Source organism: Watersipora subatra, chromosome 2 (genome assembly GCF_963576615.1).
Source record: "Watersipora subatra chromosome 2, tzWatSuba1.1, whole genome shotgun sequence".
Taxonomy (NCBI): Eukaryota; Metazoa; Bryozoa; class Gymnolaemata; order Cheilostomatida; family Watersiporidae; genus Watersipora; species Watersipora subatra.
Window position 1 is genome coordinate 44,499,147 of NC_088709.1, and position 144,179 is coordinate 44,643,325.

Genomic DNA, 144,179 nt, shown 5'->3' on the forward strand with positions numbered 1-144,179 from the left:
CACTTCAATCAGTTCCTGAGGTAGTGACCAGACTGATTTCATTAGAAGAACTAGACTTGTCACACAACCAGATCAGTCAGCTCCCAGACAGGTAAGAAATAATAGCTTTGCTTCTATAGGGCAACTCAACTGATACTGATATATATATACTTGCTATATTTTGAAACTTTTGAGGTTGAACAGAGCCAAAAGCAATAAAGGATTGCTAATAGTACAAAGCCTGTATATTGGTGGCAGTAGCAACGAGAGCTCAGAAACTATGTTCTAACCTAGAATTGCTGTACTAGAATACTAATTCAAGTACAGCAATAGAGTAACATAGGTAAGTGTAGCAATAATTTGGTAAGAAAGCTTTGTTGATTTTGCAAAACAGCAGATTGTTGCAAAAACTTTTATTTATTAGCAAAAACTGCTAAACATTGGATAAGATATTTGGCAGTTTTAAAAACTAACAAAATTGTCAAAGTTTAATGATTATTCAAATGAAAAATGTTTTTGTTTCTTTTGTTTAAATAAATTTAATCACGTTATATTTAACCATTTTTCTCCCTCCTATAACTATATTGTGCTGTGATATTCAATTCAAATCCAATCACGTAGTCTTTTAGCCATTTTAATTTTTAACTGCCTTATAATTATATTGTTCTGCTGATTTTAACGACAATTACTGAGGATGCCTTTAATGGAAAATCTGCAATAAAATTATTAAAATGCTGTTTTTAAAATAATTCCAGTAATAGACTGTTCTACACTGTTTCAGTATGAAATCACTGTGTAAACAAAGACTGTGCAATATATTTAAAAAAATGTAACATTTTGTATCAAAATAAAATGGTTACACACTGTTATATGCATCAAAAATCAAATTCAATGAAAGGAAGCATTGTTAAACTACACCAAAAGATTCTATGTAAAATTTTGAAGTTATTAAAACTTGGTTGAAAGTAAATATGTTCAGCGATCAATTTAGCGAAATTAAAAAATGTTCCTGTTTTGCAAAATTTATATTACAGACTTCAACAGTAACAAGTATTTTATTCTAAAACATTTGGAAAGCAATCACTTGCATTTTTATTGCTTTTCGGCTCATTTCCTGAATGTTCACCATTACCATTTAGCCATTAACACTTTTATTCTTGGTTTTTAGTCTAAGGGATGAAGATATGAAACATTTTTTATTATTGTCTAATAACCCAACTATGTGGAAGAAGGTTTTCCGCTTACATGCAAATTGATAAGTTTGCAGCATTTTGCAAACTTTAAAAAAAAACTTATGCTGAAACTTAATATTTAGGTAGAGTTAGAAGTTCACAAAAACTTTAAATTGTTTATAAAAATCACAAGTAGATAAAATTATAAATTGAAGCTCATTCGGAAAATGCATTTTACGCAAGTTATACAATTATTCTTGCTGGTATTTTTTTCCTTCTCTACATTCTTTTCCTGAGGCAGTGACTAAATAATTTTCTATGAAAGAATTATATTTGTCTTACAACAGTATCAAATTTTAATAACCATAACAATAACTTTCTCATCAAATAAGCAAAACCTAAATACTATTTTTTAAGCTTTTGACAATAAACATTGATGACAGCATCATTAGTAATTTCAACTAAAACCAGAAGATTAAAAAGTTTAAACATTTCTATATTAAACATTTCAGTCAAAATGTTTCTCTTATAATTGAAGTAATGACACTAGCAATAATAACAAATTATCCTTCTTTATTGCAATTTAAAATGTTTAATTATATTTGTACATCATTTGCAAAGTTTAATTATCCAATGGCAGACAAAATATGAATTTTCTTCATATCATCATCTTTTAGGTTTGACAAACTACAAAGACTAACAGTTCTTAATATTACAGGTACTTCTTTTTCTGGCTCAATAGTTCTGGTTTTTAATATTTAATAAATATAAAGATCTCACACTATTCAAAACTTATTTGGCTGCAATTCTGAGCAATCAACATTCAATTAAGTTTCAACAAAGTACAACTCCGCAATTTGTTTTCGTAGCACCAATATTATGTTCATAGCTAGAACACTCATTTTAGTACAGTAGTAGAGTATCATAAGGCAAGTGTTACAGCAATAATTTGGTCACAAAGCCTTGGTTGATTTAGCAGAACAGCAGAAAGCTGCAAGATTTTCTGCTTTTTGCAGAAACGGCGAAACCTTGAACAAAATAGGTCACAGTGTTATAAACTGCGTAAATTTTTAAAATTTGATGATGGAGATGAATAAAAATGCCTTCTTCCCTGTTTTTAAATAAATCTAATCAGGTCGTCCTTTAACAATTTTTCACTTTCCTGTATTTATTTATTTTTTTGAAATAAAACTATAAAATGTTTAAAGACATATTTTTGTTCCTTTTAACTATTAAATAAAACGGTTAACTAATTGTATTTAAATTTAAAAGCAATTGCTGATGTCAGTTTTTACCAGAGGTTACTCTGTGGAGCCTTTACCCTGTAACTCAGTTCTTTCAATATAAGTTGGAAGCAAATCTGCAGTAAAAATATCAAAATGCTCTTTTTAAAATGAGTTGATGTAAAGTTTGAAGTATTTAAAATTTAATTTACTAAATTAATTTAGTTCATGATTTGGCTGAAACTAAATTATATTGTTTTCACTTTTTTGTCATGTGAACCTTTTATCTATAGTTCGATATCCAAATTTAATGCCAGTTCACTTCACTTTTGGGAACCATCTACAGATTTTATACAACATGTTACATGGCAGTTCAATATTCTAAATATTTTTGTTTTGCCAAAATTATGTTATAGACTTCAATAAGAAAAATATTTTTTGTAAATAATTTAGAAAGAATTACCTGGATTTTCTGTTGATTTTTGCCTTGTTTCCTTACTTTTCACTGGTACCATTGAGCCATTACATTTCCATTCTGAAATTTTAGTCTAAAAGCTGAATGTGTGAAACATTTTTTAGTATTGTAACCCAACTTTGTAGAACAAAAATTTTGAATGCAAATTGATGTGTTTGCAAAGCTTTAAAAGTTTCAAAAAGAACATGCTGAAATTTATTAGTATTTAATATTTAAATAGAGTTAAATATTTCAACAGCAGATTGTCGTTGCTCCTCTTATCAACACGGTGGCTTTTAGTTCTTTTTATTCAAATCTTGAAAAACTTCTCTAATAAAACCCACTGATTCTAGTCACTCACAAGTCAAAACTTAAAATCTGCTCTAAAGTTTGTAATACCCTTTATAACTTCAATCTTGATGAAACAGCCCTATAAAACATTGTCCATTTCATAAAGCAATTGTTAATATACTGGACTTTAATGAGTTAAATCAGAGGCTCAAGTTTGCACCGAAGAGATTTCATAAAAAGATGGACAACATAATTGTTAGCTAGACACCCTTTTCTAATATTTTAGCACTTATTTTGTGTTTTTTAACTCTTCGCTGACACAACTAGCAGGACAAAGCTTTTCATTAGTTTGTTGCATCAATACAGAACTTATACTAATGTCTGTGAATCTGTGCCCAACACATCTGTGCTCAGCACATGTGTGTTATAGTCTGTTAGTTTACATTTCAAACTCTTATTCGCAGTTTATGGAGGAATAGAAAATCTTTTAGTTAAACCCAACCTTCTTAACCAGATCGGCCAATGACATAACACTGGCAGCAGACCTTTTTGGTCTTAGGCTGAAGTGGATCTGCAGATTCTTCTACCCAAAAAACAAGCACAGTGTGATGCTGTGTTAAAGGCACTCAAACTCCACATGTCTTTTTGACCACCTGTAGGGTTTTCTTTTGGTCATAATCTTATGCAACAGGAGGAAATTGTGGTGAACCGAATGATGCACTGCCCGTAGTGCTCAACACTCTCCAGTAATGTTTGTAATTCTTTAATTCCTTGAGATGCAGACCATTATTTCGTCGCTTTCACTTTGACCTGGTAAGTGGACACTCAGTCATTGCTGATTATGTGTCCAAGGGATCGAACTTTACAGTAAATCTGCTCACATTTGGATAGGTTTTGCTTCAGTTTAGGTTACTGTAGTCTCTAACAGACCTCATAGTGGTGCAGGCGCATCTCAAATTCTGGACTAATTACATTCATATTGCTCATATACAGTAAGAGGATGGATTATTTAGTATAGCTGACCAGGTTTAGGGTACTAGAGAATCTGACTTTCTTCAAAGGTTTGGCTTACCAAAGATACTTTTTGGTATTTGGGGCTCATAGCTGGAGCGGAAGCCGGATCGAAAGTCAGATCCCCCCCCAGGAAGAGTACTTGTGTCTCATCTGTCAACAGCTAATGATCATAGCTTACTTAGTGCTGGGCTCGCACAGCTTTTACTACTAGCACACTAGCTCACAGCACAAACACTTAGTCAACCACTTGTTTACTCAGCAAGTTTTCCATACAGCTGGTGTATAGCTGATGTCCCATAGCTGGGGCTGACCTTCTAACCTTCTGGGAAGAAGTCGCTTGTATATAGATTGATGTCAATCATGACTTGCACCATTTTTATGTCATCTTTACCCGACCTATGCAAATCGGCCAATGGCATCTGCCTTTGTCACGTTTGCATTGTTAGTTAGCTTTTCATCTACGGCCAAGGCATCTGTGTCAGTTGGTGGGCAGTTTTTTAACTTTTATTTGCAGGTATTTATTACAGCTCATATGGCGTTTACAAGTTTCAAGTTTGACACTGTTTTAGTCTGTAAAGAACGATTGTTCAGCAAATTGCAGAATGTTTGTATTGTTGTGTTAGCTCTGTGCAGTTTGGAGAGGTCTCTATATGCAATATTGATCAGCCGTTCTACTTTTAAAGCGTGTTGTTGTAGTGTCACTCAGCCACACTGTTTAAAGAGCTGATTTGGGTATGGGCTAGTCTGGATGACAGCCTGAACCCAGCTTGAGGTGTCCTGAACACGCTTTCATGGATCCAGGCTCATCAGCAATTTTGGAACTTGCCTTTCTAAGCCCCTTTGAAGGGTAGTAGGAGGCCTTTCTAGTATATAATTTTGCATTTGCGAACTCTTGAAATGGGATGATGAAGTACTTAATACTTCCAGTTTCAGTGTACAGCTGGTGCCTTAAAATGGTGCCGGGGCATTTGAGGCCACGACTTTACTGACAACTTTACTCATTCAAGACTTCAACCAAGTGGTCCCAGCTTGGATGTAAGCTCCTGACACAGCTGATTGTTGACCATTGTGCAAAGTTTTTTCCATCAGTACAGAGCTTTTACTTTACCACAAGAAGTGCTCACCTTATGCTATGCCTTCGAGTTGCGTACTGCGGTTTTTCAGGCAAAGACCCACTCGGGTACTGTTCTGCAACATTTAGAGCAAGCCAAGCCTAACCCTTACCCTATTTAGTAATTTTTTTAGGCAGAGAAGACTTGGTTTGTCCTGCTGTAAAATAAACCTTTAAACTAAAGCAGTTTCATTTACTGCTTCACCAAATTAAAGACAGCAAGCAATAAGTGAAATATATATTTCTTGAATTTATATGAATATATACGATTAGTGTGTTTGCCTAAATCAGAACAACATCAAAAAAACTGGCAGCAATCTCAGTTCCTTGTACTCTTCTTCTTTCCTTTTGTAGATATGCTGTTTTGCTAGGTTCCGCCTTTCCACTCTATTGGTCCATCAGTTTATTTGTTGGCTCCTTTCAGTCCTTTCTCTGCTCAACATTGTAGCCTGAGTTGACTCATCTACTATAGCTATAGCATAGTTGAGGTTTTGGCTAGGCAGCCATCTTGATTTTTGCACCTTGCTATCACTGTAGTTTTTTCTCAGCAGCCACATTTCTTTCAAAGTGGCAGCTGGGAAATTATTAAAATCTATATATCAGCAGTTTTGGGGCGGAGACAGAGATTGCTTGATACCACTGATGCCGCCAGTGTAAAGCAAGCCTAAAAGACTCCCTCAAATTGCACTACATCAGTCTCGATTAACTGCATGTTGCTGGCTTAGTATAGATATATGTATATATCTATTTGAAACAGGCATTTCCATTAAAGCACATATAATGAAAAGACGCAAGGTTGCTATGTATGTTTCACACTTTCTGTTCTCTTGTTTTGAGCTCTTCATTAGGTAGACTCCGCAATGTTGCATCTGATTCTGTGTTGATATTCTGTGGAGCAATTGAGCTGAGTAAAACTGAGCCAAGCTGGCCAAGTCAACAGGCTCGTTTAGCTATGAAGTTTCTCAGCTCACATTGCACTACATGTCACTTGCATCTGCACTGTGTCCTTTATGTTTTCATTAATCAGTATAGGATAGCAAATAAAAGCACGCCATAAGATCTAGATCACTTTATTGTCTAACTTATCTCATGTTCTACGAGAGTTTTATTTTTTGGCCTTACATGTAAGCACATTGGAATATCTTACAATAAGTGATGTTAACATTGCTCTCTGATTTTCACTTAAGTTGTCCCCATAGCTGACACCTTTCCATGGTTCTTTTTAACTATAACATCCAATTTCAGAAATCCCGTTTAGAATTTTTGCCACATTTCCATCAACAATCGTATTAACTAATCAACCAACTTGGTCTATGAAACCGATAGTAGTGTTCACTCCGGAATGATTAGTTTTACTAGATTTGCATAAAATACCATCTTATTCGTATTTAAAAAACAACATAATTAATCAAGCTGACCTGATGAACAATCTTAACAAAAACCTTTCACTGCATCAGTGTTTTTGATATTTGTAGACAATTCTAGCTTTCTTTTTTCTAACTAAAGGGGATCTTCAAATTTCTCAAAAATTCAAACTCATATTGATATGCGTTCACCACATTCGCAATAATCTTTTCCGAAGTTCACAACTCATGAAGATTATGTATAGGCAACAAGCTGTGTGACCATAGAACAACATAAATAGAGAAAACCACATGGCTCATGTGAAATTTAACCATAAGCAAACAACAGAGCATAGATATATCTACACTATTGTTTGGAAAGATTACTACACATTCTCATCAGCATCTGCTTCAATTTACCATTGAACTTATTTACAAGATCATTACATATTGAATAAGGAATTACAATCATATACTTTATCCTTTTAACTAAAATGTGGGTCAAACTCTTTTACGCGTTCATACAAAAGCTTAGTACTTAAATTGCTTAGGATATTCTCTGGAATGCCCAGTTGACCAAAAAATCAATTAAAGGTTGGCTTGCAACAAAATTCACATTACAGTTATTTGGTATCAAAAGATTTACCATGTCTTACTCTGCTGTGTTGTAGGTGCCAAATATGTGGAAATGTGATTACAAGCTCTTAAAAGCTCCGAAACAAAAAGTTAATCACAGCAACCACAAAAATGCCGTAGTTTAGAATCCCTGTATTTGGACGATGTACTCAACCCCACCTGGTTAATTTTTTGACACGTGATGTTATCATCTGAAATGAAAGACCAATAAAAAGCTCAATATTTAATATTTTGTGACATTAGTTTATGACAAACACTTCAGGTTTTATTGGAAAACCCTATCAAATATAGATGCTCGCTACTTTACAGTTTCGATTCAGTTTGGTGTAATGAAATGGTCATAATCTGATAATGTGACCCAAAATTTCAGCTAGATAGCGTGAAAAATTTCTGCAGCATTTACAATAACACTGCAATACCAATAACGATATAATGAAAAGAACAACACAGCGTGCAAGATATATAATGTACATATACAAATATTTACAAGAATTACAAAGTCATGGCTCGGCGTCCACCACAGAGATCAGTGCTCAAAGTGACAGCATTACAATGAAGATGAAATAGACACGTAGGGACAACAGACATGGTTTTATTGAATACGTGAAGTATATTTGTAAAAAATATTTTTTTACGAATGAGGTTAAATGATATTGTAAAAAGAAGCCATCGTGTTCAGCTACGTCCCATTTGAGGCGTCTTGGAAAAGTATTCCAACCTACGGCATTTTTGTGATGGTTCTGATTAACTGTTCGTTTTGCCCTTTTAAGAGATTGTATTCACATTTCCACATATTTTGCACTTAAAACACAGCGGAGTAAGACATGGTGAATCTTTTGATACCAAATAACTGTAATGTGAGGTGTAGTGCAACCTTTCAGGCTTTTACGACACCAGAGACATATGGAGTGTTTATTTGGATGTTTACTACTAGACCTCTACTCTAGTTCCTTTTGACCACACTGCAGTTACTCTGACTACCTAAAGAATTTTTGGCTTGACAAACATTTTATTGACTACTAGTCCAATTCAGGCAGAATCTGTTAGAAGTTTAACCTCCTAATCACCTATGTAGCCCTTGGCAACTTGCAAATTGTTATCATCTAGATCCTAAAACCCGCTATCATATTCAAACCAATATTCACCCTGCTTAGCTTATGCTCTAATAGATTTCCTATTTGACTATGACTTGATGGACAAGTTTGAATAAAAAACCTTGTCTTCCAAAGCAGAGACATTATCGTTTCGTACCTTTCTAATCAGGAGATTTCTGACTAAATTGTGAACAGTTATGAAACTGAATAGAAGATTGAAAAGAAGACTATTGTATTAAATTTTTTTAAATCTGCCATTGTTTTTGAACCTTTGGTATCAAGTTGAACAGTTGCTATCAAGACGAATAAATATTTTAAAGCCACTTTAGCTACTTATTTGACTTAATCAGGTTGTTGTTCTTTCAGATTCTTTCTTTGAATTAATTTTTGTTTGAAATCTGTTTATTAGTTAGCATTCTCTCAAATATTGAGTATTATATTTGCTTAGCTTATTGCAAGCAGAATCTGTGTGTGTTTCTAAAAGTGTTATTTCACAAACTATAGCTCTGTGATTTCTGCTAGACATGTATGTGTCTAGTGGCTACTTAACCTCAGCAACTGAAGACGCGCCTAGTTCCAGAGAACATGTTAAAGTTGGATGTCTTTTTGTCACCTCCAATGACTTTGTTGGAAAATGTCTAACCTGAAATTTGCATGTTGGGGGTTCCCAGAACTGTTAAAAGCATATACATGTATGTTGACAACGGTACATTTTCTCACCACTTTTCAAATAACGCAAATGTGATCACAGGCGGCGATTTTGATAGTATGACAAAATTTGGTTAAGTTTTTAGCCGCTAGTAAGTTATTAATTGAAATATACACAAATATATATATATTATTTAATTAAGCCTTACTAGTCTTAGTTTTCGCACTTCAAGTACTAGTAATATATGTTAAACTTGGCTTAGTAAGTGATGATTTATGACAAAGTGTTACCAATTCCGACTCTTACTTAAAATATATAAATTCCAAATAGAAACATTGCTGATGAACTGAAGTAAACTCTTTACTGCTCTACAATAAGTCAACCACTTGTTCTAGTAGAAAGGTACATATCAATATATTGTAAAGAAAACTGTCGGTCCCCTTTACTATCCGCAAGGCAGTCAAACAACAAAATTGAGGGTTAAGAGTCATTGAAATATGTATTTACTAACTTAATATATTATATATTCAAATTTACATTCATGACAGGCAACCAAGAATATACATGCAAAAATCATGTGCAGAGTACGACTCTGCTTCAATGAAATCTGACGAGTTGAGCTCCTTGGACCATCAACTAAAAATTCTCCACTTAAAGGAAGAAATCCCTACAGTATAACATCAACTAAGTATACCTCCTGACCAACTTCGCTTAGTTGATCTACGACAAACAAGTATGCAAGCCAATTCTAACATCAATAGTGTCCTGTCGCTAATAAAAAGGTCTGTAGAAATAAACAGTCTACCTCCAGCAAAGCCAACTATTTTCTCTGAAAACCCCCTTGAGTACCCTCAGTGGAAACGACCTTTGACTTGCTAATTGAAGAAAAGGACCTTTCCCCAGCACAGAAGCTGTCCCATTTGCAAACCTATGTCAGCGGTAAGGTACTGAAATTTTTACAAGGATATATTGTGTTCAATACTGCTGAAGCACATACAAAGGCCAGAAAAACATTGGACAAACGATACAGTGATCCATTTGAAGTTGCTGATGCTTTCAGGGACCAACTAGACTTTAGGCCAAGAATCAATGCCACAAATCTCAACAACCTTGGAGACTATGCTAATTTTTTCATACAATCAAAGCTAGCCATGTCAAAGATTGACGAATTCGAACGTCTCAATGATCCACGAGAACTAATAAACTATGCGCGTTTTTTCCCAATCACCTAGTCAAGACATGAAGAAATTTGCAAAATTGAAGAAAAGCGAAACCCAGTTTTATCTGAATTGCAGACTTTGTTATGGAAAGGTTGTCCTTGCCTGTGATAAGACTACCTCATTTGATGCCCTAACAGACAGGAAAAGCAACTCGAGATCTCAGACTACCAAACCAGAGAAATCACACAACCTTTTTGCTCATGCCGCAGATGTGAATGAGATGAGTCTCACTAACGCTCATGATAAAAGTCCTGTGTTGTACTGCCTTTTCTGCTATCTTCATGGTTCACATGACACTATGGTTTGCAGGAAGCTGTCTAAACTCTTAAACGATGAACAACAAACCTTCTTCAACAGAGAAAGTCTCTGTTTCAAATTTTTGAAACCAGGGCACATCATGGCTGACTGCATTGAAATAGTCATCTGCCAACAAAAGGCCTGTGGTAAAAGGCACCCAACCTGTACACATAAATACAGAAGGTCAAATCCAGCAAACACCAATGACAAGCCCAAGCTAAAACCGCCATCTACCCAGGTCAATACCACTCAATTCAATTTAAATACAGTAGATGCAGAAATACACGTCGCCAAATTAAAGGATATTGGCGGCATACCACAAAAGAGGATCATCTCACTTACTACTATGATTGTTCTTGTATATTTGTTTTCAGCCAAATATCCAAACAAGGAAATCCTTACATATGCGCTCTTGAACACAATGACAAACACCTCAATCATCTTTGATGACATTTGTGAGACTCTTGCTACCCATAAAACAAGAATACAGCTAAAGATATCTACAGTCACCACATGCAGACATTACAATGGAGTAATGAAATTTTAAATTTGCGAGTCCGAGCATCTAATTCTTGAAAATCTGATGTCAACCCTATACCAAAGGCATACTCGCAAAGCTCAATCGCAGCAGACAGACGCCACATTCCTACACCACAAACAGCAGGTCAATGGGAACACCTCAGGTGCATTAAGAGGCATTTTGCACTACTGCAAGTTTGTAAAATAGGACTCATAATAGACTACAACTGCTCAGCCGCATCGCTCCCTTCATCACCATTTGGAACAAATCTAACCTCACACTACCCTATGCAGTCAAAACGCAGCTGGGCTGGTCAATCATTGGCAGTTAATTTGCCTATGATTCAAGCTAATACATTCGCCGAATCGAAACATCACATCAGAGCTCACCAAAGGTGAGGTAATAGCTTGTTTGGATGATGATTTCTGTGTGATCCATAGTACCCCTCGTATGTCTCAGCATGATATCCAGTTCTTAAAAAGAATGAAACCTCCATCAAGCAGGTAGACAGTCTTTACACCAAGCCACTCTCATTCAAAACTGCCCCAACACTACCAAACAACTGCAATTACGCCCTTAAGAAATTCAAAGGACTAAACTTACGGTTCAACAACAATCCTGCATTAAAGAGCAAGTGCTTTGAGTTCATCCAAGATATTATTTCAAAAGGGGAAGCAAAACCAGTTCAAGATTTGAATGAGCCTGGATGGTACATTCCCTATAACGGTGGCACTTGTCCATTAAAACCCGGCAAACTCAGAGTGGTATTTGATTGTAGTGCAACATTCTGCGACCATCCCTTAAACCGACTGCTTCTACAAGGTCCTGATCTCAACAATAGTCTGACAGGTCTGCTGTGTCGGTTTCGGAAAGACAAAGTTGCAGTCACATGTGACATCAAAAATATGTTTCATCAGTTTCGAGTTCACCAACCAAACCGAAAATACCTATGTTTCCTATGGTATAAACCTAACTCTCCGGATATTATAGACTATCAGTTAAATGTTCATCCCTTTGGGGCTGTATCGTATCCAAGCTGTGCAACTTTTGGCTTGAAAAAGCTGGCAGAGGATAACAAAAATAATTTCCCACAATCGACAAAATTTGTTCAACAAAATTTCTATGTTGATGACGGCTTGATCAGTGTGCCCACAGCTGAAGATGCAGTGACAGTGGGGCTCATGCTCTTGTCTGAGACCAAGAAAATGGTGGCACGGGGCAACCTGGTTATCCATTAGTTTCTGTCAAATAATGACGCAGTATCTAGAAGTCTGGGATATGAAAACTAACAAACAAGGTTATCACGCCAGATTTGAGAATGGAGAGAGCTCTTGGACTATGCTGCGATATCACACAAGATGCATTTAAATTTTTAAAGGTCGAAATCAAGTCTTGCATTAGATGTGGTATACTCTCCACTATTGCTTCGGTGTTCGATCCACTTAGTATTCTCACTTCATTCACCTTGAAAAAAAAGTACTACTTAAATCCCTTTGTCAAAACAAAGTTGGGTGGGATGATCCATTGACTACCAACCACATAACCGGTTCGATCAGCTGGAAGAAAAGTGCTAATGACCACATTTCCTTCAAGTCCAGCGATGCTACCCAACTCCAGAATTTACCAACAACTACAGAGCAGAACTTCACACATTTAGCGACGCTTCCATCGTCGCATACAGCATCTGTAGTTACCTATGTCTATTAGACAATACCACTGACAAAGTTGTTGTGTCTTAAATAATGGGTAAATCAACAGTACCACCCAAAAAAGCTCTAACGATCCTAAGTCTGGAGTTACAGGTAGCCACACAAGCGGTCAAGTTTGCAGACTGCATCAAAACAGAGCTCGACTACCAAAATCTCACACACTATTTCTTGACCAACTTCAAAACTATACTCGGTTACACCAACAATGTGTCAAAACGATTTCACGTCTTTGTGTGTAACCGGGTCGAGAGGATCAGAGACTCAACTGAGCCCACTGGCTGGAGGTATGTCTGCACAGAAGAAAACCCGGCAGATTTGGCATCACGTGGAGAAGAAGTTCAAAATATTTCAAGTTCTTGGTTAAATGGGCCATTTTTTTCAATCATGCAGACTTCAGACCCACCCCGAAATCTACAATATACATACTAAACAATGAAAATCCCGAAAGCAAAAAGGTTTTCATCCATAGTACAACCACAAGAATATTGAAAATAGACTAGTTACCAATCTCGAAAAATGGAGTTTCTGGATCAAGATTACCAGAATTGTCAGCAATGTTGTCATATGCATCACTGCCTGTCAAAAAGCCAAGCTAACAGATAGTTTCCCACAGGGCAAGCTAGTTTTCAATACGATGCTCAAGCTAGTACAACAGCACTATTTTGCAAACGGGCTGCTGCTCCTCAAAGAGAATGCCAAGCTTCCAAAATAAACGACGTTGTGCAGTTTAGTCCCATTTTTAGATGAGTGTAGAGAAATTAGATTAGGTGGTCACCTGAGAGACTATATTTCATGTTATGAAGTCTAGCATCCTGCCATTCTGCCAGGGATATCTCAAGTCACAAAAGCCTTCGCCTAATTCAAACATGTAGAAACCGCTCATCAAGGACGTGCCACTACAGCAAATGTTCTCCACACAGCAGGAGTATACCTAGTGGGTGGAAGAACAAAAATGCTAGCAACCATGATTCGCCACTGCGTCAAGTGCACTAAACTACTAGGAAATCGAGTTCGTCAGAAAATGGCCAACTCACCTCAATGTCGCACAGAACCAGAGTCGCCATTTACGCACACAGGAGTCAACGTGTTTGGTTCATTCAAAGTTAAGGATTATCATAAAGAATGCAAGCAATATGGCCTGTTGTTTACTTGTTTGGCAAGCAGTGCAGTACAACTCGAAGTGTTAGAGGACATGACCACTGATTGCTATATCAACTCATTACACCGTTTTTTTTAGCAATTTGTGGCCCTGTTTCAGTCCAAAGTCAGACAATGGAACTAACTTCATTGGAGCCAGCAATGAGTTTGAAAAAATGGCAAAAAAGCTATCTAAACCTCGAATCAAGCAGTAAGCAATGCACTCGAGCACTAAGCAATGCTCTTTCAGCGTCAGTACTCCAACTGCAAGCCACATGGGAGGAAAATAGAAGCTTATGATTCGCACTGTTAGGAATGTTCTTAAAGGTTTGCTCATAGAATCTAACACTAATCGAATTGACACATCCAGTTTTTGTACACTGCTATACGAGTACATGTATATAGCAAATTCAAGACTTCTTACTATCACTACACTCCACTCAGATCAAAATTTTGAGCCAATCCCACTGATTGCCAACAACTTGTTGACGATGAAAAATAAAAATCTCCTACCACCAGGCCCCTTTACTTCACCAGACCTTTGCAGCTGCAAGCGATGGAGACGCGTGCAGTATCTGACTGAGCAATTCTAGTCTAGGTAGAAATTGGTGTATCTTCAGAATTTACAGAAAAGATAAAAGTGGAAAAATGCGAAAATCAACCTCAAGCCGGGAGATGTGGTAATAAATATGGACCCTGAGCTACCTTAATGCAACTGGCAACTTGGGAGAGCAACTGAAGCATAGACCAAACGTAATGGTTATGTGAGGCATGTGACCTAGCAAATGGCCAAAGTACACTGAAGAGACCAGTTCACAAGCTAATACTCCTACATACAACTACAGATGTTTAGAAAACTAAAAGCTTTTCGGAGGGGGTGGAATGGAGGTCATCGGGAATTATTCTTTTGCTATGTGCAGGCTTTTCGTAATCCGTTGATAAGCTGACTGTGCATAAGTATCTTTCTGTCCGTTAGGCAACTCATAGTTTACAACACAAGCTAAGGATTAACTTTTGCCTGCCATATAAAAGCACACCTTGCCACAGTTTTGAACAGGACAAATGAGAACTTCACCACAGAAACACTCGTCCTCAATCACACTACGCTGTTAGTAACAATATAATTGCTCATCTGTATTGACAGATAATTAGAGGTAAAAAGGCTTCATTCGGTTTGTTCATACATTCACTTTGCTCTGTTTTGTGTACATACTATATAACTGCACTCAGCATGGACATTTTCTTTGCAGTTTAACGGTCAATGGAATAAGTGTATGCACACTCATCCCAAGAATAAGTCATACTCATTTGGCAAATCCATACAAGAAATAACAATGAGCAAAATACATGTATAATACATAATAACATATAATTGGTATGATGATTAACACATAATATGTATGATGAGCAACATATAATACGTATGATGAGTAACATATAATATGTGTGATGATTAACATATAATATATATGATGAGTAACATATAATGTGTATGATGAGCAAAATATAATATGTATGATGAGTAACATATAATATGTATGATGAGCCACATATAATATGTATGATGAGTATCGTATAATATGTATGATGAGCAACATGTAATATGTATGATGAGTAACATTTAATATGTATGATGAGTAAAATATAATATGTATGATGAGCAACATGTAATATGTATGATGAGCAATATATAATATGTATGATGAGTAAAATATAATATGTATGATGAGCAACATATAATATGTATTATGAGCAACATATAATATGTATGATGAGTAAAATATAATATGTATGATGAGCAACATATAATATGTATTATGAGCAACATATAATATGTATGATGAGCAACATATAATATATATGATGAGCAACATATAATATGTGTGATGAGTAACATATAATATGTGTGATGAGCAACATATAATATATATGATGAGCAACATATAATATGTGTGATGAGCAACATATAATATGTATTATGAGCAACATATAATATGTATGATGAGCAACATATAATATGTGTGATGAGTAACATATAATATGTATGATGAGTAACATATAATGTGTATGATGAGCAAAATATAATATGTATGATGAGTAACATATAATGTGTATGATGAGTAACATATAATATGTATGATGAGTAACATATAATATGTATGATGAGTAACATATAATGTGTATGATGAGCCACATATAATATGTATGATGAGCCACATATAATATGTATGATGAGTATCGTATAATATGTATGATGAGCAACATGTAATATGTATGATGAGTAACATATAATATGTATGATGAGTAACATATAATGTGTATGATGAGCAAAATATAATATGTATGATGAGTAACATATAATGTGTATGATGAGCCACATATAATATGTATGATGAGCCACATATAATATGTATGATGAGTATCGTATAATATGTATGATGAGCAACATATAATATATATGATGAGTAACATATAATATGTATGATGAGTAACATATAATGTGTATGATGAGCCACATATAATATGTATGATGAGCCACATATAATATGTATGATGAGTATCGTATAATATGTATGATGAGCAACATGTAATATGTATGATGAGTGACATCTAATATGTATGATGAGTAAAATATAATATGTATGATGAGCAACATGTAATATGTATGATGAGCAATATATAATATGTATGATGAGTAAAATATAATATGTATGATGAGCAACATGTAATATGTATGATGAGCAATATATAATATGTATGATGAGTAAAATATAATATGTATGATGAGCAACATATAATATGAATGATGAGTAGCATACAATATGTATGATGAGCAACATATAATATGTATGAAGAGTAAAATATAATATGTATGATGAGCAACATGTAATATGTATGATGAGCAATATATAATATGTATGATGAGTAAAATATAAAGTGTATGATGAGCAATATATAATATGTATGATGAGCAACGTGTAATATGTATGATGAGCAACATATAATATGTATGAGAAGTAACATCTAATATGTATGAGGAGTAACATCTAATATGTATGAAGAGTAAAATGTAATATGTATGATGAGTAACATACAATACGTATGATGAGTAAAATATAATATGTATGATGAGCAACATGTAATATGTATGGTGAGCAATATATAATATGTATGATGAGCAACATGTAATATGTACATGTATGATGAGCAACATATAATATGTATGAGGAGTAACATCTAACATGTATGAGGAGTAACATCTAATATGTATGAAGAGTAAAATGTAATATGTATGATGAGTAACATACAATACTTATGACGAGTAACATATAACATGTATGATGAGCAACATATAATATGTATGATGAGCAACATATAATATGTATGTTGAGTAACATCTAGTATGTATGAAGAGTAAAATGTAATATGTATGATGAGTAACATATAACATGTATGATGAGCAACAAATAATATGTATGATGAGTAACATATAATATGTATGATGAGCAATATATAATATGTATGATGAGTAACATTTAATATGTATGATGAGTAACATATAATATGTATGATGAGCAACATATAATATGTATGATGAGCACAATATAACATGTATGATGAGCAACAAATAATATGTATGATGAGTAACATATAATATGTATGATGAGCAATACATAATATGTATGATGAGTAACATTTAATATGTATGATGAGTAACATATAACATGTATGATGAGCAACAAATAATATGTATGATGAGTAATATATAATATGTATGATGAGTAACATATAATATGTATGATGAGTAACATATAATATGTATGATGAGTAACATATAATATGTATGATGAGTAACATATAATATGTATGATGAGCAATATATAATATGTATGATGAGTAACATTTAATATGTATGATGAGTAACATATAATATGTATGATGAGTAACATATAATATGTATGATGAGTAACATATAATATGTATGACGAGCAACATTTAATATGTATGATGAGCAACATATAATATGTATGATGAGTAACATTTAATATGTATGATGAGTAACATATAATATGTATGATGAGTAACATATAATATGTATGATGAGTAACATATAATATGTATGATGAGTAACATATAATATGTATGATGAGCAACATATAATATGTATGATGAAAAACATACAATATGTATGATGAGTAACATATAATATGTATGATGAGCAACATATAATATGTATGATGAGTAACATATAATATGTATGATGAGCAACATATAATATGTATGATGAAAAACATACAATATGTATGATGAGTAACATATAATATGTATGATGAGTAACATATAATATGTATGATGAGTAACATATAATATGTATGATGAGTAACATATAATATGTATGATGAGTAACATATAATATGTATGATGAGTAACATTTAATATGTATGATGAGTAACATATAATATGTATGATGTGTAATATATAATATGTATGATGAGCAGCATATAATATGTATGATGAGCAACATACAATATGTATGATGAAAAACATACAATATGTATGGTGAGTAACATATAATATGTATGATGAGCAACATATAATATGTATGGTGAGTAACATATAATATGTATGATGAGTAACATATAATATGTATGATGAGTAACATATAATAGGTATGATGAGTAACATATAATACGTATAATGAGTAACACGTAATATGTATGATGAGTAACATATAATATGTATGATGAGCAACATATAATATGTATGATGAGTAGCATATAATATGTATGATGAGTAACATATAATATGTATAATGAGTAACATATAATATGTATGATGAGTAACATGTAATATGTATGATGAGTAACATATAATATGTATGATGAACACCATATTATATATGTAATGCATTTATAGTTTATCAAGAAAAAGCAGAGCTGTTGTCTTAAATAATAGGTAAAATAAAATTATAATTTTGACCTCTAAAAGCACTCAACTCCAAAGTGTTTCATGTGGTATAGATAAACACTTTGTTGAGGTTTAGTTAATCACCACAACTGTCATGTGTGCATTTACTAAAAACCGGTCCTCAACTATATAAATATATATTCAGCTTTATATATAATAAATATATGTTTACATATATATACACATATGAAAACTTATAATCAATGTACAGTCAAACATGGATAACTCGCCCACGGATAGCTCGAACACATGGTTAATTCGAACGGTTTCTTTGGTCCGTTCCCACGTAATGATAAATTGCTATAGATAACTCAAACTCAACACTGTTAATTCAAACTGTTTTTTGCCCAACAGCTATCGAGTTGGTTGTTATCGCTTTAGAAAATCACTTTATTCCAAGCCATAGAGGTAACCCTCAACTTTTCGTAATTCATAAGCCTCGTTATTACCACCATCGGCAAAATATTTTTGTCAACAACTTTTCTAAAGGTTTGGTCAAATTTGATTTATACCAAACATCCGCTTAGCGATCGCCCTTCGGAAGCAAGGTAAAGTGAGGTGATCTCTGCATAAACTTCAAGAAAAATCGGCAAGACTGATCGTGGGTAAAACGCTCAAAAGAAAAAGATGTCTTTTTTTTAGCATTTCAACAATGATCAAATTTTTCCAATGTCAATCTAAGGAATGTCCTGGCAATAACATCACCTCAAACAACAAACCAACCTCAAGTGATAGAAAAATCTCTATACTTTTGGTACAAACATTTTAAAGTTTACATTAGAAGCACTTAATTTGAAACAAGCCATTTGTGCTTTTGATTTATATTTTAGTTTGTATATGTACATGTATCTACCAATAAATAAGTAAATATATGGACTTGTGACAGTGTGCTGATAACTTGAACGCTCTGATAATTTGAACACTTTCGCTCGGTCCCGTGAAGTTCGAGTTATCCATGTTTGACTGCACTTGGTCATAATTTATTATAACTGAAATATTTGCAGTAGTTTATATTAAAATTTTAAAATATGGTTTGCACTTGTCTTGTAGCTACTGCCAGCTAACAACATTTAGTCAATCCTCCAATCAGGCTGCATTTCAAAAGGTGCTGGAGGGACTTTTAATGACATATTTGTACTTATTGACACTCAGTTATAGTGCTCAAGAACTTTTGTCTAAAGCTCTCTGTTTGGTCGCACGCTTTCTAAAGCAGTCGAGAACAATTAATAAGTACTGTCAGTCTGGTCAAAATGCTTAGCCTTTCACTCATTCACTGTCTCCTTATTTATACTCATCTGTCAGGCTTTCAGCAAAGAACTCCTTTTTAAAAATAATCATGCAACATAGAAGTATCTTATCATTTTTGTTATTGGTATAACACAAAAATATACATTTTTGAGCATTGGAATAAGGTTAGACCCCCAAATCCTTTAATCAAGCTGCCATCTAAATGCTGCTAAATAAACTCTTGATGACATATTTGTACAAGTCTCATTGACAGTCATTTCCAGTGTTTAAAATTTGAACCTAAATCTTTCTGCGCCGTTCCACATTTTCTAAAGCAGTTGAGAATATTAAACAAGTTATGTCTGTCTGTTCGAAACTGTCTAGCCTCTTAGTCATTCACTGTCTTCTTACTCATACTCATCTGTCGAGGCATTTAGCAGTGAACTCCTTATTAAAAGTATTCATGTAACATAGATACATGTATATGTTTTTTGCACAGTTTCCTAATACATTGTATATCAAGAGAACAGTTATCACCTAATCTAAAATAAATTTCAATTTTTTTGTCTGAATCAATTTTGTCATTGCTGTAACACAAAAATGTATGTAAGTACTTGAGCACCCTTAACTATTGATATTATAAACACCTCTGCAAGCTATTTGCTATAGGTAATTCTAATATTCTAAGAATTGTAATATATTGTTTATGTTTCTTTTAAGGAAAATTTGGTTAGTAAGATTACATCATGCTATAGTATACTATCTTTTAATGTTTTCAGTGTACAATCACTTTCTCCTATGGCCTTGTAGTTTGTTTATATTATAGTTGAACCCCATGAATTCTCAGATAATAGAAACTATTTCAACTCGCCGCTAACTAACTAACAGCACACTAAGATTGAACTGACTTTATATACTTGAAATGTTGATTAAGCCTCTTGGTTAAGCGTAACGGAAAAATTAATAGCGTTTGATAATTTTATAATGCAAAATGCTTTTGCATTTTATAATTTTTTCCCATTTTTCACGCCGAATAAAGGTGAACTCCTTTTTAAAAGTATTCATGTAACGTAAAAGTTTTTTTCAAAAAATTACTTTTTTGTTTACACTTTACTACAAAAATGTAAATTTTTGAGTGTAACACTTACCTATTGATGTTACCAACGTCTTTGCATGCTTCTAACTATAGTTATTTCTAATATAAAAACATCAATGTTCGGCTGCTGGTTTTGTGTAACTGGATCTTTGGGATTGTTATGTATTATTTGTTTTTGTGGCCTTGAGTTTTTCATAAGATCACCTCATGCTATAGTAAATTAGGTTTTCAATGTTTACAGGGTGCAATAACTTTTACCTATCACCTGGCAGTTTCCTTTTTTACAAAAAATGAGTTTTCAGATAATAACAATTATTTCAACTTACCACTAGCTACTGATAGCACACTAAGATCATTGATTAGGTCTCTAGATAAAATGTGCATGTAATGAAAATAATTGTGTTTAAAAACTAGGAAATACAAATTAATATTATTTTAGATACCACAGTCTTCAGACTTTGAGAGTCTTGAACTTATCTCGCAACAACATACGGTCTCTCCCAATGTGGATCTACAAACTGGATAATCTAGCTTCCCTACACCTGAGTTGGAATAAAAATCTGTTAAAAATAGAGAGTGCAGTTTTAGAAATGAAGAGTCTTGCTCAGCTTGAATGTTACGAGTGTTTAAGCTTGAAAGAACCTCCATACAGCGTTTGTCAACAAGGAATCACAGCTATCAAAAAGTTCTTTGTTGATCTTGCGGCTGCCAAACCAGTGCAGTTGATAGAAGTGCCAGTAGCTGTTATCGGAAGTCCGCTCTCAGGGAAGACGAGCTTATTTAAAACATTAAAATCTGGCAAGCGTGTTCTGACACATCGCATAGAAAACTCTGAACAGGATGAGACAACCAGAGTTTTCCAAGTAGAGGATTTACCTCTTGAGACCACACAAGTCAAGCTATTTGATTATGGAGGTAATCAAATATACCATCTTGCTTATAGCATTCTCAGCAAGGAGAAGTGCATTCCACTCATTGTAGTGGACTTGGCCGACTTTGTGAAAAGAGCACAAGCTGATGGAGCAGAACAAGCATGCAGAGATGTTTGTTTTAATTGGCTAGCTCATCTTTACTTGGCTTCCCCTAAGCTTGGTTCACCGATTCTTGTTCTCACCCACACAGATGAGCTGAAAAGTGATCAGGTAAGTCAAGCACGTCTGGATCTTCTCAAAGAGGCCGAGTTGATACGCCAAAAACTTCTGGAAGAGGAAAACGAACTTGCAAGTCTTTCTCCAAAAATGCTTAATGCAATTGAGCATCTGTCTAACACTCAGCTTCCATTGTTCAACGAGGGTGAGATTTTTGAGTTTGGAAACGATCCGAATGTGACGTCAAACATCACACTTCTTAAGGATACTCTGAACAACAGATGCAAAGATCACATTATTGAACTACCAAAACTTTGGCATTCTGTGGTGCTTTTTATCAAAACATGTTCTGAACAACCATATGTTGATGTCTCAAAAGTTCTGAATCATTTTCCAAATGATGAACCACTGATCATTTTGCGGTACATGCACAACTCTGGTCGAGTGTTCTTCTTCGAAAAGATTAAAGGTCTTTCCAGTTACATTTTTCACAAGTTCAGTGAAATCACATCCATGATAAATCTGCTCTTTCACCATTCTTCACAAAAGCAGTGGGATGATCACCTTACTAAGTTTAGTTCCTTTGCCCACCAAGGCAGAGTAATCCACAAGCTTGAATATGAAGCACTAGTGCAACGACTCCTACATAATGGCATTATGGATGAGGCTCTTCTGAGAAAGCTTCTCAAAACTTCTGTTTTTCCCTTTGATGTTTCGATAGAGCTATTGCGGTCTTTTTTGATGATGCATGGTTCAATTGGAAAGCCACCTCGTGTAGAATTTTTTATCCCATCTTTGGCTTCTGAATCTTTGCCAGACCTGTTCATAATGGAAAAGCAGTTGCAGGTGAAGGTTGATATCCTTCTTGGAGGTCTGCCCATACCAACATATGTTCATCAGCAAGTTTCCGTTACAGTTCTCAATCTTCTTTCTAACCCTCTTCATCAGTCTTCCGCATACAAGAATGGAGTGACTATCAGACACGGAAGTAGTGTAACCACTGTTAAGCATGATTTCAACAAACGAGTTGTAACAGTGCAAGTTGCAACTATTTCCAGAGAGCTTAGTGAATCTTGGCAGCATCTGATTGATGTAACTGAAGCCATCATCCAACAGTTGTCTCAATCATGGAAGGCTTGCCATGTAGCTGTTCGTATCTACTGCTCCCATTGCATGTTTCGAGGAGATCTGCAGCCAGATTCACAGGTTAACCCCGAGTGGCTTTATTCCATCTATGAGACAAATAGAGAAACTGCATTGAAGGTTTCCACATTCTCTGGGATAAAACCAGTTATTTGCAAAAAACCATCCGCTTCTTCTACACAGGTTCCAACACCTTTGAGGTTTCCATGTGAGTTAAATACTATTTGTATTATGAATTTTGTGCTTCATCTATTAGATCCCAACCAGTGTGTGGTTATATCATTTTCATTTTGTAATCAACAAACTGCAAAATAATTAGTAAAGATCATTATCCTCATAACTACTTATTGTACAATTTATACATAGTAAACTTTAATTTATGCAGGCAAATAATTGAAAAAAGTTCATAGGAACCTCTCAACTTTCGATTATAGGTCTTCAACTTACTGACAATGAAGTCGCCGCTCTTGACGAGTATCTTTGCAGCTTGGAACCTTGCCAACCCAACTCTGCAGGAGGTGAGAATCTATAGTTGCTAAAAGCGCATTCAAATGTATTATCCATTAACATCTAGGAAAACCAAGTGATTCTCTAATAAATAATCAAACTATTTGTAGACTCTTGTTGGCAATGCTGAGTTGTACAAGAAACTTCCTCTGAAACATATTTGTTCTGACATTAAAATGTAACATAAAACTTAATTTTGAAAGTATTTTTATCTAGCAATGAATGATGTCAAACACATCGATCAAGCTCAAAGCTCAGCCATTGATGAGGACAGTGATTTGTCTGATGTTGAACAAGAAGGATACTGTAATGAGGAAACATCAGCAGAAAATATCATAATCAGGCTGATTCCGACAAGAAAGAAACATGTGAAGGAGCTCTATAACAATAAAGTTCAGGTATTTTTGATTTAACAGAACATGGTCATTTTAATATAAAACAGAGTAGCTCATCAGGTTCCTGCTATGTATGTCAGACTCACAAAATTTTAATTAATAATTCCTCTTCTGAATGAGTGAATTATGTAAAACTCACCAGGCCTTTCAGTAAGATTTTCTTGACCATTTTAATTAGGGTGTGGAATATTATCATGGCATCTGCTAATTTCTTATTTAAGACTGCAACTATTGACATATACAAATAGTTAAACATTCTTTTCAATTATATAATTTTCTCAACAGGAACCAAAATCTCTAAACTTTTCTTGTTTAAACTAGTTCTACAGGCACACGATACTTTAGCTGTGTTAATGCTTAACTAATTGAAGTGTGAATATATTTCTTTAGATCTGAATTATTTGAATTTTTCAAAAACTTCAATCAGAAATTCTACAGTCAATCTGCCTTTACCATAGTAGTTTAGTGATTTTAAAATGGCAATAACATAAGCATTACCAAAAGATAATTAACGGATACCAAAAAAGTTCTCACTACTGTTGATTAATCTTAGTATGATAGTTTATGTCAGATTTAGTTTTTACATGCACAAGTAGCCTATAAAAGATTTGATCTGCAAAAAAACCAGAAATATACTCATGCTAGATCAGTGAACCAACTAGACAAATGATAAACGTTTCTAACTGTCTATAACAAACATAGACACAATCATACATCACATAGAATCACTCGCATCTGTTAAGTTTGTGCGTGATGAGCTTTATTAAAAGTTTCTTTGAAAACCAAAGCTCAAGGCCACTTATTATTTATTGTAGTAATTGTTTAAAGCAATATCAATATTACCTAGTGAATATTGTGTGAAAGAGGACAAGAAATATAACTGATTTCATAGAATATCTTCTCGGATAAAGTACTAACAATAAAGTGAATTTGGTAAACTCTGCTAATCTAAGTGATAGCTCCTAATTTACTTAAGCTAACAACAGTTTTTATTTCATCTCTTTTATAACTAATAACTTTTCTACCTTCCTCTTATGTACATCAGCTGTTAATAATATTGTTATTCTTATCAGTATCAGTAAATTGACCTGCCGAAACCTTTTTTACTATCATTTATCTTATTAATACTTTAATTACAGTCTGCACCTTTCTACCACACCAGCCTCAATTGCTATTATAAAAGTCTTTACTGAAGCTTTACAATTGAAACAGGCATGTAGATAAATACTTGCAGAGCTAGAAACTTCCCAGCTGAGCAGCTTGACATACTATTTTTTATAATCGTTAGATATAAGTTTTAAAAACATGCATAGTGTGACTAGCAAAATTACCAAAAAGTTGTGCAATGAGGGTGTGAAGATATTACCGCAATTAAGTTTTCTAAAAATGGCATCAAATTATTCACCGATCGCATTTTAGATCTATGAGATGAGTGAGGGAGTGAGAGGGAGAGCCCTTATTTTTAACATCAAAACATTCCAAAAATCTGGTAAAACAAGGAAAGGCTCTGAAGTTGACTATGCAAACTTGCGGAGGCTGTTCAAAGATTTGAAGTTTGATGTTGCCAAAACTGAAACAGAACTTACTGACTTGAGTCATGAGGTAGCTACAACAGAAACTAGTTTGTTCATAGAAATACGAAGTCTCATCAAATCTTCATGTGTTTTACAGGATACAGATGAGTTCAGTTAAACTGGAATTACATAGTTGCATCATACATAATCAGTCTCATAAATGCAGTTTCCATACTGGTGCAATACTGTCACTCTAGAGTTTTATCAGCTGTTCTGTGAATCTTTATAATTTAAGACATATAGGTGAAATATTAACTAACACCCAATCTAATAATTATAACAGGAAATTCTCAAAGAGATAGAAGAGGAAACGAAAAGAAAAGAGCACCATAAACTGGGAATGTTTGTACTGATCATTATGAGTCATGGAACAGATGGAGACATGATCATAGACCACAATGGAGAGCAGTTCTCATTGGTATCTATTAGAGACAGTTTGTCTCCACAGAGATTTCCTGCAATGGCTGGCAAACCTAAACTCATTATTGTACAGGCTTGCTCTGGAGGTTGGTATAAGAGAGATAGGTCATCGCAAACTTCAATCCTATATAAATGGTTATAAAATTTGTTTACTCTAATGCAAGCTTGAAAGGAATTGACAAGTTTTTTAGAACAATTATGAACAACTATATCACTTAACATACTATTAATTAGCAATTAAAACTTTAAATCAACAAACTTGATGATTTCATTGCACTATAATAAGGATGATCCGACCTGGAAATGGCAAGTTATTATTATAACATCCATATGTGAGTTGTAAATTTTGCAGATGATTAGTTTATTCCTATTTTAGACCTCAAATATCAGCTTAGTGTTCTTGAGACAACTTTGTATGTACACTACTGGCAACACTCACAAAGTGATTCTTTACTACTGTACTTCAGGACTCCCTGATTATGGAATATCACCAAACTTGTCTAGAGGACAAACTGCACCCACATCTGCTGCTATAGGATCTACAGTTGACAATGGCCCAAAACAGTCTCTTTTCTGCACAGATTCCAACAATGAACCAGTACCTCCTTTGAATCCTCCCACTGTGCTAAATGTGGATGACTTTTTCATCATGAAGGCTAGCAGTGAATGTATGTATCCACTGTAATCAAGCATCCCTAGTCTATGGTAGTAGAGTGGCTAGTAAGAGAGCAATGGAAGTGTTAGTTATAACTCATTCTTACTTCAACAGGAGCTCAAAAACGTTGATAAGCATTCATTTTAATTAATTATTATTATTATATCAAACTCTTAATTACATTTATTAAATAATTTCCTTTATTTATACTAATATGAACAATACACCAGGTTACAAAAGCATCTAGTTTCCATACCTGAATGGAGTGCAATAACAGAATATATCTTAATTTACAGCTTACACATCAACAAGGTCTCACACTCGTGGATCCTTTTTCATACGGATACTAGTTTATACCTTTTACAAACACGCATGCCATCGAGATGTTGAGAGTCTATTCAAGATAGTAAGTGTTAATTCATATCTATTAATTCTCAGAAAGAAGGTATTCTAACGGAAAATTGGTTTTTAAAGAGTGAACATGTCAAAATGAAAAAAAAAGTCAAATTAATGTACAGAGAATTTCAAATGGTCCTTATAGATTCAAGAGAGGGTACGCCAAGTTAGTCTTTGTGATCCCAACTACCTGGTGGGAGGAAATGTTCCAACATCAATCTGCACCTTCACACGCCGTCGAAAACTATACCTATTTCCAGGATTCTCAAAGCGCACCCTCATATCCTCTGATTACAATTTGGGAGCAAAAAAGAGGAAATATACATGTTGAAACACAAGCGCTCAGTTAAGGATTGCTCCATGCATGCCTAGTGAACCTTTGCTGGCTGCTGATTGGTTTATGCAAATCATCTGTGCGTATTGGATATTATTATCATTGATTACCTTTTGACACCAACACTTAGCAGCAGGCTGTAAAATAGCCTTTCTATATACTTATGCAATCAATTTATGTTATATATACTAACTGAAACTATGTATGTTGACATCATACATTTGTGGATATCTTAAGCTCTTGTTATTACTAATATTCTTTGATTTTCTGTAGATTTTATGGAATATTTGATATAAATATACTTCTTTAAGGTGAACATTTAACACTGCTCTCTGTATTGTGTGCAGTCTGATGTTCATTGTTTATTTTGTAATCACTGATGTAAAGCAACTGATTGTCATATTAATTAATTCTATCACGATATAGAACCAGTTTGCCAACTTACAACTTTATATTGAAGTTTGCCACCTAGGTTTATCGACGTAGTAGCTGTGCTACCCGGCATAGTCTGGGTATTACAAATCAGCCTGTAAACAATGAGATATAATGAGTTGCCTGCCACTTGCTATTCGCCTGGCACATTGCCAATGTATAATTTTAGTAAGCCTACTAATAAGAACTACCAGCTTTTCATGACATTATGCAATCATTTTGCGTTGTTTCTGAAAGCGTAGTGTATTTCCTCCGACATATTGACATACCGACATATATTAACTAAATGCATCCAGCTTGGGTGGTTGAATTTGTAAAGCGTTGGACTGGTAAGCCACAGAGTCTGAGATCAAATCTTCTGTCGTAAATATTTTTTATTCAGAGGTTTTTTATAGCTATAGCTGGAATGACAGACAAACTTTGAGAAATATGGGTATGTCATTGAAATTTAGTCTTTAAGTTTGTTTACCAATTGGAAAACTATATTTGCCAATGCGCACATACACAGACAAACACACACGCACACACGCGCGGGTGCACACACACTCACAAATGTGTGACAAGCATGCACACATGTGTGTACATACCAGTACACAATGTGTACATACCAGTACACACATGCTTGCAAGCTCGTGCATACATGAATGCCCACACACACCAAAGCTTGCAAGACGGTGAATAACTCGGACTGATTCCTAATAACAAATACTTCTGGAGATTGCTTGAGTTATGACATTCAGAAAAAGGTAGTGAAGGTGTCAAAGGAAAACAGTTGTACCCAGAACCATAAGGGTAGTAAAAGAAAGCATGATTTTTATATCCTCCTGGGGTAGTCCGAGAAACAGTTGAAAACACAAATGAGATCCTGGTGATGAGAGATATATTAGTAGGTATGAGGTCAGGAGTTGAGAATATAGCAAAACCAGAAACAATGGTAGGTGATCGAGAAATAATATTGAGAGGATATGTGTCTCTATATATAGAGTAGGTAGCAGATGACCCTCTCTTGAGATGGCTGCCATGCCCACTTCTGTTAGTGAGCGTGAGATTAAAGTGAAGAAGATGGTAGCTGAAGTTCAGGAGTCATTATTGACCCAACCAAGGTTGGGCAGTTAGTAGCAGTCATGGCAGTTGGATAATGGATAATGCCAGTTGACTATGTAGTATCATACTGTATATATGTAAGTAGAAAGAATGACACAACTCTTTTTTGCTACAATACATGTGAATATGATAGATGTGAGTACTTCACTTAATGCAACAAAGTTTGTGGAATTCTCAATTTTATTTAAAAAACATTATCAGAATAAGTATATCTGCTTACATTATTGCTTTTAACAAGAGAGTTTCCTACTGACAATTATCGATTGACAGACGATTTTTCCTGTTGCTGGGCAGGCAAAACAAAGCAGAGGGTATCGACTATGTTGGAACATTGGACAATACCCCCTCAGGGTAATATACCCGTCAGGACAATTTCAGAGTACTCTTCTATTCAGTCATCTCTTGTGCTGTTAGCTGCTAAAAAACAGTGTCCCCGCAGCAAAATACTTTGTTTTAACAGTTTTTTGCTATAAGGATAGTTTAAATGTTTTAAATCATAGACTGTTGTAGTAATCATAGTTAGTTTAAAATTTTGTTGCCCTAATTAAAAAACTGAGTGTGAAGAACGGTGATTTGACTTAGCTTATACCAACTCAGTTTGATATTTGACTTAGCTTATACCAACTCAGTTTGATTTAGGACAGCTTGGCTTGGCCAGCTCAGCACAACTCAGGACACCTTGGACCAGCTTGACCTGGGCCATACGTAAGGAGGGGGCCTCCTAGCAAAGACTCATATAAAAGGCAAAGCCACGAGAAGAAAAAGTAGAGCCCAGTTGCGCTTGCAGATAAACTGTTGAATGCTTTACTCTGTAATCAAAGGCCTGGCAAATACATGTATTGAACTCAAAGCTCACTGAGTTATTCATTTATGTACAGCTTGTAAAGGAGGCAATACAAATCCTTTACATAAGCTATTTCTGCTGTGCCGCTTTCAAATTAGTTTGTGTGCTATAGTTGTGTCATGTGTGTGTTGTGCGTGCGGTAGAGTGCCTTTCCATGTCGGTTTATTTGCGTTGTTGTTTGTGTGTGGGTTTTGTTTATGCATGCGGGCATCTGTGGGTATTCAGGCATTTAGTATGGTATGGGTCAAACAGCGCTTTCCCTAAATAGCATTATAAATAATGTGATAGATTATTGATCAGACAAGGTTTTATGACCTTTGTACTAATTGACCTTTGTACTAAATGACCTTTGTACTAAATGACCTTTGTACTAAATGACCTTTGTGCTAAATTACCTTTGTACAAAATGACCATTGTACTAAATGACGTTTGTACTCTATGACCTTTGTAAATCACCTTAGTAATCAATGACCTCAATTTGTATCCTTGTTAAAAATAACTAGTTCCAAAGCTTAAGTCAAATCTTTTAAATATAAATTTAGCATCAAATTCAGCAAGATGTGAAACCTTTACCTGAGCTGTAAAATTTTATATGACAGTATTTAATTACAAAACGGCCTTTAATTTGTGTATACAAGTCTAAAGGAAGTCCCCTTGCAAATGCTCAAAAAATTTTAAGTTGAACTTATTTCCCAACTAATAATATTTACACAATACTAAATGTAGGAGTTTTTCATGTAGTTCATTGCAGACTCATGGCATGAAGTGTTGGCTAAAACTCTACTGTATATTAGGTTTAATCTCAGAAGAATATTTCCTTAAAATAGGCATGATGTGAAATGATAAGCATTATTATAACTGCTAATCATATGAATATAACACATGATGATAGTTATGGTTGCAGCTGACAACCATCAAAACTAATAGTTATCACCTCCACTGGTATTGATATTTGCAACACCAAACTCAGAGAATGCTAACACAATAACTTCAAAGTAGCCCATGTACATGTATGTATAATATACTATTGACTTTAGTCATCATCAACATGTATGATAGTTTTTGTTACATGCAAGAATGAAATGCGAAGACAGAAATTAGAAATCATTCAGTGAGTTAAAAAGATGTGTTCTAAAAGTTGATAATTTAATATCATTGCCGAAGAGTCGGGATAGTGAATTGAAGGTTGTATTAACGTAGTTCATAAACTGAAACATGTGATTGTGGATGTAGTAAGTTGGTGTAATGGAGTAGAAAACTATGTTGGTCTTGTGTGAGGAAAGACAAATATAAAGGAATATTTACTTGAAAGGAGCTTGAATAATTACATTTAAGTTTAAACATTAATGTGAACTAATTAGCAAGTAATAGCTTTAAGTCTGTTTTGTTACAATTACAATAAAATATGATTTGATAATGATACAATTAAAGCAAACTGAAAAAAAATAAATAAACATCCGGCTTTTATTGAATTTATGATAGAGTCCTAAAGTGTGACGTCACGTTACAAAAAACGGCAAAAAAGGCGGCAAAAAACTCAGTTCTAAACAAAGCAGATGATCATAAGCGCGTAGGTCACACTTTGATTTGTTGAAAGATCAAAGCACTTAAATTATTGTTTTATCATTTATAATCACTCAAGAAAAATATTTCTGGATGGAGAGTTAATTAAGCTGCCACAACAAAAGCTTTTGTGTGACAAAAAGGCTGAAAAGGTCATAAATAGTCTACTGCTTTGCTCCGACGTGTAACCATGCGTCGGAAAGCCATACTTGTCAGTTCTTTGCATTTCCAAGTCCTGAAAAGGCAACAAACAAACACAAACTATGGAATCGTCTGATAAGGTTGGTAAAAATATTCATAAGAGTCTTTTTTAATAAAAAGGATGCAATGAACAAATTATTAAACTGTAATAATAAATTATGTCGATTTTGAGCTAATTCGCTTGATATTGTGGAGGACTGGGATGGATACCAAATCTTTACACGTATTATATTCTTATTAGCTCTTGCCTGACTATATCAAATTGCCTGAACTTCCTTTTCTATTATATAATCTTATATTTACCCTGTGTGCATTCTTATTATAACCAGTGCATTTTCTTTGTGGTATTGGTAGACTGGTGGGCGGAGTTTAAACCGCTATATAAAGCCAGCACATGAGTGTACTGGTGTGCTTGATATAACTCAATATTGTATATGCATGTTGCTAAGCTATCATAAATAAAGCTACTATACTCGCAGAACTGATTATATTGACGCTTGCCTGGTTGGCTCAACGATTGCACAAGCAGGCTCATTGTAAACGTCAGACGGAACAGCCAATGTGTCTCTATAGGGCTAGGGATTGATCCACGGCTTTGTCTAGACTTGATCGGGTGTGCCTTGCTATAAGAAATCAAGTCCTAGGGCAAGCTGCTAGTGGATCTAGACTAGCCTGATATAGGGATCTAAAGGGCAGGCCAGAATTGGTTTCGGAGTAAGCCTGACTACCTGGTACTTATCTTGGACTAACTTGACCACTCTTGGCATGTCAATCAGGCCTCGGATAAAGCAGACCAGTAGCTCAGGTTACGTCTCCCTTGTTAGTGAAGTAGAGCTGACTCAGCTACCGGAGTCAGTCCTTTACACTGGTGGCAGCAGTGGGATAAGCTGAACCCACAACAAGACAACTAACAGGGACTAAAAAAGACGCAAGTATGGCCAGACGTGCTCGCAGCGCGAAACATCCGGAAGCTCTCCAAGCGGAGGGACTAGGAGGTCTAGAGCGACTGACAGGCATTCTGGAAAGATTACTTACCAACCAGGAAACCAAGGACCACCTGCACACAGAGAAATGTTCAGAGCCCAAGAATACAACGGGAGTAGCGATGTAGAGGCCAGTATATATATCAGTATATAAAATTCCTACTATATATATCAGTATATAAAATTCCTGCTATATATATCAGTATATAAAATTCCTGCTATATATATCAGTATATAAATTCATGCTATATACATCAGTATATAAAATTCCTGCTATATATATCAGTATATAAAATTCCTGCTATATATATCAGACTCACAAAACATTAATTAATAATTCTTCTTCAGAATGAGTTAATTATGTAAAACTCACCAGACCTTTTAGTAAGATTTTATTAACCATTTTAATTAGAGTGTGGAATATTATCATAAAATCTGCTAATTTCTTATTTAAAACTGCAACTATTGCTATATGCGAATAATTAAACATGTTTGTAAATGATATAATTTTCTCAACAGTAACCAAAATCTCTAAACTTTTCTTGTTTAAACTAGTTCTACAGGTACACAATACTTTAGCTGTATTAATGCTTAACTAAATGAAGTGTGAATATATTGCTTTAGATCTGAATTATTTGAATTTTTCAAAAACTTCAATCAGAATTTTACAGTCAATCTGCCTCTACCATAGTAGTTTAAGGATTTTAAAATGGCAATAACATAAGCATTACCAAAAGATAATAAACGAATACCAAAAAGTCCTCACTACTGTTGATTAATCATAGTATGATAGTTTATGTCAGATTTAGTTTTTACATGCCCGGCTAGCCTAAAAAGATTTAATCTGCAAAAGAAAACAAACAAGAAATATACTCATGCTAGATCAGTGAACCAACTAAACCGATGATAAACTTTTCTAACTGTCTATAACAAACATAGACCCAATCATACATCACACAGAATCACCTGCATCTGTTAAGTTTGTGCATGATGTGCTTTATTAGAAGATTCTTTGAAAACCAAAGCTCAAGGCCACTTATAATTTATTTCTTGTAATTGTTTAAACAATATCAATATGACTTAGTGAATATTGTGTGAAAGAGTACAATAAATATAACTGATTTCATAAAATATCTTCTTGGATAAAGTACTAACAATAAAGTGAATTTGGTAAACTCTGCTAATCTAAGTGATAGTTTCTAATTTACTTCAGCTAACAACAGTTTTTATTTTATCTCTTTTATTAATAACAACATGTCTGTCTTCATCTTATGTACCTCAGTTGTTAACAGTATTGTTATTCTTATCAGTAAGTTGACATGCCAAAGCCTTTTCTACCATCCTTTATCTTATTAATACTTTAATAAAAATCTGCACCTCTCTACCACACTAGCCTCAATTAATATTATACAAATATTTATTGAAGCTTTACAGTTCAGACAGGCAAATAGATAAATTCACGCTAATAAAGATATTTACGCAATGAAGATCTCTAAAAATGGCATCAAGTTGTTCATTGATTGTGTTTTAGATTTACCAGATGAGTGAGAGAATCAGAGAGAGCCCTTATTTTTAACATCAAAACATTCCAAAACTCTGGTAAAACAAGGCATGGCTCTGAAGTTGACTATGCAAACTTACAGAGACTGTTCAAAGACTTGAAGTTTGATGTTGCCAAAGCTGAAACAGAACTTACCGACTTGAGTCATGAGGTAGCTACAACACAAAATTGTTAGTTTGTAGAAATACAAGTCTCATCAAATTCTCATAAGTTTCACAGGATAAATATGAGTTCAGTTAAACTAGAATTACATAGTTGCATCATAATCAGTGTCATAAATGCAGTTTTTCTGCTACTAATTTTTAAATCCAACAATTTAAAAAAAATACTTTTACTTTCTTTAGCAAGACAAGCATGTGTTTTAACACCGTCTTAAATAGTTTTTTTCCAGTGTTTTGCAAATATCCTTAATTTAAATTTTTTATCTTACAGAACATGTTCTGTAGTAATACTAAAAACAGTTTAAATAACATTGATCAGCATATATATTAATATATTATACCATTTCTGTTAGTAATATTTATATGGTATTTTAATATCAAAAAATGATATATTGAAGGTTTAAAGAAAAGTCTAAACATTTGTAAAACAATATATTGTTAACAAGGTGACCACATATTAAAATACCAGCTCTAATTGTTATTTGAATCAAAAAGTTCTACAAATAACTTTATAAAATACTTTTCTTTTGACAAAAAAAACCAAATTTAGACAACATTGCTCAACATATATTTTGATGAAGTTAACTTTAATTTTAAAGAATCCAATCTAACAATTGTAACAGGAAATTCTTAAAGAGATAGATGAGGAAACAAAGCGAGACGAGCACAAAAAACTAGGAATGTTTGTACTGATCATAATGAGTCATGGAACAGATGGAGACATGATCATAGACCACCATGGAGAGCAGTTATCATTGGTATCTATTAGGGACAGTTTGTCTCCACAGAGATTCCCTGCAATGGCTGGCAAACCTAAACTCATTATTGTACAAGCTTGTTCTGGAGGTTGGTATAAGAAATATTGATCATCGCAAACAGCAATCCTGTATAAATGGTTGTACATCCTGTTTCTCTAATACACGCTTGAAACACGTTGACAAGTTTTTTATAATCAATAATAAACAACTATGTTATTTAACATATTACTCTTCAATAAGAAAAATACTCTTTACTACTGTGCTTCAGGACTCTCTGATTATGGAATATCACAAGATTTGTCTGCAGGGCAGATCGCGTCCACATCTGCTGTAACAGAATCTACAGTTGACAGCGATCCAGAACAGTCTCTTTTCTACACAGATTCTAAAAATGAACCACGACCTCTTTCAACTCCTCCAACTGTGCTAAATATGAATGACTTCTGCATTATGAAGGCTAGCAGTGAATGTGTGTATCAACTATCAACTGTATTCAAGCATCTCTAGTCTGTAGTAGTAGTGTGACTAGTGAGAGGGCAATTGACGTGTTAATTATTATTAACTAATGTTAATGTTGATAAGTGCTCATTCCAATTATTAATTATTACATGTATATTAAACTTTTAATTACATTTCTCTAAGAATTTCCTTCATTTACACCACAACAAATAATACACCATGTTATAAAAGCGGCTATTTTCCATATCTGATTGGAGTGCAATAACCGACTATATCTTGTTTTACAGCCTACACATCAACAAGGTCTCACACTCTTGGATCCTTTTTCATACGGATTTTAGTTTATACATTCTACAAGCACGCATGCCACCGAGATGTTGAGAGTCTATTCAAGATAGTAAGTGTTAATTTGTATCACTTAATTTTCAGGAAGAGAATATTCTGACAGAAAATAAATCTTTAAAGAGTGAACAGCTCAAAATGAAAAAATGGTGTCAATTTATTTTACCAGGACTTTCAAATGGTTCTTATAGATTCAAAAGAGAGTACGCCAAGTCAGTATGAGTAAACCCGCCTATACAATGGGAGGAAATGTTCCAACATCAACCTGCACTTTCACACGACGCCGAAAGCTGTACCTTTTTCCAGGGTTCTCAAAACGCACCCTTCATTGACAAGCTTGTAAAAACTTATTAGTGATTTGACCGATTCAATTGTCGCTCAATTTGTCTATGTTATATGTGAGTTTAGGATTAGGTCTATTGAACCTTTGCTGACTGCTGATTGGTTTATTCAACTCAACGCTGTTGCGTATTGGATATTATTATCACTGTTTACCTTTGACAGTCAACACTTAGCAGCAGGCTGTAAAATTGCCTTTCTAAATACTTATGATATCAATCTGTACTGTATCTACTAACAGAGACTCTGTATGTTGACATCTTATGTTTGTGGACATCTTAAGCTCTTGTTTATTTTAATATTTTTATTTTTCTGTATATGTTATGGAATTTTCCATATAAATATACTTGCTTTGGGTGAACATCTAACACTAGTCTCTATATTGTGTGCAGTCTAGTGTTCTTGTTTCTTGTGCATGCAGTGATGTAAAGAAATTGATTGATTTATCTATGAATCCCACCATAATACAAAACCAGTTTGCAAACATACAAACCTGTATGGAAATTTGCCACTTATGTTTAAAGGCATATGTTATTTAAAGGTAGTCTTCAGTTATTATCACCAATGGACAATTATAATTGCAAATGCTATATAATGGTGATTATATCAATATATCACACGGTGCACACAGTGCACAGAAAGCTATTATGGTACACATGCAAGTACACACACAGGCACACACGTGTGCACACACGCGCACATGCGCACACACGCGCGCACACGCGCACACACAAGCGCACACACAAGCGCACACACACATGTTCACATGCACACACACACACGCACGCACACACACACACACACACACACACACAAACGCACACGCATGCGCACACACATACACAGATGCGCAACGCACACACACGCACACGCGCGCACGCACGCACACACACACACCTATCTACATATGCGACTAAATGCACCCACATACATGTACACACACATGCACGACGCACTGTTTTGTTAATGCGGTCCGGCATCAGTAAGTGGTAAAGGGAGTGGTATGGGCCATTGGTGGTTTCCCTAAATGGGGTTATAGATCACATGATAAAATACAGACTAGACAAGTTTTTGTGACCTTTGTACTCAGTGACCTTTGTTCATCACCTTAGTACTCAATGACCTCAATTTTTATCCTTGTTTGAAAAGACTTGTTTCTAAGGATGAATCTTTTAGATATAATTTAGCATCACATTCGGCATAAAATGACTTCCATGCTGTGAAAAATATGGAACTTCCTTTTTTTTGGTACAAAACTCCTCAGCAATCAATAAAGAATTTTTTCAATGAACTTTAGCCTAGCTATAAAATTTTCTATGACAACATTTAATTACAAAACGGTCTTTAATTTGTATGTAAAATGCTAAATGCAGTTTCCTTTCAGATGCTGAACAAACTTTTAAGATTATTTTCCAAGTTGTTAAATTTTCAAAATTGCTAAATCTAAGAGCTTCTATCATAGTATGAAGTTTCTGGCCAAAGACTCATGGCTTAAAGTGTTTGCTAAAATTATATGTAAGGTTTAATCTCAGAAGAATATTTCCTTGAAATTGGGAGAATATTAAATAAAAAACATTATTATAACTGCTAATGATATGAATAAAACACATGATGGTAGTTATGGTTGCAGCTAGCAACCATCAAAACTAATAGTTATCACCTTCACTGAAATTCATATTTGCAACACCAAATTCAGAGAATGCTAACACAATAACTTCAAAGTAACCCATGTACATGTATGTATAATATATTATTGACTTTAGTCATTATCAACAAAATGAATAGACAGAAATCAGGAATTTTTGAGTGAGTTTAACACACGTGTTTTAAAAGTTGATAATCTAATAGTGTTGCGTAGGAGTAGGGATAGGGAAATGTAGGTTATAGCAACAGAAAGTTCATAAACTGAAACATGTGATTGTGGATGTAGTATTTCGGTGTAACATAACAGAAAACTATGTTGGTATTGTATGGGGAAAGACAAATATAAAGAAAAATTTACTTAAAAAGAGCTTGAATATTTACGTTAAAGTTTAAACGTAAATGTGAACTAATTAGCGAGTAATAGCTTTATTAGGTCAGTTTTGTTACAATTACAATAAAATATATTTTGGTAATGATACAATTATTATGAACTGAGAAAACAAAATAAAGTTTCTGAATTTATTGAATTAATAATAAGAATTCTGTCTTAGAAGTGTGTGTATAAAAAACAATTACTGTTCCAGCAGAAGCTATCCGTCAAAACTTTGAATATGACGATACTGGTACCTCTCGATACTATTACAAATGTCAAAGTGAGATATCAGATTGTTTTTGTCTCGTACTTTCTCTGGCTGAATGGAGAGAGAATGTAGAAGCTGTGACTATTCGAGATCATAAAATTGTCTGTGTAAGATTATTAGCCTTTACCAATTTAGCAACCGAATCTTACAAAAAACTAGACAGAAAAGTGACTGTGCATTTGAAATTGAAATGGCACATTTAAAAACTGAAAATTAAAAAAGTAAGTAATAGTACCAAAAAATTAGTTTTAAAAATAACAAATACAAAAGGTAATATTAGATAATAATCAAAAGCGCAAATTTATCATGTGCATACTGTATACGGAATGTGATAAAGCAATAGAACGCTTAGACTGTATAACTCAGTAGTTCAATGTGTGATTTGAAATTTGCAGTCACAATTTCTGTGAGTTCATACGAGTCCAGCATGAAATGGATATTTATATCATAAATTGTATTAACTATAATAGCTGAATATACCAAAGTTTAGACATTCAGACAAACTTTGAGATTTATATATATATATATATATATATATATATATATATATATATATATATATATATATATATAAATATATATATAGATATATAGTCAAATTAGATTGAATAGGAGGCCACTTTGGAAAATATATCCACGATATAGGGCTTTCGGATAATAGGAGGCTTCTGATAGGAGGCTTCGCTAAAAACATGCTTAAACAACTCTACTCGTCATGCTGATCGCATACGTATCTATTTTGCATTTTGCATAAATTTTGCCGGAGAGTTCAACATTTTGGAAAATTTTGCAGGTTAGGAGGCTCTGTAGTTTGAAATGGAGGACCTCCCATTAGCGTAAAATTTGAAAATTTTTATACAAAATTCTGAGTTGTCTTCTCTTTTGCAAGAGAAGTTATCTTCTCATTAAATTCAGGGCCTCCTATTATGTTTTTATATCTTGAATTAGATAGTCATAGTTCCAAGCTCTACTTCTTTTCTTTTTATATAAATTTAGCTAACTATGATATTTAGTTTGGTTCTTTTTACTTGTAATGAACCTTTATTGCATCATTTAATTTTCTATCAATTGGTAAAAAAGGCAAACTAATCCCTGAAACCCCATTTCAGGGATTTTGGCAACAGAACCTAAGAAAACCGATTTGCAGGCACATCTGTGTGTGCTTTGATCTAAAGTTTATCATACATATTATTCATAAAATTGAAAACATGCTTTCCCTTAATAGCTTGTTAGTGGGCATGCATGGCAAAAACAAGCACTTTGTCCATTTAAAAAAAGTTGTAATAAGTTGCAATAAAAGCTAGGATGGTATTGACATCAAGTAATTGGTATTGAAACCATCCTAGTTGTCAAATAGAAAACTTTTAAAACGTATATTAATTAAAACAGTGCATATATTCATGCTGCCAAATATGCCTGGTAGAGTCAGAGACACCCAATTTTTAAAACATAAATGTCAAACATGGGAGATTTGCATACCTGTGGCCACATTTATTACTTATACAATTTGATTTAGTCAATTCATTGCTACTGAGGCAAAACTGGGAAATATAGCATATGTGGGGCCCTTTGGATTATAAAAGGTTTCAGATAAGAGCTTTCGATGAAACCATGCAGGAACATTGAACACACTGTGCAGATTGCATGCATGTATATCTAACTCGCATTTAACAACATTGGTCAGCATATTTCTTTAAAAAAAGCCCAAACTTACTCAAAAGGAAAAAAATTGACTCTTTAAGCAACCCCGTCAAGGAGTTGAGTTTACAGAAAAGGAAAGCTCAATATAAGTACGTCAAACAAATTGCTCAAGTGAGTGCAACGGTGACAAATAAAATATTCTTAAAACACAATGAGTTTGTATAAATCTAAAAGTCTTTAGTGCAAATGGAGCAACCTATCAAAAGCAGGCCAAACAGCTGTTACATTACCAAAAGATTAAAAATCAAAGCATTCACAAGAATACCATAAAACATTTATCAACAAAAGTGGACTATTTTATTTCTGTCAAATAAAGCTGTAGAGCTTCAAAACACTGAGCTCTATAATTGTCTTGCAAATTGTGTGACCATCTCCTGGCACCTCGAGTATAATGTGTGAAGTTGTGGTAGCTGTAACTAATGGCTCTGCACAACGTTTAAAATATGATTTTAGCTAGAGATCTTAGAAGCGATTCGCAAGAGAACTTTGCTGATTGTAGACACGCCCAGCTACAGAAAGAACTTTAAGGTTGGATGTCATTCCAGTCACTGGATTCCTTTTTGGAAATTGAACATCAACTTGTTGTTTGAAGGTTAGGCAATCTAGACCACTTTGCCTCCACTGGTAAATATGCTGCTCTACCTGCAAAGAAACCAGTTATTAACCTGTTAGTGTAGTTAAAAATTAGGAGAATGTTGAACACTACTCATTTTACAGACTTTCCCAAGATATCAAACCAGCTTTAAAACAATACTGACTAAAAAGTGTGCTCCATCATGTTGTTTTAGAACGCTTAGGAGATTGGCCAGAAACTTGAAGAGTAGGCTTTTGCAGCTAGCTATATTGGTGGCTGTACTAAATGTAGGTCACACAGAAGATGCTTTCCTACTGAAACTCTGCATAATTATGTTTGCCCTAAAGAGATTGCAGTTCTCACTATGTTGATGTTTTGCCTAAAAAAAAATTAACCTAGTAAGCCTTAAAAAATTCTTGTTTCGATGTTGTTAACACAAGTTAACTCAATAAAAGTAAAAAACAACAAACATTATCATTAATGCTTTCTTTTAAGCTAAAGCTTTTTTGTCAAACTATTAGGTAAGAATGGTATCTTTTAAATATAAATTGTAATGAATAGTTGGGTTAAGAAAAGCTTTATTTTACAAACTAATAATTACAGCGTTACCATTCCTCTTATTTCTAAGCAAAATGCACCAAAATCTACAAAATTTTACACATTCAGCCTGTACTGTGATGAAAACCGTGTCTGTCCATATAAAGCCACCGTTGGATAATAGAAAAATATTGCATCCCGCTGGATTTGAACTTGCAACATTTACCTTGCTAGACTGACACTACAAAAACTATGCTAATTAACCTTGTAATAATTTGCAATATTTGAATGCATAATTATTGCAACTGATAATCTTTTACAGCACTCTACACTGCCAGGGTATTTGTTGGTACAAGCCAAGTTGATTCAAAATCTTGAGCTGAGTAAAATTCTTAACTGTCTACACGGTCAATTTTTTCCATGCACAGATTGACTATGAATTGTATAAAAGTCCCTTGTCATTCAGTTGGCCTTTAACACTGTAAGGTTGGTGTGTATGAATATGCCTTTCACTGCAATGCATACGTGTACAAATTAAGCATAGGGTTACTGCCAGGTTACTCTGCAAAGCAGAGTTGTCCTCTCGTGCACTCCAAACAAATCCTAAATATTTAGGATTATACATTAATCATTAATTATATAGACATTATTGAAATTCTTTAAATAGTTTAGAAATTTCTATTAAAACAGATTTTCAGCTTTTGTTTACACCATTTAGTCTCTGCTTATATGATAAAGCTACTCTTTGCCATTAGCATGTCTGTGAAAATGCGCTCGTTTATAACAGTTCATCTTCGTAGACTATTTGAGATGACCAAAATAAATTCTAGCTCAGCAAAAAATTTAACTCTGATGCTCATATCAACTGATTTGACAATTAAAAAACATTCAGTTTTGAAGGTAGTAAACATGAATTTGGAGACCAAACAGAAGGTGAGGTGAATAAAAGCCACCAGAGACAGACTGCTACTTGTTGCGGCTAGCTAACAAAGTAAAATCAGTGTCTGTATGACTTATCATTTATCCATCGTCGGGAAGAGCTTGGGAGTAAGATAGATTTTGATGAGACTAGATATCATGACATTCAGCTTGGTATACAGACGGTCCCCAACCTACGAACGAGTTACGTTCCGAACAATTGTTTGTACAGTGAATTTGTTCGTAAGTTGCTTCAGTGCTATATTTTGTATTATAACTTATGCTTAAGGCCTACATGTATATAAGTATATTGAAGGTTTATATTAGTATGTTTAAGGCTTGTATAAGTAACCTGTAAATTGGTTTGTACTGTAAAAACTTTTTAATAAAATGGAGAGAATACTGTGGTGGACGCCGGGCCATGACACAGCATTTCTTATTGATCGTATGTGTTGTCCTTTTTTATTATATCGTTGTTTTAATCGTTATGCTAGAACTTATCTTTGTTGTCGTTTTTATGTGTTGTCCTTTTATTATACCGTTGTTTCACTCGTTATGCTATTGTTATATCTGATATCATGTTATAACACTATCATTTATCGTCACTTTTATTGTTGTCATACCAACTCGCTAGCGGTCTCATTTATTCACCTTGTTAGCCGGTGTTCTCACCGCTTGCCGTTAGGACGGAACAGTTGATATTACTGAATATAACGGAGCACTCTCATTTATTTGAGCAGAGCAGATAGATGTACGCTCCTCGAATAGTGAAATTTCCTTCGCTAATAAAAAAGCTGAATGGGACTACACACACTCTCCTATTTTTATTTATTAGTCTAGATCGTGCCAAGTAAAGGTTGGCAAACTCCTTTACAATACATACAGGAAAAATAAAAAAGTTCTTTGCGCACTGGAGATACGTTCACGCACTTATGCACTGCAACGAACTGGGCAGAGGAAGGTGGATGCTGGGTGATGCTTTTATGTAGCGCCTCTTTCTGCCGCTAATAAGTCGGTAATACCGTCGGTATTATCGATGAATATACGCGCAGACCTGTTCGTATGTACCGTTGTTTGTAACTCGAATGTTCGTAAGTAGGAAACCGTCTGTATTAACACTCCAAAGCTTTCACTGATAGATCCCCTTCAAATATTTCTGATTTCTTGCGAGGCGAATCATTTTACATATTTTTGACAAAAATGACAATCTCTAATGACAAACTAGTTTAACAATGTATTGGTATCTATAATAGCGAACCCTATGCATCTTATCATTGCTCAAGTTTGGCAAGAATGTAAGCGATATTTTTAAGGACAACTATGAAAATTTTGTTAATAATTTTGGGAACTTTCACCAACTTGAAACTTTACCCTATATGGCATTACTTATGTTGGTCAAACAAAAGCTTTACATAAATTCTTTACATTGAGAGGAATTTGCGTTATAATAGGTATACATGTACATTATAGCAAAATTTGTTGTACAGCTATTCCAACCATATAAAAATCTGACCTATGCCCATACTACAAAAAATTCATAATTTGAGTTAAAATACTTGGATTTACGTTAGAATATGACCTAAAAGTCAATGAAAGGAACTTAAGTTTACTTTTCACATAGGAAACAAATACATTATGCTTATGAAACAATGCAAGTGTTTTGGCTTTAAAGTTTGGCTTATTTATGTATATACTTAAAAACATTACTTTTTATTTTGTGGGTTTTCACTGTCCACAAAAGACCCTGGTCCCCGTTAATCCCGAAAGTTGAATGGTGACTGCAGAAAACAGCTATGACAGGCCGAACAGGATTTGGAACAAAAGGTACATTTCTCACAAACAGAGATTGTAAATGGTACAAAAATGCAAGTTAAGCAATACGAGTGTCATTCATAGTTAAAAAAAACTATAGCTTGTTGCATACTATTAGATACATCGTCCAAATACATATTATTGAAATTTTCGGACTAGCACAAAATTTTTCATCTCAATATTTGTAAAATACATCTAAAAAAATATTGTTTTTCACCAAGGTTCATTCTATGTCACTCAATATTTTGGTGTTTTGACACCCTAATTTACCTTCACTAAGTTCCTTTGTCCGCTTTCCTCTGACCAGAAACCTCCCCAAATATGTAAGCTTTTGTAACCTTGAATCGCCAATTCTTTAGATAACTTGTCTAGCACCAGAGTGGGTGCAGAACATGTTATAGCAACACCCTGCAATTAGTAATAACAAAATAGAAATATCACATTTTTTGAATAAATGATTTTCCGATTTAAATTAAACTCTTTTCATAGCTAATCAATTGAAAGCTCATTGCTTGCTGCAAAAAAAGGAGAAAACTGAGCAAGCAGAAGTGCATATGATATTTTAGCTTATGACTCTCAATCCCAGCTTTGATATTTGTCACCATTGTGATTTGTAGGCAATAGAAGAACGCGAGTTAAGCAATGTAAAAACTTATTCATATCCTATTAAAAAAAGGACTTCAAATATTGAAGTGGTATTTCAAAAGCAATTACTCATTCGTAAAATTGATAGTCAGTAGTCTGACCCTGATCTGGACTTGGCTTTTAGATATTATTGCAAAGTAAAGTTTAGAGCTGGTCACCATAGGTTTTAACTGTGAGTTTCAGTTCCTATCCCAAACACTATGCTTACATATAGTCTGTACAAGTGCTATGTCAGTGGACAGGCAACCAGAATGCAAGAACATGACAACTATAAACATGCAAGGGTGAATAGGAGCTGTATACACAATTAAAATAAAGCAGTTATTTCACAAGGCATAGTCCAATTTGTAAAACGGAATAACTAGTAAATGACATTCAACTAAATTGTTGTTATTGACAGCTCTGCGCAAGCTTCAGCTAAACATTCACAGATAATAATTACATAAGAAAATACACAAACTAAAAAGCAATAATACTTAGTCAATACTAAGAATGATTATGAAGTTTAAGAATATTAATCAAAATTACGTACAGTGGCACTCGCATACCGTTGTTGCTTGAAAGGTATGTTTCCAAAAGAAAATCTTGTCATTTTTCTAAAAGATTACTAATGCTTAAAGTTTGACTTGCAACAAAATTCACGCTACAGTTATTTGGTATCAAAAGATTCACCATGTCTTACTCTATTGTGTTGCATGTGCAATATATGTAGAAATGTGATAACATGCTCTTGAAAGCTCAAAAGCGAAAAGTTAATCGCCGCCATCACGAAATTGCCGAAGATTAGAATCCCGTTCCAAAAATGGGTCAAATGGAACATAGCTCAACAAGATGGCTTCTGTTTACACTTTCATGCAACCTCATTCATTCAAATATTTTCACAATTACACTTCACGCATTCAATGAAACGATGTCTATTGTCCTCAAGCATCTGTTTCCTCATCACTGTATTGATGTCACTTTGAGCACTGATATCTCAAAACCTACCGTAAAAAATGGTTTAATTTTTTACCTTAGCTCGAAGGAATGTATATCATCATCTGATAAGCATGACAAGCCTGTTGGTCACCTGTGATAGTCAAAAAATGCTGCGGAAATTATGCGCGTTGTTTGGCAGGAAGCATGGGTCACATGATCAGATTGCGACTAGACGATTAGATCAACCCAAAACAAAATTGTAAACTAGCGAGCATCTATATTTGGTAAGAGCTCTTTGGCGAAACCCAAAGTTTATGTCATAAACTAGTGCTACAAGAAGTTTTATATTGAGCCTTTTACGGAACTTACATTTCATGTGAGAAGATCACGTGTCAAAACAATAACCAAATCATTTTACTATGTCAGAGAAATGAATTGATTCCAATCTACGGCGGTTTCGGGATCGCGGAGATTAACTGTTTCTTTTTTAGCTTTTAAGAGCTTGTAATCACAGTTCTCCATATTTTGCACCCACAACACAGCAGAGTAAGCCATGGTGAATCTTTTGATACCAAATAACCGTAATGAAATTTTGTTGCAAGTCAACCTTCAACAAGCAAAATGACAACAAGCTCCAGTACCATGCATTGACAACTTGGGCAGCTAAGTCGTACATGCAAATCAGATGAGTATTTTACGGTATTTTGGAAAGGCCAATAATTAACCAATATTTGAGTTTTCATCAAATTAAAGTACATTTAATGGGCCATTTTAGCAGCGCAAAGAAAGCACATTTCTGATGACCATTTGCACCAATTTAGGGCAGGTAGTAGGAGTGAAACTAATTGGTTCGACTTATTTTAGTCAAAAATGGATACAAGTATTAGCCAAATGAAAGTTTGTTACGGAAAGTTCTATCATAAGAACATAATTTGAAATAAATTCTATAATAAACCTCTTGCAGTTGCTTCATTTTGTCCTGCAAACACATTAAAATCTGTAATAGAAAACAAGACACCTATACAAAATCAAAACTGGTAGTTAATTTCTGTTAGTGATGACATTTTTTATTGTAGTTCTACAATAGCACTATAAGTTCCAAACAGTGCATTAACTATTAATATGTGTCATGATCACAGAATTCATGGTAAGTCGGGATTACAAGATTTAGCAAACAAAATTTTGATTCTAGCCTAATTACAGCAGATTATATGGTCAAAAAACTGAAGCACGTTTACCATTAGTGCAAAAACATAGTTCCAAGAAAACTGGTATTAAAGTTTGAGAAACGAAAACCAATGTAAAGTTTTGTTTACATTTCAAAACGACATAGCAACCAGTATCAAGATATTGTGATATTTATCTAGATTTCTGTACTTGGATCCAAAAAACTATGCTGAATTTAAAAATTTAAACAGATTTTAGCTGGTTGTCAAAGAAATAGCTGTATATTTATAAGAAAGTGTATTACTTATTTTTGCAGATATTAAAAACAGCTTGATTGTATCGCAATATTGGGCACACCCAAATCATCAACCAAATCTTTAGAAAATTAACAATAGTAACATATTGCACACCATCGGTCACTATATACTTCGACCTTGCAAACTCGAATAATTATTCTCATAACTAAATCTGATTATAATTTCATAAAAATTGAATAATTATTCTTATTATTAAATATTGTAGTAATCTTGTAAGAATCGTTAGGAAAATATCACCACAACTCCCTTTACTTTCACTGCTTTTGACATAAGTTAGAACACCAAAGTACTCATTACAAGCGTCCAAAATGTCAAAGTTACCTTTAAAATCGGCAAAAAAGAAACAATTTTTTTTAGCGGACACCATTTTTCAGTACTTCTTGTTTAGCATAGCAACGGTTTTAAGTTTTTTTTCGATGGTAAAATACTTTTATTGGCTAAACTGACTTCAGATTCAGAAAGATCACTCTTTGATTAGTCCAGACCTACAGGTTACAAAATTTGTTACCAATATTATAAGTTCAGTTGGTGCTACTTCAAAGTTGAATAACTCAACTTCGTGATTTGCGACTTAACCATGGTTTCTGTGACCGCAACCCATATGATCTACCTGCTGATAACTTCAACTCCTTTACTACCAAATGGATCTCTCTACCGCGACATAAGTGTTTCGTGAAACTTAATTTCTAAAAGATTGTATAAATGGTTATAACTTTACACCCCAATTGTTTATTAACAATATTTTTATAGCAAGTTTGTCAGCATAAGTTCATGCCCCCAAAAATATTACAAACGAGTTGTCGAGTGAGAGGGACCACTTTTCGTCCATTTCGAAATTACTGTGAGGTAAGCACAAAACTCTAGTCGGATGATTTATGAATATTATTAGTTTACATGTTAATTAATCTGATGAACATAATTACTCTCATTAGTACTATTGCTCAATAAAGTTGCTCAGTCTATAGATCTGAAGTCAGTAACCATTTATGGCTGTTTTGCTTCTGAAATTACTGGTCATCAGTAAGAAGATTTCATAAAACAAGTTTTTGCAAAGCAAAACTATGCTCAGGTTGTAAACACATTCTTATTTGCTCAACATATGCAAATAATAGCTTTTTTCAATCAGGTATAGATGTAATAAGATAATTTACTAATTAATCAGTAATCGGAAACAATTTGTACAAAAGCTTGCTAAAGCCGCATCATGCAGCACTTGGCCATACAGAAACACATTGCAAAACGAGCTGTACTATTGGTAGTTTAAAAGTTCACACTGAAACAGCTTCAACATAAAATTAAGACATAAGAAATCAGTGCAAAAACTGCTTCGTATTACATTTACTTCATGCCTTGTTGTAATTGAGCATCATACTGCGCGCACAATTAGGAGAAATGGCTGCAAGATCAAAATTTACCAAGTCTTTAATTTGTTAATGAAGCCGTGATAAAAAAACAATTTAGACAATTTATGCAGAACTTAAATGCAACTGCATTTTATCAGCATTTTTATAAGCAGGCTTAGTGTAAAAAAAACAGAGTAAGAGCCATACTACAAGTTCATGAAGTTTTGAACAAATTGTTACTTTACCCTTCAATATGTTGTAAAATGCTAAGACAAGGTTAAAAAATTATTGACGCTGTTGAAAGAGAGAACGTTTCAAATGCCTCTAGATTTTATAAAAAAACAGCTAAAAATGATGGCCAGGGTTCTTGAGGACACTTTTATTTGTATGAAAGATTGGTAGATAGAACATTATTACACAAACAGACAATTCCAGAATTAAAGCGCAAACATTGTGGCCATAAAGGGTAAATAAAAATTGTTTCAAAGTAAAAACCAAAAGGCTATTGTGCCTGGTAGTGGTAGCATCATTACCATATCATTTTTCTATTGAATAACGTAATACACTTTTTATTAGAATAGAACAGACTTTGGTACATTAATTTGTCCTACATGTGATGGCTCTTATTAAAGACCTAATTTTCACCAATGAAGTGTGCCCTCAGATTAAGATGACCTTATTTATGAACCACACCGCCTATCAGAGTTTTTTAACATACACATTAATCAGCAGAAGGTTTTACGCCTAATGTTACCGACAAAAAATCTAAAAAGTGTGTTGCAGTATGAGCTTGGTCAGGTTCTCATCCTCTTTTGCTGATACAATAGGTAGCAATCAGTAGTCCATTTTCCAAAGGTTTATTTATTGCCCATTTCTAAAACCTTGGTAGCTGTAAAGGTCTAACACAGCTGTTTATTGCAATAATAAACTGTAAAAACAAAAATAATGATTCTCAAAAAACTTTGGTCGCTGTTGGCTGTTAACATGTTTTCTATTAGTTAGATGCAGGATGGCAATTGGTTTTTTCCTATTAGGTACACATATGACCGGCTAACTAATTGCCTACTCACTAATAAGAAATGTTTTGTACAAAGATTTTTTAGCGCATTGCTCTTGGTTATAAGCGTACATTGTGCTGAGCTGCACTGCGCAGCCTGTTGTACGCACTCAGTTAATGGACTAGACCAAAATCTGATTGTGTTTTAGACTTTTTCCATTCGGAAAACCCAGGCTACACTCATTAAGAAATACATTCAATCTTTAAAAAATGGTTAATATTTTGATACTTTGATATTGTATTTGTACAATTTAAATATCAATTGTACATGCCACTCCATGCATGGTTATTTTGCTTCATAACTATTGTTTTACTGTTTTTGCGGATTGTCAGTGCTATAGTATTTTAGTGTAGCCAACTACCCAATGTAATGACTGCAGTCTCCAGAGCTCACTTTAGTCATCAAAGCCCAATTTAATTATCAGAAGATTAGGACTACAAAAAGTAGAGGACTCATCAACTTACCCTTCAGTTTTTCAAAACACTTGTAGGCCAATATGATTAGTTCTGTGAGAACATGATTAAAGAACAATAGTTCTGCGTGGTGAGCTCATCTTCGTTCTCCAGATTAAACAACTTCTACAAAAGAACAAAGATTTTAACGTTGTATAAAAAAATAAGTTGATGAGGACTTTATGCACAGAGTCTCTGACCACCTTCAATTTGGTATTGGAAAAAATGTTGAAAGTGAGCTACCGTTAAACCTATATTTGAATGCACCTTGATTTGATTGGCACCGCTATTTGGGACCACATCAGGAGATTGCTTTGAAAATCGAGCGCCATATTTTTAATGAACGCCAACTCTATTTGACGAGGTAAGTTACCTAATCAGTATATGTATAGGTTTAGGTATATTCGCCTTTTGTGAAAATATAGCAAGGAGCTTTTAAGGTCCAAACACACTAGGCAATTTTATTGCAAGCGTCATGAGGGCGAAGATATCGCTGGTGCGTGCATAAACACACTTGAGCGATTTACTAGCAAGTGATATAATGGGCACGCTCACAAACTGCCAATAAAAATCCGTATCATTAGTTTTTTCGGAATTGTTGATAAATTTAGGCCAGTCAAAATGTCGTCGTCTAGGCTACAACATAAACAACCTCCACATTTGTTATTAAACCTATCTCCCTTTCAAAGAGTGTACACTGCCTACACTACAAGAAGACAAAAAAAAAACGATTCTTGTATTTTTAGCTGTATTGTTTTTACAACTTTTTATACATATTTTATTTTGTAGTGGTTTTTCATATTTAATATATTAAATATTTACCATTCTCAAGATGGTCAACCGGCGCAACGATTGACTCCGGATGTTGGTTTTCAACTCGGATTTTTTTTAATTTTGTTATGATGGACAGAACTGGGAGTGCTATTATTAAATTCATGAACAAATGAGTGTTCGTTCTGAAGATGTTTCGTAACAAAATAGAAAATTGGAGCTGATGTACGTTGTTGAACATCGGTAAGAAATAATTACCCGCCGTAAAATTACATTCTGGTAAGAACTAACCAATTGAAATGCATCTCGTTAGCAATAAAGTTGTGTAGAGACATTCTAGCTTTATCGCTCTGCATGAACACGCTGAGAGAATTTTAACGCAGATTAGCTCTAACGCAATATCGCTCTAATTATCGCCTAATTTGTTTTCACCTTAAGAGAATGCTTCAGCGATAGCACTTGTTCTATTGAGTCAAATATGCTACAAAGCAAAAAATTACTCTGAATTTGTTGTCGGGGTTTTATAAAAACACCATTATCAGCTTTTCAAATGTCTTAACCGCCAGTACATCAGCAGTCATAATTAAACATTGTCCCAAAAACAAGCGGCCTCAAACTGCCTAAAATATCGTACTAATCAAACATTCCATGTTAAGTGGAAAGAAAATGGGATAAACTACAGCATTGAAATTCAAGCACTCTCACACTCACTTCATGAACAGCTCTGTCAAAATCTTTACTGATACCCTAGGACACTTAAGTATTCGCGGCATCTAACTTTCGCGTTTTCGCGGAGTCATCATCACGCGAAAAATTCATGCGCGAAACTAAACTATCATAACGAACTAGCGAAAATTCGAAATTAAATAGCTATGTTCTACACAGGCCTGTATTCACTGGTTGCAAGTTGGGGGGCTAATGTTAGACGACTAGTTATGAACGTCTGGGGTGTGGAGAAGGAGGGGGGGTGCTGTAAGCTCCCAACAGGTTTCTCTTATGTAGGGCCTCAGCCGGGCCTCTCACGTGAAGTTTTAAAAAATTTTATTGGCAAGTATCAACATTTTTCTATTTTTTGAGATTTGCTTTGTTTTAGCTGATGTGACTGACAAAACATTTTAAAATTAAAACAGGCAAAACTTGTATGCAGTTAAAAAGCTCAGAAAGAAGACATCTTTTTCTTTTAAGCGTTTTAACAAAGATCATTTTTGCCGATTTTATTTCAAGTTCATTAAGTAGGATATGGGCAAGCAGATGTTTGCTAAAACTTGATATTTTGCAAACCTTTATAAAAGTCGTTAACAAGAATATTTTGCCGCTGATGAAGATAATAATGACGCCTAAGAACTACTAAAAGTTGATGTTTGTATCTATGGCTTCGAATAAAGTGATATTCTACAGCGATAAAAACCTTTCTATAGCCGTTGGACTATGAAATTCCTAAAAAGTTGGGGCGTCTTAGCCGGCCAGCTGTCCAAGGGAATACGGCCCTGTAGTTCATTGATATCCACAACAAAATCGTGATATTAGAAATGCAGATAATTTTGTGTGTGATTGAGATCATTGGGAAATTTCTAGTAAATTCGTTAATACACCGAATGAGCAGCATGGCAAAGCAAATTAAGATAACAAGTTTTTTTGGAAAAGCCAAGACAAACGAAGAAGATGATGATATCAGTTTAGTCACCGAATTTGTAACTGATGAGGATGAAAGTCTGGTAGGTGAAGTCATACAATTAAATAATACTTATTGTAGTGATGAATTTTACTGCCAACCAAAAACGATAACAACCCTCACCAGGTCCAACCATGTTATACAGTTCTGGTTGTGATGTTGGTTGTTATCTATTTTCTTTTTTATGAGACATGTACTGTATTTGATTTTTTAAAATTTGAAATATTGTGAACTCAAAACGTGCCATGGCCATCGCTTGCTATAAATACTTGAGATCTAATATCGGTACCATATCGGTCACGACGGAAAGGACCGAGACGTCATTGATAGTCCAAGAAACAAATGGCAGCAAGCGATCACGTTGAATTATCGATTTCTGCCATACATTTATACCTGCGGGTTACAAATACAAACTAGTCGCAAATATAAAAACTTTTTTTACTAGAGGACCGGACCTGAGGAATCTAATTTGTTTGTTCCACTGTATTTATTTTCACATCACTATATTTTCGCACTCATCAGAGCTGCGAAATTAAGTTGCAGCGAAATTTTAGTCTGTGTGCTACTCACGAAACTAAATACTAGCGAAATATAAGTGTCCTAGGGTAACTCAGCTTGCACTTTTATTCCACAAGTGCCAGAGTCACATCTAGGAGCAATAGGTCGGCTTTGCGCTAGAGGACAAGCAAGGCTAAAAGTGATAAAAATTAGATAATACACAATAAACTTTCAAGTTCAATTAGTGATGAGGGAGCAAAAGTATCCTACATGGGAGCTATTGCACACTTTAAACATGATATTTGTACCTCACAAACTCACATGGTCTTTTAGAGTAAAGTAGATGCTCCTATAACGTATACCTCCTATAGCATAAATTCTAGAAAAAGTCAGGCAAGTTTGTGAAGTTTTTGCTTCGTACCGCGTAAAAAACTCCATATAACTTAAAGTGTATCATTGGGCGAGTTCTAAAGTTTGATTTGAGTGTTAGTCTGTCTCGCCACACCTGCGAGAAAAGAAAGCGACATACAGCGGTGTCAGAAAGTATTTGTCCACCTCAAACCTCACTGCCCATTTTAGGTAAATTTGTTGTAGTAGTCATGTAGAGGGATTGAACCCTGACAAACCATGCATCATTTAAAAGTAAATTAACATTAGATCTTGTTGACACCATCAGTAATAAAATTACGGTTAATCAGGGATCAATAACCATTTTTAGGCCAATCAATGTGAATCAGTGCTTATTAACTCATTTTCAAACGCAATATGACATTATTGATTTTCAAGTGGAATATTATCACAACAATAGAGATCCTGTTGGACAGCATGTGCAGCAAAGGTTTACAGTTTTGCTTGTTAAAAGAGGAACAGCTAGAGATCCCAGAATTCATACCAGCGTCAACATCAACCATGGATAAGAAATGTGTCAACGACCTCATCATTCGCCTGCATACGATGGGCAATCTGAGCAATAGAAAAATAGCGAAGAAGCTTAGAGTATTTCAATCTAAAGAAAATTAAGTGGTAAAGAAATGAATGCAGCATCAAACCACCAAAGATCTACCACGATCAAGGCGTTTAAAAAAACCAGCTGTCCAACATGATTGCTGGTTTCAGATTATGAACACTCAAGCGCTCGTGAGGCTTGTTCACAGCATGCCTAAGGCTGCAGAATGGTTATAGTCTGCAAAGGCTACCAGATAAAATATTTAAATGCAAAACAACCCCAATGGCTTTTTTCTGGGCCCATAACAGTACAAGACTGTTATTTTCAATTTAGAAAATAATTAAAGAAGAGATAATAACGAAATTTGCGATGACATATTTTCTGGTATGCGGTGTGAATTAGTAGGCAGCGGTTGATACAATAGAAGATATTTGGTAATTTTAAAATCTAGTTATTTCTATTTTTCAGCTTATTAGGATTGTTTTGATACAGGGTTTTATGCATGCAGTGCAAAATATTTCCAAATTATGATGAATTTATTGCAGTGCTACACTTACTTAAACAGGCAGACAAAGATTTTTTCCCAACACTGTACATAAAGCATTATACATATAATACATACAATTTCCATGACATTCTGACTCTTGTGATAATTTGTCTGAAGTGACAACGGAACAGAGAATAGGTACATATAGCAGTGCAATTGTTGATAAATACTTTAAAGATGTAGTTGCGTCAAAATTTAAGTTGATCTTAAAAGAAAGCATTTTTTTTTCTCTATCAGTTGATATGTTGTTTGTTGTGTTACGCAATCGCATTGCCAAGATATTTGAAGATTAAAACCGAAAAAATCTGATCGCCGTAAAAACGCTCAGGCCACAAAAACGTGCCCAGCCTCGCCAAAAATGACGTAACGCGTTTGGCAACCTGTCTCTATCTCTCGTATTCACATCGGCTATTTGCGATAAAAGTCTAGCCTTACGCGGCTCTATTGGCATATATCTTATTTTGTATTTGCTCATGTTGGCTAGAATAAAATTTTAAATCCTGCTACAGATGCATTATTATGAATGTTTAAAAGGCCTCAAATAAAGAAAATTGAAAATTTGTTCTACTCACTTTCTCCAAATGTTGTGTAAACATTTGGGTACCGACTACCAATTTTACCGGTCTACAGTAATTAGGTCAAGCGAACTAAGTTGATTACGGTCTCTGTGTCAGCGCAGTTCTCAATTGCTACTCGAATGTGAAACTACTAGCTGATCAAGCTACTACTGATATACCGGTATTGCGAAAATACGAATAACTTTTGCTCATAAATTCCAACTTTCGTTGTGTTTGACAGAGACTAAAGTGAAAAGGCAAATCATTATTTAGTAAGTCAATAGTATTTTCATTTGTTTTGATTTGTTGCTCTATAAATTAAAACAACATTAGCCATACTATTTTAGTTCATAGTTGCAGAACGCTGTTGTAGTTAGTTCGACTGGTTTACTAGTCAATCTGTCATTTCAATTGACGAAAATACTTTAAGTATGAAATATTAATCGTGGTTATACTGTAGTTATTCAATTTCGTTCACTTTTACGTATCTTTAAACGTTGTCGTTTTAAGATAAGATAGACACACCTTCGTATTTATATGAATAACTTTTTCTCACAATTTCCAACTTTCGTTGTGTTTGACAAAAACTAAAATGAAAAGGCAAATCATTATTTAGTTAGTAAGTCAATTAGTATTTTCATTTGTTTTGATCTGTTGCTCTATAAATTAAAACAACATTAGCCATACTATTTTAGTTCATAATTGCAGAACGCTGTTGTAGTTCATTCGACTGGTTTACTAGTCGATCTGCCATTTCAATTGACGAAAATACTTTAAGTATGAAATATTAATCATGGTTATACAGCTGTAGTTATTCAACTTACTTCACTTTTTCGTATCTTTAAACTTTTTAGTTTTAAGATAAGGTAGACACACCACGTATTTGTACGAACATAAATCTCGGCCATATTATGGATATTAAGCATTTTCTTCAAAGTCACATTAGGTTACACACTTGAATATCGTGATATTTTTCTATTTGTTAAGAATAGTCTGCATAACCACTTCAATGTTTCGTTGTAGCAGTGAAATGTCTTCAAGTCGACATTGGGCTCTCTCCTGTGCCGCAGCTAATTGTGAAGAGACCAAACATCTATTTGCTTGGCCTCGGGGAAGGACATCAACAGATGTACAGCGAGCCAAATGGACAGCATTTGTGAAGAAACATGTAGCAAATTTTCGATATAAAACCATATCTAGAATTTGCTTCCGGCATTTTACTGAGGAATGCTTCAGCAACTACCACCAATACAGGTACCAACAAGGAGAAGATATCCGGCTCATGTTAAAGAAGCACTCGGATATAATTCCCACACGAAACCTGCACATTAAAGCTGATTCTGCTGCTACCCCAAGGAAGCAGAAGCCAATTACCCTTTTGCCTACAAGAGAGCGCAGAGCAGTGGTGCGAGGCTTACTTGCTGATGCGTAAGTGGTGTAAGATGTGATAATGCACAGTACTAGGAATCTTTGAATTTCACAAGTTATGTTATGAGCTTCCAATTTGAAAATATAAAACAACTCGTGTTTTACGGAAAAAAAATTCTTGTCTATATATTACAGTGTTCCTGCAGTGCCTAGGACAGCAACCTTTTTTTCTCATTCACGATCGAAAATACCAGTTCGTAATCCTCAGCCTGCCGAGTCCTTTGGACCTGGAAAGTCCTCTAAGGTTGACAAAGGGGTACAGCTACGGAAATGTCTTCACCGTCCTAAGTATCGGTCGATTTCAACCCAGACCGATGCTAAACAGTGAGTACAGTTAACTTGTTTCATATGGTTGGACGGGATTCTTTTTTACAATATATATTGATAGTCTATAAACATTTATTCACAGGCCTGATCTTCCAGCCTCACCTCCATCTAAAAGAAAAATGCCAGTAGTCGATGAAGCAAGCTCCATTCCTTCTACATCTAAGCAGTTACAACGTTATTCTCTAATTATGGAGAGTGATACTAGTGATGAGATGCAGGAACGAGAGGAAGATCTGGTAAGTTACAAATACTTTGATAAAATGTCATAGCAATTTTTCCTTTTCTCATGCTTCTTTTACGTTAAAGACTTAGATGAGTTTCCTAAAATGCCATAGCACTTTTCTTCATTTTCTATGCTTCTTTTAGGGTAAAGCCTTGGATGAAGAAGAATGGGTGCCAGATTCAGATAACAGTGAGACGGAAGACGAGGTTTCAGAAGAAAGCTTTGAGGGGTAAGAAATATAGTAACTGCTAGTTCATATTTGATAATGCGTATTATTTCATCGATTATATGTACTCACTGTCTTTACAACAATATTTATTTTAGCCTGCTTGCAGTAAGTATGTGTGTGCTTCCTGAAGAAGCTAAACATAGGCTTGCCTTGTCATACGCTTGCTGCTTTCTCATGCCTGCCTAACAACGCTATTTTACATTCAAGTGTTTCACTTAATTGCCGCAAATCAAACTGTAGAACTCTGCTAGATATTTTGTAGTTGCTAGCTGCTGTTAAATTTTTTACTATATTTTAACTGTAAAAATGATTGATTTTTTAAATATTTCTAAATTTTAAATATTTACAATATTTCAATCTTACAATATAAATATTGTAAGGTTTCAATTTTTCTTCCTTATACACTAATGAAGGCTTAATCCAGTGCTTGATTTTATATTACTAAAGTATTGTCTGATCTTCACTAAAAATGTTTTGTTGGCGTTCACAGGGAGCGACCTTGGCAGAAACAGCCAAAATATATTGTGGAGCATAGCCAGCTTCAAAAACTCCTTGAAGTATGCCCTATGTGTGCGGGTCCCAGTGCTGTGGAATTGGTGGATAGACGTGGGGCGTATATTCGCTACATTACTCGTTGCTCCACCTGTAACCACACGAGAACTTGGTCAAACTCTGACAAGGTTTCCAGATTTCCAGTCATCAACATTCTTATTTGTGCCGCCATATGTTTCACAGCATCACTGCCAAAAAAAGTATTTGACTTTTTCTCTGCGATAAACATCGCAATGCCGACGTTAAATACTTACCACAGGCATCAAAAGGCATATCTACATGGGGTAAGCTTTATCTTAAATCTAGTTCAAAATTGTATCAACTTTATTGTATTCTATGATGTGAGGTTTACATGTTTTGGGATGCGATTTACAACAGGCTGTTAGAAGTGTGACAGCTGAAATGCTGGAAGAGGTTCATCAAGAGCACAGGGAAAAATCCATCGGAGTGAGTGGCGATGCCTGTTTTCACAGCATTGGACATTCAGGTACCGTATTTGTTGTGTAACTTTTTATGCTTTGCAAACTTGATCTGTGGACCGCATGTTTCAATATTGGGGTCTCCTTGTAGCTACATACAGTTTCTACACTTTGATGGATAACTCTTCCAGCAAGATTGTGGCATGTGAGCTCCTAAAATGTACAGAAACATCATCGTCACCTGCTATGGAACTTGAGGGGCTAAAAAGGTGTCGAGCTTACCTAGAGGAGAAAAATCTACACGTAGCCGAGTTGACGACTGACAGACACTCCTCTGTCATGAAGTACATGTCCACTCAGTGGAGCACCGTTTCTCACACTTTTGACTCATGGCACTTGACCAAAAATTTGAGGAAGCGATTAACAACTCTTGCCAACTCCAAGGTTGCTTACAGAATTCTTCTTGACTGGATACCCGCCGTTATAAATCACATGTACCATGTGATTTCACATACTCAAAGTGGCCAGCTCAGGAAAGAATGGTGGTGCTTCACTGTCAATCACATTTGTGATATACATGTTCACACCTATGAAACTTTTCCAGAGTGCCAACACGAACAAGCAGAAGACGTGTTTGATGAAGAAGGCAACAAGCTTGAGGTTGCCTATCTAGATCGCCAGCTTCATGCCGACCTTATCCAGCTGTTCTCGGATATCATCTTCGATTTTAGCTCAGCTATAAACCGAGCAAGCACCGTCTCTACTAGTGAACTGGAAAGTTTCCACAGCTCTTTAAACCGGAATGCTCCAAAGAGGGAAGGCTTCTCCTTTGCTGGAATGCTCAGCCGAGGACAACTAACTCTCCTCCATCACAACGAAAACTGCCAAAGACCAGTCATGCTAGATAAGACCAGCAACCCTGTCAAGGTTGTCGCTAGGTCTAAAGCAACCAAGCTCCGTCCCAGTATGCGGTATATAAGATCCAGGCCTACATATGGTAAGTTGCCATTACATTACCACATGCTGCTCAAACTTCTGATGTTTAGGTTTGAAATTTTTTGTTTTTATTCACAACAGATTATCTCAACAAGCTATTCCATCAGCTGAGACTTTCTATTGTGGATGCCGAAGGTATACCGCATGATGTAGAACCTCCAAGTCTAGCGTCAACTGGTCCTAGCTACAGGTCCATTGATGAAGTAGAGGAAGCAGCCAGACAGAGGAAACGAGGAGTGTATGTCAAGCCACATTACCTTTCGTTGGCAGAGTTGGAGCTAGCCAAGCGGAGAGCTATTCGTGGCAAGAAGAAGGCAACTACATAGAGCCCCATGTAGGTAGGTGCTTGGCTGTTTGTTCTGTGATATGTTCATACTGCATAATTATTGGTGTGATTTAGTCTGTGCATTGCAGGCTGCAGCATGTGTTTGTAATAACATGGCTGGTTCAGGCCAAGGATCTGTATCCCATTTAATTCCTGTGATTTTTCGCTGTTCCTATTGCGACTCTGTTTGTTACATTTCTTTTATTTTGTTATTTGCTGAAGATATACCATGAGATGTACAATCTCTAAGTGGTCCTAGCTACAGATCCATTTATGAAGTAGAGGAAGCAGCCAGACAGGAGTTTGTCAAGCCTCGTTCCCTCCGATGTCTGTCTGTATCCCATTTACTTTCGGTGATCTTTCTCTATTCGTATTGTAACTCTGCTACATTTATTTTGTTGTTCGCCATTTGCATTCATTTTCTTTTATTTTGTAGGCTATATATATTATGCCTACAAAATTAGAATATATAAATATATTATAATATGTATAGTATATATAGTATATATATTATGTATATTATAATTATATATTTATATATATTATTTATATCATATAATATTTATAAAAAGATCGACGTAGTGCCGAGCGCTGGGATTTGCCAAGGTAGATGCCATCCGCGGTACTAAGTTGGACGCCTTCTGATGTGCCTTGTGTGTTTCGTTGAGCCTCAAATATAGTAGGATACCTCAGTCAACGGCTCAAGGCACTGATGGAGGAACCTTAGCAAGATGCAGACAATGACATCGTGCTAAGGCTGAGTAGCCGCATGTTCAAAAAGAACTATTCGAATGTGGTGAAACTAACTGCATCGTGTATTCATCATAATCTAGACATTGTTAGTGTGAATTTGTAGAAATTTTTCTGCTGATCATTTATATGATTAGTTGATAATAAACAAGCAATTGTTTTGTGAGTTGACCAAATTAGTGAACGTAAGACGTAATAAAAAATTTTGTTGAAGTCAATTCACCCGCATTAGAAACTAAAATTTAATTTGACCTGGCAAGGGGTTTCCCTTTTTTCCATTCGCGGGAAAGCAACCTTTCCACTCTGCGATTGATGGTGTGGCTCAGAATGGTTTGGTTATGCAAGGCTTGTACGAGAGTGCATATAACAATGGCTTTGTTCATGGGGAGCCAGCAAGACAAGATTTCATGACCATGGTGATTCTAACTTTGTGCGATGAATAGAGCTTTCCACGAATCTCTCAGAAATAGCTAATCATACTGCTGATTATAATTCATAAGCCAGTCTGCCAGACAATACTTTGGCAGATGTGGCAAGACAATGAAGTGTTTAATTTTTTTTGTCATTTATCTTTTGTTGATGATTATAGCTGCAGGTTCGTTGATGAGGTAGAGGAAGCAGCCAGACAGGAGACGAGAAGTTTGTCAAGCCACATTTTTTCCATTGTCTGACTGTATTCCTGTGAATTTTCTCTGTTCGTAGTTCAACTCTATTTGCTACATTTATTTTGCTGTTCGCCGTTTGCATTCATTGTCTTTTACTTTTTTATTTTTGTATATATTATACATTGCCTACAAAGTTTAAGTGTATATATATCTTTATAGTATATTTGTAAAATAAAGTATATAAAAATCACTCCACTGCAGTAAATTCAAATTCTGTATGCGCCATATCTGCGTATTCATCCTCATCTTCAGTGCCAGGGTATTCAGCTCGCACCATGTTATACACGCAGGCTGGTAGTGGTCGTCGCTCTCCCCTCCTAAGTCCTGTTGGATATGTCCAGAATACCAGAGATCTATACGCGCATAATCTCCTCTGCCTGCACACCATGTTGTAGATGTCGCAGTCTTTCAGTCTTTCAGATGGTACCAGGCTCTCCGCATCTGGATACTTGGGCACTAACAAAATATCATACTTTTACAGTATCTTGATAACTTACTTGAAGTAAGCAGTAAAAATAGCAGCTACAAACCTCATAAGCTTACCATGGTAGTGGCAGTAGTTATAATAAGCCACTCTCAATGGACCTGGCTTTATTAGATCTTTTATTTCGTCAGCTTCGGTAACGCATTTGATACCAGTTTGCGGAATGGAATGCCACATGTCGTGATTTGTGCAGCATATGTTCATTTCTTTTTTACTCCACGCATGGCAATTCTCACACTTGCATCACTGCTGAACTGGTGGTGCCACGTAAACATCCTGTAATCAATAAAACAAACGTAATGATTACACGCATTCATTGATGTCGTTCTAAGGTGTATTTACGGTAAGGTTTCAATTTGGGAGTCAATTAGATTGCTAATTTAAAATCACGATATGAGTAAACGTTTAACAAAAATATAGGTATGTAAAATATATAAATACAAAACCAGATATTCGAAGCTTTGTTTTTGGTAGTTAATGATGAGCAATGATCAATCGATTTTACCCACTTCCTACGAGTGAAAATAATTTGTAATCATGACTCTAATTTACCAAAGATTCGAAAAAAAATATTAAAGCTAAGTAAAACGGCAGATGAGCTATGAAACGATGATTGGAGATAGCAAAGAATTATCATTTTATTAATTAGTATATGTATTTATGACTATAAAAATTACATTTACTTAGGTATAGAAGACTCTAAGTTAATTTACCTCCATTCTGTCTTTCTCTACAGCAAAACGCTGCTGACGCCTGTCAGCTTTCACCATAGGCTGCCTGCTCCAATCTTTGACTAAAGGTTGCTCAGATAACTCTGAGTCGCAGTCGCTCGAACATGAAGCCATTTTAAAACTATAACTTGTATGTAGTAATTGGTGAAAAGCGCTGAACCAGTAACGGTGAGAATTCTCTATCGAATGAGAATCTTCGAGATCACAGACAACCCGTTTTACGAGTGATAACATTTATTACGGCCTATATAAAAATTTCGCGCTCGTGATTGGCTAACGAAGCGACCTCATATTTATCGCTCGTGGTTTCGTTTCAGAAAACAAACTTGTTACGTCACGAAATTGGCACCCGCTGGAACGTGAGCTTTTTAAAAGAGGGCCTCATTCAAACGCATATATCTCTGGACAGGGTTGGTCTACAAAGACAAAAATGGCATCAAATTGTAGCTGATGTTTTAGCCTTTTATGGGTCCTAATTTCATTTTTGACGCAACTACATCTTTAAGGCTATTGGTCGGTGCATCTGAATGTCACGAGTTGGAGTTGCAATCTTGAGCTCTTAAGAACGAATAGATGACGAAAAGGTACTATCGCTTTTTTATATTGAAACTATTTTTTCTTAGTCAATTGTTGTAAGTCGCTGTCGCGTCAAACTATGCGCTCTTCATCAAATTATTGTCAAATTACTACAATCATGGTCTATTAAACCAATGAGGTTGATCATGAAAAGTTGCCGATGAAAACCAATAATACAGTTAAGGCACCGCCAATACATTCAAAAGAATTTAAGTCGGATTCTCACATGAGCGAGTTTGGAAAGGTCCTGAAATGGTTTAGACAATTTACATGTATGTTAACATTCTTATAATGAAAAATCCTTATCATGTAAACGTTCCTAGAACTGATCATCTCATTTTAGCAGCGCCTACTGTACAGTCATGTCTGATATGAGAGCAAAATGCATTCTGGGACAAAAGCTCGCAAGTTAATTTTCTTAAAGTCCTATCTCAAAAATGTTTTTTAAATAAATTAACTAAAGATAAATTATTGTGTTGCCATCCTCTAAAAAACTACCAATAAGAGATATTACAATGAAAAAATACATGATTTTATCTATTCATGCTCTATACCCATGCCCCCAAGGCTACAAATACCTATGTAAAGGTTATGGTCTGCATTAAAATGTAGCAGTATTATGCACAACATAATTTTGAGTAGTGGCAGTATGCAGCAGTCCATACAGTAGCATACCGTATGGAGTTCTTACCTTTCAGAGAATCATAGCACTAATGATTGTGAGAGAGAGACCTGATGCAACACGCTTGGTACGCTACACTTTTGTGGCATCGCGTAAACAAGCTTAAAGTATAAATTTAATATAACTGAATTCAGCTTAATAAAACATTCTTGAAAAAAACGTTCTGATCTTATAATAGAGCTAATTCTATTTTTTCTTCATTTTAATTTTTAAATCATCTCTTCCTGGCTGGAAACTTCTCGATTTGCTTATACTCTCATTTCCAGCCAACCTTTTTAAAACAAATCTGAAGCAGACCTGACGGGAAAACCAAGTGATGTAGTTTCCGTAACTGGCCTTTCGCATCTTTGGGCATTTAGTGATACATCAAAAACCACCTTGCAAGCTCGCATCTCTAATTTTCTAGAATTTCAAGGCGAAAGTGGGTAGTGAGATAGTGAATGGTACAGAATTTGTGTAAACATAAATTGCTTGAATTCTTAAATCTATTCATTGGTTATTGTTATATATATATATATATATATATATATATATATATATATATATATATATATATATATATATATATATATATATATATATATCAATATATTTATTTTGAAGGTTTGGGGTAGACTGACACAATCTTCTGAAGAATCAATTGATTTCCTATAGCCGGTTTGTGTATTGACTCGTGTTCGCTTCAAATTCTGTATCATTTACGATTTTGCTACCCATGAAAGTTTATTATAAGTTATGACTAATGTGTTGAGAGTATATGGGAGGTCATTAAGTACAAAGCCCATCAAGTCAAGTAGTCTATGATGACTTACCAGCTGTTTAAAATTAGGTTGGGTACGTGTCTAATGACAGGGAAGAAGCATTCACTGACATTTATGATCTACTCATCGCCAAAATCTTCCGGAAGACAATGCAAGGAAGAGGACCTTGATGACCGCTCAGGCCTATATAGATGAAAGAACCGTGAGTCACCACCGGTTTGTATGTCAATGAATTTGATATAGAAATACATAAAGTGCTGGTCAAATGAAAAGCAATACACGAGATGTTATGGATGAATAGCTATGCAAATGGCTTTGTACTAACCCTTGGTATGAAATATTACCCAAGCCTGTGTCATTAGACAGCAACCACATTTGCTAGTTAAAGCTCTAATTTTCAAATAAATTAGACAATGCTATGTAAATACATGTAAGATAATATCATAGTTGTTAAATATAAATACAAACTTGTAAAAATCCATGATACGAAACCGAGTTTTAACCCGTTGATCCTTGCTCGATCTAATCAATGCGTGTCAGTAAACCTAGACAATATGTCCAGCAATCCGAAGTTATTAATTGTTTGCCAAATATATCTAAACGTGCTAACAATGCAATGATATTTGGTGAAACAGCAGTACAAAGTGTCGGACAACCTACAGCAGATGTCATCAAACAGAAAAAAACAGTATGTCACCATTATTCGGGCTAAAACTATAAAATTTCGCACGATTTTAAACACTCATTAACCATTTACAGATAATATTCATCCATGGCATGCTCATCATCCTTTCATGACTCAAAATATACTGGAAATTTATATTTATTATCATAAAATTCCACATTTGTATCACAGTAATTTATGACCTACCAAGGAATGAGTCATATTGATTGTTTCGCGATATCATTCTAATAAAATGTGTTATTATAATGAAAGAAGTAGATAAAGATAAGTGAAAAATGTTACAAATGGAAGTGAAATTTAGAATCTAACATCCTGCAAAAGAATTAATTTTATTAGTTTTTGCTGTTGCTTAAAAACATATTTTGTAAACAGAACCATATGGAAGCCTGTATTCCGCCATTAAGGTTTCTTCCACAGCCTACGCAATTCCGTAATACCAGCTGTGAGGGTTCAGAGGGCTAACATTGATGAGATACTGCATTATTTACTGTTTTGGTTAGTATTGTTCCTTATACCTAAATTGTAAAAACAAATGAAAAATAATTTTCTTTTGTTTTGCAGGTACAACTACAAAAACATTGACAACAAGCGTGATAATCTCAAAATCAGAAGATTGGAGACTAAAATTATAAAAACACTACACCATTCTATGTCATTTTAATTGAACAAGTTGAACTGACTGAAACATGCTACATCTCCGGTGTTTTTTTTTTGTAAAACCTAACTTAATACATGACACCAGTATAGTCAGCGTGATATTTAAATGCAACTATAATTATTTCCCGAGTTGCATTAGTCCATAGCAAGCATAGTTGCTGAATATTGCACATCTTTCAAGTGGAGTAAACCCAGCACTTATACATTCTGCTCAAAGAGTTCTTGTGCCAAATCTCAAACTCAGCAGTCAAAATTCTAGCCAACAAGATAAAAATACTCAAACTTTTAAATATCAAGATTTGAGAGAAGATAATTCCCGAATTTCCAGTGAGTATAATACTACTTTTTACTAACAAAAGTCAACCAAAATGCCACGAGAACAGTAATACACAGTGTGGGTAAGGTTAGTCGGCTAGGCTATTAAAAACTAGATGAAATCATAATTGTTATATACAGGGTTTAGCTTTATAAGAGGGTCAGTATGGTGTAATCTCAAGAGTTCAAAACTTTCAAGTTGGAAACATTGGAAAACATTGAAATCAATGTTCAGAGGCTAAGCATGACACTAAACCACAAAAATGTTCATTTTAATGTCATGACCAGAGCTATATTGATTGCTAATTATGATCTTTGTTATGTGGGTCTACAGAAAAAGCTATCTTGAATAGTACTCCACCCTTTCCTATTATAATTAGTTAAAACAATATGATTTTTAAATTTCTTGTTGGCATGAGTAACAGTAACAAAATAACAAGAAAAGAGGGCGTTCAGCTAAAGACTAAGACACAGTTCTTATCAAAATTATAGACCATATAATTAAACCCTGAAAATAAAATTGAAAAAGGAGTCACACTGTTTTATCTTGTCAGTACATACCTGCAACCAAAAGCAAGTCAGGCATCATAGCATCATTACGAAACACGATTGCAGAATCTACAGAAAAAAAAGACAATTGATGGTGAGCATGCATTCATGTTGACCAAGATAAGTTAGACAGTACATCACAAGTTAGACAAAGACACACGAGTAACGCATGTAAACAAGTGCCAGCGAGGTGTTGGCAGTGGCTGATGGGATTAGCCGTTTCTCTGAACTAAACAATCACCAGCCACGCTATTACATAATGCCATACACTCAGCTATACACAAATAGATGTTTAAATAATGCTAGCTACTAGATTATGACCTTCAGTTCTTGAACTGGGTAATGTCTGGCTCTGAAAGCTAAAGCTTGCAAGATACAAAAGGTGTCCCACAGCACATTGGAGAACTATCAAGCAAATTTAGTCATTGATTTTGCTAATGCTGCACACAAATTTGTTGCTAACTAGCATATTAATGTGTATACAGAGAGCTTAATTATTTTGCATGTATCTGTATCATGGTTCAAAAGCTAAGCTTGCTGAAAAATTATTTAGTCATTCATATCTACCAAAGCATTATGAATTATAGCAACTCTCGACTACTGCCAATCGCTTGACATTTCTACAGTTTCTTCGGCTTTTATGACTACAGAGGTTTTCTTGGTTTGCGATTAGGTTATCCGGAGTGTTCTTGTCCCTGCATACACATATATCTTTTTTGATCACTCAAACCTTATCTCTATCTCTTCTTCGAGTACATAGAACAATTTAAGTATTGTTCAATATATATACTTAAATTGTAATTTTACAGGTGAAAATAACTTTTTATCATTTTGCAGGTAGAACTACAAAAACATTGGCGACAAGCGTCAGAATCTCAAATAGGAAGAATGGAGACTAAAATTATAAAAACACTACACGACTCCATGTCGTATTTAATTGTACTAGTAGAACTGACTGAAACATGCTATATCTATGGTGTTTTATGTGTACAACCTAAATTATTACAAGACACCAGCTTAGTCATCATGATATTGAAATGCAATTATAATTATTTCCATAGTTGCATTAGTTCCTAGCAAGCCTGGTTGTTGAATATCACACATCTTTCAGTCCCAGTAAACCCAGCATTAATCCATTCTGTTCAAATAATTCAAGCGCCAAATCTCACACGCAGCAGTCTAAATTCTAGCCAACAAGATAAAAATACTCAAACTTTCTAATTACAAGATTTGAGAGAAGATAACCCCATGAATTTTCAGTGAGTTTCATTGCTAGTGCCAAACCCTAATTTGTACTAACAAAAATCAGCCACAATACAATCAGGACAGTACTACACAGTGTGGGTAAGGTTAGTCGGCTAGGCTATTAAGAACTAGATGAAATCATATTTGTTATAGACAGGGTTAAGCTTCATAAGAGGGTCAGTATGGTGTAATCTCAAGAGTTCAAAACTTTCAAGTTAGAAACATTGGAAAACATTGAAATCAATGTTCAGAGGCTAAGCATGACACTAAACCACAAAAATGTTCATTTTAATGTCATGACCAGAGCTATATTGATTGCTAATTATGATTTTTGTAATGTGGGTCTACAGAAAAACGCTATCTTAAATAGTACTCCACCCTTTCCTATTATAATTAGTTAAAACAATATGATTTTTAAATTTCTTGTTGGCATGAGTAACAGTAACAAAATAACAAGAAAAGAGGGCGTTCAGCCAAAGACTAAGTCACAGTTGTTATCAAAATTATAGACCATATAATTAAACCCTGAAAATAAAATTGAAAAAAGAGTCACACTGTTTTATCTTGTCAGTACATACCTGCAACCAAAAGCAAGTCAGGCATCATAGCATCATTACGAAACACGATTGCAGAATCTACAGAAAAAAAGACAATTGATGGTGAGCATGCATTCATGTTGACCAAGACCAGTTAGACAGTACATCACAAGTTATGGTGCGTTTACACTGGCCAGGACCGACTCCGATTAGGTGCCAATACCCTGACTCAGACCGGTACCTCAGACATTTCATGTATGGGTGCCGACACCGACTCCCCTTTACATTGCAACGATCGAACCATTTTTTTCGGTACCAACAGCCAATCACAGCGCTTCGCCGTTCTGACCTTCACCCAACTACGCAAAGACGAGTACACATAATAATCAACGCCTTTGATGTGGAAAATTATATACTAGTACTACACTATTACTACTGCTCCTACTACTACCGCTAGAAGCAACTACTGAATGCCGAATGGAATCTTCCGATGACGATTAGATTTGTTGATGGCAGGATCAGCTGCGGGAGCTCTGACAGTCTGTATTATATGTAATTATATGTTTGTATATATTTTATGTCTATAAATATTTTATTATGTGTTTTCCTTTTTATTATAGCCTTGTTACTCGTTAGGCTATCAATTGTCGTCGTTTATGTTGTCATATCAATGCACTAGCGGGCCTAATTATTGGCCATTTAAACATTGTTACCTGGTGTTCCTACTCTGTTCCGTTAGCCGGAACGGGCAATTTTATTGTATATAAAGGCGCAACGCTCACTTAGTAGACAGAGCGAATGGCCGTACGCTCCTCGGCTAGTAAATTTCCTTCGCTAATAAAACCTTGGATAAAATCACACTCAAATCATTTCTGTATGAAATAATTTAGATCGTGCCAAGTAAGGGCCGGCAAATTCCTTTAAAGTAGTACATGTAGTAGAACTAGTAGTAGTACTAGTAGTAGTCATACAACTGGCTATTCACTATTAATTAATTTAAATAAAAGCTCACTATCAGAAAGAGCACTAGGGAAAGTTTAATGACAGTCTCCTAGCCTCTCATTAAACCTAGCCCTTTCGTTTCATTAACTTAGAACTGCCATTAAAGCTTAGGCTCAATTAATCAGAGGCTCCTAGCTTATGATTGGCTGATGAGCTGCTGGGATTCACCGACACCGACTTTCAAATCAGCACCAACACCGATCTCTCTGCTCACACCTACCATACCTATCAAATTGGTCTGTGCTCGACAAAATGGGTGACAAAATCGGCCAGTGTACACGCACCATTAGACAAAGAAGCATGAGTAATGCATGTAACAAGTGCCAGCGAGGTGTTGACAGTGGCCGATGGGATTAGCCTGAACTAAACAACCACCAGCCATGCTATTACATAATGCCATACCCTCAGCTATATACAAATGGATGGTTAAATAATGCTAGCTACTAGATTATGACCTTCAGTTCTTGAACTGGGTAATGTCTGGCTCTTAAGCTCACTCACAAGAGACAAAAAGTGTCCTGCAGCACACTGGATAACTATAAAGCAAATTTTAGTCATTGATTTTGCTAATGCTACACACAAATTTGTTGCTAACTAGCATATCAATGTGTATACAGAGAGCCTTATTATTTTGCATGTATCTGTATCATGGTTGATTAGCCAATCAAAAAAATGTTCAAAAGCTAAGCTTATGGCAAAATAGTCATTTTCTCTTAAGTAATATCTGCAACTGGGAATATTAATAATACCATTCAATAATATAAACATCCATGGTAAAAGATTTTTCTCATGTCATGCGTATCTAATATCCTTCACAAAGCCTTGTTAGCAAAGCTGATGCTACATGTAGTTCTAGCATTATACAATGTTGCTCATTTTACATCCATTTTTCGTCCTAAATATCTAGACTGAAAAATGAACTACTGCTAACTTTTGCCTTGCAATGGAAGCTTTGATAAGCATATGGTACGGAAATAATTTTTGTATGAATATTACAATATAAATTATATACCATTTCACTATTCAGTTCTTAAACATCCTTCTGTAAACCATATTATTGAAACAGTTGCTGTACATTTTTGAATCCCTTGAAATCTTTAAAAAGTTGAAAAACTTATCATTCGCGACCTTGAAGCTTTAATGTAAAGCATGCATCTAGCAACCAGTTAGCAAGACAACATTTTTCTGTAATCCATATCAAAGGAAACATTACCAAGGATAGCGACTCTCAATTCTTGCAAATCACTTGACATTTCTACAGTTATCTTCAGCTTTTAAAACTACATATGTTGTCTTGGCCTGCGCGGTCAGGTGGGTTTTTGTACCTGCATATTTTTTGCTCCCTATAACTTTATATTTAAGCATTCATAACAGCCTTTCTCTTCTTTGATTTTCTGCTTTTCAGTTGTTATACGACTAACACATATATAAAGTCAGAATGACTGCGTTAAAAACATGAATATGAAATAAATGTTTGGCTACAATCATTCAGGCTTCTAATAAAAGTCCTAATTTTTTGTTACTTTGGATGAGTGACAACCATAAATTCTTTAGTTCAATGTAATCTCCAAAGTACACGGTAAGCCAGAGCTAAAGCATAAGCACACATACCTGCTACCTCCACTATCTGTCCTATTTCTTAAATAGAGTTTTAGCCTATCCTTGTTCGTCTAAATCAGAAACTAAAGCTAAAAGCCTGACTGTAACGAGATGGAATGAGTTAGATTTACAGCCTTACTTAGGCCTGGTTCGAACCAATATGGCATCTAAGACACTGTGACAGCGTACCTGTTATGCAAGCGATCTCTCATGGACTACAAGCTCAGAGTGCGGGACTATTATGTCCTACAGAAAGAAATGTCGTCATTTGCGCAATTAAATTAATTTGATGCCCATACGCAGCTACACAATTTGTTTGCTTTCCAGCTGTTGGATACATAATGAGTCGAGATTACGCAGCTGTCCCCAGGTCTGAACCCGGCCTCACCTTAGCATGCGCAGACAAAGGAGTGCCACACTGATAATTTCAAGATAAGATAAACTTCACTACAGGATTTGTAAATTTTTGATGGTTTTAATTTATACGCTACCACGTGCACAATAATATATATATATATATATATATACAATATATCATTATATTTTTAAAACAATAACTGCAAGAGACTTGCCAAATCATTAGTTCAAAAGGCAATGATGAAAGCGGTGATGAATTTGAGCACAAATTTAAAAAACAATATTTGCATAGTGCATAAAATGCTTTAGAAAAAAATATATTTGAAGCATATAGGTGCCTTTTAATGCTTTTTAAATGCTTTCTGGAAGGCTCACCTATCTGGTATGTCTATGAAATTTATTTTAAGACTGCAGGGCTTTCTGCAATGCTTTAAAACAGTATACAGTTCACAAGCTATCGGCATGCTTAATCCATCATGGCTAACTGATTGTCAATGACAGTAGTTTAAAAACACTGCTACATTAGGCGGCAGTAAAAACTTTTGTTAAATCTTTTCTTTTTCAGTTTAATATATATGATATCTGAGTAAATACAAGATCTTTAAAATTTATTGAAAGCCTTTTACTAAAAGCATTGGAGTAAGTAAGAACGTCAAAGTTCAGAGTGACAGTGAAATGGCATTGCCTTAATTAGTGTGTCTCTATCAAAGCCGGGCACTGCTACACTTTTGCTGTGTCATTTGCTGTTAATTTCTCTCATCCTTTGTTCAGCTGGAGACACTCCATAGGTATTACGTAATTACTCTCGCATTGAGGGTCTGCTGCGCCAAATTGGACATTCACTGATCCCCATAGCTCGTTGCTCTGGCAGTGATTATTTCTAATCACAATCATTCTAAACATAGATGTTTGGATTCATCAAATTGAAAAACATTTAAAATCCCTAATTGGAAATTATGCAACTCCTATTAAAACATACATGATATTAATTGAAAACTACCGTATGATGGAACAATCTTCTGCCAACACAATCTGTTTGAACTACTATAGCAATAACAAGTAACAGTTATTAGCGGAGAACATTGGCTAAGAGAACATTTCAGGGGTTGATGTAGATCTGGCCATCCATAGGAGCTTATTTGAGAATTGAACAATGAACCACAGTTTGAATGCCAGGAGTTCTAATTGAACAGGCAACGGCTCTCTAAAAAGATAATGAAACTTATGAAAGGTTGGGAAGTTAAAAAGGAACCTAGCTTAATCATTCTCCAAGTTTGTGATGACAGCTCACACCTAAAAAGCAGAAGAACATTGTTTGGTTTAATCCAAACTCGTAAATACTAATGATTGGATCCGATAAGCGCCCCTAGCCCATATAGGTTGCTGTTTTTTTAGGTTTGGCTAACAGCTGAAGCCAAATAAGTAACTAATGTATTATTATTATTATTGTACCAGAAAATTTGGCCAATATCTTATTATTGGGTTATATAACATCTATAATAGATGTTATATAACTCAATTATAAGATATTGGCCAAATTTTATGGCAAAAATTTCATTAAGAGTTGAAAAACATGTTTTCTTGAGTTGTTTGTGATAGATAGCCAAGCTACTTAATTGCAACGCAAATAAATGGCATTTTGTGCATTTCAAAAGCATAGTAGCAAGAGCTAATGCGTTCACTTTTACATATACAGTTAGGTAGTTGGTATAATGAATCAATTTGGGAGTGGCTACCGGTTTCTGTCTAGATTGCGTAATAGCAAATGTGCTGAGGTTCTACCGTTCTGCTATGTCATACTCTGAACGTTTGCTGAGCCCTATAGTTTGTTGTTGATCTGTATTTCATTTTCATAACAATAATTTTATGAACCTATAAATCTGGAATATTTAATATAAAAAAATTTCATAAAAGGCTTTTATAAATAGACTTGGAAACAATATTTCAGTTTGTTTTTATAACTTTTTTGTGCATTGATAAAGCGATGTAAAGTACAATCACTACAAAGCTAAAACAATCCTCCTCAATATTTCTTACTCTTACAAAAATATTACTTTCACTACCATCAGAGTCAGTGCTGCTATTTTTTGTCAGTTTAATGAAAAAAAAAGTAAATCTGAATTAGCTATAATATCATCAACATAAGTAATTATCTGTTGTCTAATGTAAGTTATGTATCTTGGTCTACTAAAATTCACTAAATGCCTCTCATCTTCAGCTCTGTTGTGATACTCTCCTTTACTGTTAAAGCATACGTAGCTCACTGACTCCAGCAAAACAATGCTACTAGCATAACTCATCAACGACAAAAACAGATACAAAAACCACAGCATAATTGCTTTATAATAGCATACCATAACATACCTTAGGCAAGACTAACTAATGACGAAACACATCATGAATACTTTAACAGATGATTGAATGTGAGCCAGTGCTAAAACTAATATTAATGACATATTTAATGACAGACTTAATCCTACTCTGCTTATGATAGGTAATCCAATTCACATGTATCTCGGAAGGTTCTTACATAAAACTTACACAATAATGTTGGTTTTTTCGGTTGGAAATTTCCAAACAAAAATTTAAAATTACCTTGTGATTCAATGCTAATTTTATACAACAAATTTTGGACAATACCATAAAAGTCCTAAATATCATTGGTTATGTTGTCAACGGATAATAAAATCAGGCTACTACGCAATTACTGGGAAGTTCGCGAAAATGCGCAGTCGACCATATATTTCACATAAATGAGCATACGGCAGTGAAAGCGTATACGACACTGTATATTGTTAGTCATATGTATATTTAGTGATCGAATCTTAGGAAAACCAGAAACATGAGTGTACCAGGACCTTTGAAATTGAAATTGAAAATTGAAAATTGAAATCCATTGAAAACTACCAACTAAAAATGTATAATGGTAAAAAATAGATTTAAAAAAAACAAAACACCAAAGGTAATATCAATTAGCTACCTATAGGAAGTGCAACTTTGGCTTTTCCAATCGTTGAAAGAATTTACAGTAGGCCTACATTACGAGCTCCTGCAGCATAAATAATATTTTCCAGTGAAGTTTACAATATATTGATTGTACAATATAAGAACAGTAAAATACATGTGAATTGCACAACCCATTCAAAGACCTTTCCAAACTGACCTTTTGGGCATACAAAGAGGAAAAACTTGACGTAATTTTTTTTAAATATGTGGGGTGTACTGCAACTGCAGTAATATTAGGGTGCATTGACAACTTTTCTCTGTTTTTGATCAACCTCATTTGTTTTTTACCATTTTTCAGTACTTCCACAATAACATGGGGAGCGTACATCTTTGACGTTCATTTACAACGATTTACTAATTTTTCTAAACAGCAATGTATAATCTGCAAAGGAAAACTAATAACAAATATTTTATGTCTACAAGGAAACAAAACAACAAAATATTTTACAAAAGCTGTTCTGCCTGCTCATCACCTATCTGTATTCAGAGGTCAAGGTTAGGAAAAAATAGAACTAGTGATGATACTCCCACTCGTTACATTCACATTGGTGGACTTACGCTGTAACACCTGCGCCAATCAATCGCCTTTATATTTATGAACATTGCACAATTACCCTATTCTCTGTTTTGTCGGTACATCTGGCAATCTGTCACAACCAACTAGATTGCTACAAAAATTATATACATAATATGTATAATGCTATATTCACATAGTCTTCTCTCTTACATGTGAAGCAATCAATATAAACTAACGTTTAAATCAAAGTTGAGAACTTACTCGACTTAGCATGTAATATGGAATTTTTTTGGTAGTCGGAAGCAAAAACTTTACAGAAATGTATGTCGTCTAGACTTTAGTTCTAAGAGGTATAGGCCTACGTTATAGGAGCGTTTACTGTATATGGTAAGAGTGATGGGAGTGATAAGAATGGCTTAGCCTTGTGGTTAGTCACTCTTGTTAGTAGACTTGCGGTCTGAATGTCATGAGTCCAATATACTGCAAGGCGATTTTCTCATTGCTAAAGCTTTATCGCTATAATTTGGTGAATGAATGACAGACAGACAAACATTGAGATTCGTGTATATATATATATATATATCTCTGGATTTAACCCTGCATTTATTTATTCTAGCTTGTTCAAACTGCCATTGTGTTATCTTAAAAATTCTAGCAGCAAGGCCAAACGGCTAACATAAATAATATACAAGCTAGGGCCCAGACAGTTCTATTTTCCAAACAGCTTTCTGTAAACTGCATCATCTGATTTGCTCTAAGGTCAGCATATAGCATGCATGCATATACCGTAACAAAAATAGGTATTTTTAATGTTTTATGTTTGAATGTACATGTTGGTTCTAGTAAGTGTTACAGAGCAGGCTTTATTATTCACATGTGTGTTCTACCACTCTTTAACTAGCTCTGCCTTACAAACCTGGCCCTTCAGGCTGAGAGCCACATAATGCTTATATAACTAGTATGTGATAATATTGCAAAATACTAGATAAGCAGCTGTAATAACATTGGCCTTGCTTTGACTGCAGCAGCCGTAAATAACATCTCTGTCACATCTAGAAATACTGTGACGATTAATGTTAGTCTTGCTTCATAAATAGGTGTATTTATAGGCCCGCAGGATAAACCCGGCAATCAGCTGAAACTTGACCACTCGGACCCATATTTCTCAGTCCATTGGTCACCTGCACCTAAATTAGGCAGGGCTAAGAATAAAGGGAGTAACAGACAGAAATTCGTGCCTGTCCCAGCAACTATAGGCAATGAATTGGTACACCACAATTAGCTCTAAAGGTTAGCTCTGAGGTTGATTAGGTAACATTGTTTTATGGACTGGCTTGATGATCTGGCCAAATACAGAGCTGAATGCAAGCTGATGATACTAATTAATCTTGGCTTCACTCACATTTTCATTGCTACATCATCCAATATGACTAATGTTGAAGTATAATCAAAATAACTATATTATAGCATTTGTAGACTCCTCCCCTCCTGATACATGGAGTTTTTAAAAAAGGTGCAAACCAACGGTGAAGGCCTCAACATCGCTTCAAAATCTTATAAATCGCACTGTCAAATACTTCAAAACCACTCCTGTCTCTTAAATAACCCATCTAAGAACTGTGGTAACTGAAGGCCAAAACTTCATGCTGGTTGCTTTCATGACACCAAGGCCAACCTTGTGGGTTCTCAAAAAGGGCACCTGGCTCCATAGATGTTAATTAATATTGAGGTCAAGCCTTTTTACTTGTGGCTGCTACATGCCAACAGACAGTGTGTGTAATAAGAAAATTGTGATAATAATTGAATTTTCGCATCTAGTTGCGTTTTTTCAACAATTCATCTCAACAACTATTAGACATGGTCATGATAAAAAACACTCTAAAATAATTTGAGTTATGACATACTAAACTTTGAAGTATAAAGAATTTATTGTATTATAAACATTTCCAAGTTTTCCTAATATTTTTCAGATATATGGTAAAAGTGAGAATCTTTTTGTCCCCTTGTTAATAGATGTTTGTGTGAATCCCTGTTGCTATCTTCGTTCAAATGTAATTCATGGACAAATTAAAAGTATGTTGGAAACTCACTAAATAAAAATGAGACTGTAAAAATCAACCATTTCAGTTAAGCACACATGTTTTGGCTTTATTTTAAAAATTGGAGTTTTGCAAAAATATATTTGGCATATAATTTACCAAGTTTAACTAAAAAAACCTCATAGTCTCAGATTTTGATGATTTTTTTAATATTTTGTTGCCCATATTGAAAAGCGCTTATATCCCAAATTTTGATATTCTAGGGTCATTGGTTCAGGTGCTAAGAAGATTTCAACATTGACCATTTGTAGCCCGAGTTTGAGGGCATAGCACATCTACATGTAGCTGAATTTAGACTCATATGATCTGAAGAATATACAAGTAAAATATCTAGATTTTTGTGTCTACACAAAGTTTCTATATTTACACAAACAGATAGGTTTGAATTTTTTTGGATAAATGATGGGGGAGATAACTTAAACCAAAAAGGAACGAAAATGCTATTTTAGCGACTATTCAAAAACAATTATCCCTCCTATCATATAATTTGCCTTTGTTTCTGTTATTATTTCTGAATTTCTTCATGCCTCAGCTATTCAAAACTAGTCTCATCTTCTCTGTAGATGTATCAGGTCAGCGTCTGGAAGCCATACAAGAATAAGGTCTTTGTCGAATTACTGCAAAAGGAGAAGTCAAGGTCAACCTGCGGTTTCAACAGTCGCACATTTTTCTCATGTTTTACACCAATTAGCATATGCAGATTTCATTAAAACTATCAAAAGTTTGTGTTTCAGCCTGTAAAATGCTGAAAATTGAGTTACAAATGCCCTCCAAACTCCTTTAAAACTTGCCTCAATCAAATGAGGTTATCCCCCTTTGTCAAGCTTTAACTTGGCTGATTATTAGAATATTATCCTATCAAGTTCAAATATGCCGTGTAATTTTGATTTGTGATTGTGATAGTAATAAGCCTAAAATATTTTCTTAACTTACATTCCTCAATGTTATCAATTGTTGTAGCTTCAAATGCATATGCTTTGCCTGAGTTGGTGGTAGATGGCGGCGCCACAGCTAATAGAACATGCTCTTGTGGTACCCAGCAGATGTCATCTCGCTGTGGCCATGTGAAATTGTTTGTTGAGCCTTTGCACATGAATCTCACATTAACACAAACGTTCTCTCGATCATAGCCAATTGCCATCCTCATATACCATCGACCATCATATATACAGGCCAGATATTGTCCAGGTTTCGGTGTTAAGGTATTGCTGGTAACATGTGAGTCATCAGTCTTCCCAACTTTGTATTCTTGTAGCATACATTTTTCATCAACCAGTGGTGAAAGTTTGCAAACTTCAATGGCTGTTCTACTGAGCGGCTTGAAACAGTGCTGGTTCTGAAAACCAATGACTCGTTGTGCTGCCTTGAACCTTGGTTTTTAATTCGCTGCTTGTTCTGCGACTTCTTCAGTGAGTACATAAAACACCTCCACCCCAGCAATGTTTTCTCAAGCATACTTGCACAGTGGTTTAGCACTGAGCAGTCTTTCTTTTCCTGACTTAACTAACTGCTTGGAGTGACGGGTGGCCAGTCTCTTGACCACCCCGCGAATCCCATCTCACGGACCTTTTTCATGTGAGATGGCAAAGAAGCTCCAAGATGCTGTAAGATTGAAATCAAGCTCATGGTAACATAAGTTGGCAAAGTTCTTGTAATTCTTATGTTGGGCGCCAGATCCATCACTGAAATAATTTACATGAGTCACTTGAGGTAGGTTTTTTTAATGAATCTGATGAGCGTTCTCTGGAATGTATGTATACAATCTAAAATGAGTTATCCGGATTGTTCGCTTTGGATTGTAATCTAAAAGTGCTGCAAAAATTGTTTGCGAAGTATTGGGTCACATAATCAGATTACGACTTGCCGATTAGACCAAACCAAAAGAAAACGGTAAAGTAGCAAGCATCTATACTTGATACGGTGTCTTCGGTAAAACCCGAAGTGTTTGTCATAAACCAGTTCTACGATAAGTTTTATATTGAGCTTTTTATTGGCCTTCAATTCACATGAGAACATCACCTGACAAGACAATAACCAAATATCATGTCTACGTCCAAGAAATAAAGAAATTCGAATCTACGGCAGCTTTTCGTTTTTGAGCTTTTAAGAGCTTGTAATTACATTTTCACACATTTGGCGCCTACACCACAACAGAGTAAGACATGGTGAATCTTTTGATACCAAATAACTGTAATGTGAATTTTGTTGCAGGTCAACCTTTAAGTCAGGAAAAGAAAGACTGCTCAGTACTGAGCAACTGTACAAGTATGCTAGGAAAAACATTGCTGGGGTGGAGGTGTTTTATGTACCCACTGATGAAGCCGCAGATTAAGCAGCGATTTTGGAACCAAAGTTCAAATCAACACAACGAGTCATTGGTTGTCGGGAACAGCACTGGTTCAAGCCACTCAGTAGGAAAGCCATTGAAGTTTGAAAACTTTCACCACTTGTTGAAAAAAATGTATGCTACAAAGATATAAAGTTGAGAAGACTGATGACTCACATGTTACCAGCAATACCTTAACACCTCAACCTGGACAATATCTGGCCTGTATATATGATGGTCGGTAGTATTTGGGGATGGCAATTGGCTATGATCAAGAGAACAATGATGTTAATGTGAGATTCATGTGCAAAGGCTCAACAAACAATTTCACATGATCAAAGCGAGAAGACATCTGCTGGGTACCACAAGAGCGGTTTTTTATTAGCAGTGGTGCCACCACCTACGACCAACTCAGGCAAAACATATGCATTTGAAGCTACAACAATTGATAACCTTTAGGAATATATGTTAATAAAATAATTCAAGCTTCATTACTATCACAATCCCAAACCAAAAGAAAACAGAAAATTTGATAATGAAAGGATAATAATCAGCCAAGTTAAAGCTTGACAAGCGGGATCATCTCATTTAATTAAGGCGATTTAAAAAGGTGTTTGGAGGCCATTTGAAACTCAATTTTAAGCGGTTTACAGTATGAAACACAAACTTTAGATGGTTTTAATAAAATCTGCATATGTGAATTGGTGTAAACATGAGAAAAATGTGTGACTTTGTTGAAACCACAAGTTGACCTGGACCTACTATTGCAGTATTTCGACTAAGACGTTAATCTTGCAGGCTTATGGCTTCTATACGCAGACCCGATGCATCTACAGAGAAGACGAGACTAGTGTTGGATAGCTGAGGCTTGGGGAAATTCAGAAATAATAACAGAAACAAAGGCAAATTATATGTTAGAAGCAATAATTGTTTTTGAATAGTCGCTAAAAAGCATTTTTGTTCATTTTCGGTCGGAGTTATCTCCCACATTATTCTTCTGAAAATTTTCATTCATTTGCTTGTGTAAATATACAAATTGTGTGTAAACACAAAAGAATCTATACCTCTCACTGGTATATTCTTGAATTTATAAGAGTCTAAAGTCAGCTAAATATGCTATGCCCTCAAACTCAGGCGAAAAATGGTTCAAGTTCCCCAAGTTTCATGATCAGATAACGACTAGATGATTAGACCAAGCCGAAACAAAACTGTAAAGTAGCGAGCATCTATATTTGATATGGGTTTCTCGATAAAACCCGAAGTGTTTGTCATAAACTAATGCTACGAGAACTTTTCTATTGAGCCTTGTATTGGCCTTCAATTTCACGTGAGAACATCAGTTGTCAAAACAATAACAAAAAATGATGGACTAGCCTACGTCAGTAAAATAAATTGATTCCAACCGGCGGCGATTAACTGTTCGATTTAGAGCTTTTAAAAGCTTGCAGTTACATTTACACATATTTTGCACCAACAACACAGCAGAGTAAGACATGGTCAATCTTTCGATACTATACACCTGTAATGTGAATTTATTTTGTGCAAGTCAACCTTTACAGCTTTTGATTAAAAGCTCTTAAATTAAAAATTAGATTAAAATTCTTGTTATATATGTTGGATGAAATGTGGTGTACTCTTGCATGTGTGACACAATAGTTATGATATAGTTAACTAAAAAATTCACAGACGTCTAAAACCATCACTTTTTGTGAGATTTACAATGTAGCTCTCTGTTTCAAAGTTCAATGTATTACACGAGCTAATTATATTTATCAAAGCGTTTTCATAAAAAGATTAAAATGTTGATATCATCGAAAATGTTGCAACTCTTACTCACTATTTATTGAGTAGGACGTACAACTAATATTGATGTCATTATTTGGCAAATACTTCCTATAAACCTCTTAAAACCAATATTTTGAAATTGTCCATTGCATAAAGTTTTAAAAATCGTTATATAATCGTTGTATTTACTTTCTTTTGACTTTCTGCATGTTGTTTTATGTGATTTGGCTGCAGGGATGTTTCAAAATTAAAATTGAGAATTTTTGATTGCATTGATGAAGTTCAGAAGAAAATGTTTACTCCAAAAAGATGTCATTCGTTGCACTTCCTGTTCTTCATCCAGTGATGTCATCGGCTATTGCAGCCAAGTTGCGGTGTTATGCATATTTATTGACGTACATATTATTTGTGTTTGCTTATGAGTGTTTAGATGCAAATTGGAATGTAAGCCTATCCTTAGATACACCGCTATAGCCATTTTCAAATATTATAAAGATAGTTTGATTAGAATTAGTCCCACTGGTTTCCTTTAAATACTGTATGAACACGTGAGTATCCATTGATAACGTGACAGTATGTCTATTTTTATAAACAACTAGCATGACTATGGATGTAATTTTTGGAGAGGTCTGAGCACTTTTTTTTGTGTGAGCATTGTAACTGGAATTGAGTTTTGCTAATTTTAATCTTAAAACATCCCGTCTGTCAGAACACCAAAAACAACCAACAAAATTTCAAATGATGGAAAAACTTCAATACTTTTTGACCAACTATTTTTGAATTTGACAGGAAAAGAGGCCGTTAAGACATCGAAGCAAATGAACTATGTATTAAAATTGGAGACTAAAATGTCACAAGCATCTTAATTACTGTTTAAACCGTATAATAATTGCTGACATTTCCAGAAGCACAGCAAGCGTTATATTAAAGTGTAACAGACAGCAAGGAGAACCACACGTTTTTAAAAAGCTTGTGAAAAATCATGGCAGCTTTGACTATCCATCATCAGTGGCCTCTAAGCACAAGTTGTCTTATCCTGCATATATGCACAGCTACAAGCAAGGTGCCTGGATGATTGTATTGGTAGTTCATTAGTACAGCCTTTTCATTAGCCTGTTCTCCATCAAATACAAACTCCAAGCAGTTCTACTTGTAAATGTATGAGAGTGTAAACTGATCAGTTCTTTTAAATATTTTTTACAAATGTTTGTTTGCATCTCCTTGCTGATTTTCTACCCATAGTACAAGATTGCTGGGACTGTTCTTGATCAGTGTGAAAACCTAATTTTCTCAGCTGTTGCTATCCTTGTGCTTTTCCTCTAGCTGTCTCTGGCAGTGATGTTTCATGAACGGGCTGAATTCTAAAAACTTTACCTCGGGAAATTATCAAAGCAGCAATTTATTTGTAAAAAATAATTTTTTCGTTGCAACTTTTCAATATTTACCCAGTATGAAACCTTACCTATTACGCAACTTTTTTCCCAAACCTCCAACCATGGCTTAGAGCAGAAGGAGGCCCAGAATTCTTATTACAGAAAAACTGGTACCCTGTCAGTCTGGCAAGCTGAATTTGTAAAATTATTACACATAGGCTATGGGCCAAGCAGGCAAAACAGTTCTAGAAATGATGTTCCTTTGGCACCCCATTTTGGTGGCATTTTCTGCAGTGATTTAGACTAATTTTGGTATGGAGAGCTCAAAACTGAAGAGTTGCCGCAGCTGCCATTCCCACTTCTATGATAAATTTGATAAAAATAATATATTAGGATTTATCTCCCCTGTAAATTAAATTATTTCCATAGAAGAGTCAGATTTGCAACTTTTTATCATAATTATTTTGCTGTAATTTAGGATGTCATTGGTGAACTCGAAATTTATCTTCTATCTATTTTCGAACATTCCATATCGTACTATTGTTACACCCACATGTAAACTATATACATGTATATATTAATATGTACATAACTGTATGTAAATAATTGTATGGTTTAATAGCTTTATTTTACAAAAACTATTCAAAACACTATAATTATGTTTTATAACCTGACACAGATTAGTTATGTTTTATTACCTGACACAGATGAATAATAGAAAATAATAAGATACAAGATAAGTGCATTCACTGTTCAAGCTTTGACATGATTTGTGTAGCTCACATACATGACTCTCAAAAAATTAACTTAATAAACATTGACTAGTCACTGTCTAGAAAGCTGGAAAACACTTTTAAAGAGCCTGAATGGTCTGTTTCAAATAGTGTACGCTTCAAGTTGTCTGCAATCGCTACTAGATTCACAGAACATATGCCATCAGAGACAAATAACAGCAAAATTGAGCTTGTTATGAGAAAACACTGTGAGGTGAGTGAGTATTTCAGAAGTCGACCTTCAGCAGGTAATGAAAGGACTCTGGGAATCATTTAAGTTTCAAAGCGACTTTATTCTCTCTGTGAAACCTACACACGCAGACTCTATGGCCAAGGAGATAGCACCCAGGAAAATGGTACAGACTTCAACTGACTAACAGACCGGCTGTTTGTGTCTAGGTCTAAACCAGTCAGTCCCTCCCTTCAATCGATGAAAACCATGTGCATTGTGTCAATTATGTAGCAGATATACCTACATGTATATGGAAAGGGTCAACAACACAACTTGCCAAAGCACAATTTCCTTCTTTACATCGGTGGATACTGGGTAAGGAAAATGATGAGTATGCAGTAAAGTGTCATACCAGAATTATCGCCCAACCTGAAATTCTACAAGCTGTTCTATGGGAGTGTCAAAATCCAGGTTCCGAGGGAACTGATGTGCCAGTATCATGGCAGAGCTGCCTTACACAGAGCTTTACACATGCATGCACTGAAACAAAACTGTAGCAGGAGTAGCAGAAGATGCCGATAGTGAGGAAAATGATTAAGAACTAAACATATTGAACAAATAGTTAGGATATGCGATATTTTGAAATATCCCAGCTCGTTTTGTAAGACTGCTGATATTAGCTGTTAATAATACCACTAATAATAATGCTAATAATAATCACCAATTATTATATTCTATGATTTATCAGTTTCAGGTTATAAAACATAATTAAAGAGGTTTTGAATTATTTGTGTAAAATAAAGCTAATAAACCATACAACTATACACACATTTACATTTACATATACGTATATAGATGTATATAGTTTACATGTGGTTGTAACAATCGTAAGATATAGAAAGTTAGAAAGTAGATAGAAGATGAATTTAGACTTCACCAATGACATCCTAAATTGCAGCAAAATAAATATTATCCATTATCCATTATTATCCATTGGTTCTATGGAAAGAATCTTATTTACAGGGGTGATGAATCCTAAAATAAAATTTTATCAAATTTCTTTCAGAATTGGGAATGACAGCTGTGGCAACTGTTCAGTTTTGAATTATCCATACCAAAATTAGTCTGAATCACTGCAGAAATTGCCACTGAAAGGGGGTGCCAACGGAGATGCAAGAATAAACTGCCTTGGCCCACTGCCCAACATAGCTGCAAGGTGGTTAAGCTGAGCCGTTTTTAGTGTTATTTGTTAGTGTGCACAGCTGCTCAGCCAAAGAATTGAGTTCAATTTCCCATGCAATGTTTTTCCTAACCTCTATATCTAGCTTTAGACATATGGACAGACACTGCTATTATTTATATTATTAGTGTCATTCTAAAAACTGTCTTCACAACCGGGTGGCTGGTAGGAGGTGAGCCAAGGCCTTAGCCTGATGATTTTGACTTTAACGAGTCATTTTACTGAATAGTCATCCTTAAAATCTGACCAGCTCCTAGCAGCACTGTTTTCTGAGTTGTTTGAAAGACTGTTGAGCACTGACCTCAATGAGATATGACACAAGCTGGCTGAATAATGTATCAATCACTCCAATCACTACATACATTATATTACTTTCGGTTGAAAATTCTACAGCCTTCGATGCTCAAATCTTGCACTTTGTACATCTCCTTTATATATTTCCTTCTTCTTTTTACTCTGGCATCACATATGATGGTTATACAACTAATCTGACAATCTGTTGTTTCTTTTTTGATCAGTACTAAACCCTTCACTTTGTCATTCTCAGACACTGGCTCTACCCTATGGTTATACTATTACGCTGTGTGTGGTATGTTATGCTTCTTACATATACTCCAGTAATCTGCTGAGGCCACTTGATCAAGTCAGAGGTTGTATTCAGTTTGTGCAATCTTTGAGCACTTGTTTACAATATGGCTGTTTCACCCTTTGTCTTACACAACCTGCACTTAGTTACCATTCCTGGAATTGGTTTGCAGTGCTTAGTCTTGCGCTGCTGTTATTAGACACCCTGCCTCTTTCTTATGGCCTCTTTTTGTCATCCACTTTTGTGTCCCCTACTGTCTGATTGCTTGTTTTCATTTGTTATAGTTCATTCATCAGTTTTGATGTTCATTATCTAGCATAGCACCTTCTAGTTTTTTTTTTCTAAAATCTATCTTACATGTCTTATTCATTGTTAGTTATCAGTTTATTTAAAATATGTATATGTATGTAATATGTATTTTTTCAGACTGCGGCTTTCATACTTTACAATTATCATTGTATTGTTATTACTAGTACCCATGGCAGTCCGCTGTACTTTGAGGGATGGTCATGCGTGTTGATAAAGTGCAGAGAATAATTACATCCACAATTATTCTACCCTTAAAGAAGACAGCTCATTATTGCATGTGTTAGGGTAGTCGACTCTTAAGCTGTATGCCACCAGTAGCCAAACCAATAAAAATAGTTTTTTTAATCTCTGCCCCTAGCTTCAGAGGCACAGACAAAATTGTTGCGTACTATAGAAATTATTGACTACTGTCTGCTCTGTTTGATGTTTGCCTATTAAAACCGGTAAAAAAGGAAAGCCTGAACCTGTTTTTCATTAGATGAAGTAATTCGCTTAACCACTCTCCGCTTGGTGAGGTAGCATTTTATTGACAAACAGCAACGTTTTATTCAATACAAATATACAAATATAAAGTGCTAGTAGAAGCAAAAAAATGTTCTTTGTAACTATTGATGCATTGTTGTAATGATAGCCAATGAACTAAGATAAAATAACTGAATTTTTGCTGCCTTCATCAGAAAACTAGCTGCAAGCGATTCTTACAGTATGTTTGTAATAATGTAGCCAGAACAGTGTAAGCCTTTTAATTAGTGGCTTGCCTAATGGCCTGTTCATGGTTTTCCAAACACTTGTTATGAAGTCAATTAACACTTTGATGCCGTATAGGCCGTGGGCCAAGACAGTTTATCTTGCGTTTCCATTGGCACCGTTTTTCAGTGGAAATTTCTGCAGTGATTTAGACTAATTATTGTATGGATAATTCAAAGCTGAAGAAGTGCCGTAGCTGTCATTTCCACTTCTATGAGAGATCTGGCAAAAATAACATTTTTACGATTTATCTCCCCTGTAAATACGATTTCTTCCATAGAAGCATCAAATTTGCTAATTTTATCTAAATTATATTGCAGTGATTTAGAATACCAGGGGAGAAGTCAAAATTAACATTCTATCTATTGTTGAACATTCCATATCCTAACATTGTTACATGCGCACTAAAACTATTATCTATTATCAGTTATATATACATGTACATATGTATATGTACATGTATATATAACTGTATAGTTTAATAGCGTCATTTTACAATACGAAATAAAACATTATAAGAATATTTTGTTTTATAAACTGACACTGATGAATCATAGAAAATAATAAAAACACATTGTGAATACTTTGTATGTGTTTGAATAATAATGTCTCTACTTTTGTAGAATATATCTTTTAGATTTATTTGGTATTATATCGTTTTTGTAATTTAGTATCAATATGTTGTTGATTTCTTAACATTAATATCAAGAGATGATTTTTTAGCGTAGTTCTGCATGATCATACTATGTTTGCATAAATTTGTTGCTGTTTGCTATTTATTTTTAGCACTGTTGTGAAGTAATAAAATACAAAATATTTTAATTGGTTTTAATGCATTTACAACTTTTTGGATAAAAATGTTAGGTAAACCAGCTGTTTTAGTACCTACCATTCAGTCCCTTCTTGCCATGACAATAACCAGTCAGCCAACATCCACATTTGCAAACTATATTTGTTGTACAATAAATAAAATGCTATGAGTTTTTTATATTGAGGAAAAGTAGCCAATTTACACATAAGTTCAAAAGATAGACCACAATCATCGAAATCAAACCATCAGTTTTAAAGGTTTATATTCAAAAAATAACTTCTTGCTAATTCAATTCATAATTGGTTTGTTTATTATTCACATCACATAACACTTTGATTTCATGCCTGATAAAAACCTGCCTATAAAAGCTCAGCTGGCAGCCATCAGTTGTGCATTTTATTGCAAAATTTGGGGTAAGGAGACTTAACTCTTAAGTGTGTACAAATTTTACCTATGAATTCATTAATTTTGGACACATATCCTTGAGGAGACAACTCCAAGTTCAAAACTACCTCTAACGAATTTAAAAATATATCCTCGATAGGAGGCAAAAATGTTCCGCCTCCTATTATCAATTTGCTATACACATTTTAGATAATTTTTATATATACGAAGGCCTCTTATTAGGGGGCCTCCCATCCTACATATTTTGAGTATATATATATATATATATATATATAGATATATATATATATGTATATATACTAGCTGCATTACCCGCCTACAGTAACAGATTCACGTGCAGCATAAGGTTTATTGAGAGTTGTTTTTCATACCGTAAAACAACTCCAAATATGCAGTCTACTGAAATTGTTGCCCTGAATATGCATACACATATTATGATGTCAATAATGTTGGGGAAACAATAGATATATACAATGTGTTTTACAGCTAGATGCGTGTAAAATCTAGAAAATATTCTAGATTCATGTGTCTAGATTCATGCATCCGTTCATACCCGTCTATGGCCTGGCCCGTCATACCCGTCCATGGCACGTCTACCCGCCTTAGCTGACCAGTCTATACCTGCCTCGCAGTTGACCATCGCGCTCTTGCACTCGCCTGGCCATCAATCGCCTCGCAATCAACCGGCCCGCGTCCGCCTCGCAATAAATTGCCTCGCTATCAATAGCCTCGCACTCAATCGCTTTGCAGTCAATCGCTTCGCACTCAATTGCTTCGCAATCAATCGCCTCGCAATAATCGTCTCGCACTCGCAATCAATCGCCTCGCACGCGCAATCAATCGCCTCGCACTCGCAATCAATCGCCTCGCACTCGCAATCAATTGCCTCACACTCGCAATCAATCGCCTCGCACTCGCAATCAATCGCCTTGCACTCGCAATCAATTGCCTCGCACTCGCAATCAATCACCTTGCAATCAATTACTTTGCAATCAATCGCCTAGCACTCAATCGCTTCACAATCAATCGCTTCGCAATCAATCGCCTCGCACTCGCCAACACATCCGGAATGCCGCCCCTGAATACACTCGCTGCACTCGGGGTAAAAAAGGTCTCCCGCGCATCCCCGAGTGATGCCACTACCCCAAATCGCTAGCTGCATAACCCGTTCACGGAAACAGATTCATGTACAGCAAGAGGTTTATTGAGAGTTGTCTTTTACACTGTAAAACAACCCCAAATATGCGGTTTACTGAATTTTTTTGCCCTGATCACACCATGCATACACATATGCAGTCATATAGGTCAATAATGTAGAGTAGAACCATGTAAATCTGTCATACGTTTTACAGCTAGTCTACAATGCATCAAACTCAAACCACTCAATTCGGAGTTGCCATATTTGTGTACAGAGAACTGATAATGAAATTGACATTGCTAGGCAAACTGAAGTTCTTCAAACTGGCAGTATTGAAAAGTTTCGCATCTTTTAAAAAATTATACAAAATATTTTGCTATCGCCAGCATTTATTGAGTGGAAACTTCTACATTCTTAAAACACTAATCATAGCTCACCAGTTTTTCGTCTATAGCCTGTGTTTTGACATGGTATATACAAACAGTAATGAGGTTGTGTCAATAAAATTTATAAGTATAACAGCACAGCCAGTATGATGTTAAGGCATATACAGCATTAGCACCTTACAATAATAAAACAAAGCGCTGACATGATAGCCTTTGTATGAGATACAATAAGGAAAACAAATGCATGAAAAGATATATATATATACTGAAAAATATGTTACAAAATGCTGCATGTGGTATAGCAGAACATGAAGAACATGAAACAATAACACAATGTTAGTTCAACGCAACACTTGCGGATAGACAACATTTTTGGTTTTTCTGTAGGGCGTATGAAGAAACAGTTTTCGGCGTGTGCCTACTTTTGAGCAGGCGAGGTATAGCTGGTCATGGCTGATGCAGGGTGACAGTAAGTCGATAGAAGCTGCTTTTTTTCTTTTCACAATAGCGTATCGCAACCCTCGGAGTACTCGTGCAAGTTCTGTAATAGTCAGTTACAGTAGGCCTACTCGTAGCTGGAAAAAAATTAGTAATTCGGCTGCTGAAGGAAATGAACATGACCCACTATCACGAACAGCGGCAAATCCAACGTTATTAAGTAGTGGAGATGTGGCGATTCATAGACAATACAACATTGTATAAGAAACACTTACCTTTTTGATGCGGAAATTTAGTAGGTGAGAAATATGTTTTTCCAGTGGCTCCAAGAAACAAACGTTTAGGTGACCTTCTCGGTACACGTTGACAGTAAATATTAATTGCATGTAAATAACTACTCATTAATTTATTTTATTTAATGAATAGTACATTTGTATAGCTGTATAGACACCTTTGTATAGGCCGCAGTACTCAGGAAGGTGCTTTTTAACACGGCAGAAAATTTGCTGTTTAAAAAGCGTGCTAACCGGGGAGTTCGGTTAATGCGCCCGAGCGGTGAAAGAAAGACAACAGAATTGCCACACCTTTATATTAGCTGCTTGACGCAAATCGTCAGAGAAAAGTAGCAGCTAATAGTCCATATTACAATATTACGAAATTACGATATTTAGTACTCATATTAATTCGGTTGGCTTCGTTCGACCGAATGGAAAAAGAAAGACCGCTCTATAATTTATTTACTGTTACTACACATATTAATTCAGTTTGCTTCGTACGACTGAAATTCGTATGACGATAAAAGAAAAGACTGCTCTATAAGGCGGACACTCAATCACACAGATACACAGACAAGGATTGCCATTTATATAGTAGATATATATATATATATATATATATATATATATATATATATATAGACTTGCGAAATGCCCGTCATTGCACAGATTTTAAATATTAGCTTATAAACAATGAGAGCTAATAAAAGTGCTTGCTACTTGCTATCAGCTTTGCACATTGCGAATGGCTAATTGAGTAAGCTTATTAATAAGAGCTAGTTACTTGTAAACTATATATAAAATTACACTAATTCTCTCTATGCTCTTGCACTATGACATTGCATCGTAATAGAGAGCAATAATGTATTTGTCACCATAATGAGACAAATATCACCCAATGAATCCATCAAGCTCGCATGAACTGATTGGTAAGGGATTGGAGTAACAATTGAGAAGGTCTGAGATCAAATTTTCTACGATACAGATTCCTTAGTTCGAAAAGTTTAACAGCTATAGCTGGACAGACACACACACAGACAAACTTTGAGAAACATAAATATAGATAACTAGCTGCATTACCCGCCTACGGGAACAGATTCACGTGCAGCATAAGGTTTATTGAGAGTTGTCTTTCATATGGTAAAATTCCAAAAATGCAATCTGCTGAAATTTTTGCCCTGATAAGAGTATGCATACACATATAAATGACAATAATGTTGGGGGAACAATGAAAGTCTGCTATACATTTTACAGCTAGTCTACAATGCATCAGTCTCAAACCACTCAAATTGGAGTTGCCTTATTTATATACAGAGAACTGATAAAGAAATTGACATTGCTAGGCAAACTAAAGTTCTTCAAACTGGCAGTATTGAAAAATTTTGCTTCTTTCAAAAATTATACAAAATATTTGCTATCGCCAGCATTTATTGAATGGAAACTTCTACATGCTTAAAAATCTAATCATGGCTCACCGGTTCTTTGTCTATAGCCTGTGTTTGACATGGTATATACAAACAGTAATGAGGCTGTGTCGATAAAATTTATATGTATAACAGCAAAGACAGTAGGATGTCAGGGCAGATACAACATTAGCCCCTTACAATAATAAAACAACGCCAACATGATAGCCTTTTTATGAGATACAATAAGGAAAGCGAATGCATGAAGTTATATATATATACTGAAAAATATGTTAAGAAATGCTGCATGGGGTATAGCAGAATATGAAAAACATAGCATGACCTAACAATAACACAATATTAGTTCAAGGTAACACTTGCGGATCGACAATATTTCTTGTTTTTCTATCGGTTGTATAAACAAACAGTTTTACGGCTTGTGTTACTTTTGAGCAGGTGACATACAGCTGGTCATGGCTAAAGCAGGGTGACAGTAAGTCGATACCAGCTTCTTTCTTTCTTCTCACCATCGCCTATCGCAACCCTCAGAGTACCCGTGCAAGTTATGTAGTAGTAAGTCACACTAGGCCTACTCATAGATGAAAAAAATTGTAACTCCGCAGCTGAAAGAAATGAACATGTTTACTATCGCAAACAGTGACAAATCTAACATTATAAGTAGTGGGGGTGCCACAAATCATAGACAATACAACATTGAATGAGAAGTACTCATGTGCCTATTTGAAGTAGAAATTTAGCAGATAAAATCCAGTTGGAGAACAAGTACAACATATGTAGTAGCTTTAGTTCTGCAGCACTTGTAGCTGGAAAAAAGGTAAAAGTAACTTGGCTGCAGAAGGAAATGAACATGTTTACTATCACAAACATTGGCAAATTCATTGTTTTAACCTTTTCAATGAAGTAGACTCATTTATGCGTTTTCCATCGTCGACCGCCATACACACATTTTTGTAACTTTTCCAGCAATTGCTAGTAACTGAATTTTATTATTCGTTGATAACAAAATGAATGATCTTTAGAACTTCTATGGTAGTGACAGTTTTGCCCTAAAATTTCTCTATAAAATTCGCCTAAAGTTGAATGTTTTAATTTTTGTTTCGGAATTCCAATTTGAAACAAACATTTTTTTTTGTAAGTTCTGTAAACGCATCCGATTTAAAAAACAAATAACTACTTATGTTGATGACATTATAGCCGATTCATATTTTTGTGATTACATAGATAATTAAAATAGCAATAGCAGCACTGACTCTGATGGTGGTGAAAGTAATGGTTTTGTAAAAGTAAGGAACATTGTAGAGGACCGTTTTAGCTTCGTAGCTTCACATCACTTTATCAATGCACAAAGTATAGATACATTGACCCTTTTGACTCTAATGATTTTTTTTGCGTAGCATTGTTTGTTAACATGTTGGCAAAATGAAATATATAACCAAAACAAACGTTCTAGATAGAGTTTGAAATTGGAAAAACAATTTGTACATATCATGAAGCAATATCGGCAAAATAGCTGGCAGTAGGCCGATAGCTAAATTTGTACATGGACGCAAGTGAAAAGGTGATGTAGTGGAGGTGTGGCAATTCATTGACAATACAACACTGAATAAGAAGTATTTACTTTTTTGATGTAGAAATTTAGTAGGTGAGAACAGTGTTTTTTCCAGTGGCCGAAAGAAACAAATGTTTACATGACCTTCTCGGTACACATTGGCAGAAAATATTAATTACATGTAAATTACTACTCGTTAATTTATTTTGTTTATTGAGTAGTACATCTGTATATCTGTAGAGGCACTATTGTATAGGCTGCAGAACTCAGGACGGTGCTTTTTAACATGGCAGCAACTTTGCTGTTTAAAGTAGAACAGTGCCATTAAGCACTGTAAAGAGGTGCATCAACCAGAGATTTTGGTTAATGCGCCGTAGCGGTGAAAGAAAATCACAGAATCATCGCATCTTTTGGCACCTTTTGGAGCCGCTTGGCTCAAATCATCAGAAAAAAGTAGCTGCTACTAGTACAAAAGTATGGTATTTACTACTCATATTAATTTAGTTGGCTTCGTACGATCAAATGGAAAAAAGAAAGACCGCTCTATAATTTATTTACTACTCATATCATATTAATTTCAGTTCGCTTCGTACAACCGAAATTCGTACGACGAAAAACGGAAAGACCGCTCTATAAGGTGGACCAATACACATGCACACACACAGCCACACACACGCGCACACACGCATGCACGTGCACACACACACACGCACGCACGCACACACACACACACAGATTGCCGTTTATATAGTAGATGACACCACTGACAAACCGAAATTCGTATGACGAAAAACGGAAAGACCGCTCTATAAGGTGGACCAACACACATGCACGCACGTGCACACACACACACGCACGCACGCACACACAGATTGCCGTTTATATAGTAGATGACACCACTGGCTTTGGTTTTCGGCTTATTTCCTTAGTTTTTTACCAAGCTTTTGCTAACTTTTGCATTATTTTAATTAAGGGGGCAATTTTCCTAAAGGCTTACTTGAAATGGTATATATCGGTAGCACCAGTAGCGTATTTTATCAGGTAGCCTTAATAGCTATTATAGTACTTTATTCCTAAACCAATCTAATTAAAACCTTATGGATGCATTGAATTTAGCACTATCCACAATTAAACTGAAAGCGATTTAATTTAAAAATGACATCAGTACACAGCTGCTGAAGTCATTAAAGCTATCTATATTTATTAAATGATATTCAAAGTTTTTTTCTTTTCCCATTCCACTGACTACAAAATATTAATTCATTTTGTGACTGATCAAATTGTTAATAATGAACATTTTAAATATTATTAATAAACTATTTATGAAATATGAACAATAAATATTTACTAACAGCAGTTGTAATCTGAGCCTAGGTGATATTTTAATATGATGTCATACTATTTATATTAATCAATAATATAAATAGCATTAATAACAATATTTCATACTTAAAATTACTATAATAACTACTATAGCATACATCATCCAGTAACGAAACCAATACTAAATTAGCCTGAAAGTTGCGTAGAGTTCAGTGCTTTTGTTTTTCATATATGTTAGTAATGTCCTAATAACCAACTGTCCTAGCCTTATCATTTGTGTATGTAATAGTGAGAGTGCAATATTTTTTCTTGAAAACAAATTAAAATTTGAATGTTGTTGGTATCAAAACTAGACAAGATTTGAACCCTTTTAGTTGCTCACCAAACCATTTATCATTTATATATACTTTTTTTTACTATATGTTGTTTTCGTCCTATGATCTTTAGCACATTATCAAACCAGAGATAGGGTCAATCCAGAATGGATTCTTGTTGAATAACAAAAAAATATTGGACATTCTCCACGAAAAATTCTGAAACTTGCCTGTAACTATTGAACAGTATGCAAAACCATTGACATGAGCAAAACACAACTGGTATCTTACTTTGGTGTAACAATTCACTATCAAACTCTTGTAAGTGTTCACTATCAAACTACTGTATGTGGTCACTATCAAACTACTGTATGTGGTCACTATCAAACTACTGTATGTGGTCACTATCAAACTACTGTATGTGGTCACTATCAAACTATTGTATGTGGTCACTATCAAACTACTGTATGTGATCACTATCAAACTACTGTATGTGGTCACTATCAAACTACTGTATGTGGTCACTATCAAACTACTGTATGTGGTCACTATCAAACTACTGTATGTGGTCACTATCAAACTATTGTATGTGGTCACTATCAAACTACTGTATGTGGTCACTATCAAACTACTGTATGTGGTCACTATCAAACTACTGTATGTGGTCACTATCAAACTATTGTATGTGGTCACTATCAAACTACTGTATGTGGTCACTATCAAACTACTGTATGTGGTCACTATCAAACTATTGTATGTGGTCACTATCAAACTATTGTATGTGGTCACTATCAAACTACTGTAAGTGGTCACTATCAAACTATTGTATGTGGTCACTATCAAACTACTGTATGTGGTCACTATCAAACTATTGTATGTGGTCACTATCAAACTATTGTATGTGGTCACTATCAAACTATTGTATGTGGTCACTATCAAACTATTGTATGTGGTCACTATCAAACTATTGTATGTGGTCACTATCAAACTATTGTATGTGGTCACTATCAAACTACTGTATGTGGTCACTATCAAACTACTGTATGTGGTCACTATCAAACTATTGTATGTGGTCACTATCAAACTACTGTATGTGGTCACTATCAAACTATTGTATGTGGTCACTATCAAACTATTGTATGTGGTCACTATCAAACTATTGTGTGTGGTCACTATCAAACTATTGTATGTGGTCACTATCAAACTATTGTATGTGGTCACTATCAAACTATTGTATGTGGTCACTATCAAACTACTGTAAGTGGTCACTATCAAACTATTGTATGTGGTCACTATCAAACTACTGTATGTGGTCACTATCAAACTATTGTATGTGGTCACTATCAAACTATTGTATGTGGTCACTATCAAACTATTGTATGTGGTCACTATCAAACTATTGTATGTGGTCACTATCAAACTATTGTATGTGGTCACTATCAAACTATTGTATGTGGTCACTATCAAACTACTGTATGTGGTCACTATCAAACTACTGTATGTGGTCACTATCAAACTATTGTATGTGGTCACTATCAAACTACTGTATGTGGTCACTATCAAACTATTGTATGTGGTCACTATCAAACTATTGTATGTGGTCACTATCAAACTATTGTATGTGGTCACTATCAAACTATTGTATGTGGTCACTATCAAACTATTGTATGTGGTCACTATCAAACTATTGTATGTGGTCACTATCAAACTACTGTATGTGGTCACTATCAAACTATTGTATGTGGTCACTATCAAACTATTGTATGTGGTCACTATCAAACTATTGTATGTGGTCACTATCAAACTATTGTATGTGGTCACTATCAAACTATTGTATGTGGTCACTATCAAACTATTGTATGTGGTCACTATCAAACTATTGTATGTGGTCACTATCAAACTACTGTATGTGGTCACTATCAAACTATTGTATGTGGTCACTATCAAACTATTGTATGTGGTCACTATCAAACTATTGTATGTGGTCACTATCAAACTACTGTATGTGGTCACTATCAAACTATTGTATGTGGTCACTATCAAACTATTGTATGTGGTCACTATCAAACTATTGTATGTGGTCACTATCAAACTACTGTATGTGGTCACTATCAAACTATTGTATGTGGTCACTATCAAACTATTGTATGTGGTCACTATCAAACTATTGTATGTGGTCACTATCAAACTACTGTATGTGGTCACTATCAAACTATTGTATGTGGTCACTATCAAACTATTGTATGTGGTCACTATCAAACTATTGTATGTGGTCACTATCAAACTATTGTATGTGGTCACTATCAAACTACTGTATGTGGTCACTATCAAACTATTGTATGTGGTCACTATCAAACTATTGTATGTGGTCACTATCAAACTATTGTATGTGGTCACTATCAAACTACTGTATGTGGTCACTATCAAACTATTGTATGTAGTCACTATCAAACTATTGTATGTGGTCACTATCAAACTATTGTATGTGGTCACTATCAAACTATTGTATGTGGTCACTATCAAACTATTGTATGTGGTCACTATCAAACTATTGTATGTGGTCACTATCAAACTATTGTATGTGGTCACTATCAAACTATTGTATGTGGTCACTATCAAACTACTGTATGTGGTCACTATCAAACTATTGTATGTGGTCACTATCAAACTATTGTATGTGGTCACTATCAAACTATTGTATGTGGTCACTATCAAACTATTGTATGTGGTCACTATCAAACTATTGTATGTGGTCACTATCAAACTACTGTATGTGGTCACTATCAAACTATTGTATGTGGTCACTATCAAACTATTGTATGTGGTCACTATCAAACTATTGTATGTGGTCACTATCAAACTATTGTATGTGGTCACTATCAAACTACTGTATGTGGTCACTATCAAACTATTGTATGTGGTCACTATCAAACTATTGTATGTGGTCACTATCAAACTATTGTATGTGGTCACTATCAAACTATTGTATGTGGTCACTATCAAACTATTGTATGTGGTCACTATCAAACTATTGTATGTGGTCACTATCAAACTATTGTATGTGGTCACTATCAAACTACTGTATGTGGTCACTATCAAACTATTGTATGTGGTCACTATCAAACTATTGTATGTGGTCACTATCAAACTACTGTAAGTGTTCACTATCAAACTATTGTATGTGGTCACTATCAAACTAAGGTACGTGTTTGCTAGCAAACTACTGTACAGCAAGTGTTTAGCATCAAAATATTGTAAGTGTCTGTTATTGCAATAAGCTTGTTATGAACATGTTGGACAGATCTCTTTTCAAGATTCAAAGCTTTAATGAGTACTTTGTAGAACACAGTTATCATGATTGAGTACTACTACAGTAAACAGGCAGTACATAGTACACCAATACCAATTTAGAGTGACTGCAGAATTTTTCATAGAATCCTTGCAACCAAATAGGTAGTCCAGCCATAATATCAAGTAGACATCTGCCCTGGAAGCCAAATGGTTGGATCATGCAACCTGATGGCAAATCTAAAATTATAGAGATAATAGTCAGGCTTTGGTACCCTGTGGCTATGTACTCCCATGATACCTCAGGTGTGCCAGGTTAACAGGCTAATCCATCAGGAAAACCAAAAAGCTTCTGGAAACAATTTATGTTGTCACTGCCTCATGTCAAAAATACATTTGCTTAAAATTTGGTTAAAGTTCCATAAAGTCATGCAGCTACCTTTTGCAAAGACTGGTGTTGAAAGTCATGAAGCAAAGTGTTCATATCAGAAAGAACAGGCTACATGCTTGTGCAGTCATAGCTATAGAGAGGAGTGGGTATTGAGCAGCATAAGAGATGAATACGACTACAACGAGACTGTCAGTTGCCACAACATAATGTAAGAACACTGTGTCTCACCTAGAGGTCGGAAATAGAGTAAACTTTCATCTGCGTACAAACAATGAGTCAAATGCATTATCATTACAGCAAGAGAAATCCTATCCTCTCCAGATGAGCGCTATTTTCTATTATTAATAGCGAACAATGACTTCTCCGGACACCTGGTTTAAAGCTTATAGCAAACTGTCATGTGGGGTGCGAAGTACTGAAGACATATGTGATGCATCAGAAAACATGTCTCAACAAACGTTGCATTTCTTATCTAGTGGTCTACAATCTGTACAAAACTATTAGAAAATTTTTGGAATTAGGAGTTATGACAAATGTTTCTATTTTAATATAATTGCTGAAATATAATAATATAAATGATTATCATATAAATGACAAATGATACTGACCCTACAGTCAGTATTCCATTACATTATGTTGCTAACTTTATTATCAAATCACATAGCAGATATCAATAGCGTTTAAATTCTAACATTATGTAATGATATTATATAATGCTATATAATTAAATATAATAACTGAGATATAATGATACAATATAATTATATTACATTATGTTGTACATTTTATTATTAGATTACATTGCAGTTGTCAGTAGCATTTGAATTCAAACAATATTTAGCCACCTGCTCAAGAATTACCAAAATCTAACATTCCGTGTTGCTGCGATCTTTAATTCCTAAGTTTAGTTGGTCAACTTACCAAGTTTAAATTGCAACTCAATCAGTGGCTTTGTACAAGAGCTGACAAATGAAAAATCAGTCGCCAATAAAAACACTCCATTTTTCTAATAATTTAATGCTTAAATGTTATATCAAACACAGTAAAGCTTTACTTGTTGAGAACATAAAAGCCAGCAGGGTGAAAAATGCAAGAATCATAACACACTAGATATAAACAGATTGTTTTATATTAAATAATATTATGCTAAAATATTTTATGTTTTCTCTATACATGTGTGTACAATTCACACAAACTAATGAACAACTAAACTGTTGTTATGATGAATGATGATCTTGTTTATTATCCACAAACTGACTATGAAAACAATTCGGTTTCTGACAAGACTTTTTAAATTTTATTTGTAGGATATGACCAAGTAACATATGTACAGGAGTATACTACGATGGAAGAGATTTACAGATGAGATGCACAGTAAACATCTATGTCAGTTTAAACAGAGTACTCATTAACTATCCCACACCAAAGTGAAAGTAAGCAAACATATCTACTTGTCAACTGTGACTATGTTGATATACCAGTTGTAAGAGAGCACAACCAAAGTTGTATATTATCTTTGACCAAACAATTTTCAGCCATGTAAAGGTTACTAACAATGAAAATAAGGAGATACACTCAGGAGAGCGCATACTAATTTTACCTACATTACATCATCTACCACACATGCCTCTCACACCACTTACAACAAACACATACATACATACACACATACACATACATACACATACACACATGTACATGTACACACACGCACACACCTGCATGCACACGATTGCATACACGCAAGCACACATGTGCAAACACGTTTCCGTACAAACAGGTGCATGCACATACACACATAGTGTATGTGCACACAGAAATGTATGCACTTACACATGTGCTATCAATAGTGAGATTTGCAGAGGAAGGTAGCAGAGGTTCAGAAGTCATTATTTACCCAACCAGAGTGGGTACAGTCACAACAGCCTGATAACCAATAATTCTAGGTAACTACAAAGTATTACACACTTATACGTAACTAAAAGTGATGACACGGCATTTTCTTTGCTATGATACCTGTGAGTGTCTAAATTAATTCCCCAACTTTTGTAGTATTTCCAACTTCATTTAAAAACAATATCAGAATAATTATGACATCTGCTCATATTATTGTTTTTTGACCGAAGCGAATGATAGTAGAATTCCTATTGCAAGGCAGGCAGGATAACTGGGGTATTGACCATTTTGAAATATCTTAACCCATTTTCAATTTCCATATCTCCAGTAAGGCTATAGCTAGTAGCAAAACACAGTGTCCTTTGTTTTACCAGTTTTTTTGCTAAAAATGATAATATAGGTGCCCTAAATCATAAATAACATGTTAGTTTTGAGGCAGTTTACAAGGACATAAAGCATCGGTTTAGAACAGTAATCTTAAAGAAATGAAATGTTCTAAGACGTTGGTCTTCAAAATATTTAAGACTCGTGCCCAGAACATTTAGACCTGAACTATTTTGAATCATGATAATTCATATTTTTAAGTGTAATAGTAAGTTTCTTGGCTTTTTTAACTATATAGAACAATAGTATCTAGCATTGGTTGGTCTGCAATCACTGCTGAAATACCAGCTAACCTTGTTTCACAACACAAATCAAAAAGTGCGGAGACACACGATAGTTTATGAGTTCTGTATCAGAAACTGGTGGTCTCCTTTACTCACCATGAGACAGTCAAAAACAACACAGTGTTTTAAACTCCAATGATATATATATTTCAATAGATAAATAAGGAGCATCAGAATAAATGAACCATATGAAAACATGCAGAAAGTGCTCTCATACGACTCTGCTCATACGATTGTTTCGTACTATTTTTATATCTCTTTTTTCGTTTTAGGCTATGCCTAATTTTTTGTTTTGCGTGCGGTCTATAAGTATAATTTCCTTGGTCATTGGGGCATTCGCAACAGTAACTTAGCCTTCTCTTGTGACCGGAAGGTTTGGCCATGAGACCGTGGTGGCCAGGAAGTTGATTGCTACGGCTCTGGTCATGGCACACTACCATAACGGTGCTATGTATATAACTGGCAAACATGCGCACAGTTAGTATCATTTGTATATGTCGGTAAGAGCAATCACGCACCATACTACACTCGATTTATCAAATTATTGAAGTATGTAGTAAAATCCGAAAATAGGCTTGAACAGGCCCACTAATTCAATCTGATCGAATCATTTTAGAAGCAGTTATTGGATTTTGCAATCAAAACGCTCATCTGCTTAAATGTTTAGAAGGAGAACTATTTGAAGTTTAAAACATTTTGTTTATTCAGGTTCATTTAAGTTTTAGATGCAGGTGTTTCTTGTACGCCTGTCTATATTTAAAGAACTTGGGCCAAGGCAAACTAGATCAGCTTTAGGAGGCCAAGGCTCTTGCACAGGCCTGAAGGATTATTTAGCTTTCTCAGCTTATTGAGGCTTCTAAGTGTAGATATATGAGGGTGTACTTGAGAACATTCCTCTTCCTGCTGCCACCCAATGAAATCGTTGAGAATGACCATATAAAATGGCGTCGTAAGCACCCTTGGTTTGCGGAACATGGATGGGTCAGTGACAGTGTTGACAGTGTTTGCTGTTTGAATTGCCACATGGGCATTTTGATAGTGGTGTGAGGATAAGTGTTCAGTGATTATTTTACAAAAATCAGTTATCTATTCGCTTCAAAAGGAGCGAGGGCAAGTCTTTGAATACTTTTGTGTAGAGTTAGCGCTAAATGCACTTTCAATAATTTTAATGACGACTGCATTTAGGTTCAAAATTAATGGTTTCCCAAGTTAGATATTAACCTTTGTAATATCGCCCATTGGTGCAAGTCCCAGCTAACAGAGATTGGTTTACATGTAAAATTTTCTACTCTGCAAATGGGTTAAGATTGAAAGAGGTCAGGATAATTTTAATGGTCCTATGAAACTGCATGCGTTATTAAATGCTATAGGTAAAGATGGATGTGAGGCTATACAATCTATAGGATCTAATTTAGGGTAACATAATTCTACATGTAATTACATGAATGAGCAGGCCATATAACATATAGCAAAAGTGTATGGTGGTGAAGAGACAATATACCCTAGGACACTTATATTTTGCTAGTATTTAGTTTCGTGAGTAGCACACATAGTAAAATTTTGCTGCAACTTAATTTCGCAGCTCTGATGAGTGCGAAAATATAGTGATGTGAAAATAAATGCAGTGGAACAAACAAATTAGATTCCTCAGGTCCGGTCCGCTAGTAAAAAAAGTTTTTATATTTGCGACTAGTTTGTATTTGTAAACTGCAGGTATAAATGTGTGGCAGAGATCGATAATTCAACGTGATCGCTTGCTGCCATTTGTTTCTTGGACTATCAATGAAGTCTCGGTCTATTCCGTCATGACCGATATGGTATCAATATTAGATCTCAAGTATTTATAGCAAGCGATGGCCATGGCACGTTTTGAGTTCACTTGCGGGCTGAGAGGATTCCATGTTTATCGAGAATTCTGGACTCCAGACATGGAAGACGTTTTGACAGTATGTTATTAAAAATAGCAGAGAAGGAAGGCAATTACTCATGGAGTTTTTTGTTGTTAAGGAAACGAATAGTGATTTGATTTAATAGATGAACAAAAATAATTAAATTTGTTATTGCAAAAATTTATCAAACACAATATTAAACAGATTTCAGAAAATCATCATTGGTTTCCTTAACTTTCTAGCAATAAGTTTCCAAAGCTCATAAAATACTTGTATAACTAATCAGCTCCTACAGGTGATAAAACATAGGTGTTGGCAAGCAGACTTGTTAGCTACTAGATCAGATGGGTGTAGACAGCCTAGTCGTTACATAGATGCACCAATCACAACCAGAAAGTGAAATGCTGCTAAGGTGTACTTTTTATCAGTCTGGGCTCGATGTGAAGTGATCAATGATTATTTTTACTAAACTCGACTGTCAAGACAACTTGACATAAAAAGTAAAAAAATAATCATTGACCCACAAACATACATAGTAACAACAATATTTGTGTTTTTTCACATGATCATTATCAGATGCTCTTGGTGTTGTTATTTATAGGTAGAGTTAGAATCAAACAATGGGATGGATCCAATCGCCATTGGAGTGCAGACCCAAGTTAATGGGTGTATCAGAACAGTTGGTCATTTACCACGGGAGATTTCACGTCATATGACGTATTTTGTAAAACACGGTGGGCTTGTGACATGTTTGATGCATTTTACTGCCATAAAGAAATCTCCAAAACTCCTTGGTGGGCTGGAGATTACTATCAAAGTGTGCACCAGTCACCCAATCAAACAATACTTGGATAGGTCAGTGACTGTGAAGGAAACTCAATTATTGTCTATTCCCAATGATAATGCAATATTACCCCTGCCTTAATCGTGACCAACCACTTGTTGCAAATAACACTATCAGTGAATAAGTTTTTATCGTGACGATTTGACAGTTTGCATTTCTATGGCTGTGGGGCAGGGCTGGTGTAAATTTGACATTCAATTTAAACGATCCATATAATTTTGCAGACTTAAAGAGCTGCTCCAGCCATCCATTGAAGACTGGAATAAGAAGCAAGCCAGTGCCTCACATATTATTCCTGCTCCTACCAAATCCCTCACAAGGCATGCGTCAAGCTCTGATGAAGAAAGCTCTATAATGGCCAGGAAGAAAAGAAGTTCCAAATTGATTGTGTTATCCGATTCAGATTAATTATTTTTACATAAACATATTTTAAACTTATTATATTATATATATTATATTATTAAATTATATTATAAACTTCGAGTAGAACAAAAATCAAAATTTACTTAGCCATTTAATAAACAGCCAGAATTTCAGTAGAGTTGACCAAGAAACAATTCATGGAAGAATATCATTAGGTCTACTGCTATTCAAGTTTGCGAGTGGGTCATCATCTTTGGGCCTTCACGGACTGCATCGGAAGCCCCTGCAGCCTTGAAACCATTGGTGAAAATTTGAGTCTGCTCCGCCTGATTGTAATGGTGGTAAGCCCTCACCATCCACTCACAACTTAGTTCCCTGAGCTGTACTCCCGATTTCAGAATTGTGGTAGCCAGGTCCCCACTGTCATCCTGTAAAAGCGTGTGCTCATACCAGTCATTGAACTGCTTGTTAACAAAATTCTTCAATGACTTGTTCACACTCAAATCCAGCGGCTGTAGGTGGTCCGTGAAACCGGCTGGAACATGTACTACAATAGCATTCAATGATTTGCACTTTTCTTTGAAGGAGGCTGTGAGCTTTGTTTTAGCTGATATGACTGACGAAATGTTTTAAAATTAAAACAGGCAAAACTTATATGCAGTTAAAAAGCTCAGAAAAAAGACATCTTTTTCTTTTAATTTCGAGTATTTGCTAGTTTGTTATGATAGTTTAGTTTCGCTCATGAAATTTTCGCGTGATGATGACTCCGCGAAAACGCGAAAGTTAGATGCCGCGAATACTTTAGTGTCCTAGGGTACGTTAGTTCTACTAAATTTGTCACTTGTTTCCAGGCATGTGATGAAAATGAAAATGAGTAGATGTGAAAAGTTGAGAAAGTCCGCAGAAATTTAAATTTAAGTGGATATAACAGAAAATATTTTTTATTGCGATAGCAAGTTATTGTCTGCTATATCCACCTTGTCCTTGTCAGTAGAATTAGAGAGTCAATGCTACTTAGGAAATGGAGGCAGAAAAGGAACTTAGATTGGCAAGGTTAGCGGGTACTCTCAGAGTTAGACAACTTGCTCGTGAATACGAAGCTTTATTAAAAGATGCTAAGGCCAAAGCTAGTGGTCCTGGGGTTTCAGAAGTAGCAACCAATGTTTCTAAAAAATCTAAAAATGAAACTAAAAAACCTAGAAGTTACTTTAGTGAAGGTGCTGAAGTTCATAGAATTTCTCAAAAGAATTGTAAGGACTACTATGATAATAGGTCTAAGATAATGTACCTCGACGTTGGGTGTAGAGACTCGGGTCATGAGTCAACCGAACATAAATATAGGAGCTGGTATAACAACTCTACTTGATTATTTAGGAATTCTAGTGCTGATAGAGACAGTTTGCATACTATATCTAAGGACAAACTTTTTATCGAGGAGGTAAAAATGTTACAGCTGTTTTGGCCGACAACACCGGCTTTGCGATTGTCGCAATATTGCAAAATGCTTTAACTGTATTAGGTAAAGCCATAAAAGGTATTGACTGTGCCAATAATGGCTCTGAGATTTAAAAAAAATATTTTAACAGGCACCGCAATGATAGAAGTAGCAGCAGTGAAATAAATAAGATTGTGGACAAAAGTTCAGGTAGAAGAGCCAGGACTACACACGTTTTTATCATCATAATAGGAGTGGGAGGATTTTTAATCTAGTCACAAATGACTGGATGATAAAAATAGTAAGTGCAGCAGCGAGGGTTTAGAAGCGCTAGACACGTTATCAACTGCTAGTAAAATTGTTTAATCTGTTTGATTTTTGTTTATAATTAGTTTGCAAAGTTCTGCTAATTGACTAGACAATTTACGTGTGGCTATCTACTGTGTTTTTAATATGCAAACAGCTAATCTTTTTGTTCAAAACCTTGAATAACATATGTAAGTTTGGAAAAGTTTAATAGCAATCAGTCTCTGATAGATTGAGCTACATGCATTATATATATGTTAACTGAGCACAGTCTGAAATAGTGGCTAATGAGCTCAACTGTTTAATATTTACATTGGATGACATACAGTCATACTACTTAAATTGTCTACCAATGTATTTAGTGAAAGCCTGAAAACTGGTGCATGTAGCAAACTTTTGTACAAACACGAAATGTTTGAAATGGAAGCATAATATTTTGCTAAATGAATGTTTGAGTTGCCATGGACCAACAATTTTTGATACATTCAAAAATTTGATAGAAATGAAACTATAGGAAATTGCTGGAATGGCAGTTTACGGTTATCAACAATAACTTTTTAAAACCAAACAACTCTTCACTGACAGAGACAGTAGGAATCTTAAAGGTAAATATAATATAATTTGATTTTGTTTTGATACTTCAACTGAAGTTTCAACAGTAACTGAAAAAACAGCCAACATGCTATATTAACAGTAAAGAGTGCCATCACTCATTCTCTAGCTTCAAACGTGAGAAGACATGCTGTTGAGCTCTGTCTTGCTCAATTGTGCAATTTAATGTTTTATGTGCCCATACCAGTTTGTCAGATGTATCTGTTTTGCATGGCCAGGGCATTTGCCCAAATGTAAGTGAACTGCAGAGCAATATTTTTAATCAGACAAGGAGATCCAGATACTGGAACAATCTGCAGAGCCTCTTCAACCAGACATGGGCAGTGCAATCTATATGAGCTGCCCTTTAAATTGGTAAGTCTTATAAAAATGTCTAATACTAAGGGTAGAAGCCAATCAATGAAGGATGAAGGTGTGGCCTCCATTCTTGATAAGCTGGACACGATTTTAGACAGAATAGAGATGTTTGACTGGCACTTACGCAAACTTGAAAATAAAATTCATACAATAACCCAAAAGGAATCAGATCTCGAGAAAACATTGGATTTCATTGATGGCAATTTGGAGGACCACATCAAGTCTACTGCAACTAAAAAACTGATACTGATAATGTCTTTCGGATAAAAAACTCTAATAGTGTCATGGTCTAATTTATTCATACACACAAATGAAGTTCATTCAAAAAATATTTTAAAGAAAGCCATCAATCAACTTCATGCCTTGGCTCCAAACATCTACTCATTCAACAAATTTATATCAACGATTACCTGCCCCCTGCCCAAGCCAAGCTATTCTACAAAACCAGGAAATTCAAAAATGAACATAAATACAAGTTTGCCTGGACTGCCAATCTAAATATATACTTAAGAAACCTGGTGATTCTTCCCTGATTCACATCAAATGTGAAGACGATCTTAAGCATCTAGAATAAACCATGCCCTGAAAGTCATTGACTAGATAACTCTATGGATATTATGAATCTTAGTATCACATGTGCAAACTACATTATTGATAAATTGGACCCTATTATGTTGGACCCAATTTGCATCCTTAATATTAATGTACAAAATATATGAAAGAAGTTTCAGAAATTGGACACTATGAACTCTTCACTCACCAAACCATTTGATGTTTTATATCTAACTGGAACTTTTATTTATGATAATGAAACACCTTACTTTCACATACCTAACTATTCTTTTACAGGTTTTTAGAGACCGAACCGATCTGGAGGATTGGAGCGTAAATACGCAGTGGTACAGCTAACAACATTGAAAGCTGGGAAATAGAATTTACAGGCTAGGAAGCCTTACAGATAACTATAAACGGCGGTATGTTCACTCAACTTGAAACTGGCCTCACTCTCTTAATCATCTATTGACAACCATCCTCGAACAAATTAGAATTCTTAGATGAGCTGGATAAATATCTTGAAAATGAAGGCGGAATAGAACAGATCGTACTAAGAGATATCAATATTGACATTTTAAAATCTACTCAAGTGAGTAGATTGTATTATAAAATTTTAGCGCATTCCAACTATCTTTATACTGTCACCATTCTTGCTTGCAAAAAAGCTTGTCTTGACCACATTATCATAAACTTTGGCAATTTTTCCATACAGAGTGGTATCATTCATATTGACATAAGCGACCATTTGCCAACTTTTTTTGGTCTGGACCCCACCAACTTCAGACCATCTTCCTCAGACAATCATTCATATCATCGATCTTTTAAAACCTATTGCAAACAAACTATTACTTCTGATCTTTTTAACACCAACTGGCACTCAAAACATGAAACAAACTCTACTGAAACAAAGTATAAGACTTTCTTAGAGATATTTGAAACCATTTGCAACAAGCATGCTCCTTTCATTAATACCTCTTCATCACCCAATCACACAACTAACAGAAAACCTTAGATTTCAGCTCGTATATACAAGCTTATTTATTTTAAAGCGACACTACCTCTACTACCAAACACTCAACTCGCTACTTAACTCAAAGTTGAAAATTCGATACAAAAAATTAAGGAATCAAATAACCATGGAGCTCCACAATGCCAAGTTAAACTATTTTGAATCCTTAATAAAAAGTGCATCTGGACCTAAACACTGCTAGCAAATTTTAAACAATGGGATTGGTATAACTAAATCATTATCATCAGCCCAAAATCTATAAAACACGATGAAAAAGAACTGACTACAGAGATTGATATAGCCAACACCTTCAACAGCTATTTTACTTCTATTGGTCCGTCCCTGGCACAAAATTTTGAAAAGTTTAATCAGAATCCAGTAGAGCTAACACAAAGGATATCAACTAAAAGTTTAACTTACAAATTATTGCAAGTCAGCGTAAATAATGTACCAAGCTTCGGAAAAAGGTTAATCCAGCCAAAGAAACCAGATTTTACAACATTCCATCAAAATTAGTTAATGATGCGGCAGAAGCTATTGTTCCTGTAATAACTGACATTTTAAGCTCTAGCTTAACAACTTCTCCAGTACCAAGTAAAATGAAAATAGCTAAAGTAAAACCCTTGTTCAAAAAAAGCTCAAATAAATTTTGCTCTAATTACAGACCCGTTAGTTTGCTACCAGTACTAAGTAAGATAATTAAAAAAGCTGTAAATATACAGACTATGGAATACTTTGAGAGTAATTTACTGCTTAACAATAGCCAATATGGTTTTAGGAGAAATCGCAGCACCATGGATGCACTAATTAAATTAACTGATAATGTTTTAAAATCCTTTAACGATAGTAAATGTGTTTTTGGCATCTTTCTAGATTTTAGTAAAACCTTTGACACAATGGATTGTAACATATTGTACTCAAACTCCACAATCTTAATTTTGACATCACTGCAATTAACTGGATCTAAAGCTATCTAACAGAACATTAAAAACACACTATTATTGGTAAAACTTTATCTTCTATACTAGAATAACATGTGTTGTACCTCAAGGTTCGATCTTTATTCCAACTCTTCTTTTAATTTACCTAAATGATTTAACAAATGTCACCAACCTTTTCACACCTTTGCTCTATGCAGATGACACTAATATATTTTTCGAATCCTCTAACATCAACGAGCAGATAGATTGTTTAAATAACAAACTTCTTGCAATTCAAAACTGGTACATTTCTAACAAACTCACCTTAAAAGTTGATAAGAGTAATTTCATGTTACAAAAAAATTCATCTAGCTAACACTCATCCCTTTTTCATTTTCAACTAACCAATTTGTCAGACAGATCACACTAAATTCTTAGGTATTTCTATTTATTCTAATCTCACTTGGAAAAAAAACACATTGAATATTTACTAAAACAACTGAGACCCTTATCAGGCTTACTCTACCGCACATCTGAATATTTACCCCGCAAACCTCTGTTTTTATTATACAATTCCATGGTTAATTCTAAAACTTTCATAAAGCATTGAGGCACGAGCCAATGCACTTCCCACCCAATTTACCAAATTTAATAACACTTCAACAGCGCATGATAAGGACCATTCACAAAAGACCCCGCCTCAACCACACCAAACTTCTTTTCAAATCATCATCCATACTACCTCTCAGTTTACTACTATAACCATACTTTTAGCCCATCATGAATGTCATTGTAATTACATACCTCGCATAATATATCAAACCCGATTCTCAAACTTCTGTCTAAATCTCTCACAATCTTCTTCTCGCGCAGGCCATCGCAAGGTGGATTACCAACGGGTCATTTATGGAACCAACTTCTTAAGACTATTGAAAGCATAGAGAAGGTTGCTAGTTTCAAGGGAGAACTTAGGTTGCATCTTTTAACAGGTGAATGAAACCTAATTACCCATAAAATTGACGTTGATTACAGGATGACGGCAAGCCCAATGTCTTGACTAGCTATGCTATTGCGTATTATCAGCTTCATCTCTCTTCCAGCTTTTTTCTTTTGTTTAACTAATTTTGTTGACAAAAATAAATGACAAATCAAAAATCAAATGTTTTGACTGTGGTAGATGGTAGTGAGTTAAAGGTAGAGAGTAAAGCAAAAGTTTAGTTGAAAAGTAGATTAAAATATGTGGTTACTGAGGTTCATGTTATAAAATAATGGACCAAAGACGTTCTGAGCATAAATGTGTTGAGACAGTTAAAATTATTGGCTGTTTTAAATGCATTATGCACCAAAGATTTTAAAAGGTTCATTGCCGTCTCCTAGATTTATTACTGCTAGTTTATCTCAGCATCTTTTAGATGATGGCAAGTTGCAAAACTTTACAAATAAATCTGATAGAGAAGGTAAAATTCCGGAGACAGGAAGGACAAGAATGAATGGCGATCAGGAAAGATATCAATGAGGAATAGTACCAGCTGAAAAAAGTGAATTCACAACGGTGCATGCTGGTAGCACAAGCTACGCAGAGACAAATCAGGGTAAGTTTTAAGCTTTTTTTGAACCAGGTGATCAGCTTTCCTAATGAGGTTCTATCAGGTTTCATGTCACATGAAGTCATTCAACAGCATAAACACGCCTTTGCTCAACCCAAGTTGAAGATTGAGGAGCAGTACAGAAAAGCTATTACAACTGTAGAGGTCAGTAAGTGCCAACTCTTACTGGAGATAAAGAAAAGTGAAATGAGCAATAGTTCAAGGACGCATTGGCAAACTTGGCTACCCTGAAGGACAAAGTTTTAAAAGTTGATAAGCTACCTGCTATCTAGGTTAAAGTAAAGTTACCTAGAGACAACCAACTGTGCGTTTGCAAGAAGCTCATTTAGCTCCCACGCCTCAAATCAGGAGGGTGCAGAGAATACCGTTTTGACAGTAACTTGTACTAGCTGCGAGGCTAGTAAAGCATAGGCAAAACCACTTACAGAAAACAAGCTGTCTGTTGGCCAAGTGGCTCACTTAGCTTACTACACTTCAAATCATGGAGGTGCGGAGAATGCTGTTTTGGCAGAAACCTGTAATAGCCGTGAGGCTGGCCATGGCGAAACATTTGGCATGGTAGCTCACAAACATACTTTTCGGGCCAAAGCGATGGAAGTGCAGAATCTTCTGATAGAAAAAGAGCCAGGCTCTGAAAAGAAGTTAAAGATCTACCCTTTGTTTGATTAAGATGGCCCAAAGATGTTGGTAGGAGGAGAGAGTGACATGGCTGCCTAGTTGAAACATGGGAGCTGTCAAAACAAGAACAGTTATATACTTAGAACTTGCAAATTAAAGCTGAATATAACATCTTAGGCTGGTAAAAACTACTATGGCCTAGAAAGTAAGTATGGGAAAATATGATTCAACTCAAATAGGTAAAGCTAAAATCAATTTTAGTATGGGGTTAACATCTGGTTCACAGGCTATCTTCAAGCTCATGTGTGATTACTACTCTTCCGTTTAATACCTTGGGTATTAAACTTAAATACTCAATTGTGTTTAATACCACAGTGTATTTTGGTCTCAATTCCTCTTTGGCCTGGCTGAGCTAGTTGATATAATCATCCAAACAATTTTGTAGCTGAGCACAATTACTACGCGACGTGTATACACATGGAATACATCTACGGTGAGTCCTCATGTTTAAGCCGTGCGACATGTGCTCACAAACAGATGATTTATGAAAGAAAAAATAACCCTCCAACAAGCCGTCTGTGGTATCTAGCCACCCTTACCAACAAGCCGCATATGCCAACAAACCGCGGCTAAAAACTGAGGTTTTATCATCCTTGACCCCTTGGGAGCGACAGTGTTGAGATGGGTTTTGCTATACCCCTGTCCTTTTGAATAATAATTTAGGCTACATCAGTAAGAGTGAAAAGAATTTCCTTTTACCTCCAAGATTGAATTAAAATTCCTAAACCCTTGTATCAAGAACTTACTTGCCATGTCTCAGCTAGATTTTTAATGCGCTGTTAGAGGGCTTCATGTTTATTGAAAGATGCAAGTCAAGAATGAAAAGGTGTTAATAACCTATGACTGTTGTGAGTTAAACATAACTCATCATCTTCATAGATAGAAGTTTCGTTTGGAATTTAAATTTATTTAGAAAAATACAAAAAACACCCTAAAAATTTAATGTCATGAATTCAAATTAAATAAAATCTTCCCTGGTAATTTGAATAAGATTGTGAAGTTAGCTTATCCGCTTTGCCTCTGTCTGTTGTTCGGCTGAAAGGAAAATCCTATACTTTACCGAAAATCAGAAGAGCAATAAATTCTTCTTTAGTCTAAAGTATTACATAGACATGACATTGAAAATAAATGAGTAGGTCGCCAAAACCCTCATAATTAAAGTGTATCATGAGTACGGTTCTATATGGTTATAGCGCGGGAGCTGAGCAGAGACCGCTTTTATCGAGAAGCCGCCTTGAGCCCCATGTGTGTGCATGTGTTTATGCGCGTGCGCGTGAATGTATGTATGCGTGCGTAAGCATGTTTTTGTGAGCGTGTTTGATTGTGCCTTTGTTTTTTGTTGTGCGGGTGTGTCCATGTCTGTTTATTTCTGCTACTGTGTGTGGGATATTATGTAAATATCTGAGGCTTCCTAGTAATTAGCCAGTAATAAGGTACTGGCAATCATGGAAAGCCCGGGCCTTGAAAAGCTAGCTTTTCACAGGAAAGCCGAGAAACTAATGGTGTGTTTACACTAGCTGATTTTGTCACCGATTTTGTCGAGCTCCGGCAAATTTGATGAGTCGGTGTCAGCTTTGATAGGTGTGAACAGAATGATTGGTGTCGGCACCGATCTAAAAGTCGGTGTCGGTGAAACCCAGCAGTGGTTGCACCGACAAATCGGACGCTCATCAGCCAATCAGAAGCCAGGAGCCTCTGATTAAATGAGCCTAGGCTTTAATGAGAGGTCTAGGGCTAGGTTTATTCGCGCTCTCTATGATAGTGAACCAGCATGGCTAGCAACGATGTGAATGCGAAAGTACAAAAGATCAAGGAGTTCGTTGATAAAACAAGTTGATACAGACTTGTTTATAGAGCAACTAGAGTCGAGGTGATTTATTTTGAACCATCGGCTTCCAGAAGCCCACACAAAGGCTCAAGAATTTTATGTTTCGCTGGCCCAGTTAATGAATTCAACTGGTAAGTTGCTTTAACTTGTATTTAAATTGATTAAAAGTGAATTGCCAGTTGTATGACTACTACTAATACTACTACTAGTTCTACTACTAGAACTACTGTAAAGTAATTTGCCGGCCTTTACTTAGCACGATCCAGATTATTTCATACCGAAATAAATTGCGTGTGATTTCATTCAATGTTTTGGTAGTGCTATAATAAATGCTATAATAAAAAGGACGACACTTATAATAAAATATTTACAGACATATAAAATATATACAAACATATAATTACAAGAAGTGTAAAGTATTGACCCGGCGTCCACCACACTACTACCACTAATATACATTCACCATTCAATCTTCTTCTTTTTTCATTTTATTTTTTATAACTACTCGGACGAAAGAACTGTACGTACAGTTTTTTTTTTGGACTTTCATTATTCTTTCATTGCCTCATCATTCATTCATTGCTCAGTATTTTATTCATTCCTTGAATTATTATGTGCTTAATAAAATGTGTTTATTTACTTTTCCGCATAATGATGTTGTGTAGATGTGGCATGGACATAGCAACAATATCACCATGTGTTCTGTCAGGCTTTACATGGCTACTCACCAACTGTTATCACTGTCACTATATATTACATTATGTTTATATTACAGTACAACTAATGAAAGCTAAATATGCTAACCTCAGAACCTATTTTGTAAAGAAATACAAAATGGTGCAGCAGAGCAGTCGCTCTGGCGCGGGATCAGCTCAAGTGTATACGCCTTTGTGGCCATACTATGAGCGCCTCCCATTTCTGAGTAGCACTGTAGATATGCATGAAACTGTATCTTCCATTGCACCACAGCCAGAGCCTGCAGTAGATGATAACCTGCCTGTAAGGCTATTATGTTCCTGAAATATTAATATATATGTGATCAGCTTTCAGTGTGTCAAGTTTCTTGCATGAGTAATTGCTGATAATGAATCCACGCTTTGTTAAATCAGTGTCTTTTCCTTTTGGGACTCTGATGATAATAATGATACGCTCAGTACAGCAAGTACCTCAGCACCACCATCTACCTCAGTGGGCTCTGTTGCAGCCTCCACTGTAGCTGGACGAAGTGGTCAGAAAAGATCAAAGCCTACTTCTGCTACCGCTGCTGTTGCTGAACAAATGACCTCCACATTCGGAGAGATGGTGGCGGAAAAGAAGAAGAAGGCCACTAATAAGTATTCACATTTTGGTGCAAATGTTGTGACTCAGATCAACTTACTACCAACACCATTTCAGAGGGGTCAACTGCCATGGTACAAATCCAACAGCTCCTTCACAACATCGCTTTCAATATCACAGATATTCAATGATCACATAACACCCAGCACAAATCCCAGTACATTCCTGTTCCAACCCAGTTCAATTATGGTTCAGCCCAATCACATGTAACTCAAACCCAATCATCCCAATTCAATCATGGCCCAGCCCAATCATGTGTACCTCAAATCCAATCACACCTCTTCAATCCTGGCTCAGCACAAACAACCCAAATCCAATCACCACCATTCAATCCTAGGCCAGCACAAACAACTCAAATCCAATCACCCCCATTAAATCCTGGCCCAGAACAAGCAACCCAAATTCAATCACCCCTATTCAATTATGGTCCAGCCCCATCACATGCAACTCAAATCAAATCACCCCCATTCAATCATGACTCAGCCCAATCACCCCAAAATCAAGAAATTCCTTGGTTCAATATTAGTCAAACTCAGTCACTTGCCCCTAAAACTGAGACTCCCTAAAGATATCTGAAGATGTGTATATTTGTCTTAGTGGATATTAAAATAAACATGAACATGTTCCTTGAACACATGATAACTATTATACTACATGTACTATATAAACTAAATATACCATAGTACTAAAACTGTGGCACCATTCGTTCTTGCCAAGAGACAGCTCCTATAGTGTTAACATATTGACGGTATGCATGACAGACTGGGCTGGCTGCTGCAGTCGGCTTTCGAGCAAAAGGGGCAGTCCTGGCAGCTGTTATCCTTAATCTTGATCCTCATCATTTTGAGTCTGAGGTGGTGCACATTGTGGTGGTGTTCTTGACTTCCTCAGGAGGTTGTGCAAAATGCAGCAAGCCAAAACTAAATTTTAGTCTTTTCTGGCTCCAGATCAATCCTACGCAGTACAATTTGCCAAGTATTTGCAAGAATAACAAAAGAATTTTCAATCAATCATCTCAATCTTGAGAGTCTGTAGTTGAATATCTGCAATAGATATATTTAATTATGTAATAAATTTATAATTATACAACAAATAAATATATTGTGATTATATATCACAAGACTATTCATATACACACCCTTCGCTCATGATTCAAAATGCGTTTTGGACAAGGACGCATAATATAGGTTTGCAGCTGGAATGCATCATCCGCCAAGATGACATGTGGTAGTGCCTGATTGGAATTGGGGGACATCGATCAGCGGGCAAGTTTAGGGTATTGCTTTCAATTCCTAGCTGCAAGGTGGATCTCTCAAATACACCACCAACTCAAGCTCTACCTTGTGCTCCAACATCAGCATAAGTGAATCTGTAAGCATAAATTTAACCACTTTAAATATTTCTCATCATACTCTTGAAGTATTAAAGTATCAACATGCAAAGTTTGGTTCGGGTGAGTTCAAGCTGGATGGGTAGTCCAACCATGATGGTCATGCTTAAAAAAGTATCAAAAGATTGCACACACACCCAGTAGTTAGTTTCATTGTTACACTCATGAATAATTGGCATCACACATAGCCATGAGTATTATTGACTCCTGTGTTTATGATTGTGAAATTCAGAACCTGCATGCCAAGGCTTCGTCATAATGATATGCTTCCCATCAAGAGCCCCTGCAACAAAAGGACACATTGTGTATGTGTGTGTGCGTGGCTTGAATAATTGGGAATTTTCACAGAACCCACCCAATGAATTAGGAAAGTTCAAGTTGTCCTCTAGTTGCCTGGAAATCTCAATCCATTCTTGCTCTGTGGTAGGTTTCTTGAGATAATGAGCACACAAAGATGTGTAAATGGTGTGCATGTTTTTGGTATGATTACAGACAGGGAGGCGACAGATATACACCAATCATAATGGAGTTGTGTCATACTTGTCCCAGTCGCTAAACACCTCAGTGTCACCATCAGTCTTTGTTCAGCACTTATGCTGACTCGGAGTGCAGTGTTCTCCTTGGCTATAAGAGGTTCTACCTTTCTCAATATCAGATCGAATTGTTTGCGTGTCATTCTGAAATAATTTCTGAATGTTCCAACACGATTTGATGGAAGTCCACTGTCATCATCATCCTCATCATCATCATCATCATCATCATCATCATCAACATCATCATCAACCTCATCATCATCATCATCATCATAATGTATCAGTAGTGGCATAGTGCCATAATAAGCAACACTCCTTTGCCTTGAGCTTATGATAGGGCCTGTCCATGTACGATTCTTCTGCCTATCTGAATGGTTCTGCATAAAACACATGAGAAGATTGAGACCACTAAATGACGGAATAATATCATCATTAAACATACTCACACTCTGACCAACAATTTTGGTTCCAGCCATCACTGAAAACTGATCACAGTGAAGCTATTGAAAACCATTACCAGTTATGTTATAGTAGTGAGTGTAATAATAATAATATTATTTAAATAAATAAATAGTAGTAGATTAGACTGGTACGTATGTTGATAGCAGTCGCGACACGCAAACGTACACCAAAAAGCTCCTTGCGTACACACACAAAACAATAACTAATAACTAGTACTACTACTACCAACAAAAAACAACAAAATAAATATTATAACAAACAAACCTGTTCTTCCTCCTCCATCATACAGACTGTCAGAGCTGCCGCAGCCGATCTTGCCATCAACAAAATTTCATCGTCATCGGAAGACTCCATGAGGCATACAGTAGTTGCTTCTAGCGGTAGTAATAGGAGCAGCAGTAGTAGTGTAGTACTAGTATATAATTTTCCACATCAAGCACGTTGATTTTTATGTGTCCTCGTCTTCGCGTGGTCGGGTGATGGTCAGAACGGTGAAGAGCTGTGATTGGCTGTTGCTTCAGGCAAAAATAGTTCGATCGTTGCAATGTAAAGGGGGAGTCGGTGTCAGCACCCATACGTGAAATGTCTGAGGTATGAATCAGCCAGTGACAAAATAGGCCAGTGTAAACATACCATTATAGGTCTCGCTATATAAGCAGGCGTTAAACAGATGCTTGACAGAAGGCTCCGCAGAAGAGCAAGTGAGCTTATGATCTGTATTGCCGTGTTTTTATTGACAAGCAATTTGCGCTGTAGAGATCGGACTTGAGAGTCCATTGGGTAGCAGTGAGGCTGCTGATCTGGTTTGCCTACGGGTTGGCAGTAGGGACTGCCGTGAGATCAGTGACAGCATCATGTGGTGGGCGTGTATTGCTCTGGTGGTGAAGGCTGGTGGCAAAGGGGAGGTTGGTGTCATCGTAGCAGCTTGGTGCTGCGCAGCAATATCCTTGTTATATTGGTAACACTGTGTGCCTACGTATTTCAGTGTCTGTGCATGCAAGCGTGCGTTTTGTGTTTGCTTGTGTGTGTTTCTGTGTGCTTGCACGTTTGTGTGTGTTTTTTGTTTTTTCTGCATGCCTGCCGGAGTGTGTGGTCGTATGTAAATTTGATATGCAATCAGATTCAGTGATAATAACTCGGATTAGTGACCTTGACCTACAAACTTTTTTAAATTTTGTAAATAAGTCAACATTAATTAAATTAACGTTGTTCATTTCAATTAGGCTGTTCAACTGTCAGATGGTGACCATGATTGCTATTATAAACAGTTGCTTATTCAGAAAATAGAAGGGTATGTGTGAGTTTAGGCATGTATGAGTGTTCAGGTGTGTTTGCCTCTGTTTATGTTAGTGATTATTAGTAGATTTGCTGTCATTGACCTTAAAACTTTTTTTCAATTGTAGTGAGCATCAATGTGGTAAACTTTGTGTGTTGGACCAAATTTTTCAAATCTGTTAGGAGGTTTTCATGGGTTTCATAGAAAAGCGTTTAACCAGAAGGTAGAAGGTACTCTCAAACTATAAACATGCTGTTGTTTAGGCATACTTTATAGCGAAACTGGTTGCATACGTATGGATCAACAACACAGTGCAGTTTATGTTACATGCTTCTTAAACACAATGGTTTTGTAAGCTTTTGTCACCAAATATGATCAGGTGTGAATAACGGTTTTTAGCTAGTGTAGCTACCAAAATATTATCACAGTATGAAAAGATGATTTTGAACTATGGCTTGTACCCAAATATGATCAGGTATGAACAGATAGTATTTAGCTATTGTATTTACCCATATATGATCAGAAGGCTTTAAGCTATTGTGGTTACCCGAAAATGATGCAGTACAAACAGATGTATTCTAGCTACTGTAGATGCCCAAACATGATCAAGTGTAAACAGCTGGTTTTGAGGTAGGTTGTTACCCAATTATGATCGAGTGTGGACACACTTTGGTAGTGGAAATGACATCAAACTACACTCATGTATCGTCACGCGATTGGCCAATCATACTGTCAAAGATTCAATCGGTTACCTTTATTCTCCACAAAAATTAACACACGGAGGGTGTTAGCCGGAAGAATATATATTTGTCTAATATATATATATATATATATAAATTGTTTCCTCAACCTAGATACCCCGTATGGGTGGTAAATTCTGCTCTAACTCGGGTCTCCTACCAGAGACCTGGGAGTTTGAGCACTCACCTCAAGATCTTAGCTGTTCCCAATAACGCACTTTTCTGCAACTCACCTGAGTTGATTTTTGTTGGTATTTGGGCAAGCCACATTTTATGCGCCGGTGTTATTGCGGCCAGTGCCCCAATGAATACTGGGATTACAGTTGTTCTTACATTCCATCATTTTTCAATTTCTTCTCCAAGAGGGAAATATTTCTCTACCTTTTCTTTTTCTTTGCTGGCTATATTGTAGTCATTGGGTACTGCTATATCTATTATAGTAGCCCTCTTGTTCTCCTTGTCTACCACCACTATATCTGGTTGGTTTGCTAGGACATGCTTGTCAGTTCGGATGTAGAAGTCCCAGAGGATCTTAGCGCGGTCATTTTCATTGACCTTACCAGGAGCTTCCCACCAGTGTTGTGGTTTATTAAGGCCATACTCATCACATAGACTTCTATACACAACACCTGCGACATGATTATGCAGCTCAGTGTATGCGTTCCCTGCTAGCTGCCTGCATCCACTGATGATGTGTTGGATGGTCTCAGGTGCATCTTTGCACAGTCTGCATCTAGGATCGTCTCTAATGTGATAGATTTTCGTTTGGAGTTGCCTTGTTGGGAGCACTTGCTTCTGGGCTGCCATGATTAGCGACTCTGTATTGGCCGTTAGGTTTCCTTTGTTCAGCCACATATATGTCTGGTGAAGATTGTCAACCTTAGATGTTTGTTGGTGGTAAGCACCATGAAGAGGTTTCGTGTGCCAGTCAATTTCCTCATCATCAGGGCATAGGTCCGTTGTAAGAGTAGCCGATTGAAATTCAGCTAGCAACTTATCTGAGATGGCCATGGAGGCTGCATATGCTTTGATGCTTTGCTCCTCCTTTTTCACTGTCTGCTGTACACTTTTGAACCCCCTACCGCCATCTTTCCTATCAAGATACAATCTAGTAATATCAGATTTTGGGTGGAGTTCTCCATGCATGGTCAGCAGTTTACGAGTCGCTATATATGTTTCTTTGATGGCTTCCTCAGTCCACTTTATTATGCCTGCTGGATATCTTATTACTGGCAGTGCGTAGGTATTTATTGCCATGATTTGTTTCTTGGCATTGAGCTGGCTCCGTAAGACCTGCCGAAGGGGTTTCTTGTATTCGGTAATGGCTTTGTGACGTACCTCGGCTTCGTGGTTGATGTTGCTTTGCATAATCCCCAAGTATTTGTACCCTTCTTCTATATCTTTGATGATACCATTTGGCATTCTTTGGCCATCTGTGAGCATAGAATGGCCTTTCTTAAGAATTAGCCTTCCACATTTCTCAATACCGAAGGTCATTCTGATGTCCTTGCTGTATACCTGAGTGAGGTGTATTAGCGAATCAATGTCCCTTTCTTTGTTAGCGTACAGCTTGATGTCATCCATGTAGAAGAAGTGGTTTATCTTAGTGCCACTCTTAAACTGGTACCCATATTGAGTCTCCTCCAGCATAATGCTTAGAGGGTTTAGGCATATGCAAAAGAGCAGTGGTGATAAGGAGTCACCTTGATAGATGCCTCGCTTAATTTTTACACCCGCCAGCTTTTTGCCATTAGCCTCCAGTTCTGTCTTCCATTTGGTCATTGACATCTTGATGAATGCCACAAGAGCAGGGTGAACATTGTACATACTGAGGCACTCAAGTATCCAACTATGGGGAATTGAGTCATAGGCCTTTTTGTAGTCAATCCAAGCCATGGCAAGATTGGTTTGCCTTCTCTGCTGTCTTGACAGACCGTCCGATCCACCAGTAACTGATGTTTAGCTCCTCGGGTGTTGCGCCCAATTCCTTTCTGAGCACTGGTCATATAGTGACTCTTGTGCTCTTCCAGTTTGTCTGCAACTATTCCTGAGAGCAGTTTCCAAGTGGTGGGCAAGCACGTAGTTGGTCGATAGTTTTTGGGAATCGGCCCCTGCTTTGGATCTTTTATCAGAAGTACAGTTCGTCCTTTGGTCAGCCATTCTGGATGGTCACCTTGTTCTATTAGGCATTCCATCTGCTTAGCCATTCTAGTGTGAAGTGATGTCAATTTCTTTAACCAGAAGGCTTGAATCATATCATGGCCAGGGTCTGCCCAGTTCTTCATACGCTGCACTCTGCACTTGATGTCCTTTTTGCTGATGGTGAGTCCTTGCTGAGCCACAGCGTGTTGATGGTTCTCTTTAAGCCTCTTTAGCCAATTTGCAGTGGTGTTATGAGTAGTCTCTTTCTCCCAGATGTCCTTTCAGAACTTTGAAGTGCCAGATCGGGGAGGCTCAGACGTTTGAACTGGGAATACACTCTAGATAAATTATTGATGAACAGTTTGTTCATTCTTTTATTATCCCGCTCTTTGGTGTACCGCTTCAGTCGTGCCGAGAGTGCAACTAGCTGCTGTTTGGCAGATTCTAGAGCTTCTATTGTGGCTTCCCTTTTGGACGCTCCAAACTGTGGTTAGATCTCTCACTGAGCCTACTAACTTTCTTGCGCAAGTCCTTGATCTTATTTTGTAGCCTCAGCTGCCAGGATGGAGTGGCTGCTGTTGCTGTACTGTAGATTAAGGCATTAGTCTCACTGATTGATCCAGTTGAGATCGACTCCAGTGCCATGTTAATGTCTTCTAACAGCTTCTTAGTTATGGCCTTGCTAACTCTTCGTAGTTGCACCCTGCTTCCATAATCATTAGCAGCTGACATCTTGTTGATGATATTTTCCGCAAGCTCTCTCACCCTTGGGTGAAGGTCCAAGTGCATGTCTTCTTCAACCCGTGAGTCAACACATGATCGTGTATGTGTGACAGTGTGTCATGATATACACTCCTCGTTGGTTGAGGTTACTTGGGTGAACTGTTCCCTAATTTCATCTACCTCAGCACCTCATACCTCAAGTTCCGGTATGAGGTGCCGCTTGATTATGTTACTCCTCGGAGCTACAAGTTGCTTAGCGGTTAGTGGCAATTCAGGGCGCATGTTTATCTACAGTTGCCGCATCCTTCCCATATAGCCCCACTTTTGAGGTTCACTCGTAAAGTAGCACTGCATGAGGTCTGTGTTATCAGTCCGAGTCCATTTCATCCGTTTAGAACCAGTAGCCCATTTTTCACTGCCTTGTCCTGGTTCAGCTACAGGCAGCGCGGACCTTGTTTGACCGGGCGACATCTGATCCAGTATGGCTTTAGTTATTGCACTCATCATAGAGGTTGTCGACATTATACAAGCAAGGGTCTTGTCTAAGGACCACCAGAAAAGTGCAGTTGTTGGGGTTTGAACCGAGGACCTTATGATCACTGTCCCAATACCTTACCAACTGCGCTATCTGTCCTATATATGTATATATATATATATACATATATATATACATGTATATATATATGTATGTATAATATATATACATATTATACATATATATATATATTATATATATATATATATCTCAAAACTCTTATATTATATTACTACTTATATACATATCTATATACTATATATATATATATATATATATATATATATATATATATATATATATATATATATATATATATATATATATATATATATATATATGTATAATATGATTACATGAAGTCAGTGTGTATTTGTGCAAGCAATGAATAGTCGTACTGAGAGACTGTGCTAGCTCTCCCAAACTAATAGTTGCAAGTTTCTTATACATCGATTGTGTGTGATAGCCTTCACCCCTTTTTATTGCTGCACGCAACCTCTTTGTTGTATAGCTTAGTATGTCGAGCCATTTCACTGGTAGCCGGGTCTTCTACCGCGATAAGGAGACTTGGCCCAGTTGTGTCACACAATCGGTCTCGCCGATGCTGGTCCTGACGCTCTGCTGTTACAACATGGACAATTACGATGTGAGCAGAGTTTTGAGCAAGTTTCTGCCTTGAGATAAAAGAAACCTTTGATATACAAGGGTGTTCTTGATAGACACCAAGTGACCAATTGCGCTTGAGGCTCTCAAAAAGAGAGCAGCAGATAGTTCAGTCTTTATTGTCAAATCAGTTTAGAAAAGGTTTTAAAAAGGTCAGCTAAAATTATACTGAAAGAGAAACAAAAGGTCCTAATAAATTGGAGAACGGTAGCAAACTATAAAAGCAAAGACAAAATAGGAGGTGAGTTTTGCATAAAACCACAGCTGTAGGTTATCCCAGGTATCGTATGCATAATTGAAAAAAGGTTTAGCACAGAAAGCTTTTTTCCAGTAAAATTAACAACAATTATTATTAATGAAAGTGTTTTAGTAATTTTTGTGTACTGTGTTTATTTCTGTGTAGTTCATACTCTACTGGCATCAGAGTGTCCTACAGCACTGTATTGATTGCAATAGTTTTTTTGGCCATATGAGTTTAGGCATTTTATTCTATTCATTCTATTCTATTCATTTTATTATGGGCTCATTTTTTCTGGTATGGTCTCATGCTTAAAGGTTGACTTGCAACAAACTTCACATTACAGTTATTTGGTATCAAAATATTTACCATGTCTTACTCTGTTGAGTTGTAGGTGCTAAATATGTCGAAATGTGATTACAAGCTCTTAAAAGCTCAAAAACGAAAAGCCGCCGCAGATTGGAATCTCTTTATTTCTCTGACGTAAGCATGAAATTTGGTTATTGTCTTGTCACGTGATGTTCTCACGTGAATTAAAAGGCCAATACAAAGCTCAATATAAAACTTATCGTAGCATTAGTTTATGACAAACACTGCGGGTTTTACCGAAGACCCCTTAACAAATATAAATGCTCGCTACTTTACAGTTTTGTTTCAGTTTGGTCTAATCGGCAAGAAGTAATCTGATCATGTGACCCAATACTTCACAAATAATTTCTGCAGCACTTGTCGCTAATCACAAGTGACCAACAGGCTTGTCATGATTATCAGACAATGATATGTACTCCGTCAAGCTACGGCTAAAAAATTAAACAAATTTTTACGGTAAGTTAAAAGATTTCACTGCTAAAAGTGACAGCATTACAATGATGATAAAATAGACCCGTAAGAACAACATACATGGTTTTATTGAATGCGTGAAGTATATTTGTGATAATATTTCAACGAATAAGGTTGCATGAAAGTGTAAACAGAAACCATCTACCACAACTACGTCACACTCGAGCCGTTTTGGAAAGAGAATCCAAACTACAGCGGTCTCGTGTAGCTGTGATTAACTGTTCGCTTTTGAGCTTTTAAGAGCTTGTAATCACATTTTCACATATTTTGCACTTACAACACAACAGAGTAAGGTGAATCTTTTCATATCAAATAACTGTAATGTGAATTATTTTGCAAGTCAACCTTAAACTCTAAATAAACGTGGCATGCTTCTTACGCCTGCCAATTACTCAAACCTTCAAGTTTAATGCTAGCTAAGCATGAAGCAATGACTGATTGGAGGATGTACCAAGTATGGCGGCAATTATTACCGAGTATGTCTAAGACAGTGTAGCGTGGTTGCCAGCTACTTTCCAAAAACCTCGAAACCTCCATTTTAGGACCTCCAGGCTTGTATGCAGACCTAGAAGTTTTAAGTTCAAACCCAGTGCGATTCGAATTTTCCATTCTTAGAACTTTATCACTATATCTGAATAAACAACTGACAGACGACAAACCGAACCTGAGGTTGTTAGATATTGATTAAAACATTTAAAAGTTTGTGTGTAGTAAGCTAAACTCAATGTTTAAAACAAGTTTAAATTGGCATATTAAATTCAATTTAAAATTTGAAGTTTTTTTTCTGTTACAAAGCGTCAAACATTCTAGCTACCAAACGTGCTGCTGTCAAATCTTTTTCACATTGCCATTGCTCACTACGTTTGTCTTGAAAGTAAAAGTGTCGTTTGGTACTCAACATAGTAATGTTGGACTTTTCTGCAAATCACCACCACTAAATAGGTCTTCGCTAGTTATTGATCCTAGGTAGTGAATCACAACAATTTGAAACATGGTTTTCATCACTTTATCCAGTTTTAGGTGTGTTTTTCGTGGAATGGGAATAAATAAAATTGTATTCATACTGACTCATTGTGATTATTTAGTGTTTTAGCTGTTTATTGTGATATTTTACAATTATAGTAATTAAATTTTATAAAGGAGATAAACAGTGCCTTAATATACAGGAAAACTGCCATGCAAGTTTAGTAATGGAGTGCACTATGCTCATATATCGAGGTTAATTAGCTGCTGCAGTAGCATTAAAATACATTCTATAATTACTACTTTAATAAATATTTATGGAGCTATAACAATAGACTAAGACTACACAGTTAAAATGCAATATAAGTTCAACGCAATTTAATATGAGTTACCTGTAATTTGCAGAAGTACAAATATATCTTGGAAATCCATGCATACCCAAAAAAGGGTGCATGTACATGTATATTGCTAAAATATCTATTATCTTATGCATAAACAATAAGTGTGGTGCATGTGTGGTGGTATGCGTGTCAACATGTATGTGCATGCATGTGTGTCATTCGAATGCAGTGTGTGTGCATGGTGTATCTCTTTGTGTAAGAGTTTGGCCTTGTTTTTGTGTAAGCACTTTGTCTCTGTGGTTTTAGTTGTTTGTGTGTTTGTTTATTAATGTGTCTGGAATTTTTAACTGTTTCGTTGTTTAATTTTTATGTGTTTGCACGCATATGTTTAGCATGTGCATTTGCTGTGTGTGTGCAAAGTTTTACTGTCATAGTGTTGCAAACCTTTTATCAAATGTTACTAATAGGCAAGCTACAATGTGCTGAACATTGTTTAAGCGCAACAAGGTTTTCAAGTCTGTCAAGAGATTACCGTGACTTCAAGGACCAGTGTTTTGTTTGAAAGTTTCTACTAGATTTGAGACTATCAAAGTTGAAGGTTGAATTGAAGGTTAACTTGAAGGTATATTAAAAACTATCAAACTTCTACCATATAGGACCACTATCAAGCTGCTATTGAAGATGTTTATAGAACAATTTTCTACGGATGAACGGATCAAACACATTGCACTTACTGTTACATATCTGATTACGTAAATGTGCGTGCGTTTGTGCGAGTTTGCGTGAATCTGTTTGCCACTGTTTTGTGCATGCAAGTGTGTGTGTGTGTGTGACTGTGTCCGCGCATGTGTGTGTTTGCAAGTGTATTCGCACATGTTTGTTTGTTTAAATGTCTGAGTGTGTTTCTGTGTGTGAGTTCGTAGGTACGTCTGTGTGTGTTTGTGTATCCGTGTGTTTGTGTGTTTGTATCTGTTTATGTGTGTGTTTGTGTGTTAGGTACTTCTTAAAAGTTTAGGTTTGTAAGCATGAACATAGTTGAAAAGATTGACAGGTGCATGTTTAGGCACGCACGTTCACCCATACACACCTACATTAAAATTTCTAAATAAATCATGATCTAGTGATCTTTATGTAAGTGTGTCGCTGCATGGTGTTATGTGTGCGCCCAAGTGTGATCCTTTGTGTATGTGGGTTGGGTCAGGGTTCAGATGTGTTTCACTGTTTATTTTCGTGTATTTGTGTGCACTGGTGTGTTGCTTTGTGTCATTTTTTGTTGTTGTGTGTGTTTGTGTGATTGTGTGTGATTGTTTGTGTGCTGCTCTGTCTTTGTGTTTTTGGTTGTGTCTTTGTTTGTGTGCTTGTATGTGTGTATGTCTGTGTGTGCCTGTGTGTCTTTGTATGTTTGTGTGTGCTTGTTTGTGTGTGCGTGTTTGTGTGTGCATGTCTGCTTGTTGGCAAGTATGTGTGTCTCTGACTGTGCCTGTGTTTGATTGTGCATAGTTTTAGTTTGGATTAAATACTCCTTAAAAGTTTAAGTTTCCTAATCATTAATCTCGTTAAAAAGATTGTGTCTTCACGCGTTTGTGTGTACGTGTGTCTGCGAGTGCTTGTGTGTGCCCATGTGTGTTTTTGTGTGTGTGTTTCCATGTGTGTCTGTCTGCATGTGAGAGAGCATGCATGAGTCTGTCTGTGTGTCTATACACATTTGTGGTTGTAGCTATGAACATCTGTGTGTTTGTGTATCTGTGTGTGTCTTTGTGCGCTTCTCTGTCTGCGCAAATTAGATTAGGTGCTCCTTAAAGGTTGAGGTTTCATAGTCATGAATCTCGGTGAAAAGATTGTATGTGTCTGTGTGTGTAAGACATACTTGTGTGTCTGTTTGTGTGCATTTGTGTATTTGTGGCTTGTGGGAATTTCTGTGCAATTGACTGGGTGAGTGTGTTATTGAGTGCATTTACTGGATGTTTGTCTTTGTCTCTGTATGTCATTACATGACAGTGTGTGCACGCGTGCAACTGTGTTTGTGGGTGACTGTGTGTGGGTGACTATGTGTATGGGTGACTCAATGTATGGGCTACTGCAGTATGTGTAGGCGACTGTGTGTGTGGGCGACTGTGTGTGTGTGGGCGACTGTGTGTGTGGGCGACTGTGTGCGTAGACGACTGTGTGTGTGGGCGACTGTGTGTGTGAGTGTTTGGGCTTCTCTTGTGTTTTCTGTTTCTCGTGTGTATGTGTGTGTGTGTGTGTACGTACGTATGTACGTATGTACATACGTATGTATGTATGTACGCATGTACGTATGTACGTATGTACGTATGTGCGTATGTACGTATGTACGTGTGTATGTATGTACAATGTGTACGTATGTACGTGTGTACGTATGTACATGTGTACGTGTGCACGTGTGTACGTGTGTACGTGTGTACGTATGTACGTGTGTACGTGTGTATGTATGTACGTATGTACGTATGTACGCATGTACGTATGTACGCATGTATGTATGTGTGTATGTACGTATGTACATATGTATGTATGTACATATGTACGCATGTACGTATGTACGTATGTACGCATGTACGTATGTACGCATGTACGTATGCACATATGTATGTATGTGGGTTGGGTCAGGGTTCAGATGTGTTTCACTGTTTATTTTCGTGTATTTGTGTGCACTGGTGTGTTGCTTTGTGTCATTTTTTGTTGTTGTGTGTGTTTGTGTGATTGTGTGTGATTGTTTGTGTGCTGCTCTGTCTTTGTGTTTTTGGTTGTGTCTTTGTTTGTGTGCTTGTATGTGTGTATGTCTGTGTGTGCCTGTGTGTCTTTGTATGTTTGTGTGTGCTTGTTTGTGTGTGCGTGTTTGTGTGTGCATGTCTGCTTGTTGGCAAGTATGTGTGTCTCTGACTGTGCCTGTGTTTGATTGTGCATAGTTTTAGTTTGGATTAAATACTCCTTAAAAGTTTAAGTTTCCTAATCATTAATCTCGTTAAAAAGATTGTGTCTTCACGCGTTTGTGTGTACGTGTGTCTGCGAGTGCTTGTGTGTGCCCATGTGTGTTTTTGTGTGTGTGTTTCCATGTGTGTTTGTGGGTGACTGTGTGTGGGTGACTATGTGTATGGGTGACTCAATGTATGGGCTACTGCAGTATGTGTAGGCGACTGTGTGTGTGGGCGACTGTGTGTGTGTGGGCGACTGTGTGTGTGGGCGACTGTGTGCGTAGACGACTGTGTGTGTGGGCGACTGTGTGTGTGAGTGTTTGGGCTTCTCTTGTGTTTTCTGTTTCTCGTGTGTATGTGTGTGTGTGTGTGTACGTACGTATGTACGTATGTACATACGTATGTATGTATGTACGCATGTACGTATGTACGTATGTACGTATGTGCGTATGTACGTATGTACGTGTGTATGTATGTACAATGTGTACGTATGTACGTGTGTACGTATGTACATGTGTACGTGTGCACGTGTGTACGTGTGTACGTGTGTACGTATGTACGTGTGTACGTGTGTATGTATGTACGTATGTACGTATGTACGCATGTACGTATGTACGCATGTATGTATGTGTGTATGTACGTATGTACATATGTATGTATGTACATATGTACGCATGTACGTATGTACGCATGTACGTATGTACGCATGTACGTATGCACATATGTATGTATGTATGTACGTATGTTTCGTATGTACGTATGTTTCGTATGTACGTATGTACGTGCGTACGCATGTACATACGTATTTATGTACGTATGTATGTACATACATATGTATGTACATATGTACGTTTGTACGTACGTACGAAAGTGTGTGCGTGCGTGTGCATATGTGTGTGTATGTTGATGTGTGTGTGTGTGCGTGTGTGCGTGTGTGTGTGTGTGTGTGTGCGTGTATGTGTGTGCGTGTATGCGTGTGTGTGTATGTGTGTGCGTGTATGTGTTTGCGTACGCTCATTCATGAGTAGATTTAGTATGCTACAAGCTTCATTGAATATTAGTAGACTAAGTTCTTGTGTCAAAGTTTTTTTCAGGTTTCTAGATAAGCAAGTTGCAATGAAAATAACTTTGCTCTTTTGCAACAGGTTGTTTTTATCTATCAAAAGGTTACTATGACTACCAGGAACAAGAGTAAACAGAAAATTGAAACTACTGTCAAACTATCCATAAAGCATTGTGTAGGCTTTTTTATAGCAAAAATGTATTGATTGTACCAAACACTTAACAGTTACCTCTACATACTTTGTGAAAGGATGGGTTTTGTGACAATGAGTCTTGTTGAAAAGATTTGTCCAGCAATTTTCATGAAAGTGTGCATACATGCACCTCTCTGTGTGCATGTTTCTGTGTGTATTTGTGCTGCATATGTGTACACATGTCCTTTGCTGTTTATTTCTGTTTTTGGGTGTAGCCTTGTGTGTTTGCTTGCTTTGTTTGTGTTCGTTTTTGTGTGCTTTTTGAGAGTTTGTGTTTTGCTTAGTGTTTTTATTTGTGTTTGTTCTTTCCGTCGTTTTTGGCATGTATTGGATTTTTGTGTATGTATGTGCGTGTATGCGTGATTGTATGCAGGTATCTGTGCACTTGTGTTCCTGTTTATATTTATGCCTTATTTGTGTACACATGTGTTTCACTGTTCATATGTTTGTTTGTGCATACAACAGAGTGTTCGCTTGCTTTGTTTGTTCTTGCTTGTGTTTTGTCGACTGTTTGTGTTCTACATTTTCTTTCTGTGAGTTTATTGTGTGTTTTGTGTGGTGGGTATTGAGTGTGGGTGTTTGGCTGTGTGTTTGTGTGTGTATGTGCATTTGTGTGTGTTTGTATGTGTATGTTTGTATGTGTGTGTTTGTATGTGTGTGTGTGTATCAGTCTGTGTGTGTCTCTTTGTCTGTGTGTGTTTGTCTGTGTGTGTTCAGTTGTGTTTGCGTTCATTTTTGTTTGCGTTCGTTTTTGTGCGCTGGTTTGTGTGTGCGTTTCTTTGCATGCGCATTCATTTGCATGTGGGTTTGTTCCCGTGTGCGTTAACCTGTGTGCTCATTTGCATGTGTCTGTGTATGCATTTGTGTGTTCATTTGTGTGGTCTTTTGTGTGGTTGTTTGTTTGCTACATAAGCGAGTATCAATGAAGAGAACCTTTATCATTTGCAACAGGTTGTTCTTATCTGTTATGAGGTTACTATAACTATCATAGACAATAACTTAACTATAAAGTTGAAGGTATAGTCAAACTATTAACACGGTATTGTGTATGCTTTTTTATAGCTAAACCAGTTGCAGATAAATGTACAAAACATCTTGCAGTTACTTATACATACTTCTTGAAAGCATCAGCTTTGTAACCATAAGTCTTGTTGAAAAGATTTGTCCATTAGTAGGGAAAATGGGTGTGTATGCAGGTGTGTGTGTGTGTGTGTGTGCGTGCGTGCGTGCGTGTGTGCGTGTGTGTGTGCGTGCTCCTGTGTGTATTTGTTTCTGATTTGTGTGTACTTCTGTTCCATTGTTTATTTATATATTTGTGTGTTTATGTTTCTTTTCGCACTGTATGGGTGTTGCTTTGTACTTTTGTTTGTCTGTTTTTGTCATGTGTGTGCATGCGTGTGTACATGCTTGTGCAGATATGTACATGCGTGTGTGCGTGGTTGTATGCGTGCCTGTGTGTGTGCGAGTTCATTTGTGCATTTGTGCCAGAATGGTGTACATATGTCTTTCGCTGTTTATTTATGTGTTCGTGTGTACTATTGTGTCTTCATTTGCTTTGTGTTTGCTTCTGTGTGTGTTTTTTAACAGCTTTTGGTCTGCATTGTGCATTTGATTTAAGTGTTTTTTTGTTGTGTGTGCGTTAGTGTGTGCAGTTGTCTGTGTCTGATCCTCAGCGACCACCATAAATCCCGCTATTGTCACCAATATCAATGCAACCATCACAACGATCTTCATCACAACAATCATCATCAGTCCCATCTTCGCCAGTGCCATCATCAATACTATCATCATCATCAGTATCGTTCTGGCAATTATCACCCTAACCATTAACATTAACCACGCCCCAGCATTGCCAGCTACAGCAACATCATAACAATCATCAATAACCACATATATAATTATTTGTGCTGCTGTAGGAGTGGCAGTGGCAGCCTTCAAGCTGTACAAGTAAGTTCTAATGCTAAGCAACCTATATTATTATAGCACATGTTTTATTGCTGACTTAAGAATTTATCTAATATCTACATGTTACCAAATATAATTTTATTACTTGTAAGCACTAGTTCCAATGAAACCACCACTTCATTGCCACCAGAGGATGCTGCCATAGCCACTCTTTTTTACCCACCACCTACTATCACTATTTCTTGCCACACTACCACCACCCGATCACTACAATCACACTGAGCCTCACTACTCAGTTCACCGCGACTGAAACCGACTACATACGACTCAGTCCGCTACCTGCTGCCACTCAACCTTCCAACCGCTGCCACCCAACCTTCCAACCGCTGCCACTCAACTTTCTAACCGCTACCACTCAACCTTCTAACCTCTGCCACTCAACCTTTCAATCGCTGCCACTCAACCTTCCAACCGCTGCCACTCAACCTTCCAACCGCTGCTACTCAACCTTCCAATTGCTGCCACTCAACCTTCCAACCGCTGCCACTTATGCAAAGCTCATTTCCCTTAACCCTTCATCTACCCCCACACTATACTTCAGCTAAAGTGTAAGTGAGTATTTATTGTCATTAGGATAAATGTAACCTTGTTAGAGGATTATTTAAAAGTTTTGGCAATTGTGTAGTTGCAACTGATAATTTTCTGATGATATTTAATTTGTACTAAGTCAAAGCCTTGCATTGCACAGGTATTGATAAAGCTACCTACATTAACTTTAGTGTATTGGATGATTATGATCTGCAAGACAATGTTGCATTACAATGTGCTATGTGCAGTACATGCTGTGGGGAGTGCTTATCTTTGATAAAGACGCATAACATGAACATTGAATTTAACTTGAATGAATTAAGCTTATTAAGCACATACGTCAAACTGAGTTTTCCTATGTATTTCACTGAACTATTTTTCTACTTTCAACTAAAATGTTAGCATTTATCTGTTTTCGGGTTTGTTGTAACTGTAGCTTACAGTATAACGGATAACGGTGAACTGAGATAGCGAGCAACGTATATTCCTTTCAGTGGTTGTCAGAGGGATTTCGGTGAATAGCATATTGACAGTTGCATTATTTGTCGTAATCCGTAGGCTAACTGCCAACTTTCAATTTCGAAAAAAGTTTTCACTGATATTGTATGGCACCAAACAAGTTCTCCCTAGGATGGAAAAGCATAGACTAAAGTGAAAAAAATTTACAACAGGACTATTGTAACCCGTCGGCGCACTGTATTAATAATTAATAATGTAGTATGAGCAGTTGCCTAAAGGTTATATGAAAAAGGGTGCAAGTATGGTAAAAGTCTGGTAGCTTTGTGGTTAGGTGCGCTTGTCTACAAACTTGTTGCTATTTTCATGAGTTAAAATTTAGTACATAATGCACTTTTCTTTCCTATATCGTGAGTGCTAGAGCTGGACAGATACCAGATGATAGATGACAAACTTTGAGATTTATATATGCAGACGTATGTGCAGATCATGTTGCATATAATTAATATCTGTGGCTTTTCACTTCACAAACACGCCTTAAATTTTCTATCCATATTGATTATTAAACCTAGTGACCATATATATGGTCTTTACTTTACTAGGTTTCCAGTACACCTAAACTACTGTACGTAATTTAACTAACAACAGCAATAATGAAATATGTTTATTATATCACTGAAATGCAATATTAAAAGTAAAATATATTGTAATATACAGTTTGAAAGTTGGTTGTGTTGAATGCAGAACGATTTTGACAACTATATGTAACAGAAATAAATATTAATAAAATAAATATTTAACTATCTCAAAACTATGTGTTACAATGATAAAATAGACATTAATTCAAGCTGTAGACCTAACCTACTGTGCGTAATTTAACTAACAACAACAATAAAGAAATATGTTTATTATATCTCTGAAATGCAATATTAAAAGTTAAACGGCAAACTGATGTGTAATATACAGTTTGAAAGTTTGTTGTGTTGTGAATGTAGAATGGTTTTGACAGCGATATGTAACAGAAAGCAAGTGTTGGCATTTACACGTCTGAAAGTTTTATGCAAACTGGAGTGAAATAAAGAAATATTTTTGTCATAAAAGGGCGTTGTAGTAATGCCCTACCTTGTAGATAAGATGTAAAGAAATCTGGCTGATGATCTAGATAATTTAAAAAACCTTTGGTAATTGGACAAAAACGTAGGCTGATAAACTGTGTACCACATTTTTGTACCTGTAAATCGGTCTACGCCTCAAACAGTCTCAAACAATACACAAATCTTCTTGGCAATTAAACAACGCCATAGACTGGTGAAATGAGCACGTTTTTCTCATGCTGAATTGCGCACTGCTAAATAGTTCTACTATCTGTCGCACGGCTTTATTGGCATTTCGTAGGTCAGTCGAAACTATTAATAAACCAAACTGTTCAAGCGTTTTGTGGCGTTTTTTTCGCAGAAATAATATGTTTATTTATGTATAATCTGATCAGATGGGTTAGATTTAGGAATTTGTGGTAACCTTTCAAAGGCTTAGTAACATATTTAAATAAGTTTATATGCGTTTGGTATCATTATTATACTTAAATGACTTCACTGAAAAATAGTTAAATTTATTGACAGGATTTCGTAACAAGGGTTTGGTGATGGCCGTTAACGGATAATTTTTCGAGAGTTGTGTGCACGTGTGCATTTATCATGAATCTCCTTATCAATCGCTTCACTCTTGTTTGGTCGTGGAAAAATGCAGTATTGTTTTGTCATTGAACTTTTCCGCCAATAAATTTAGTTTAACTCACACCTCTGTGAGTTTCGGGTGACAAAAAAATAGAACATTTGCTTACAAAACTTGCTTATGTAGCAAACCAACCATACTGTAGCATAATAACATCTTTATGCAGCAAGCCTGTGTCTCAGGTATAAAAATCTATATCCATCATTGAAGTCGTGGTAAGAGTGTATGGATCTGCCCCAGATAACTCAATCCTTGTCTCTTCAATAAAACTACACATATGTAGCACTATGATATGTAATCTATATATTTTTTCCTAAAGTTTGTATATAGTTCCAGCTACAGCTTATTAAAAATGTATAATGAAGTTTTTATAATGAAGCTATTTATTACCTAGCTCTAATGAATATTCATAGAGCTGTATTATAGTGTGTACTTCTCCTTCTCTAACACTACCTGTACGTCTACATGTTATTTTATACTGTATCAGTAATTATTAGTATAGTTCAAGGTTACAATGAGTGTGTGTCTTGTTGTGACATTTTTTTGCTGCTTTTGCTTGCTGGTACTTGCTAGACCTGTCACTTTTGCTAGTACCTGCTAGACTTGTCACTTTTGGTAGTACCTGCTAGACCTGCCACTTTTGCTACTGATCACCGTGATAGTCTGCATGCAGAACATTCTTATTAGAGTTGTCATTGCCTTGCTTTTGAGATGTTCACGTGTTTAGACTTCCCAACTCTTGATCACTGTTGAGACACTTGTGTATTTATCATTTAACAGGTTACATATAGAGTGGTTGGTGTACTTTAACACAACTACGGAAGGGCTAGAAAGTTGCCCATGACTGGCTTACCAATAAATAAGTTTTTTGTTTGTTCGCTTAAACCCTTTCTAATTTGCTGCAGATAATACAGTAGCATACGTAAAGGCACACAGTTGAGTTTAGGCATTTTCTGTACTAAATGAGTCATCCTTGTCTCAGAATTTTCTCCCATGTGTTCGAAAATGAAATGTTATTTGTAATCCTAAAGTGGGAATGAGAGGCTGTGATCAACTAAATGTAGCTTGTTTACCATGGCAAAGATCACGGAGGTAGTTGATTCTTCTCTCTCCTGAAACCAATATTACATTACTAAGGCTTATCTTTGGAACACCAGTTTTATATGACTTTAAGGGATGCACTCAGTAGCTATCAGAAATACTTATGGTTTGGTTGAGATTCAGGAACGTTCAAATCTTGTGCAGGTTTTGGACCATGGATGCATTTGATAGATATAGTCAAGGAGTTGTCCGCTATTCCAAGGTGATCCAGGGTTGTTCTTCCAGTACTCCCTTGGTCACCTCTTGTCATTTCCAAAAGCAAGTAGTTTTCATTTTATATTCTGTTTGAATTGCCTTGTTTCAATTCTCTTTGGTTTTAATCAAAGTTATCAGATGATAAAATAGAAATGGGCAGACCTTAGCAGCTGGAATATATGCAGTATGTAGGCTGTAAAGATCAGTGAAAGGTAATTGAGCAAAAAATAATTTCCCAAGATTTACCAACCATAGAAATAGTTGGGTACCTCCAAACACAACTATGGATGCTGTGCAGGGGTGGGCAATTGGTGAAGTCTAGATACTAAGCCAAAAATGATTGGTTGAAATATCCTGGTATTAAAAATAATGGTTGCAGATTGCAAAGGACAGGTGCTTATATATTAGCCTAGAGCAAAGTCTGCTAAATATAATTATTATATATAAATAGAAATAGGTTGGATACCTGGCTCTAACTTGAATACGGCTACAATGAATGAAAGATTGATAATGGTTTAACAAAAGGGAAAGGGTTTGGACATCTACAAGTAATTGTTAAGTCCTGTTAGAAAAACTAGCCATAGTTCTTCGACTAAAGGAAAAACTAGAAGTTTAGATGACTCAAGCTATTATAAGCTATCTACAGCAGTAAGGATGTTATATAGAGACCCCCTGAAGCCATGTAGAAGACTATGACTCTACTTCCTTTTATAATAGTGTTCTATTTAGCCACTTTTCCACTTTTTTAGTTTTATAAGGAGGGTATGTGGTGCACCCTTTGTGATTATAATTGTCAAAGCTAGTCAGCGTAAAGTAAAATGTCTTATTTTTATATTGACAGGCGTTGGTTTAAAGTTAGAGGCACTTTTAGTGCCTTTTCCTAAAGATCTTCTTCTGCAATCTTACTATGCAAAAGAACCACGAGCATTTTCTGCAGATGACCCATACTTCAGGATCTCATGTCAGATAAACCGTCGCTAATCAATATCGATGCCTGGTTGTTCTGCAACAGCAGCTCCTGGATTGCTCAGGATCCTTAACATCGACCTTGAAATTTTCAATTCAAAATCAGTGGCTAGAAAACACCTGACAGTTATTTCCGTTATCTTCTCACTCTAAGTTGTCTCCTCTATGAAAATTGGTTTCTCGCTGTAAATTGTTTCCTCACTGTGAGTTGTCTCATTACTGTAAGTTGTCTTATCGCTGTAAGCTGTCTCCTCACTTTGATTTGTTTTCATTTTGTACTGCATCTCTTACCTAAAGCTTTCTTATCTCTTATGGTACCTCCACTCTCTAAGTTGACTTATTGTTATAAGTTGTCTTTACCTTGTATGTTATTTTCTCGCTAAAAAATGCCTGTTCTTTAAAAATTGTCACCTTACAAATTGTCATCTCCCCATAACTTAACTCCTCTCCATAAGTTGTTGTTTCTCAAAAAGTTTTCCATATTATGATTTTACGTTTTATCTTGCCTCCTGGCTTCCATTTTTGAGTTTTCCAGTTAGATGATCATAATAAAAGACAGTCTCTATTTAAAATTTATCTATAAATACAAAATCATTATATTCTTGTTTTTTACTAACACTTATACTTCTGTTATTTACCTCTCTTTTTTCCTTCTCCCATTTTATCCTTTATGTCGTACATTTTACATTTTTAGTGGTAATAATTTTATCTGTGTGCAAAGAAGCAGAAACTATTTGAAGCCTTGCTGGATATTTTTATTGACAGGTTTCCTGACAAAAACACGGGAGATGAAATGGTACACAAACTGCATACTGACCGCAATGCCAACCGAGCTCACACGTGTATGCAGTCACGTTCAGATTCTTACCGTGTTTTTAGATACGATATGATGACGGCTTACTTTGACTCTAACCACACCCAGCCATTACTTCTCACCAGACATAATGCTGTACCTGGCATGTTCCTAGTAAGTTTTTCTGTGAGCTGAGGCTATAGTTGTTCATACAATAAAGGAAGTACATGAAACTGTCTCTGTACAGCTTCCATTATTCTTAGTTTGTAAAATAACAGGCCATAACAGCATTTCTGTTGAGCTTTAGATAGCTAAAACAGCGTTAAAAGACTCTTTTTTACTTTCATTCTTCCTATTATCATGTTGGTGTTTTTGCTATATTTTTGTTAATTAACACTTTTATGAGTTCTCTTTCATAAAGTTTCTGTTTTGCAATTAGCATAACATAGTAACATAGCAAACCTGTACTATAAATCAACACGTTTTAGTTTTAGGCTAATGAAAACTTACTACGACTTGCAATTTTTACAAACAGAAGTTGTCTTCTCTCTAATTAGCGACTGTAATTATTTTTTTTCTAATTTTACGTAACCTTGGATTAGAACGGAAGCAATTTGAGTCATTAGATTGGGTTGTTTAAAAATTGTATTACAAAGAGCCTGAGCTATTTTTGCTGGTAATTTGAATTTTAATTTGCGTGTTTTTTTGCATTTTTCGGTCAACACTTCATTTTCTGTTGAGTCAACTATTAAAAGTTTGTGTCTAACCCTTTTGTACTTTTCTTTTTGATTTTAATTGAAATGGGTTTACCTGTTTCCAAAGCATTATCATCACCCTAATTAATACTTGAAGAATAATACCTTGACTTGGCGTTTCCCAAGCTATTGGTGGTACACGACCGTAGGGAAATTTCTTGACACTTGAACACAAGTTTTAGTGGGTGGAGCTATAGATTTTCATCTATTTTATTCATACTATTGCGGAGATAGCAGAATTTGCCATGTTAATTATTTATATTCAGCAAATTGACATCGTTCATAATTCTAGACCAGACTGAATCTCATTTGAAATAATTATATTGATGCACGCATCCATGCATATGATGTCCATTTGTATATCCTGCTTGCGTTATTTTAATTTTCAGTTTTAAATGAAACACTATTTATATACCTATCATATTTTTGTTCTTACTACATTGTTTTATACTAACATAATATACTGACCTGCGTTATTGGCTCTAGGCAGCTCGGCCGCATCAAGCGCTGCTGTGTATGTTTTTGTACATGTAGCTACACCGAGTGGTACATCTTTGGTAGTTGTTTATTTTTATTGAAAGTCTCTGCACTTTCTTACTTTGCTTTTGAAATAAGTATACTTAGTAGCAAAATTAAAATACATTTTAATTTTGCTGTGAACAATTTTACAGAGTGAGTGGAACATTCAGTCGTGTCCAAAAGTATTAAAACCCCTCTTTTCGTCCTTTAGCTGTGAAATGCCAAATTTTCTCAACTTCAATTAGTTATTACTTATCATATTATGATCTTAAAACATCAAAAGTATATATCAAATTAAAGCTTAAGGTCTACTCTTTCTGATGAATTTAAAATATTTTTAATTGGGTAAAGATTCACCCTGTTCAAACTTTTGGAGACGGACCCTAGATTTTAATTTAAATTGGCTTTTTTCTCCAAGTTCAATTCCCAGACAAGTGCACTATGCTTTACACAAAGCAATAAAGCAAAGCATTACATAAATTCTTAGACATAGTGTAATCACTGAGTGAATTTTTTAAAAATTTGAGAGGTTTTGAATAGTATAAGATCCAGTGTGCATTTTGGGTATTTTCATACAAATTTTCAAATGCGAAAATGTCTAAAAACCTTTAGGAGACTGATCGAGCTGTGGTTATTCACCTCCATAAGTGAGGACTAAGCTACAAAGCTATAGCAAAACAGACTGAGAGAAACATTGCAACTGTGAGGTGCACCATAAAGCATATAAGGAGGATGGAACACTAACAGATCGCAGCAAGCCAGGGAGACCACGGGCTGCAACCGCCCGAGATGAACGCATGTTGGTCAGAAAGAGCCGCCAAGACCGGTTCAAAGAAAATTGAGCTCTGGTAAAGGATCTCAAAGAGTCAAATGGTACATCTATTGCACCAAGAACTTCAAGAAGAGTCTTACAGAAATATTGATTGACAGCAAGGACAGCAAGGAGAAAATCGATGCTCACCAGTTTGGAGTGGACCAAGGAGCACAAATCTTGGAGTCTAGAGCAATGGAGCAAGGTTATATTTAGTGATGAGTCTAACTTTGACTTTCAAAATATTGCTGGAATATGTCAAAATGTCATGAGATCTATTGGAGAAGCCTACAAACCACATTGTGTGTTGCCAACAGTGAAACACCCTCTGACAGTGATGATCTGGGAATGCTTTTCGGCTTGTGGTGCAGGAAGAATTCACACGTGTGAAAGAAAAATGAACATTGAAAAGTACGTCAAAGTGATGGAGGAAAAGCTGTTGACATCTGCCAGGGACACATAGAAAGATGAGGAGTGGATTTTTCAGCAGTACAATGCCCCATGTCACACTGCCAAGCGGTGTAAAGAGTGGTTTGACACCAACGATGTGAAGGTGTTAGAGCTGGCCTGCTCAGTCCCTTGATCTCAATCCCATAGAGAATTTATGGCACCAGAAAAAGCTACTGGTTACCAAAAATAAACCAACCAGAAAGGTCACATTGACAGAGGCAATTTTCAAGGCATGGTACGGACTCGTCACTACAGAGAGGCTGGAGAACTTGGTCAACAGCATGACAAGGCGATACAGGGCGGTGATAGACAGTAAAAGATGGCCAACAAAATTTTGATGGCAGTATTAACTCCAAAGTTTTTTAACAGGGCCAACTCGTTACATAAAGTTTTATGAGACTTCTGGGACCAATTGAGAGTGTTTAATCACATATACCAATAGTATTCCACAAATAAAATAAAGTCCTAAATGGTTGTGATTTGACTCGGTCATGTTTAAAGGCCTGTGTACTCATCTAAGAAAAACTATTTTTTATAACATGCTCTAGAGAAATGAGAAATTTTCTGCTGAAAATTTTGATATATAGATTAAATGATTTATGTGGGCCAGGGCCCTTGTAATAGTGCAATAACTAAGATAATATGAAAAAATGATGGGGGTGTTAATACTTTTCGCCACGACTGTATTTTCATTTTATTTTTGCATTGGAGGTCAGTGGTTAATTTAGTTTTTGGGATTTTTGCTTTGAGTTGCTCAGAAGTATCTGACAACTTATTTATTTTGTAACCAAATAGCAAGAGCAATGATGGTAGTTCTTGCTCTGGCAGTGTTGGTGGTAAACAGGGAAGGCTGAAATCACATACACCTTTACAGACTGTCATGTCACCATTGTGTAATAAGCCTCATCATCAAGTAAAATATTATTGTGAGAAATGCAAAGGTCAGTTGAAGGACCAAGAGGATAGCTCAATATCGTGTAGCTTGTGTTGTTGTTGGTTTCAGCTTGAGTGTGCCGAGCTAAGTGAGTGTGAAAGATTCTTTTTAATATTTTCGTATTAACACCTTCGATAAAACTTGTGGGCTATAATTTCATAATGCCATCATAATTTATTTACCCTATCAGCTAGATTTACCTAACCAGTCACTCTACACCACGATGTGCAGTATTAGTGTGGCCACATAACCCGAAAGGATAATTTCCTGGTTATTATTACAACACCAATGTATGTGTATGTGTGCAGGTCTGGGCATCTATCTGCGTTTATGTGTGTGTATGTTTGCGGGGTTGTTAGCAAATTCATGAATGTGTTTTTGTTTGTCTCTCTGTCTGCGTGACTACTATTAGAATTACAGTTATCGCTCAACAAACTTTTTTTCAAATGTTTCTGTGTGTCTGTCCGTTTGTCTGTCTGTGTGTCTGTCTGTGTTTGTGTCGCTGTCCATGTGTGTGTGTGTGTGTTGCTGTCCGTGTGTGCGTCGCTGTCCGTGTGTGTGTCGCTGTCCGTGAGTGTGTTGCTGTCCGTGTGTCTGTCGCTGTCCGTGTATGTCGCTGTCCATGTGTGTGTCGCTCTCCGTGTGTGTGTGGTGCTGTTCGTGTGTATGTCGCTGTCCATGTGTGCGTGTATATCCGTGTGTGCGTGTATGTCTGTGTCTGTTACATGTATCTTGTGAGCAAGTATTTGAACGTATTTTTTTGTCTGTGTCTGCATGACTGTTGTTAGAATTACCATCAATGCTCTGCAAACATTTTTCCAAATGGTGCAATATGGCGAGACTTAATGGGGGAATGTTGGTTCAATGATACTAAGCTGTTTTAATCCGTCAAGAGGTTACATGGAAGTAAAAGGTAAATTTAAAACTATTAAATGTGTGTGTGTTTGTGGGTGTGTGTGCGTGTGTGTGTGCGTGCGCGCGTGCGTGTGTGTGTGTCTGCGGGGGTGTATGTGTATGTGAAATATGTTGGTTGGTGTGTGTGTTTGTGTGTGTGCAAGCGTGTGTTTGCGCATGACTGCGTGTGCGTGATTGTATGTGTGTGCGTGATTGTATGTGTGTGCGACTATGCGTGCGTGCAAGTGTCTGTCTTTTTAATCGCCTGAGTGTGCTTTTGTGTGTGTCTCTGTGTGTGAGTTTGTGTATTTTTGCGCACGTTTGTGTCTGTGCATCTGGGTGTGTTTGTATATCTATGCATTTGTGTATTTGGGTTGGTGTACAGGTATCTGTCCATGCGCGTGTTTGTGCGTTAGACCTTTGTTTAAAGTATAGGTTTCGTAATCATGACTTTTGTTGAATAGATTGATCTAGCGATCTTCATGTATGTATGAGTGCATGGTGCAATGCGTGTGCGCAAGCGTGTTTCTTTGTGTGTGTGTGCTGAGTGTCTGTTCACATGTGTCTCACTGTTTACTTTTGTGTACTCCGGTGTGTTGGTTTGTGTCATCTATTGGGGTTTTGTGTGAGTTTGTGTAAATGTGTGTGATTGTTTGGGAGCCGCTTAGTACTGGTGTTTTTTGATTTGCTTAGGTGTGCTTGCTTGCGCGTGTTAGCACACAGAAACATGCATGCACGATTGCATTTACATGCGTGTTTGTGTGTGTGCTTGTGTGTGTGTCATTCTGGTTTCACTGTTTTTAACTCTGTTTGTGTTTGGGTGCCTGTATGTCTGCATGGGGTCATTTTGTGTGTGTCTACAAGACAAGCAGGTATGCGTTTGTCTGACTGAGTCTCTGCATGTATGTGCGTTTGTGTTTGTTCATATCTGTATGTGTATCTGCGTGTATTTTTGTGTGTTGGTTTGTGGGTGTGTGTGGGTGTGTGTGCATGCATGATGGTGGGTGTTTGTGTAAGTGTGTGCGCGTGTGTATGCATGTGTGTATGCGTGTGTGTTCGCGCGCCTGTATGTGTATGCGTTTTGTTTGTATGTGTGGGCATGCTTGTGTGGGTCTATGCAGGTCTGTGTATCTGTCCCTGTGCTATTTTTCTGTGTCTTCGCAGTTGTTAGCATGTTTATCAATGTGTATCTGTCTGTATCTGTGTGAATATCATTGGAATTTTCATCATTTGTCTTAAATTTTGTTCCAAATGTTGCAGGTACGCCAAGGTGAATTTTGTCCAATAACAACAAGGTTGTCAAGTCGGTCAATAGGTTACCATAATCTTCAAGGACGGCTTTTTAACCCGACAGTTGAAGGTACATTTGAAACTATCAAGCTGTCACTATTTGGGGCCGCTATCAAGCTGCTACTGTGAACTCTCATTAGAACATTTGGCGATTGCTGACCAAATCAAATTCATCGCATTTACTGTACATACATGTATTTCGTTACATAAGTGTGTGTGTATGTGGATGCATGTTGGTGGGAGTTTGTGTGACTCTGTGCAAGCATGTGCTTGTGCATGACTGCGTGTGCATGACTGTATGTGTGTGTGACTATGTGTGCATGCAAGTGTGTGTCTGTTTAATCGCCTGAGTGTGTTTCTGTGTGTGTCATTGTGTGTGAGTTTGTGTATTTCCAAATGGCGCAATGTCACGAGATTTAATGGGGGGAACTTTGTTCAATCACACAAAGCTGTTTTAATTCATCAAGAGGCTACCCTGCACTTTAAAAAACAAGTTTTATACCTGAAAGTAAAAGGTACATTTAAAACTATTAAATGTGTGTGCGTGTGTTTGCGAGCATGTGTTCGCGAGCGTGTGTTTGCGAGCGTGTGTTTGCGAGCGTGTGTTTGCGAGCGTGTGTTGGTGAGCGTGTGTTTGTGAGCATGTGTTGGCGAGCGTGTGTTTGCATTTGTGTGCATTCGCTCATGTATATATGTGTGTGCGTGAATGCATGTGTGTGTGTGCATGTGTGTGTGTGCATGTGCGTGTGGGTGTGCGTGTGGGTGTGCGTGTGCATGTGCGTGTGCCTGTGCGTGTGCGTGTGCGTGTGCGTGTGCGTGTGTGTGTGTGCGTGCGTGCGTGCGTGCGTGTGTGTGTGTGTGTGTGTGTGTGTGTGTGCATGTTTGTTCATCTGTTGGTGTGTCTGTGTTTATGTGTGTGTATTTGTTTATGTGTGTATTATGGTTTGGTTGTGAGCAAGTATATGATGTGTGGCCGTCTCTGTGCATGACTATTGTTAGAATTACCGTCATCGCTCTCCAAACAAGCTTCCAAATACTTCAGATACTCAAAATTCAATAGGGTGAACTTTATTCAATCGCAACAAGATATTCAAATCCGTCAAGAGGTTACCGTGCTCTTCAACGAGAAGTTTTTTACTTGACAGTTGAAGGCACATTTGAAACTATCGAACTGATACTATGTAGGCCCACGTTCAAGCCACCATTGCACACGCTGATAGAATTGTTTGTGATAGATGAACGGATCAAATACCTTGCTGTTAAAATTACGCGAGATTCAATGGGGTGAACTTTGTTGGTGCTACTAAATTTAAGACTATCAAACTGCTACTATGTAGGACCGCTATCAAGCTGCTACTGCAAACCTTAATAGAACCGTTTTCCATTGATGGTTTAATCAAAAATATTGATGTTATTGTTACGTGTCTGTTGGCATATTTGCGTTTGTGTATTGGGGTGTGAACTTTGCTCAATCACAACAGGATTTTCAAGTCTGTCAAGAGCCTACCATAATCTTCAAGAACAAGTTTTTAATCCGAAAAATGAGGGTAAATTTAAGACCATCAA

The 144,179-nt window shown here is 35.8% G+C and overlaps 3 protein-coding genes and 2 long non-coding RNA genes across 5 annotated transcripts; 3 read left to right on the plus strand and 2 right to left on the minus strand.

The window, feature by feature from the left end:
* Window positions 1–12,745: 12,745 nt before the first annotated feature.
* Window positions 12,746–23,764, plus strand: LOC137388239 (probable serine/threonine-protein kinase pats1). Its single transcript, XM_068074739.1, has 4 exons — window positions 12,746–12,996; window positions 13,971–14,060; window positions 21,580–23,579; window positions 23,757–23,764. Exons 1-4 carry the CDS (start codon window positions 12,746–12,748, stop codon window positions 23,762–23,764), a joined length of 2,349 nt encoding a protein of 782 aa, XP_067930840.1.
* An 11,537-nt stretch (window positions 23,765–35,301) lies between these two features.
* Window positions 35,302–36,392, plus strand: LOC137388240 (caspase-4-like). Its single transcript, XM_068074740.1, has 4 exons — window positions 35,302–35,347; window positions 35,528–35,728; window positions 36,006–36,115; window positions 36,252–36,392. Exons 1-4 carry the CDS (start codon window positions 35,302–35,304, stop codon window positions 36,390–36,392), a joined length of 498 nt encoding a protein of 165 aa, XP_067930841.1.
* Window positions 36,393–40,367: 3,975 nt separating this feature from the next.
* On the minus strand, window positions 40,368–64,360 carry LOC137387835 (uncharacterized). The gene is made up of 6 exons (XR_010977956.1): window positions 64,317–64,360; window positions 53,180–53,260; window positions 51,609–51,644; window positions 50,139–50,252; window positions 44,497–44,634; window positions 40,368–41,027 (listed from the first exon to the last, which is right to left on the minus strand). It is a non-coding gene; the product is annotated as an uncharacterized lncRNA (long non-coding RNA).
* LOC137387055 (uncharacterized) lies at window positions 56,148–57,344 on the plus strand. The gene is made up of 3 exons (XM_068073343.1): window positions 56,148–56,545; window positions 56,955–57,108; window positions 57,239–57,344. The coding sequence occupies exons 1-3, from the start codon at window positions 56,148–56,150 to the stop codon at window positions 57,326–57,328; spliced, it is 642 nt and encodes a 213-aa protein (XP_067929444.1). The 3' UTR covers window positions 57,329–57,344.
* A 2,088-nt stretch (window positions 64,361–66,448) lies between the features above and the next one.
* LOC137386741 (uncharacterized) lies at window positions 66,449–71,005 on the minus strand. Its single transcript, XR_010977834.1, has 3 exons — window positions 70,866–71,005; window positions 68,295–68,351; window positions 66,449–66,540 (listed from the first exon to the last, which is right to left on the minus strand). It is a non-coding gene; the product is annotated as an uncharacterized lncRNA (long non-coding RNA).
* Window positions 71,006–144,179: the final 73,174 nt, after the last annotated feature.

What these genes read in the sequence shown, in the direction of transcription:
- LOC137387055 (XM_068073343.1), top strand. Translation starts at nt 56,148, where the DNA reads ATGTCTTCAAGTCGACATTGGGCTCTCTCCTGTGCCGCAGCTAATTGT. An exon ending in CGAGGCTTACTTGCTGATGC is followed by an intron (nt 56,546 to 56,954) that starts GTAAGTGGTGTA and finishes ATTTATTCACAG; the next exon opens with GCCTGATCTTCCAGCCTCAC. An exon ending in AGGAACGAGAGGAAGATCTG is followed by an intron (nt 57,109 to 57,238) that starts GTAAGTTACAAA and finishes TGCTTCTTTTAG; the next exon opens with GGTAAAGCCTTGGATGAAGA.
- LOC137388240 (XM_068074740.1), top strand. Translation starts at nt 35,302, where the DNA reads ATGGCTGGCAAACCTAAACTCATTATTGTACAAGCTTGTTCTGGAG. An exon ending in TGTACAAGCTTGTTCTGGAG is followed by an intron (nt 35,348 to 35,527) that starts GTTGGTATAAGA and finishes ACTGTGCTTCAG; the next exon opens with GACTCTCTGATTATGGAATA. An exon ending in TATGAAGGCTAGCAGTGAAT is followed by an intron (nt 35,729 to 36,005) that starts GTGTGTATCAAC and finishes CTTGTTTTACAG; the next exon opens with CCTACACATCAACAAGGTCT.
- LOC137388239 (XM_068074739.1), top strand. Translation starts at nt 12,746, where the DNA reads ATGGGTAAATCAACAGTACCACCCAAAAAAGCTCTAACGATCCTAAGT. An exon ending in ACTGAGCCCACTGGCTGGAG is followed by an intron (nt 12,997 to 13,970) that starts GTATGTCTGCAC and finishes GCCCTGTTTCAG; the next exon opens with TCCAAAGTCAGACAATGGAA. An exon ending in TCTAAACCTCGAATCAAGCA is followed by an intron (nt 14,061 to 21,579) that starts GTAAGCAATGCA and finishes ATATTATTTTAG; the next exon opens with ATACCACAGTCTTCAGACTT.